General features: G+C 40.2%; 2 protein-coding genes across 6 annotated transcripts; one reads left to right on the top strand and one right to left on the bottom strand.

Annotated features, from left to right (window-relative positions):
- The first annotated feature begins 45,779 nt into the window (after positions 1 to 45,779).
- ENO4 (enolase 4) lies at positions 45,780 to 68,033 on the top strand. Of its 2 annotated transcripts, XM_063338039.1 has the most exons (14): positions 45,780 to 45,947; positions 48,339 to 48,467; positions 49,697 to 49,887; positions 51,129 to 51,268; positions 53,323 to 53,492; positions 53,721 to 53,852; positions 55,328 to 55,393; positions 56,112 to 56,177; positions 58,253 to 58,420; positions 60,259 to 60,384; positions 62,705 to 62,900; positions 63,865 to 63,932; positions 64,499 to 64,616; positions 67,056 to 68,033. In XM_063338039.1, the coding sequence occupies exons 1-14, from the start codon at positions 45,789 to 45,791 to the stop codon at positions 67,193 to 67,195; spliced, it is 1,869 nt and encodes a 622-aa protein (XP_063194109.1). In that variant the 5' UTR covers positions 45,780 to 45,788; the 3' UTR covers positions 67,196 to 68,033. The 2 variants fall into 2 exon arrangements, with proteins under 2 accessions (XP_063194109.1, XP_063194110.1); XM_063338040.1 differs by lacking the exon at positions 58,253 to 58,420.
- A 130-nt stretch (positions 68,034 to 68,163) lies between these two features.
- Positions 68,164 to 135,409, bottom strand: SHTN1 (shootin 1). Of its 4 annotated transcripts, none has more exons than XM_063338035.1 (17): positions 135,178 to 135,408; positions 125,391 to 125,443; positions 117,119 to 117,179; positions 112,498 to 112,592; positions 110,156 to 110,324; positions 106,773 to 106,870; positions 105,716 to 105,797; positions 103,064 to 103,158; positions 91,721 to 91,867; positions 90,506 to 90,659; positions 88,363 to 88,468; positions 86,540 to 86,622; positions 83,225 to 83,334; positions 82,518 to 82,571; positions 79,501 to 79,621; positions 78,423 to 78,606; positions 68,164 to 69,742 (listed from the first exon to the last, which is right to left on the bottom strand). In XM_063338035.1, the coding sequence occupies exons 1-17, from the start codon at positions 135,233 to 135,235 to the stop codon at positions 69,532 to 69,534; spliced, it is 1,881 nt and encodes a 626-aa protein (XP_063194105.1). In that variant the 5' UTR covers positions 135,236 to 135,408; the 3' UTR covers positions 68,164 to 69,531. The 4 variants fall into 4 exon arrangements, with proteins under 4 accessions (XP_063194105.1, XP_063194106.1, XP_063194107.1 ...); XM_063338036.1 differs by having other exon boundaries at positions 78,423 to 78,555; XM_063338037.1 differs by lacking the exon at positions 78,423 to 78,606 and having other exon boundaries at positions 69,538 to 69,742; positions 135,178 to 135,409.
- Between the last annotated feature and the right edge of the window lie 8,133 nt (positions 135,410 to 143,542).

Raw genomic sequence — 143,542 nt, 5'->3', positions numbered from 1 at the left:
CCCAAAGTTTCTCCTGAGTCCTCTGACCAAAGCTGTCACTCACACAAGGCAGGATCCCTGGGAAACTCCCAAGGACCAGGGAATTTTGACGGAGAACCCTAGACACTGCGGGTGCTCACTCAGCACCTCTCTCAATTTGTTCCCCAATTTCCGCCTCTCCCTGTAGGTTTTGTTGCCTCTGAGGACAGAAGGTGTGCCACAAAAGTTAAAATTAAGCAGTTATCTGCTTCACATCTACACGCCTGACTCATCTCAAAGGCCTTCACCAATCCTGTACACACTAAGATGATGACCTCTTCCTGAAATCCACTGTCTTGTTCAGGGGAAAAGCTGAACTCAGTTCTCCACCTCCCCAAATCAGCCGTGCAAAGGGATTTTGTAAACTGTTGAGGAGAAGAGAGGAAAGGAGCACACAGGGACGGTGGAACAGTAACTCACCCCGCCGTTGACATCAGCTGTAAGCTCATGGAGACTCCATGACACAGAGATCACTCACACAATCTGCCAAAAGCCGAAGGCAGCGTGCATTGGGACAGCCTACGCTGGGATCGCCGCTTCCTGCTCTTCCCTCCGCTCCATGCCAGGCAACAAAGGGGAACATCTGGCCAATAGTCGGCTTTAATTAGCTATTTAGAGTCAGGCTGAATATTTATGCTGTCATTAAACAATCTCGGAAATAAGAAACCAAACAACCCTAATACTTTGTTTCCTGACAAGAGACTTAAATAGCAGGAACTTTTGCTTCAAACTAAATGCACTTCAATAGCAATTAATTGTGGGCTTTAAAAATGTATTGAGATAATTAACAAAGGCAGAGGGAAAAGAAAAGAAACAATCAAACACATAAACACATATCCAAATCGTATACTTTCAGGAAAACATACTGTATGCGGACTAATTTTCCCCGATCCCTCAAGCAACAAGACAACACACATAAAAATAGCATTTGCTGGGTACAGGCATCTTTCCGAATGTCAAGGCAGTGACTACATTATTCAATATCAAGCCAGGTTGCCTAAGTTACACGCTCAGCTGTAGGTGTTTTGAATAATGCAGAAGGAGAATATTTGAATGCATGTGACTGCTAGTTTCAGAAATAAGACCCTTTCCCAGAGAGTTTAATATCTCTCTTTAAAATCTAAAGGAAGGAAGTAAAAAAGTGCATTTGAAGTAAAATTAGATTCTCCATCTGAAATATGAAATGAAGGACTAATGAAACAAAGGACGAAGACACCTTAAATTTTGGTTTGTTTTATATAGATCAAAATAAATTATATAGATAAAATTAAATTACAGAATAAAAAACCCCAATGCATTATTTTTCCCTTGTCATTGCTCTCCCTTGGAAACAAATAAAAAAGCACATTTCATATGAAAGAAAAGAAAAATTTTGAAAAGGTCACCATATCAAATGAGCCTGCTCTGGGGCTGAAGAGACTTTATTTTTGTTACTTATTCCTTAGGAAGTTTGTCATTTTTATGGTCATTTTGATAGGTTGTTTGGAATCTGTGGTTTTAATGGTTGAGATTTTTATAAGCATAAGAGGAAATGCGTCTAAGCACAATGATTAAAATGTAAAAATACTGCAAATATATCCATTTTGAAAAGGACGGCACAAGTACAGTCATCTACATTCTCTGCACACCTGTTCCTACAGACACCTAGGTGAGCTAATTAGCTTGTCCCTTACACAAGATCCAATTTTAATGTGGGTCTGAAAGAATTTTTTTCCTTCTCACTGAACTAACATCAGCTGGCTTGGTACATTGCAGGGGAGTACTAGCAGAGAGGAAGAACCTTTTTTTGACTCTGAAACATCAAAGTGAAGTGTTACTCTGTCAGACAGCCAGGGCACCCATCAGTGTTAAATTCAAGCACCAAAGCCAGGAGTTATTATGGTATTACTCTGACTATGGGGAGAAGCATGATTTCTGCCGTAGCTTGGGGCAGACTTTAAGTCTGCTTTAAGTTCCCTCTCAAGCATCTACTTGGGACTGAACACCTCTCAAGCACAACTGAGAACAGTGATTTAATATACTGCATTTTGCATCTGCAGAGCACTTCTTATCCCAGGTGATCCCCAGAAAGCTGCAGCCCCAAACCATTCCATTCATGACACAAAGGGTTCAGACACACTGGCATAAACTGAGAGTACAAGAATAACAGCGGCCTAACCTAGCTCTGATTTTAGCAGAGCTACCACATACATGTTAGCCATTAGCATCAATCAACATTTCATTAGAAAATTGAAGACCACCACAGTGCCCTTCCAGGGCCATATTTTTGTGTTGTGAGAGCTATGCAAAGCTGTGGCTAGTCAGTGAGAAGAGCTATGTGCTTCTCACACATGATTACGAGGGTCTACGTGAGGCACCGATGGGGTAGCACTGAGAACCAGTGAGCTGTAAACACTAGGCACAGAGATCTGGAAGGGATACAGGCACCTGAATATTGCTGTCGATGCACCCGACAGGAAGATGTACAGACATTATTACAGACGCAGGGATCCGCGTGCCACTGAAGCCCAACACCCAGCCCAATACTGGTCCCAGAGAGGTTTGTATTTTTAAAAACCACACCCCATTTAAAACAGAGGAAGAGAGAGCAGGTAAGCATGCCTTGGATCTTGGAAGCTCAGGAAGCCCTCATCAAGCAGCATGTCCATCTGCTCAATTAAAATTCCTAGGGTAATGGTTTCATACTTCAGAGTTTCCTTTTCTGTACTTTCTGAAGCATCATTAATCATACAATGCCTGATTTTTGTTTGTCACCTGCATAATTGTTATTGCAGTCTCCTTCATTCCAGCTGTATAGTTTTCCAGCTTATAGCACTCAAACCTCTCCAGTTCTGCTTACTGGTTCATGTACTGAAAACATAGTATTATTTTTATTGCAGAGTCAACTGACAATCTGTTCCCCTAGATGCAGTTCCTATCCTAAAAACAACCTTTTATATTAACACAGAAGAAATCTCTGTAAAGACAAGAACAAAAAACTATTCAACGCTGTCACAGACTTTCAATAAAGCAGCTTATTGAGCATGTAAGAATATAAAGGGTTTCTTCCACAGGAATAGATTATACAGTTTTCACCTGTCTTTGATACATTTCTCATTCCCGGTATCCCAGCATCTGTTGGAAGTGTATCACTCTGGGAACAGAGCCTGCATAGAATTCACCAGCAATTCACAGCAGGATGCTTTTTCAGCACATCTGCTTGGCCGAGGACACTGGAAGTGTCGTTCTGGTGCTCACCAATCTCTGACAACACACTCATTTGGAGAGTACTTTCAAATGCAGAAATGGCACCCTAGTGCTTACCACTGCTTACACTGTTTGGTTTTTTTTCACTTCTTTTACAAACTATACTACGTAGATACGTTGAACACTGAACAGTGTGTCCAATGGTCCCTCATAGTAACGGTCAAGAGTCTTCTCGTGGATCCCAATGGACTGGGCCCGGTGCTGTGTGCACAAAACCAAAAGATGGGATCAGTCCCAAAAAGTTTCTGCTTACACTGTATGCCCTGAACTCCTTTCTTCCTTAAATTCACTGCCCTTCCTCTACTCTGGATGTATTCAAAACAAAACAAAATAAAATACACCCAAAAAAAAAATCAAACCCACAAACAAACAAAAAATGACAGAAGAAACAGATTTATTATATAACTTAATGTGATCATACCATCATCTGAGTATTACTCTCCAAATATGTACCCATCACATAGAGTAAAAAATGCTATTCTGCCACGGCATTTTTAAAATACCCACCAGATTGCGCATCCATAGGGCCTGATGTACCACACATTTCTTATCGCTCCAAAAGAAACAAAGCTGCGCATGCAGCAATCAAGAAACTTAGTTTTGTTCCATGGTTCCTGTGAACATATACACCGCTTAAGTAAACGATGAGCATGTTGGCTCCTACTGAAGTCAGCTGAAGTGGCAGATGGCTCAGCTAACTCTAAAACCAAGGAACTACAGTTGGGCAGGACAAAATTTTGCCTACCTTATTTCTTATGGCCTCTGTTCCAGAGAACACATTGTACCCCCGAGGTGGCATGTTTAGGTATTATTGCTCATACCCCCTTGCTTTGCAGACTGCTTCACTGAATTAAACAGCATGACCAAAATTGCAATGTTATTTGCATTGCAAGTAATAATTTTGTTCCTTAAAAATATCCTGTACCAGCCTGAATCTACTGAATTTGACAATATAAAAGGGAAAGGACTCAGAAAATTATCAGACTCAACAAGTGACACAGGAGTACGTTCCCTCACTGTGCACCTGTGGTACATAAAAATGTCATCACAGAAATATATAGAACATACGACAGTTACCAGGTTCTACCTAACTGCTTTCTGAGGCTTCCTGAGGTCCAATTAAATACTAGAAGGAAAAGGCAGCATGCTGAAAGATAAGCAACACAATTGACATGATACTCAAAACAAATTGCATCCAAGGGGAAAATCTGAAACTAGAATTATATGCAGTTTCCACAAACTGATTACTCATAGGAAACAGACATTTATGTTTCATGTGGGTACATGTTTTTTTTCCTAAGACATTTGAGAAACCTTGTGGAGAATATACAAATATAATAAAAATGTCAACCCAGATCCTCCAGATGAGTATGGAATGAATTGGAAGAGTGGGCACTATAGTGCCCATTAGATTTCATCCACCTTACCCTGTGTCTAGGAGGCAGAAGGGGCCACACTGAGACACACACGTACAGAGGAATAAAAGCAGCTTAAAGGCCAACTGAAGAAATGCAGGCTAGCAAAGTCATAGAGCAAACAAGAGAAACAACATGATCAGTTTTACAAGAAACTACTTGCAGTGTACAGAGGAATCTACACCTCCACCTAAGTCTGAACAAACTGATTACTTACTGGAGTAAATCTTAATAAATTCCACTGACCTCCCACTTCCATCCGACATTCGATGATGCAGCAGGACTGACACATTTTAGATTTTGAAGGGAAATGAAAAATAACCAAAAGCCCTCTGACGCTCTTAAGAAGTGCCTCATCAATATTGAAAATGTTTTTAACATTGTAAACATATTTTGATAGGTTTTACGGCCTTTAACATTTCTTGTATATGAACATTATACAATTTGATTTTTACTTCTAAGAATATTATCAAAAAAGAAAAGGCCCAACTGTTGTAAAAGATGTTTTACAAAGATATGCCTTAGAAACACTCTTGAAACATAATCTGCAAATTTAAGTGATATGGATTTTTTTTCAGAGCATAACTTTTTTTTAAAAAGAATATTTGATAGAAAATTATATTTAGAGTATAAAATGGTACCATTTATTCAATCATGAGTAGATAAAGGTAAATGACACAGATGAAGAAAAAATAGAAATACTCCTAGGCATAGAGGAAGTGGGTATTTTAGCATGAATCCACTGGTTGAAATACGTTCTTAACAAAACATTTAAGAAAATTCCAATAACTACTGCATTTGCAAAAATTAAAAGGCTAAATAATCAGTCAATCACTATGAGTCATTTATTTACCTTTGATTAAAATGTCTGAACTGAATGGTGTCTTGAGTATCACCAACATTTTCTCAAATTCTTGATATGCCCCTCCTGTCTGTACGTTCTTTGTCAACTACCACATACTTCTATTTTTGGAATCTTTAATGAGGGCACACACATACAAATGAAAATACATACTATCCCAAATGAACAGAGTGAGCTTCCCTGCTCAATATCTAATTTATCTCACTGCAGGTTACATAAGACCTCTGATCTTTTTTTTTTTCTCCCTAATCACTGAAGAGATGCCAATTCCGTAAGATCATACCACTCTATCACTTGCTGTAAAGTCTTTCTGAAAAAAGACATCAATACCAGTTTTTTAGATTTCTAAATGTGGAGTCTAGTATGCTAAAATAAAGACGATGAATCAGTAAATCATGTTATTCCTGCAAAGACAAGGAATTACCATGACTGGTAGCAAGTAATGAAAAAGTCAAATTGTATAATAAGTAACAATCCAACAGTCATCTAACAAATATATGACTGTTTTTAAGAAAAGTAATTCACCTTATTAGTATCACTGAAATACATAATATGTTTAGCTTCTATAAATGAATACTGAATAAATTACAACAGCTACATAAAAAATAGAAGCAAAAATAAGCTTTTTCCTGTATTTACACAAATGTAAACGAGAATATAGTTCGTCCCTGACTTCACAATTCAATAATAGATAAAGAAAAAAAGAAAAAGAAGATGGCAGAGCTCTACTGACTTAAAATGTATTTGAAATCAGAAATCATGATTCAAATCTTGCTTTGATGAAGCATAAAGCTGTGAGTTGGAGAAGTCCACTAATTGTCCATTCTTGTTTAAATACAACGAACTGCAACAAAATTTTTAAGCTGGCACATACAATGCCGGAAAGAAGCCTTCCTCCTATTGGATTTGCCTGTGGTATTTTCAATAATAATTTATTATTTTAGTTGTCTTTGCCAGCAGAAAAGAATGTTGTCGACATTCCTTGAAGTATTTAGCCTAAATTATTTCTAAACTGCTCAAATCTGGTAATTCAATAAACTAAGAGTTTGTTCAGGAGAAAAACTAATACTCTTTTAAATGTTACCACTTCCTTAAACTTAACTACCATAAAGATGATGCTTTAAATCCCTTGAAGAAATATACCGAAATCATATCAATTTGCTTTTTCATTGGAAAAAAAAAAAAAGAAGAATCACACAACATTGATCCCATTAGTTGCAATGAAAGATCTGGGTTTTATTTCTTTGTGAAGATTACCATTTAGAAAAAGACACAGGTGATTGTTTTAGTATACAGGCGATAGGACAAGAGGAAACGGTGACCAGTTGCGCCAGGGGAGGTTTAGACTGGATATTAGGAAAAATTTTTACACTGAAAGGGTTATCAAGCATTGGAACAGGCTGCCCAGGGAAGTGGTTGAGGCACCATCCCTGGAGGTATTTAAAAGATGGGTAGACATAGTGCTTAGAGATATGGTTTGGTGACGGTTTTGTTGATGGTTGGACTGGAGGATCTGAAAGTCCCTTCCAACCTAGGCAATTCTATAACTCTATGATTCTGTACTGTGTATGCATGTGTATCTTATAAAACCAGCATTTTCACTGACCACAAAAATATTCCATGTCTTTTTATACTTAAGACATGATGGCAAACTCTAGTTACAGCTTCTTTCAGCTGGATTCAAAGCCTATACATATAGATGGAAAATCTCCCATTGTTTTCAGTAATTTTAAATCGGGCCCTGACAGGCTGAGGTTAAACAATAGCTGCCTCGGTGTCTGGGAACTGTACGACAGGGCATGTAACGTACGCCAATGCTTCTAATACAGACTTTCTTTAGCTAGCACTTCATTAACCTGTGCTGTTACATGGAAACTGATTGTCTCCATCACCAGAATGACTGTCACAGAATTTGGATTCAGATATTTTAAGATGTCTGCTACACATAGGAGTTTGGGGGTTTGTTGTTTTTGTGGTTTTTTCTTTTTCAAAAAGGAGGACAGAACATGCTGAAAAGGAGACTAGATTGCTTTCAGGATCTTGCAACACCAGCAGATCTCAGCAAGGACATTTGGAAACCCAAACAGAGCAAATGCACTGGGATTAATGTGTCCACGCCTCAGATGATCTTTGTCCTACAAGGTCTCCTGGCTTGGAAAGTAAATGTAGGTGCTTCTTTAAAATCAGTTCTGCAGAAAATGTGTGTCACATGGGCAGGGTGCAAGCGCAATAAAAAAAGCCATCACCACAGGAAACTGCATTTGGTTTGTTTAGAATGGCAGCATAACGTTTCATACAAAAAGAAGTGCTTGACGCTGTTTATAAACAATGAAATAGGTGTAAAAATACTATTCAAATCCATTTGACATCTCTTCCAAAGGACCGTATTTTTGGCTGAATGCATATTTTCAATCCTTTGCCTTAAGCTTGCATATGATTGTTCTGTTATTTAGAAAGTACTGACCTTCTTTTACTAATATAAAGAATGGGCAATTTTAAATTTGAATGTACAAAACTACTGCCATTAAAGTATAATTTAATGCAGTGCCCAATGCAGGAGCAGTGCTCCTCCTGGAAAAGCCTTCTTCCAAAGCAATGGAAAAGAAACAGTTAGAGACGACAAGCCTATATCAAATCAAATGGTTCACTAACGTAATTCTGGTACTAGCATAAAGTAGGTCTTCAGATTGCATGACTTAAATAAGAACGTGTAGTAAACAAAAAACAAATATGAAGGTAATGCTCAAGAAACAGAAGGAGCACATGGTGAGGAATTTACAGCGAGGAGTGACTGCCGAGAAAAGAATAAGCACGAGGAGATAAGAGTAGTATTTTCTAAACCAAGGTCATTGCAGAAAAGGTTTCAGATTCCAGTCTATGTTTATAGCCTTTGGTGTCAAGCTGTCCAAGAACACATCCAGAAAGACTGACTTTGTGAAAGTAAATTTTCTCTGTCATCCTTTTTCTCACCCGAGGTGCTATCTGTCAAGGCCTATAAACGTCACTGTAGACAGATTATGTTAATAAGACATGAAATACTGTATATAGCTACAGGGAAAATAGGGTGCTTGTATCAAATACATCTTCCTGTTCACTGATGCAAGATCTGAGGGACACTTTCTACAGATAAATGGGTTTGGAATGACATTAATTTAAAATTGTATTCCCAGTCATAAATGGACCATGCAGACAATGGACATGTAAGCAATGCAAACATTACCATGAATAATTATTTATAGTCACCCTTCCTTCTTCAAACTTTTCGATGCTGGATATTTAATCAATACAAAGGCAGCACACTTAGCTTTCATCATCTCAACTTTGCACATGAGGTAACTCAAATAAGAGGTTTTAAAGTCAGTTTTTCACAGGCATCCATAACTCATTTTCCATAGCACTGCATGGGTATTGTGAGAGCTCAGTATCTCTCAACAGCTACGGCGGGAAAAACAATAGTTCAGAAGCGCTCACTAATTCTGAATGGTTAATTTTAGATTTTCAAAGAGTCTAACTTACTGCTGCTTTCTCTGAGATGTGGCTGCTCAACATCAGAAAGAGCAAATGTCCAGCATTTAGAGCACCTGGAGACAGCTAGATGCCTATCTTGATTTTCAAATTCACAGAGGCACCTAATGCTCTGTGAAAACCACAGGAGATAATTGTAAAATTGCTTTTCAAAGCCAGCTGGAAAGCTATCTCCATTTCTAGGTCCTTTGACAACCCCACTGGCACAAGTATTTCCCCCTGCAATAGATGTTTCTGTGTATCCATGTGTTTCTAAGATATTATACTCTGATTGCAATTATGAGGATTTTTGCTGGAAAGAAAATTAAGTTTGCCTTGAGGTACTTCTCTTAAAACTGTGTCTTCCTGGAGGTATTTGAAATTTCAAGGACTTTGAACGACTGGATGCGTACAGTTACCACAAGGAAGGGAAACAGTTGTACTTATACACAAAATGTTGTGTGTTAGGCATGAACAAGTTTTACGTGGATACATACCATAATTTCCTCTCGATGTGGTACAGTTTATAGACCAAACCACAATTTTAGATGAGTAATTACAATAATTCCTTTCAATTCACTGCTAAATCTCCTCGTTATGGGCTCTTCTGTTTGTAATTCTTCTGTATTTGGCTGGCCCTTCTCAACTGGTACAGCTGAGCAGGGGCACGAGGTGAGAGCTATGGGCTGGTCTCTTTCTAGGCCCTTGTTCACCAGGTAGGGACCACTGCTTTCTCAAAGTCCTACTGTAGCATATTTCTAAGCCTGTAGGTACCTGAGTTACTGCCAACTGGCAGATGCTGATAATCTTTCACAGCTAATAAGCTGCCTGCAGTTTCAGCTCCAGCTGATGCCTCAGGATCTGGAGCAGCATTTTTAAAGTATGACTTTCCTTATTTTCACTGCTACTGCTTTCCGATCCTTTCAGATGCTTTGAGCATGCCTAAGCCAAAAGGTGACCACCTGTCCAGGTGTATATAGTGGAAGAAAGAGGTGCCTGTCTTTCCCTGCTTTCAAGGAAAGAGGTGTTCTGGTGGTCTAACAAGGAGACTTGAACATTCTCTTGCACTCAAGATATGGAGGTTCAGGATTTTTCCAAATCATACTCAGGAGGTATCAGCATTCTGCAGGCATATCTACCACGTCCTTCATACCTCTTGTTCACACGCTCGTGGGGATGATTTAGACATGCCTCTAACTCCAAAGAAATTTCATGTTTAGGAATCATAAAGGAAGTGCCTGCTTGCTTAAAGACCATCTTAGTCCCATCACAGTTCTTGGTGTTCCTGTCTTGGCTAGTAAGATTTTCCCTCCACACAGCTGACATCTGTGGGGACACTCTGGGTCACCCAGCTCTTCCCTAGAAATTGCCTGAGGGAATCCTGGAGCTGAGGACTCAATTTAGCTACAAGAGTCATTGGAGACAGGCAGTGCCAGGCACTGAAGTGTTCAAATACCTATGAAGGTCTAGGCCTGAGCCAGCTGGATTTCTCTTTTATCACAGCAAGAGGTCTTTTAAATACCCTCATGTGAGCAGTCATTTGTCACAAAGGAGCAAAACAATAAGCCTGGAAAGCATTTAAAATTTCAATTCTTTAAGGGAAAGATCTCCTTAACTCTCTCTTAAAATACAAAATGTACTGAGATTTCAGAAAAGTTTGTTAGTGGGCATGTGCGACACCCACCTTGAATCTGGAAAGAGAGGGATGCAATAGTACGAATCCATTAAGGGATGCCTATCTGCCGAATGTCTTTGTTTTCAGGTAAACTGCTGGCTATGCTGTCTTCACTGCTCAGTTCTGCAGCGTAACATAACCTGAAATATACAGCACAGTACTGCACAAATGCCAGATTTAATTTATATGCCTAAATTCAATACACCTATAATGCAAAGCTAGAGCCAAATGTGAATTTATGCTTAAAAGTAACCAAGAGGGACCTAAGGCATGTACTTTTGCCGTACAAGACAAAAAGGTTGACCATAACTTCAGACTTGTTTGCCCGACAGCCATCCCCACAAACCAGCAGGCACACCAGCCCCACAAACCTACAAAACCCTGCTAAAAAGGCCACAATTTAATTCTTTGCAGAATTTCCCCAGTAGAGGTTCCTCGCCTAATCTTTTCTGCAGGAAATCTATGAGAACAGAAAAATATTATGCCCTAATCAAAAGCTCCAAAGGTGCAAAAGGTGCAAATTAAACACATGTCCATTGAGTCAAGGTTCCCTAACTCCTTGTATCCAACTCCCTCAACGTTTAAAGTAGAGAAGAGAGGAAGGGTGAGGCTTTAAGCCTGTACTCTTGCTGTAACACCAACTTCTGCAGTTAGAAGTCATCCGGACAGATGATTTTAAAATCATGCTGGATTCAAACTGCTCAGGACTTTGAACACTTGAATCATTCTGTTTAAATAAGGCAGCAACCACTTCCACAGCAGCCAAAGTTTCCAATGACTGCAGTGTATTACTCAAGATACCACGTACTACACTAATCTACTCCAGAGGTGACGGTGGCACAGAAAACTGTGTAAGGCCAGCATCTGAAAGGAAAGGCTGCAGACTCTTGGGCAAACAGAGATGATAAAAGCATTCCTGGCAGTTGTCACTATCTAAGCATTCTGAAACAGACAAGGACATCTTCAGACTGGCATAATATCATCTTCAGAAACTCCACTCTCATTATCTATTTTGTTTGTGCAGTGCTTGTTTTGACCCTCAACAACCTTGTGTGACCCTCTTTAAAGCCAATGGAAGTTAAACACACTCAGGCAAGAACAAAGTGAAAATCAACTCCTTACAAAGCAACCATACACAGGCTTTGCGTTGACAGACAAACCTGAACCCAGTAACATTTTTGGATAAATATCACTCCGCTTCGCCCCTTCAGGCCCAAACACATACCATAGATCCAATTAGGAACCGAAACCACAATTGCCAACATGTTGGCGATGAACTGGACACGTCTTAAAAACTGAAACAAAACCACACACAAAACCCAAATGTAAGATCAACAAAAATGGAAAACAAAAGCTAAACCAATATGAGAGAACACAAGTCTGTGATCGTGCCCCTACATTTCACAAAAGCAACAAAAGATGTCACACTGCTCAGACCAAACCCCGTTTGTTCCAAGGCCTGAATTTTACAATAAATTTGTATCCTTAGCTTACCTTTTCTTCTTAGGCATAAAAGAAGTATTCATTCAGTGGTCTCTACAAGACCTATAAGCGCTCAGTCACTGACAAAATAGTCATTCCTTTTCAGCGTTGTTCTCACTGTATCTGCTTTTTGATCATCCCCATGCATGGCATATAATATAGGAAAAAAAATATGTTATGACAGGAGCTCTAGAAACACACAGCCAATGCTTACTACACAGCTAATGACATGTCCCACCTGATTAATTTGTGCCCTTTGATGTAACCTTTTTCTTCATCCAAGTTAATATGCAAGCTTAACCCTGTGGAGGAAATCAGTCAAGTTCTGCTTGCAATTCCAATACTGTAAATCTGATGCGAGCTCATTGTTCTATTCCCAGTGTCACAGAAACAGAAAAACAGTATTTTAGACCAACAGCACCATGAAATGTGATGCATATCTAAAATCAGACACTAGTAATGCAGAAAGATTACATTTTAGATTAGCAACAATGTCCCAACATTGCATAAGGAAAACAAATGCAAGGCAGCTTCAGGAGGAATAATTTGAATATCCTGTAAACACCACTAAATTCTAATGTAATCGCAACAAAAAACTTGCTGCAATTGGTGAACCACACACCATTCAGCAGCTATCAAGAAATAAGGAAAAGTTTAAGATGTACAGAGGAACAGAATCAAAAAAGTGTATCTCAGCTACAAAGCTATGTTAAATATGATGCTCTCACCTGGAATACTGTGTTCAGTTTGCACAGTCATGTAAGGTGAGTAAGAACCAAGTAGGGTTCAGAGTACATTGCAAGAGTGATTTAGAGACATCTTTTCTTATAACAAGAAATTGTTAAGATTGGGATTGGACACAGAGGACAGACAAAGCTCTCTTGACGCCCAACTCTGCCTGATTAAACTCACTGGGGTAGCGTTCAAGGACAGAAGAGAGAACCTTAATTCCAACAACTACCACGTGTACACAGCTTTCATCAGAAAGAATAGCTACAAACAAAGCATGTAAGCCAAGAAACTAGAAGACATGCTGCAAGAACATCAAATGGTGAGACAGAACACTCCCAAAAAGATGACCAGTAAACTGCCAAAATAATCATCTGCCCTGCCATGCAAGCATACATAGCAGAATCACACTTTGCAGCCGCTAACACGTCACCACAAGAAGCAGCTCAGGTATGTAAACAAAACCAAGGATGATACTAGTAACTTCCCTGTTTTTTGAGGATGCCCTAGATATTTCTGGAAACACTTTTGTGCAGGCAAGAGACATTTTACTTAGGCCCAAGCAAATAACAGTGAATTCCCACACTCCAACTGACATATCCATTGCAGTAGCTGAACAACTCCTGAAGGAAGCTTTGAGAACAAAAAGCAGCCAGGCACGTGAACCAAAAATGTCTGGGATTCAAGGGTAGCAATCTCACCGACAGGCATCTGCCCTGACATCTTAATTTCTGGATTTTATTGACTAGTTTAAAGTTTTAATTTTGAAGTATTTTTTTATTTTCAACATTAGGATATACAAGACCTGTGTGTTGCAACTGTGTCAGGAGCCTGGAATTAGGCTTAGCAGTACAAACACATTGATGACAGACATAGAAAACATGTCATAGAATGCATAATATGGTTGAAACTTAAGTTGAAGTGCTACCACAAAATACAGAATTGCTACCTTGTGACATACTTATATTACAGTCAATATTTAATCTTGTATGTTCTTTCTTGTGCTAAATTGTGACTGTTTCCTTTGCTTCTGATAATAATCCAAATGTGATGCCCTTATTACATACTCCAGTAGTTTCTAGGACCTCAGGGAGTAAAAAAAAAGGACACAGCTGCATCGAGTCACTGAAACTATTCACCTTCCCACTCAAAACACTAGTGTTAGGTCAGAAATGCTCCAGAAAGGTGTCTGCTGCTTTTGCCACCTGCAAACTCAGAGAAAAAGAGCAAAGAGTTCTCAAATAACGGTAGGGAATGAATACTCTCCAGCTCCACATCAGTGGGAAAAATCTGACCCTTCCTAAACCAACCCGTAAGATCCCCTTCTGTCTAATATATAAATATGTGCATAAACAAACATCAGTTATAACCTTCATCAACAGCTTCTTGTTGCCTTTTTATACAGAAAAGTTTTTCAGAAGCAGATGGGCAGATGAGCCTTAAATTCTCACCTTCTTTTGGAAGATATCTGTTGAAAAATCATTGCTTTAATCCACAGTTAAATATACCTTGTCCTTACTTTTATCACATATATGTTTTGCATTTCTTATTAATTTTCCCATACATTTAGTTTGTTGAAAACTCTTAATGCCATTTTTTTTGCTATAAAACGCATTAGCACTGGTGTTTTCTCTGGATGGCTCCTCTAACGGTTTCTTAGCTGCCGTTCTAGTTTATTTTTTTAAAAAGTCTACATCTTATTCAGAATCATGCTGCTCTTTTAATCTCTTGCTGGACCTGCAGTTCTCTTCATGTTACTGTGTCGTGTCATTAAGATGACTTGGAAACAGAGAAACAGGATTAAGTCCTTGTTATTAATCTTTATGGCTGTAACAAAGCCTAATGGGAAACTGGAGGAATTCAGAGAAGAGAGAAAATTATTAGGGTGCTTGAGTAGTACATATTTAATTACTTTCAGAAGGCAGTGGCTAACTAACATGGGTGTAACCAGTGTTACAGAACCTTTGACAAGAACCAGAGGAATACGGAGTCAGACTCAGTAGCGGGAGATAATTTTTTACTGTTAAAAAAAACTGTAACAGAAGGAAAGGATGAAAAGGAATGTTTATACTAAATACCACAAAGTATTTTAGAACTGTAAATCTGAAATTCTGAACACATCAGATGGGAAAATTAAGGGCAAAAGAGCAAAAATATTCTGTGAAGGATTATAGGATATTGGCAGAGGGAAGGAAATTACATCATGAACTATTGCTTTTATGTGTTTTTCTAGAATTTTATCAGACTGTTCTGTTTTTTTGTGTTAGTGTAAGCCAATTCTCATGAATCTGTGAGTCATTCTTATGAAAAGGAGAAAGTGATCAAGAAGACAAGAATTGTTTAGATATAGTCCTAAATCTATTCTTCTACAACGTTCTAAATTAAATTCTGTTTTTCAGAACACAAAAGGATCATACTTTGATTTTTACAGAAGTTTTGTAATCACGTCCTATGTCCTAAGCTAGTTTTCACTGAGAAAATAGGCAACAGCGTCCAGAGGGTTCTACAGCTGGAACGTTAATATTTTTACAACATTTGGTCAGCTGTTGTGGTGTGCAGATAGGGAACTGAGTCCTTTGGAGAAGATGACCTTATGGGCACCACACATGCTGTTAACATGAAAAAAGAAGTCCTTTGGGAGTGATATGAGGGAGGGCAGGAATTTAGCATTCTTATTACTAGATGAAAGAAGGGGGCCCAGCCTGATTGATACCAAATGCAATCACATTACAGTTTTTTGATGCTTAACTCCACCAATCAAAACCACTTCTTGGCAGATAACTCCTAAAGGTTGAGGCCAAATGACAACGTTTGGAAAAATCAAAGGAAATTTACGGTTGAATTTTAAGGATAAATCTCTGCTTGATATAGTATGTTTGTAAAAGGTCCTAAAATAATGGGCAAGCATCAAGAGACATAACAGATAGGCAGGAGATAACTTTCTGGGCTTAGAGAAGAGCTTCAAGGCAACCTCTTCAGCTGGCTTAAAGCGTCCAGTCTTTCCAGCTGAATCTATCCCGTACCTTCTGCCTGTATCACGTGGCAGGAGGATGCCGTGTACTGTGACCTTTCTCCTAGCACACTGGAGCTAATCGTGCAGCATGTCCACGCTTCCTGGAAGGTCTGGTTTCATTGCACCTGCATAGATCTATAATCATCCATGGGAACTGAGCCTGCCTGAAGCTGCTGGATGTATTTGGGAGTTTGGGACAGATGGTAGCAGGGCACTGGCGATGCTCCCCAAGCACTTCAGGCAGCCTGTTTTTGCTGTTAGGTTTCTTAAATATCCCTCAGGCTCCAGCACAGAATTACCTGTGGCACACAAGAATTGTTCCAGTGTGGCTGCTTGCTCCTGAAACCATTTTTTCTGGAAGACCCTGAGCTTGCCTGTAAGGCATCTTATGAAATAGTGGGGGTGTCACCTAGGAAATAAGAGCAGATAGAAGTGGGCTTCTGCTGTCAACTCTTCACCCGGCCTGCAGCCTGTCCCTAAGGCACTCTCAGGAAAAGGCATGGCCCCAGCAGCTCACCAACTTTATGAACTGCTCTGCTGCACAGCTGATACCCCACTGTCTGGAAATCAGCAGTGGGTCTTCACCATAAGATATTGCACATACCTCTAATATTGACTGCACCTGTGCAAGTTCTTTGATTAATGTCTGTGTTTACATAACTGTCTGTAAAACCACAAGGCTGGGATTTTTCTATGGCTCCTAAAGAAAGCTAAGCTCCAAAACCTAACAGGGTATAAAGCTCAAACATTTTACCTGCCTTTGAAAATCTCATCCAAAATGACAAGTTTGGTTTCCTCAGAAACAGCCCCTCTCCCCCAGCTGTGTAACAGCTAAGACTCAGCAGGCCTTAAGCTAACAGCTCTCCATTCAGAAAGGGGAAGGGAAGGAGTCCTAATTCTGGAACTTGTTTTGCACCTAATCTACCAGAACTCAACTGACTATCAAACCACACCATAACACTCCTTGCTTACACACTGGAAGAAAGTTAAATTTCAACAAATGTGACCTGGGAGAGATGGGCTGTCTCCCATTTAAACCCTGTAACACTTGTTGCTTATTTGTTTTGCAATTATTTTAAAACTATGCTGTGGATTATGGACAGGAATATTTTAGAACAAATAAATAAATGGGACAGAGAAATTTTGTGGTATCATTGTCCCACCACCACCACTTTTCTTTCACTTTACAGGAACAGCCAGGACCAATGCAGAGGGTGCTTGACTTGGCAGTTAATGACCAAGGCAAAAGGTCATGTACAAAAACTTAGCTTCCAAGAAACACTCAGTTTAGCAGTTATCACTAATTGACACTGAGGAAAAGATCAGACTCCAAGCTCTCAGCCACTCCATTACTCTTTATCTGTCTCTCAGTTAATTGCTGCCTCTTTCTCCACCTCAAGAGAAGCATCGGCCACTGATGAAACCAGAGTGTCCAGCTTTTGAAAGTCACGTGCATTGACCCACACTTTTCCAAATGACCTTTCAAAGGCCATTCTGTGGTGCTTCTTACAAAACACATTAGAATTGTGATCTTTCTTTTCTGTCCCTAATTATAAGACTAATCCAATTCTCACTAAATACAACAAAGGTTTTAATATTGGCTTCAGCAAGGAGTGGAAACATGGAGTTATATTTGTCACCTAAAGATTATCTACTGTTCACAAGGTCATGGAGTCCAGAATCAAGAAGCTGTAACTTCTTCAAGTTACTCTTATGCTCTAGGGTTTATTGGAAAGAAGCTTGTGTTGTTTTTCAAAGAGCTGCTTTGTGGATATATTTAACCAGACCCTTGGGAAGATCCTTCTTGTGCTAAAATTAGGATCGAAGACCAAAGTTTCTGTAACACTAGGTAAAAGTATAATCTGTGTAGTTGGTTTTCAGACTAGTTTAGCAGACTCCTTGTCTTTATCCAACAATACACTGCCATCGTGTGGTTCAGTATATCAATGACAATATTTATTAAGAGATGCAGTACTCCTAGGATGTTTACACAGATCTTTCAGAGCTTTGATTTCTATTATGCTAATAATGTACAAACTTTATGCTTTCAGGGCATTTATTTAAAGTTTTTTAAAAAAGCAAACAAATAATGTGATTCCCCTTTCAAATTAGAAGACTTAAAAAATGTTCAATAACATTATTCAAAATTAACTATATTTTGTTTACTTTACTTTACTAGTGGACTGTTTCTAATGCAGATCACTGACACCTTTCCATTTTATTTAATTAATCCAAAAAGGGTGAGTTCTTGGAATAACTATTATTTTATATATACATGTGTGTGTTTACGCACATAACTTTACTGATCTCATCTTCAGTTGCTTCTCTGACTTGAGAAAGAGCAAATGGCTTTCTAGTGATTTCCTCAATCCTTTATCTTCTAACAATACCTTGCTGTCTTAACCCTAAGTATTCAGCTATGGATCCCGACGGGCCAAACCACTGAAAGCCTCTCATGAACTTCTCTTGCTTTGCACAGAGCTCTGGTCTTAGACAGTGCCACACTAGAAAAGGTAAGCTCTTCAGAATCTCAAATTTAGAGGAAAGTAGCACAAAGGAAAACACTTCTTAGTGCATCTACCGATGGATCTTTCAACACACAGAACAGTGAGGCTGTGCCTCGTCTTCTCTACTCTACTACAGAAAAAAAAAAAAGCATTATGATTACCGTGAGCTTAACATTCACAGGGAGCCAGTCACTTCCTCTCTTTGAAACACTAATGCAAGGTCCTGGTTAATGCAACGATAAGCAGTTGGCAGAAGAAATTCACTATTTCTATTTCTTCCCTGGAATCTTGTTTTTAATAGCTAATCCTGCTTTAAAAAAAAAAAAAATCCATCTGGCTTCATAGTACTAGGAAGTCAATGCTGGCCAGGAAAGTCATGAGTTGTAGGTAGTACTTTATCAAGGGTGGTAGAATGGAATGGAATCATAGAATGTGTTGGTTTTGAAGGGCCCCTTAAAGGTGATCTAGTCCAAGCCCCCTGCAGTAAGCAGGGACATCTTTAACTAGATGGGGAGGGAAGGGGAGGGGACAGGACTGTTTCTGTTGGAGGGGATCTACAGTAATAATCTAGTCCAACTGCCTGACCCCTTCAGGGCTGACCAAAAGCTAAAGCATGTTGTTAAAGGCATTGTCCAAATGCTCTCGGTAAAGAAATGCTTCCTAATGTCCAGTCTAAACTTCCTCTGGCGCAGCTTTGAGCCATTCCCATGTGTCCTATCACTGGATACCAGGGAGAAGAGATCAGCACCTCCCCCTCTACTTCCCATCCTCACGAAGCTGTAGAGAGCAATAAGGTGGCCCCTCAGTCTCCTTTTCTCCAAACTAGACAAGCTCAAAGTCCCTAGCCACTCCTCACAAAACATTCCTTCCAGCCCTTTCACCAGCTTTATTGCCCTCCTCTGGATGCATTAAAGGACTTTCACATTCTTCTTAAATTATGGGGCCCAGAACTGCACACAGTATTTAAGGTGAGGCCGCACCAATGCTGAATACAGTGGAATAATCAGCTCTCTTGACCAGCTGGTTATACTGTGTTTGATGCACCCCAGGATGCAGTTTGCCCTCTGTCTGCCAGAGCACACTGCTGCCTCACATTGACCCTGCTGTTGACCAGCACCCCCAGATCCCTTTCTGCAGGGCGGCTCTCCAGCCGCTCCTCTCCCAGTTTATACTTGTGCCCAGCATTACTCCATCCTAGGCGCAGAATCCAGCATTTGGACTTGTTAAATTTCATCCCATTAATCATTGCCTGATTTGCCAATCTATCTAGATCCCTCTGCAAGGCATCTTGAGGGACTCAGCAGCACCTCCTGGTTTGTGATCATCAGAAAACTTGCTAATGGTGCATTCAACTCCGGCAACCACATTGTTGACAAATATATTGAACAGAACTGGCCCTAGAATTGAGCCCTGAGGGGCACTGCTGGTGTCGTGTATCATACTGGTGGGGTACTTTCTAAGAATTTGACTCTGACAAGGTAGGCTGTCACAGGTACAGACTCATAGCTGTTACTGCACAGTGAACAAGTGACAGCTTGCTTTAAAAGGCTGTCTTTATTTTTATTCAAAAGGATTGCAGCACTCAGGGGCACTCATTTCTTACTTCCAAATAAGCAACTTGCTTGCAGAAGACAGCATTCAAAGCTCACACCAGCTATTTGTAAGTCCATGTCCATGGAAAATGTTCTTCCTGGCCCAATCATTAGCAATTACATTATGGCCTGGAATGTAATTATAAATATTTTCCTGATCTAATGTTAATAAAAAAATCAAATCTGCTTTCCTTCTGGCACTTATATATACACCTATATGTAAACTTATAAAACTCATTTATATGCATAATTTTATATATATGCAAGCATGTAAATTTACATTACCTTTATATATTCCATTTCCTTTTTTCATAGTGTAGCCCTTAACTGTCATACTGGGAGGACAGATGCGCTGGAACATCCCACAAGTTGTTCAATATATTATACCATATACCGTATTACATCACTTTCTATTATGTTCCGTAAAATGCATTTTATAAAGAAGTCTTTCAAAGACCCTCATCCTTTCCATCTCCTTCTGCATCCCCTTCTGCAGCTGGACACAGCAATCCGGAGGAGGGCGTCCTATTGCTTTGTATAATGACCCGCTCTCCTGGAGCAGAGTCCAGACAGGCGTGGGGAGACGGCAAAGAAGCAGGGCGCTGTACAACGGCCTAAAATCAGCACTGCATCTACCACATCCATGTAACAGGAGACAGGCGAGTACACTAAGCTAAGACACCCTGCATCCACCACCTCCTGGGTAAGTCTTCCTTAACCCTGGGAGACGGGTGCCCACCTGGAATCTGAGTGCTCTCCAGCTCTGCCTGCAGCCTGCTCCTAAACCCTCCGGCACTCCACTGACTGCACTCGGCCGCCGTCCTTCACTTGCTCTTCCCCTGACTTCTGCAAGAAAATCATCCCACACCTCTTCTAAGATTTCAGGAGTTTTTTGCAGCATGAAAGGTCTGGAGTGAAAGGTGAAGATTTTGACCCCAGTCAATTGTCTGAGCTGTTAAGCACCAATTGCTTCCGAGAATTTTAGGCTGAACTCACTTCAAATCCATATTTAATATTGAACCTGAGCCAGTTCCTACTGGGAAAGAGCTCCCATATCCTTTATGAAAAAGATTGTTCAAAATTGGACACCCAGCAGCTGATGCCATCATTAAAAATAGCTCTTTTGTAAATAAATACCAAAATGAGCAAGAAGAGGCATCCCAGAATATTATGAAACTTTTGGGACAGCAACCAACATAAAAAGTTTATCAGAGAATTTGGATCTGTGAGTTCCAAGGAAATACCATCAAACTCTGCCCCCCCTCAACAATTTATGACACTTACGTTACCAATCTTGTGCCTGGGGAGACCCTTAATAAATCATGAATGAAAGAAATCCTGCCTCTGAATAAAAGTTCTCATTTAATCAGTACCTTTATAACAATAAATTGTTTCATTAAGTTTAAAATCTTTCCTATAGTCAGAGAATATTTCTAAAAGGGAAAAGCTAGTCATGAAAAAAATGCTTCACTAACTGCTGGGAGGAGCATGTTTGCTTAAAATGGCAAAAATATTAAAAATATTTCAAATATTTCAATATTTCAAGTCACTCCATTATGAAAATTAAAAATTACCATAGGAATGGCATATTTAAAGAAAATTATAACATATATGCATGTCACACTATTTTAAGTATAAAATACTTATGTTATTAACTGCCATACAACGATATTACACAGAAATGACACATTTTTAACATTTAAATTCTAATACATTTTAGTGACTTCATTTGGTCAGGTTTTTTACTGAATGAAAGCTGAGATAGCTTTCATGTCTTCTACTGCATTCTGCTGCTGTATTACTGAAATCAATGGGAGCTTTTTCATTGACTTGAGTAAGAACTGAATTTTACATCTCTAGTCAAAGGGAGGGATCTTAGATCATCTTGATGAAAGGTAGGCATTTTGAATTGCTAAACACAGTTTTTGACAACTTCTGGTCAAATGAATATCTCGAGGCAGTTATCAAAGAAGTAGACGATATCATGCTCTGCTGCCCTGAAAATATACACTTCCACATTTTCAAGGTTTTTCAAACCTGAATTTCCTGTCTTGATCTGTGAACTGTTGCTATACATAGTTAAACAGTTACGACGTTTCATTCCTGGGACCTTTCATTCCAGAAGACCTGCATTTCTACACCAGAGATGCTGGTGCTGTATCTGCAACATGGCTTGCAAAGTGCCTTGAGTTCCTTTCAAATGAAATATCGCATAGGTTTAAGATGATCAAGTTGACCCACGTAACACATGATAGAGCTGGCGTAGTCAGTTATATTTGACCAATGAAAAACCCTCATTCTTTCCACAATATTCAGCAGGTTCTGCAATTTTTCTCTCAACGGGAGACAAAATGTTAGGTTACAGAACCCTTAAAACTCCCTGCTGGATCTCACAGAATCTGCAAGTCCCACCCCGCGGGGAATGCCACTTTCCGGCAGTCTCTACACATTCCCTGAAAGAGTTCAAATTCTTTACACCAATTGAACGCATTTCTCGTCTCGTTTGAATGGCAGACTGAATGGAGACACTTGAGAGTTCTTGGTCGCAGACATTCTAATTGATCTCTTGGCTGCAGTATACTGTAATTTGTATGGAAATATGCATTTCTCTGTGTAGGCTGTCCTGCAGTGGACTAAGCGTAGTCATGTCACCTAACAAGAGCACTTTATGAACCATAATTTTCTCTGTTCAAATTATATCTCTCAACTTAGGAGTTACATGAAGAACCTTTCCATATACACACACACAGGAGAGGACCTGTCAAAACATGTAGCTTTGATAACATTGACTCAAAACCTGAACACTTAACAAGAGCTCTCTATGAAATAAATGGGGAAGAGGCTAAAAATCATGGTTTCTTAGGCTGAAGTGCTTTCCACACTATCTGTAAGACAAATTTAGTTGTGGCATTTGCAGTGCAAATCTCATTAGGTAGGCTGGTAAGTTATGCACGCAGAAACAGACTTCTAAGGATTGTTCTGCAAAGAGGGGGAATTGGCAGCACACAGAGCATTTCCCTTCCCACTCCCTGTGCTGTGGGACCTGGTGAATCCCCAGCTGTGCTATAAAGCCGACCTGTCAAGTCTCATGCACTGACTCATTCTTTTGTATCACACTCTGTCACTGCCGGCATTGCACATTTTTATATGGCAGTACCATGGCTTCTCTCCCATTTTCGGATCCCACGCATCAGATGCAGGTGGTCAGTCTGATCTGTGATTATCTGACCAGCTGCAGCTGATGTGTGGGTCAAGGAGCAAAAGAAAGGTCATGGTACTGGCATTGCAGCTGGGGAATGTGCCGTTGAGCAGACCCAGTGCTGACAGGAGCCCTGCTAGAAGGCATGCTCCCCTCTAAAGGCTATGTGCTGCAGGATTCAGTTCTTTAATGACTGGACATACGCTTATCACCTAACCTCGCACAGAAATGTGTACCCCAGCACATGGAATCGCACATGTCTGAAGACCAGAGACTTAAGAGGCCTGTATTTATAGGCTTAGCTTTCTCATTAAATTTCTGCAAGAGAAAGAGATACGATGACAACTTGGAGATCTGGCTGATATTTCCTCAAGAAACCTTTTGTTGACCCTACCTTTTCGCTTATGCTATTATTGGTCAGCTCTTGAAGACATAGAAACAACCACATGAATTCTGATCTTTTTCTTTTCCCCTTCATTTACAGAATATAAAGGCAATAAGGAAGTACTTACGGTGAAGGTAACACTTGTGAACTGATTTATGCCCACTTATGAGTCTTTCTTTGTGGCAATCAAAAATTACATTTCATAAATACATGTTTGTATGCAGTCACTTAAAATGAAAAAGGCGAGTATTTCATTGCTGAGGTTTTAAATGTCATCCACCCAAAAAAAGCACTGTAAACATTTTAGCCGCTCTCAGTGGAGAAGGCCAGTGACTGACATATTAAAGTCTTAAGGCTGCAGTTATTTACAAACTCTGATTTTCTAGATTATTCCACATGTTTAATCCCCTTCTTCATTGTCAGCCTTCACACTGCATTTCATTGACAGGAACGTCAACAACAATTTTGGTTATTCCTAACATTTCTTTCTCTGGCCTGATTTTTCATCGCCTTTAGAACTAAGCCAAGAAAGACCAAGAACTGAGAAATACCTCTATGCAGAGAGCTTCCATATGCTCTTGTGAAACATTTATTCCACACTGACGGATGCAGCAGGCTTCCACCGATGCACGTGATCCTCTGTGGGATTCCCGTAAAACCATAAACAGCACTGCGTAAACAGAGGCATAATAAATCAGTACATTTTAACAATCTTCCTCATAAATATAGCCAAAAATATCCAGTAAAACAAGGCTGAGGAAAAAATTAGATAAGCTGTGCATTTACATTAATTAGGATCTTATGGTTTATTTGACAGAAGAACTCCCTTTGACAGAATCTCCACTGACAACCACAGTTTGTTTAGAGTACCTTATTTGTTGGAATACAGGCATCTGTTCTTTAAGGCATTAAATCTTCTACTACACATGAAAACCACAGTCCTCACATGTAAGGAGGACTTCTGATCTTAAGGACTGGTCATTCCTATTACATTGCTTGGCTCTCTATTTGTAATGTGCAATTGCATTTACTCTTTATGTACTGAACCCTAAACACCTGCTAGGCTGGAAATTCTTCCTTGAGCATTTTTTTAATTTCATTACACCTAGAGGTGCATAACAAAACATAAGAAGAAATATACAGTCCACCCTATCCCAAGTAATCAAATACAATTAAAATAATAATGTTACTTTGTATGTGACAGTGGACAAATCCCAAGCAGACATTCTGTTCAAAACTCAAAGTACTAATTCATGCTAAAACGTTTTAAATTGAATGTGTAAGTTTTGCTATTCATCATATAAGGTAGTAACCAGCATCAATGTGTCGCAGAAAAGATAGAAAAATGAAAAGAGTCAAATACTTTAAGAATTCAATGTATATTTCAAAGACAGGTAGGTATCAATACCCTCCCCCTAGTTGTGTGAGAAAACAGTATGACTATTCAGAGAAGTCATGAGTTAAGCCCATCCTTAAGCTCCTACAGAAGTCTCTCGGCCATATTGTTCTGCAAACAGAACGTGTATCTGCTTTCACCAAGTATTTTCCCCTCTAGTTACAGCATTTTCAACTACTGTTGTTGACTGCTATTTCTGATCGAAGTGAAATAAAAATTACCCCCTGCAGATATTGTTCACCCTTTCTTTTTTCCTATGGTCAAACGAACCCAGGCATTCATGAGTAATAGCAGCTGTCAAAATTCCACACACAGTCTGAATCCCTAGTTATCAGTTCCCACTCAAGAACTTGAGCTTTCCTATTCCCACAACTCCTTGATTTGCCATATTTCACCCATAATATTTCACTCACTGCCTTTGGAACAATGCAAATACTTTCACATGAGCTACCACCAGCTACAAGCAGCTTTTGCTACAGTTATTTCACTAACACTTAAGGAACTGAACTCAGTCTTCAAAGTGAGTGTACTAGTGCAGTCTCAGGTTGTACCTACCTCCCACAATGGGGCTTCACCAAACCAAAACAGATGGGAACTAGCTTGGCATTTTGGCTGTACGTAAAGTTGTACCCTGCATGCAAGAACTGCTCAGAAAACCATAACGAGTTCTCCAGAACAGACTCCCATTCTAAATACATTCCTACCGGTTCCCTTCTCCTTTCTTAGGTTTTGCTCACAGCTCTACCAATAGTTGGTGTTACACATCTACTTTAACATCAGTGGAAGAAGGAATGGGATCTACATTTCCAGTCCACCTTTGAGTAAAGCATCCACATGCTTCCACTTAGAAGGGAAAACGTTATTGGAAATGTTTGGCAGATAAGACATCCTGTGCAAAAATAGATGTTTTCTATATCAGGTTGTCTCTGTGTCCCCTGCTTTGCACATGTTGGAACCAAAAACAGACAAACACTGTCACTTCCCAGTCCTCAACAGTCTTCTCTCTTCTTCCTCCCCTCTCCCCCCAGTATTTCTAGTAGGTTAAGCAGTTCTCTCACACCAGCACAGAGGGCAGCCGTAAGAAGATCTCATTATTACACTGGGCAGTACATTATCACAATGGTGATAAAAGGGGTGACTCTGTTTAGCCTTACCTGGCTTCTAGATTTGCAGTCAAAAACCAGCTTAATTTTAAGGATCAGATTATGATTCTTATTACCTTCCCATCATAACAAAGGATTCAGATATTACATTTCTGGTTTTTTAACTGACTGTCTTTTTAACTAACTTTTTAACTTAACTGATAATTTATCTTATTTTGGGTGCCCAGTACTTTATTTACTTAGTTTCTCCAAGAGAGAATGAAAAATTTAATTCCTGAAATATTTCTGATTTTTTCCTTCCCCAAAATGTATTTGGTTTCATTCTGCTATTGAATGTAAAACAGCTGGACATGAGCAAAAAAGGAGGGAGAGGTTGCTCTAATGGCCAGGATTAATTAATCAAAGAAATAGGATATCCATGCCTCCTACTGGCAGGTTTGCAACTCTGTATTTTGCTTCAGTGGATCCTTAGCAAAATCTAGAAATAGACACAGAATAGGGAAATGAAAAACAAGAATGCGGAGGCTGCTCTTTGTTTGGGTTTGATTCTAGCTTCCTCCTATTCTTTTCCTCCACTCTTTCAAAATAAGGAAAGAAAAGATACTCACCACATGACCCAAATTTATACTTATTTCCATTTTAAAAGAAGATTCTCTCCTATTTTTTTTAATACTGTAAAGGCTGAACGCTCAACTAACCCACTGTGTTTAGGTTTCTCTGAGCGCTTCACAGAGATTTGTTAAAGATATAAAATAGCATACCAAACAATGAAAGAGCTTGTTTCCCCAACCATTTTTTTTTTTTGAAAGCTACTTTGTATATGTTCCTATGCAACAAAAATTAAGTTTATGTGTAGGTGTTCCATGTTTTTACAAACTCTACACTCCTTAGTTGTTATAAGATTAAAACAATTTTCTCCCTCAGTAAATGCTTCCCTTGAAAACCACTGGAAGCACATAATTCATCTGTCCATTTATAGCTTCTATTTTCTTCTAGGCAGAGAAACTGCTGATTGTGATTGTTGTTTTCCCTTTTAAGAAGCCAACGTTGAACAAGTGACAGATAAGACAATTTAATGTTTCAGTGACCATACAGATCAATTTTTCATTTATTCTGAAGTTTAAAAGAAAAAAAAAAGATAGGCAACCAAGGTACAATCGAAGGGATTTTGTTTAGCAAATTATTCTTCTATACCCAGAAAATTTAACAGGCACTCTCATTAAACCTGCAGGGAGTTTTAAGGTAGCTTTAGTCCTAATATTTTTCAAAAAATGCACTCAAAGATTTTTCCCCTGAATCATTTTCTTCTCTATGGAATCTATCAGAAAGGTTTGGAGATACAGTACAAGTCTTTAACTGTGAATAATAGAAAAAGAAGAAAGAACAGAAATGTATTACCACAAGCTGCAGAAGATCTCAATAAAAAGACAAGTGAAAAGGGAACATTGTGCAGTTTCTGTATTGGATAGAGAAATGGAAAAACCACACATATTTGGGAAAGTCTTTGTATGGGAAAGGTACAGGATTGGTATCACCTATTACCACTTACCCATTCCACACGAGTCATTGTAGGGTGACGGGCACTTTTCCACCCACTTCATTTCTTCCTGGTCTTTCTCCCTCAGGACCTCTGCCTTCTGTCCCCACAGGACCCAAGTGTGCCATCTGATGTGCAACCCTATTAAGCAAGATAGCATTATAGCAGCGTTTGTGGGCTGGCAAAGCGTGTGTACTCAGCCGGCTCACGATTGGGTTTTAGCAACACGATGGCTGCACATTTCATACAGGTTCAAACGTGAAGACACTGAACGCTGGTGCAATCTGTTCTACAGCCAGAGACCCTCCTGGAGAGAGGAGGGGGCTTAGGTATCTGACCTGGCTGTCCTCAGGAAGATTAGGAATGAAGGCCACCTAAGTCAGAATCTCCCTCTTTCCATTTCTTCATGAGGAGGCCAAAATTAGATGCCGCGACTGTTTACCTGTACCCAATCCAACCTGTACCAGTAAGATGGCACTCGCAGGAAGTTGTGGAGTCTTCATGCTGTCTTCCCACAAAAATAAAACCTGAAAGATAGCTAACCAACAGTGAACAGTCAACAGTGACATCTAAATTGCTATCAGTAATATTCAGGGTTTTCAGCTTACTGAATACACGTAAAACCTATGCCAAGGATTTTCCAGTGATATCCCAAGCAATCTTTCACAAGTCCTGGAGATACTATGTTGGTTTATATTCACAAGCCTTACTGCCTTTGCAACCGTAAACATCAGGGAATCACTAAAAACCCCGCAAGTTTAGATTCAGAAATATAAGAAGCAATCCTAGAGATAAGCCTGTTCACTTTTTTTTTAATACTATTTTTTTATATAACATGAAAGCTACTAAAAATAGCGGAAAATTTCCACCTTTTTCCCTTATGAGGCAAAAGTTTTTTCTGCCTTTGGGGTAAGTCCTGTTCATTTTACTGGCGGGAAGTAGAATTTTAAATCCCAGGGATGGATATCTGTGAGAGTAACTTAGAACTTAAGTCTATAGATAGTAATTTTGCCCAAGTATTGACTTCAAGATTTTTCCATGGGCTTAACTGTTATTCTCATGTTTAAAAACATTCCAAATCTTAAGCCATGTTAATGAATGTGTTTCTATGCAAGTTTTGCAGTATAATAGAATTACACCACTATCAGTACCCTATAAATAACCTTTGGCTCTGCTAAATGCTAGAGGCAGACTTTATTGCCTCATATACTACTCTTGACCACTTAATTAACTCCCACAAAAGCTAATTAATTAGACATCACAGTCTCTAATCATTCTGGAATTTGCTCTATTATGTTCAGCTGGAATACCCTCTTTCCTCAACAGACCCCCTAAAGTTTAGATGAACACAATAAAGCACTCCGGGTTTTTCATTCTCATCTTTACAGATATTCAAGATCAGGGTGGGAATATTTAGATTTTATTACAGATTTTTCCTGTTTAACTCTGTCTTTACTACAATGGATGTTTCCATGAGCTTGGATGGCTTCAGCCTGTTTCAGTGTTAGTGTTCTAACATTTTAACCTAATGTTGCCAAAAAATCATTCTTAAGAAGTCAAGAAGAATTCCAGCAGCTTAACTCAATGACTGCTACTGCTGATATATCACAACATGCATGTCACACGTATAGGTATTTTATGAAGCAACTTATCAATTAAACTCAAAAACTATATCTCTAAAATTTTAAACTGTTTTGTCAACAAGATGCAGCCTGTCTGTAAAGTCAGCCCGAGCATCGCGGTGGAATGAAAGTACCAATGAGAAACAAGCTGATAAATTGGTTTGACTAATCATTAAGACCCATCTAGTATAATCGTTTTAGCTGATCTCGTTTAAGTCATTCCGTGAAGCTGCCAAGAGAGTTCAGGGACAGGTCGATCTTCTATCCGCATCATGCAAGGATCAGGCAGATAAAATCCGATCAGTTACCTGAGCATTCTTGCATTTATATGTAATTATTCCCTGTTGTTTTAAAGCTTCCATCTGGAGGAAAGAAATCTGTTGTGCTCCTGACCTTTTAAGACCTCATGTCACTGTATTTAGCTTTAACAGATGGATTTTACTGATCTGATATGAAGATAGAAATAAAAGATTGAAAACATGAAAAGAGTGGAAAAATATAGAATTGTTAAAGCCTTGAATTATTGCTAACTGCAGGTCAGTGGGTGAATCTTCACTGGATTCATGGGTCACTGATCAGGCCTCACAGTTTGTTCCTGCCCCAAACTGAAAAAGAATTTAAAAGACTCCATTAAGAAGGTGACTGGCACTACCTTCTTCCAATGCACAAGTCAGTGAGCGCAGGACCGCTAACACACACTGTATCTCCAAGGTCATGACTACTCCTAACAGACAGCTATAGTTTGAAATAAGTACTAGTTCTGACCAACACTCAGATCTACCTTGTGGGAGCAAGAGCAATTGCTCTGCGCAGAGAGGATTTCTGCAGAGGAGCAGAATTCTTCCCATCTGTGCATGTCTTTTCTTCCTGTTGTTGCTCAGACTCAGTAAATCAACAATAACTTCCTTGAAGATTCATATTAAAAACCACTGCAATACAGGGCTTTATTCTTCCTTCATGAAAAAAAAACAACCAAACAAAAAACCCCAACCAACCAAACAAAAAAAACCATCACAAATTCACACCTGGAAAAATGACAACACTAAGAAATAATGAAAGAACTTCTCAGAACAATACACACATGAACTAGCTAGTCACAAAGAAAGGAAGCAACTATACTTTTGCAACAGGAATATTCAGTTTGGGCATGATTTTATGCTTAAGGATTAAACTGGCGAAGAAACATATCTGAATCTTATAAACGGAGAGGAAATTCAGAGCAAAACCTGATTCTCTGTCCTTGGTTCAATTCACTTTGTCTGTTTTATGAAGATACACTGCAAGGCAGGATGCTTGGATTGGTGTATGCTGGCGGGTTAGTATAACCCTACGTAGTTTGGAGTAGGCTACAGCAGCGTCAGTCTGGGCATATTCCCAGACCAGCACAGAGCAGAGGAAATGTGTTTGCAGAGCAGCCTTGTCCTCCTCACACACTCATCTTAAGAGTCGTGAATTATACATTTTAGGCTATTTGATATGCTGCAATATGTGGGTATGATAAAACAGGGAGACAAAGACAGATTTCAGTAACTGTCTTCAAAAAAAAAAAAAAAAAACAACGTTACCTTCTCAGTGTTCTGCATTTTATAACTGTTTTCATCATTAGAACAGCTTCTCATCACAGCTTCACATTTCCAGGAACTGCATTTTAAGATGTTAAAAATGTATGTCTGATGTGTACATTTTTTGAGTAACTGGTTTGTATGTTAACACATGAATTGCAAATAAAATTTCTCAGCGTGCAACAAAACCCAATTACCTACTCTCTCAGAAATATATGTATTTCTGAAAGCTGCTGAGGATCTGCATGTTTTATGACAGAAGACACCAAGTCAAACTACATATGAAGACAGAGGACAGAATGCAGAAAATTATGATTTGATATTATCAAATTGGTAATTGGTATTTTTGGTATTACCAGTGCTGATTTGTATAACAATGCTCCCATTGGAACTATCTGGCAAAAAGTCTGTGTACTGTCATTGTCACCAACTTTTCAAAAACAGTCAACGTTACTAAAAGAAGGCTAAAATTCTTTTAGACTGCAGGAAATGAGTAATAAAGAAATAGCAAGCACTCTGCTGCATTCTGCGACATGCTCTTTGACTCCAAGTATCAATGAAATAGCTCTACGTTCATAATACAAGGAAAACTACCTTTTCAAAAAAATCATATCAAAAGAAAAAAACATCCCCTCTGGAAATTACCCTGTGCGCTTGCCACCTAGCCAGCAACTGTCCTGCATGCCACATTCTTTTTATGACAATGTAATAAAAATCAGAGGTACACTACAGAGCCAGAAAGTAGACCAGGCAAGATACTGACTAATGTGATTCATTGTATTTTCTAGTTAGATTTTCTCCTGAAATAAATTCAGGTCCCACCATTACCTTCCCATTTCAATGTTAATTTCTTTCAAAAGACAGGAATATCGTCTTAATAAACTACATAACATGACTTTTAGGTCTCCCTATTTGGAATGTCTTGCTGTTGGAATAGTTTTCCTTGATGAAAATTAATTTTTATTAAAATATTGGAATGTAATTAATAAACTTCAATTGTTCTTGCTCTCATAAAGCATATCTGCTTCTCAACTGTCAGTTCCAATTTTCTACCGTTTCATAGCTACAATTTTGCTGACTACAACAGACGGGTATTTGTTTTCTCCAGAGCTGAATTTCTTTTGAGTTGTCTTTCAGATCAGAGGTAAAGGCAAAGAAAAAAAAAAGTGTTTAACATTTATTAATAAAGGATGCAACTGTTTCATATTATAGCCTTCCTGTTAAAAAAAAAAAACAAACCACACCCTATCATCACATTCTGACTACAGCTATCAAGTGATATAATTTCCGTTATTGTTTCCTGTCCTTAATATTATTGAACATTACTAACCAGTTGTCTGTTATTATCTAACCGCTACCTTTTGCTTCAGCAGTGGTTTCACTCCATAGAGGCCAACGCAATTCCTGCACACAGTGACTTTTATGTAAACAGGGAATAGTTAAATTCACCAGCTTAAACTGAGAAGTCTGAAACAAGTTGTAAGATCTGAAATCCAGAACATCTTCTGAAAATTAGATTCGTCTTAAAGAAATCTAGTAAATTAGTTTAACCTTCATCAGTTTAATTCTTTGTGCCATTTCTTGGTAAAGTATTTTGAAATCCTAAATTATTTATACAATGGTCAGCAATAGGTTTATGTTTTAAGGGCTATTTTCTCAGTTAACATAAACTAGCATAACTCGGCTGAAGTTAAAGTGCTATTGATTAACCAAGTGTAGATACCCATTTAAAAAAGCAATTTCCCCAAAACATTGATGATCCGATTTCACAGTCATCAGCTGCCAAGACACCTAAAACCGGCCAACTGTCAAAAGCATGTGGCCATATAGAGATATGGTCAGTGTGCTTCTAAGAAAGAAACAGGTGAGCTCAAAGGAAAACTTTATTTATTCTGTTTTTCTTGTTGTTTTTAAGAAAATACTTTTACTACAGTAGTAATGAAATAAAATTTTAAACATGTCCTGGGCTTTTTCTTTTGTGATTGTGGAAGCATTTTATGTTTTGGAGGGTTACTCATGATGTTTTGATGGAGATATTTAATATACATTAATAATAAGGAACAGATTTGCAAGTGAGAAGTAGGAAAGATTTTATTTATGGAAGGATCTGCATTTATTCCTTCTCCTTTTCATATTTGGACTGCCCAGTGCCTGGTTTCTGGAACCAGTGCTGTTTCTGCACCAGTGCCTAAGGTTTATTTCAGGAGGGGAGGGAGAAGGACTGCTAATGATCTCCCAGAGATAAATGAAATTGCTGATTTAGTCAAGCTCATTCTTGACCTTGACACAAGACGGGACAGGCAAAGGGAAGAGCTCAAAATAGAGCAAGTGAAAGAAAGGAAGATCAAACGAATGCTCAGGTCTGGCCAAGACCCCCCCTACATTCAGCTAACACCTGGCTGAGTTAGAAAACATGACCAGCCCAACCTTCCTGTTGGAGCCGATTGAAGCTGTCAGCTCCCGGCTTGTCACCCACTGCATCAGGAGGCCCCTGGGCTGCCACAAGAGCCCTAATTAGGCAGAAATGGCACTTCGGCAACTGACCCGCCAGGACCTTTGGCAAAGCATTTAACATCATTAGTTAACATTTTTATTAAAAAAAGTGTGAATGTAAATGAACAGCCAATGCATTTCAATAGGGTTTGTCGGTGGCATTGCACGCCCCCCCACTCTCCCAACCACACACACACTTTTTTGCATGAATAGTTCACTTGTTTTCTCTAAAGGGGGATGGGGATGTAGAGAATGTTTTTCCAAGGGAACTAGACATGTTCAAAGCAGAAGCAAGGTCTTAAACAATCAGACACAAACTCTTGCCTTTTTGGGAGTGTGTTGGTGAGCGAACAAACAACTAAATGCAATCTTACCTGCAACATGCCTAAGGGGATATCTGAAAGGGAAAGTATGCATCACCCATGCTGAAACACAGAGATACACAATCACATATTCATCTGATTGATTGTTCTAAGTGTATTCATTGTATTTTTGTTCTTTTCTGTTACATCCGAGAATAGGTACCTAATCTAATAAGCCTGCAACCCTTTGCCAGAGCTATCAAATGCTACAGCAATGTAAAAGGATGAACGTCTATGAATATACTACCCTCCTCTTTCCTTATAATTTCTTTAATCATTGCACATTACTTTTGACAGAAGATTATCAAAAAATACCGCTCAGGCATATTAACAACCTACCTTAATTAAGTCTCCACTGGCATCGATTTATGTGTGAAAAGTTATTTATTCATATAGAAGAGCATGCAGCCTTGAGAAGGCTTATTAGTACTCAATTTTTTTCTGCAGGTTCTTTAATTGAAGAGTTTTCATAATTTATCAATAGTTGACCAAAAACCTGGCACAGTTTTTTTGGAGATAGGAGACATAAGAAAATGAAGAAATTGCAAACATAGTTCTAAATAAAGAACTGGAAAGGACCTGGAAGGGTGTCCAGTCCTCAGATATTTTATGTCTACTTCCCATGAACATGCACCAATCCATGCTCCTTTTATTTCCTTTGAATCCATTAACTCCTTTGTCCTCCAATGGAAGCTACAAAATATAGCGCTGGGGCTGTTTCCTTAGGCCAGATAAAGACTGTATCATCTTACATTTTGGAATTTGCTCCCGCAATCTATAACAGCCATATGTTACCAGCAACACTTTTGTTCCACCAAAGAAAAGATTTTTCATTTGGTAGGAAGGAAATCATCCATTACATTGCAGCTGCATGAACTATCACTTATGCTTTCTAAAATAAAGTACAAAAGTAATAAGAGATTAAAGCAGATCTTCCACATCAGGTACTTGGGATGAAGGCGCTGAAGATTCAAAGGTTCAAAACCCAACCCATCAGACTTGTTCCGCAGCCAACGGAAGGCTACCCTCTTTCTCAGATCCACGTATTAGAAACTGAAATAACAGTATTGTCATTTTCTCACACATTGGCATACCCAGAGGTTCTGATCCCTGCCTGTTTCTGAGCCATGTAAATGCCATATCGGGGGGGGGAGGAAACACCAACAAAAACCATGGGTATGCACCTTACCTGTGTTTGTTCAGTTAAATAAGCCAACCTTCCCCTCAACCCTGAACTCAGTACAAAGGGAGAAGCACAGCACATCTATGCATCACCTGACAGGGAAAACCAGGAGACCATACTTTCAGACTACATCAGATGCCTTGAAAATGTCTGTGACTGAGATGCAGCAAAGTTTGTACACAAAAAGCCAGAATAAGGCTACACAGGACATATTTCTACCCTACTGTGCAGCTGCAACCATTGTTATACCGTTTAGTTTCTTTTCAGGAAACATCCATCTTGTGTTTGTGCTATGCCTAGTATAAAAAGGTCTGATCAGGACTCTAGGACCTCTGCATTAATAATAATATGCATACACAATAACAAGATTTGTACATGCAGAGAAAACAAAAAGAATGTTATACACACGGACACAGTACACATTAATATGCTCACACACACAGTCTGTTCACAGGATGGGTAAAACCCTCTGCTTTGTAAATGCTTTGGGATCTACAGATTATGTCATGTAAATTCTTAGTCTCTTTGTGTGCATGTTATAGACAAACAAGTGCTTTCATTCTCTTTTTAAACAAGTATGTGTAGCATTCAAGGACACTCTAGAAATATTAAAACAACATGGACTTCTAAACATAGATTTTTAAAGCACAATACCAAGTCTAGAAATCCATGTAGGAAGCCTGCCTTGATCTTTTGACTCACCTGTGAGAGCGAGTAGCTAATTTTGGCAGTATTAAATCATTGTTTACCAGTGAATTAACGAAAACAAAATCTGTATCTGTCTTCCTAGAGCTGAAATAGGAAGAGATAAATATTTAAAAAGTGTATTTGCTGACAATAATCACATAGTGATTGCAGTTTTTTAGAGGTCATTAGCGTAAAAGCAGCATTAGCAAAAAGAAAAAATGCTCTTTAGGAATTGCCAAAAAATCTGAATCATACAAGGCTCAGAAAGTTGGTAGCAGTAAGGTGTCAATATCTGATCCCTTTTCCCATCACATGACTATTTTTCAGTGTAGTTCTTCAGTACAGCTTCTCTCCCGCTGGGAACTAGAGGGGTGGGTGAAGGGAGAGAGAGGTAACAGCTTTTGGAAAAGCTCGTGCTCCCTGCCTAGTTTTGGCACATTTTCTGCAGGTGCCTCACACTATAGCCACAATAGACTCTGGAAGAGAGGATTCAGACCTGTCAACAGCTACAGGAGGCAACTCCACAGCTTTGTCTTACAGGCTAACTTCATTGTCTGCTGTTCTGAACCCTGCAGCACAGGCACCCGTTAATGAGATGAGCCCCTTTTTCCTCTGTTTGTTCCTCCCTCTGTTTCTCTTGCCTTTCTGTAATGATTTAACTTGATCGTATTGGTTCCTTTCTAGTGGGGATTGCTCCAACGATCAGATAAGATAATTGCCTGTAGAATACTGCTCAGCAACAACTATTACTTCCTTGGCTGAAAATGTCAGAGCAATTGAAAGCTCTTAGTGAAGTTCAAGAACAAGGAGGCAAAAGAGAAGCAGCTCCTATCTATGGATGTATCTGTGTATATATAGCAAGTTTGCAGTAGCCAGAACTCCTGGATGATCTTGCTTTATAAGCATCACTTGCAGCATATTTTATATTTTCATGACTTTTTAAAGAAGCTAAGCAACATAAAGACACACACCAATCCATATAACAAAGTTATTTCTCTCATTTTCTTTGGATTTGTATGTCATTTACTTCAGCTTTGGAAGACAGTATTATAGAGTCGCCTCTTTTGCATTTCCCCCATTTCCTATCCCATTTCTTAGAAACCAAAGTAATGCAATTTTTTTTAATCTTACAATATTGCCTATATACAGAAGATGCTGAGGGAAAGCTTGGAATGGCTTGAAAGAGTGGGTGGAGTTATTGAATAGTGCTGTGAGTTTAATGCGCTTCTGATTTAGTCTCTTGCTAGCAACAGTTACTTGCCAAATATTCAAACAAAACCATGTTTTGTATAGCTCTGCTCTGTAGCTTTACGAAGTGATAGCTGATAGAAAAGTGCTACACCATGAAAATGTCATGTAAATTTTACTCTGAACCTAAGTACAATTGAAATAACAGTAGCTTTTGACAGTATTTTTCATTTCTTCTTTTGAAACATGTGCTTTCATTTCTAACAAACATGTGATGTTACTCACTGATAAACAATTCAAGAGCGCACCCAAAGACATAATGCTTTTTATCACTAAAGTATGCAGGCTGTAGAGGTTTTGTATGAAATCAAGATCTCCATTTATTTAACTGACAGTACAAATCAGCAAGAAAAATTTCACACTTTTAAAAATTTACTCAGGGCAAAATCAGAAAAACTGCACAAAACCTTATCCTTTATCATTTTCCAAATCACATTTTTTCTATACTATATATGCATTGTCACCAATAATACACCATCACAAAGTCATAACCATCAAATCTTTTTACCATGAATTCCATAAAGAATGAATTGGAAGCATCTTAGAGTTTTGCAAAAAGGATGGGGAGCTGGATCAGCAGCGGGATCACTACAGGCAATTCAGATGAGTTGCTGAGGAACCACCATAGGGAAATTCCTTAGGGGTAAGGAACTCCAACACAGGCGACTACATGCTGGTTGGTTTATGTAGTATCACAAGATTACAAGCACCTAAATCAGTGTAACTGATATCTGGAGAGACCCAGGCTCCAATCTTGCAACATAATTGAACCAGGCTTACACTAGTTTAACTACATGAAGACAAGAACTAGATGCACAACTTGTTTATACATTGAGTATTTCAGAAACTGAACTACCATTTTAGAACTAATTTCACGGTTACATTATTTATGTAGAGCTACATCCAGTAGGGCTTGCTCCCTGATAAACTGAATGAATTATAGTATAGGTATCCAATTGAACTAAGCAGTGATTTCTAAAGTCCATTCTATAACGTATTCATAATTACTGTAAAGCTTTTGCTATATGATATAATGTTTTACAGCAGTGAAGTAAAAGGATTCAGCAGACTCGTGAAATACCATTTTCTGTTACTCTTTCACAAGTATAGCTAGAAAACTCAATAATTGCAATAGGCTCATTTTTTTCAAATAGACAGTCCCACAATTTGTTCATCAAAAATAGAGTGGAAATTCTATCTAAAACTGCAACATCAAGAAATGTGACACAGCAAACAGAGAATAACTGATCTCTCTTTGTGTATGAAGCTTAGGCTAGCAGTCTGACTCCGGAGCCCTTGACAAACCTCACACTTCTAGAGAAAAGCTGGAAGTGGTAATTGCTACTGATGCTTGTCCTGAAACAACATGGCCTTTGAATGAACTCCCATTACAGGGCAGACTAGTGCAGTAGCTTCACAAACACTCCATGGCGGTCCTGAAGAAATGACCATTTGTAAGCAGGAAACAAAAGAAAAGCCCTACTATCTTCTGACAAGTAGCCAGGGAATTTAAGATGCTCCTGTGCTCTTTTTCTTGCTTGTTATAGCCAATTCTCACAGAATATGGGTAGAATTAAAACACAAAATTGCTAAGAGCTATGCTGTTTATTAAGGTATTTTGCTGCAAGCAGGAAGCAATTAATCTCAAATTAAAGCCTAAAAACCTTTCAATTTGTAGATCATATGCAAAAACCAATGCAGTGCTTGGTATACACAGGAGGTCAAGAGTAGATGATAGTGCTTTGTGGATTTAAGCTTCTAAGTGCTAGGATACCATTTAACTTCAGATAGAGCAATAATAAGCACTTCTCAAAATAATTTCATTGTGGTATTTACTTATACACAGCTTTCACTGCCAGAATGTTCTAGGTTGTGCGTGGTGGACTGTTTCCTTTCTTGTGAATGGGGCAGGTAACTGAGAATTAATAAACTGGCACAGTCGAAAAACGTAAAGGTTTTACGCTCTGACCAATACAGTTTTGCACATTTGGTACTACTCTTGGCTTGATCCCTAGACCTCAACAGTTGATGAAAGTGGTGATTTTTATAATGGATGTTTGGACACATTAGGTGTACTGATTGGTTTCTGGTCAAGCCTGATGAGCTTTACACACTGTCCTTCTCATTGTTTTATGTACATTTCACAAAAAGTACGATTGCAGATGCACTATCTTCCTGCAGCTCTAGAGGGTTTTCTCTCAAAAAATTCTTTTTATCAGTTCCTCCCCTCATGTTGCTTTCAATAGCTACTTGTGAGAAATGGAGACTAGAAAGCGGCACTCCTGTATCACAGTCAAAGGTACATTCCTATCAGTGCAATATACAGAGAGTAGGCAGTATTTTCAGTGGATAACATGCATTTTTTTTTAATAAATATAAAAATCCTGACAGAAATTTAGAGCCTGACACTGAATTCTATTCTTAAGCACAATTCCAGTTACGCTTCATCAAACCATAATCTTTCTTACGCTAGTATCATCAAATAAACCATATCAATACACCATAATCAAACATGGTTATGCAATTCCCATCAGTGCAATTAATGCAAGAAAGAGATGGACTGAATGGAGCGAGTCCAGCGCAGGGCACAAAAGGACTAAGGGATTAGGGGACTGAAGCATGTTTCACAATAGGAGAAGCCAAGACAGCTGGAAGTCTTCAGCCTGGAGAAGACAAGGCTTAAGGGGCTCTCATCAATGTATATAAATACCCGATGGTAGGGAATGAAGAGGAGGATGCCAGACTCCCCTCAGTAGTGTACACTGGCAAAACAAGTGACCCTGGGCACAAATTAAGAAAAAGCACATTCGATGTAAGACAGAATATGCTTTTTTGCTGTGAGTGCGGTCAAGCACTGGAGCAGGTGGCCCAGAGAGGTTATGGAGTCTCCCTCTGGAGAGATACTCAGAACCTGATTGGAGACAGTCCTGGGCAACCTGCTCGAGCTTACCCTGCTTGAACAGGGGAGATGGAGTAGATGATCTCAGGAGGTCCCTTCCAACCTAAACAATTGTGATTCTGCAACTTACATCATAGTACAGCTTCAAGAAAGAAAGATCAAGTTTTGTGAGAACTCATTTAAGAGCTGTACCCTTGTGCTCTAGAAATCTGAAATATTTGGTTAATATTAAATAGCATTTTCTTATAAATGTCATCACATTAATTACCTTACTTTTTTGGTGTAGTTCTCACTCATTATGTAGAACCAAAAATGTTTTCCAAACAGAAGTCACTTTCAGAAGCACAATATTTCTACATTTGCCCACGTGTATTTGAATCCTGAAACCTGTTTATCAATGTTTAAAAAAGAAAATGGAGGTTTTGTATTAGAAACAGTCACTATCTCTATCTCTGAATCAGCCACTGCTTTGTTTTAGAAAATAGGGATATTTGAAACCTGAACTAATCCTTTCTGTACAAATACACGTGCCTGACTATTTTCCCAATGGTCACACCTTTTCCAAAACATGGCAAACCCACCAGACCTCATGTTCATAGATGTCTTTAATTTTAAGCCACTCGGTAAGAAATGCTATGGTTTTACAAGTCTCATCAAATTTCAGTGGAAATCAAAGGTCTTCAAGCTCATTCAAAATCTGGTGCTTTCAGACAAGCCACACAAGTAGCTTTTAATAAAGTTCTATCAGTACACAGAATTTATAAAAACACTGTTTTGTGGATGAATACACCCCCAAGCAGTAATGCCAGTCAATAGATTATTTTCCTTAAAAATAAGGTATATTTCATTGCATCAGCTGGATGTTATTCAAATAACATTCAAAATGGCTGAATATCAAATGGAACTGTGAATATTATGTATTCTTCAGAAGTCATACGCTGAAAAGCTTTTCAGGTTATAATCACATCTTACCTCAGAAGATGTGCATTTATTTATTTTTTTTTAATATGCAGGAGCAACATTTCCTTTTTCTTTTTTTTTTTTTTTTATCTAAATGAGTCTTGAACTGAAGGAAAATATTGAAGGTAATGATGGAAATAGGGCAAAATTGAAGACTTTATCTTCACAATTCACACAGTATTTCTCTACCTCCCCCCCCTCAGGGGAACTATTTAAATCTCACATATAGCAAAAAGTAGGATTAAAATGGTTATAAATGCAATATGACTTTCACAGAAGATATGAAAATTTTGGGGAGTTGTGCAAAAAATACCAGCAAGAGGAGGCAAGTTTTTTCAAAAAGTAACATATTTTTGAATTAAAGAAACCTAAATTAATGCAATGGAAAAAATGAAGTCAGTTATAAATTCATATGATCTTATGGGCTTATCCCAAAATGATAGTCAAGCTTTTGCTCCAGATGGTGCAATAGTGTTTGTGACATCCACTTTGAACTGCAATCTAGTTATGTGTCAAGCAGGAGAGTCCATTATTCACAGCATCAGTGCTGGGGAAAGAAGGTTAAAAGTTCAAGACATGCCCCAAGTGATTAAGGTTGTAAAAATCAGGAGATATACCATGGGGGAAAAAAATGCCATTCTTCCTTTTCTTCCATACTCAAGTTTGTCCCAAAAAAAAAAAAAAAAATCACAGTATGCAGAAAGGGCCCAATTCTCAATAGTAAGGCAAAAATTACCTTTTTATTTGAACTCCTTAAATCCTTTTGCTAACAGCTTTGCTTTTCCTGGAAAGAAACAAAAAGGCTTCTCTTAAAATCTGTCAGCAAGTTACAGGACTTGAGAACTGAGTTAACACTATTTCTCACTCGTTGTGATATTTACTTCAACTATTACGTACTTGTAAGTAACTCTGATTTCAAACTTTGTTTTTCATGTATCCCACAGATCACCAGTTCATCTGCACTAGTCAGGTTTCGCTTCTCAGTCATGTAAGTCTTTGATCTGCTAACCAGTAACAGATAACCTACAGATTGCTTCCAACCACCCCTAAAGTTCCTGTATTTGTAACTGCAAGTACTGCTTCTAAAATAGTTGATCAAATTTAGGGGGCTTCTAATCCAATATAAAAGGAAAAAGGAAGACGCAGAGCCTGAAGAGTGGAGCTAAAAAAAACTAAATTAGATTAAAAAACATCGGCAAAATTCTTTTTTACCAAAAAAAAAAAAAAGGTGCTTTAGTGCTCAGAACCTTTAAAAAGATATCAAATCATTCTTTTCAGAAAGGTATCTCATTTCAACAAACAGGTCTTTTTCTGTCTGCTGTTTGAACTGCAAGTTCAAACTAGAACATCAAGAAAACCACTGTGACCATAAAAAGAGATAATGAACAAGAATAAATTCTGCTGATTTATGTAAGTTTTTCTTTAGCAGTTATCACCCAGCCTCAGAACTAGAAAACTTAAGTACGTGTTCCTGCTTTTCTAACTCTCTGTTCATCTCTGAGTTTGATTTCTGGTTTGTATAAATTGCTGATGTATTATGGCCACATTGCTACACTATCTTTGAAATGATATCAATACCTGATAGGCAGTAACTGATGTATGAGCACACAATTTCGTTTTCATGTCATAGAAAATATTTACTATGAATTTCACAAATCCTGACAACACTCAGACTCTGTATATATTTCTAAGTGTATTAACATTTCAGAGTATGATATTGACAATATACTGACAAAAATCGTTATAATCCATCATGTCAAGGTCCCTCAACTAGGTAGACTTCAATAATGCCTTAGAACTCTTAACACTTACTTCAAAACGCACACACAAAGAAATCATGTAGTAATTTCTTGATATCAGATACTAAACCTAGCATTCATCAATAACCTGTGCATTACATTAGAATAATCTACACACTATAAAAACTGGTTATATCACAGAAATTTGAGGACAATCTTCTGTAAACTCACAAATCAGCTCAAAAACTTGTTTTTAAATACTGTGTGTTTCAAATCACATTTAGAGCTAGAATGATAAATCAAAGCCTATCAACTCCCACACTGTGGTTTAGCAGGCTTCTTTGGAGAAGGCTAGGCTCACCCTTGCACAGCAGGAGCTGAACAGACCCACAGGAAGAATCCTCAAACTTTAGAAATAAATTAGTACTAAAACCCACTCAACTTGAAGTAACCATTGGAGCGGAGAATGATTACTCAAGGCAAATGAACTCTTATATGAGTACTCTGGAAATTAAAATAATAATGCTAGAGGGGGGAAAAAAAAAAAAAAAAAGAACTAAATAAAGACCTAAATACTTATTAGAAATTTCCAAGTATCCAGTATATAGATTACTCAAGTTCTTGGAAGTTTTTTTATCTAGACTCAAAGAACAATCTAAATATTATGTTCAGCCACGTCCTAGGAGCAAAGCTTTTGTTTACTCTTGTACGTAAAGTCATATTTAGCTTTGTTACTGGAGTTTATCCTTTATAAAGGATATATACAGAATACATAATATTAAGAATTAAAAGAAACATTACAGAAAGATTTTAGGTGTAAAAAGAAAAAAATTTAAAAACCTTTTTATTTAAGAAATTAAAATTCCTGAAAACCAGTAACATACTTGTACAAGAGTATTTGTACCGCTGAGCTAAAAAGGCTATCCTGATTTTATTGGAAATGTCATGCAGTTTTTATGTACTCAGACTTGACTTCAAAGAAGACCCCGTCAGTGGAATGAGCACACATTACTCTTCTGTGAAATCCTACAAGAGCACAGATGGCAGTGAGACCATGATCTTAATTGATTTAAGGGGCAAGTTTACGTCTTTAAAGCAACATTTTAGAACAGCAAAAAGCAAATCCTTTATGCAACACTTAAGCATGCTGTATTATACTTGGGTTTAGAGTGCCCCAGATTAGCACCACATACAAATACTCAAGGGAGATACAAAACATCTTGCAAAAAAAGGAATGCACACAATACAGTATCATAAATGAGGAATAGCTGATCATGATTTATTTCCTGGCACAACAGGTATAGTAAAGGCAAGAGGCGACAAAAAAAATAATGTACAGTTGTTCTCAAAAGAAAAACACGACCCATTTCCCTGTCCACCCAAAATACTATATGAGCTAAAAGATTTTGTGATAAAATCTGTTGGGAAGACATCAAAATACTGTTCTTTGTGTTACTGGACACCCCTAGGAAAGTATGATTGCAAGCTTATATAGCTGGTTTTTTAAATTTTAAATGCACATGTTATTGTTAAGTGAAGCATTTCATTGTTTAAAAACAAAAAAAAGAACTACTATAGAGTATCATTCGTACCCGCTCATTTCTCAAAGGCCAGAGTCACACCAATCACAGGCTCTTCCTCACTGGGTTTGTTCCTTGAGGCTTGCTACATATACTTTGATTAGAGAGTTTTTAATTACACTTTAGCCTGTTAGCACCATGGGGCCAATAAAACTAAGAGAAATAGAACTAAATTCTTTTCATTCAACACAACTGTTAACTAAACACCAATTAATTACACCCACACAAGCCTAATGAAGATAATGGGGTTGCAGAGAGTTCACCGATGGTACGAAGTGGCTTGCAGTATCCTAACCTTAATCAGTTAACTGCTTCATAATAGGTAGGATCATAGGATAAGCCATCCTCTTTCTACATGCTTACAATTACTGTTACTGTTAATGGAAATTACATGGCCATACAGATAATTCATGTAATGTTCACTTGATCATGAACCAAAAATGATAAATACTTGAGGGGAATCCTTACTAGTATTTCAAGTGGTTTATTAAAAAAAAAAAAAGTACAAAGTTATTTAATAAACTGAGTATCAATCTGCTTCAGTTCATTGCTTTCCTACAGGCAAAGCTGACAAGTTTCTTTACCCAGACGTTTGATCAATACCCGTAGAGCAATACATGAAGCTGTTTCTCCACAATGCAGTTTATTCAGAGCCCTTTAAAAGGCAGAAGATGGGAAACTGATCTAGAGGCACTTGAAACGTATCAGAAGGTACAGTTCTTGCATCAGGTTGTACTATCTGGCATGCGATGATGCTCTCAGAGCACCACACCAGCACCAATACCCCTAAAAGCCTGTTCTTCCAGGGATGTTTAATGAAACCAGAGCTTTCTGGGCCAAGCACGGGCATGAGACACAGATCTGGGACAACTCCACCCATCCCACCGTCCGCGCTCTGAACGAGGAAAGTCTAACGAGGGATTCACTACCCTCTCTCCTCACGGAATGGGCAGCGTCAGGTTAGAAACTTCTTCCAAGGAAAGAGCTTAAAAAAAAAAAAAAAAGTGTTTAACTCTCTGGAGAGGTACCATACTATTTCTGAAGGATGTGAAAGGAAAAGAAAATGATTCAGTGGGGATTTTTCTTCATTATCACCCAACCCAGAGAAGTGAACACACAATGAGCAAAGGTCTACACATATTGATTTTAGAGCTGAGGAAGTGTGCAGCTAACAGCTTTTTAAGTATCTCCATTTTCAGTTACTTCAACAAAATTACCAATGAACAGTGTAACAAAGTGAAAGTTTCTGTAGGAAATTGCAGACTAAAAATGATCATTTAGGTTGTGAAACGTTCCTTTTCATTGAAAGTAAAGGGCTTTTAAACGCAGAAGTAGAGTTACTGGGGCACTTTGCAGCGTTATCCTCACTAGACATTTCACAAACCGTAATCTGTCTCTCTTTCAGGACGATAATCTTAACACAATTTTGTTGTTCAGAGACTTTTAAAACTAAAGAGTACCTGCTGGAGGCATTCTGACTGGGAACACCAGAACCAACCTCCGAGGGAAGCGCCAACACTGCACGGCATTAAGACACCAAACCCCACCACCCCCCGCCTCCCCAACCCGCCCGGCACAGCGGCGCAGCAGGGCCGGGACGTTCATTAACGGCTCCGAGGGGGCAAAGCGCCGTTTACCGAGGGGCCCGGCGGCGCTCTGAGGGGACACGGGCCCCCCGAGGGGACGCCGCTCCCTCTCCCGCCCAGCGGGACCGGGCGCGCGGCTCTCGCGAGAACAGGGGCGGCCGTCGCCTAGCAGCCGGGCCGGCCTGCGGCCGCCACAGCCGCGACATGGAGCCCGGCGGGCGGCGGGAGCGGCGGTGGCGGCAGCTCCAGGGGCCGCGGCAGGAGGCGGCGGAGTATTACCGAGACCACCGAGTGCCGCAGAGGATGGAGGAAGCGCTCAACGCCCTCTTCCCCCTGCGCCCCGCCGATCTCTACGGGGAGCTGGTAGCGCGGGGAGGGAAAGCAGCGCGCAGCCGCTCGCCCCGGCTCCTCCTGAGAGGAGTCCCCGCCGCGGCGGGCCCGGCGGGACGAGCGGGGCCGGATGGGGCTTACCTCGGCGAACAGGGGCCTTCCCGGCCCCGTGTGGCGCTCCCCGAGGCGCCCGTACGTGCCCGCCGTACCGGCCCTTCCCGGAGCCCCCTCCCAGATACCGGGCGCAGGCCCCGGGCTCCTTGCTTGCCCTCAGAGAAGGTGGTGGTGGTGGGGGGTGGTATCTGGCCCAGGAGGTTGATAAACCAACAGGTTGATGGGGGGAACTGGACATCACCGTGATTACAATTAAGCTTAAATAATTTCCTGCTGACTCGGGCGGGGTCTGCGGTGGTTTTGTGTTTGTAACCAGTGGCACTTTGATGCTGGGACAAATACATTTCTGCAGCAGTGGGGCTTTTCATCCAGTGTTGGTTGCTTGTCCCAACACAAGAACAATGTTGGCTTGTGAGGGCACAGATGGACATCCCTAATAAATCTGCTGCTCAGCACAGTGGTGTCTCAGGCCAGTGGCAACAAGAGAGTGGGTGCTGCTAGTCACACTGCAGCTGTTCCTGAAAAGCAAATGGGCCTCAGTGGAAGTGTCAAGAATCAGACTGATTTTATCTGTTCACAGTTGGAAAAGTATTGTAGGCAGTAGTCCTAATGAAAACTCTATTAGCGGTGGTACTGGAATTGCCAACTCTACAACAGCGAGCAACACTTAGAAAAAGAATAATCTAATATGTTCTTTGATGTAAAAGCGGCTGAAACGTTTCATTACATCTTTCACCATGTCTGATCTCCAAGTTTTTTGCCACGACCAGTGGAAGGGACAAGAACTGGTAATGCCTGTTCTAGCCTTGCTTGGTGTTTGGCATTTGGCGTGTTCCCCTTCTATGTAGCTAGAAGTGTTTCTTAGTTTTCCCAGTTGGTAAGTCACGGTTTGCTGACTGTCTCTGATACCAGACTAAAGAATGAAACTAGTAAGGAAGTATGCAGTAAACCTCAGGTAGCAACTTAATCCTTTTTTTAAAGCAACCAACGTTGCTGTTTATTAAATACGGACAGAGCCCCAAATATAATCTCATAGTTGGAGGATGACAGTTTAACACGCCCATTAAAGACCGTGTTGGAAGAAGTAAGAGAACTCTGCCTGCTAGAAGTTTAGGTTTTCCCCTTTCTCGCAGGGCTCAAAGCTTGCTAACCTAAAATCCAGTATTTCCCATGGATTAGTGACCCCTAGCTACATCAGTTGTCTTGTGTCCTTTTACTAGGTGTGGAATACCTGCAGCTGCTTAAAATTGTGCCAGCCTTGTGAGCTCAGTTCTGTCCATCCAAAAAACCACTTGTAATGAGGAGAGTTTGGTCATTGTGATAAAAAACTTTACATCAAGTACATTCTCTAAGAGAGGAGACCACAAAAGGAGTAGTTATCATTGTTATTGAGGAGCTGGCTGACAAGCTTCTCTTCCTTCCAGATTAAATCTTCTGCTATGAAGATCTTTAATATTGCATCGGTTGAGTGTTGAGACACATGAGACCCTGTACATATGTATTTGGTGAAGCAAACTTGAAACATTATTAGATGTCTGAGACATTAAATACTTTCTATAAGCAAGAAGTATGTTCTGAAAATACTTATAATTTTTCCCTGACTACAGCCCATATAAAATTTTATGCATAGCATTTCACATGAGAGCTTCTGAGCAGGAGGATTTTGGTTAAAGATTGTTTCAAGTATTTTTATTAGGGAAAAAAATATTATTTTAAAGCTTGATAACTACTTGTTAATAGATAAATACATGGAAGATTACTACAGGAATTTTAATATAGCAGTAGGATTTAGCAGAATTCTGTATGGATTTCTAAGAATTTTTCTTGTCCAGGATGTTTCATCTCTTCTTATGAGAGAGAAGAGACATGTATTTTTTCAAGATCTTATCCACAGACAAAATCATTATTTAAAGCACATCACTGCACAGGGGAGGTGGAGGCTATGTGAATTCTAATAGAAATGAGCACGATGACTATTTTTGTTATTCAGTGTAAAGCCAAGTAAGCTTTGGACAAATGCCTATTTTCTAGGAGGGTTAAGAAGACTTTGATACTCATCACTAACTTTGCCAAATAAAACACATCTTCATCTAACCATGCTTAGATATGAGTTGGATCCGTTCCCTGAAATCTCATTCGTAAGCAGATAATATAGAAGTAAATGTGCAGTGTGACAGAAGTATTTTGAATACTGAAACGTATAAATGGATTTGCTCAATGGTGGATTTGGTTGAAATATATTTAATGGAAATTAAAAGCCTCTTTGCATAGAAATTGACTTTTAATGAAGTTCTTTCTCTTTCATTTAAGGCTAACTACTTTTCTAAATTCTCAAAAGCTCCAGTAATATGCAAATTAGTTGGAAGAAAAGTTCTTGATGGAGTTGGTCAGCCAACATTAGAAGTAGAAATATACTGTACAGTTAAAAACTATGAGAAGGTATGAGCTGCTGCTTCTTGTTTTATTTGTTTTAATAAGACAGTATCAGGGAGTGGTACTATTCTACTTACATCCTAAGGAACATTTTATTTTCCATCTTTAATGAAAGGATATGAATCTCTGGAACTCAACACTTGAGTGTTGTAACTTAGAAAAAAAACTGTCATGAACAGTTAGACAGTGGCAGCAACTATAAAAACTTTATTTTCCATCAGTTAGACAATACTCATCTTTATTTTATGAGTGGGATGTGACAGTGCATCTTTACATATTAAATTTCTGTCTGTCTTAATGATCGTGTAGCTTTTCCTTATACCCTATATCTAGCCCTGTAAGTTCATTTTCCTTTTCCATTTTTCTTTTTTTTATTATTTTCAGATTGTTATATTTCTATTTCTGTGACAGTGTTTCAGAAAAAATATAGTACAGGTGAAAAACACAGTATAGGTGAAGGCACTATTTTACACTGAGCTAATAGGCTGGTGTGGGTGACATTAAGTCATATGTACCCGTCTACCACCTGCAATGCAAAATTGATGATGCATTGCCATCTCTCCCCCAACCTGAAATATTCACGATGCTGTCTTTGCATCTCTAGCTATTGTGGAGTAATTATTTATACTTTCCCTCAGGTAAACTATGTTTCACTTCATTCTTGAATTAAATATAATTTCATAGATATTCACAGTATGTAAAGTTAATGCTATTAATGCAGGCAACTCTGTGATATTTGTAAATTATGTCTTCATTAAGTGGATTTTCTCAAGTATCATTTATCTTTCAGCAGTACAGAAAGATAAGATTCAATTACCTAAGTAAGACAAAATGTAACTGATCGTGAGGGACGGCATTAAGCATGAATGCTGATGAATCGTGGTACAACACACTACCACAGCTGCAATAAAAGATGTCCTAATGACTGTATGGTCTTTAAAATAACTCCATTCTATTCTGATAACAAAATACACGTGTAAAGCAGATCTGTCAGGAGGTTTTTGCCTAAGTAGTTACAATTTAGGTCAAGAAATTTGAATAGCATCTGTGATTACCAAAGTATAAGAGACTAAGAAGAAGGTGCTGGATGAAAAAAGATAAATAGGTGGAGCAAACAGTAGATTTTGAGATAGGTACTTGATGAGCTGGTAGGGACATATACTTATTAGTCTTCCAAATGACATTTGCAAGTTAGAAATTAAATAGTGTTGTAAGTCTTTTTACATTTTTTTCAGAGGATTTGTTCCACTGTTATGTCTTTTCATTCTCAAATACCTGAAAATGCATTACCTGAAACAAATGAAGCTGATGAGAAAGAAAGAAATGACTCTGTTAACACTGCTGTGGAATGGGTCAGTGACTCACTGAACACAATGTTAAGAGACTTGAAGCCCACTGACCAGTGTAAAGTTGATGAGATGCTTGGGTAGGTCTTGCATATTATGCAAATTAGTGCATTTGAAATATATACCGTTAATTTATGTTGAAATGAAAAACATATAGAATATTCAATGTTTTCTAGTATTCTTTTTTATGTACTTTTAGGATGTGATGTCTATCTCAGATACGTTGCACTGTATTATTTCCTGCTTTTTTCATAATTATGATATGAAAATCTTGCTGTTCTTTACAAGGTTTCATACCTGCGATACAAAAATATCTAATCTGTAAGAAAAGTATCTTAAGTCTAAGAAAAAAATGCCTGGACACGTTCATGAGTCAGAGGCTCCATTTAAGAAACTCATTCAGTGCCAGTTTAATTCAGCAGGGATGTTTTTTTCAGACTGTGACTCCACTTCTGTTCGTTGCACTGCACAACAAAAGTAGTACGAAAGGCCCATGTGTGTGTGTGTGTCTTCTGCATTGAGCAAATCCACAGAAAACATATATACCTACAGTTTTCAGGTTCTGGCAGAGCCTTCTCTCTGAGCAGGCTACTCCAAAAGGCTTCTTACTTGGTGCAATTAGTTTCTTTGGAAACATAATTCCTTTAGTAAGCATGCATGTTTATTTTTTCATACAATTATTTCTTCTTGGGAGCATCGTAAAGTAAAAAAGAATGGCCACATTTTCCCATTCAAAGAAATATGTCTGTTTTTAATAAGAAAAAAACCCATAAATAAGATTTTAATGCATTGTTTACCCTACTTTATATATCTTACATACTCGGTTTGCTTGAGTTGGGTGACTGTGACCCCTGTATGCAGTTTCCACTTCATGCATGGAATTGAAATTCAGCCACTTTTGAGCTTGCAGCTACTTAAATAACCAGTGTATAAATGACCTATTGGGTTAGCAACCTAGCCCAAGCTGTTCTATCTCATGAAGTCATGACAGGATCCTTTTCTACCCATGCAAAGCAAATACATCCTACATGCTAAGATTGTGTGCAGAGAGATGACTTTCAAACCAGTGTGATTTGAAAAGTATGTGTTAAAGTTTATAATATTTGCTTGTGGTTCTTTTTGTTTAATCAATGTTGCAGATGACTACCAAAAATGATGTCATTTATTGACTTCTCCAGCCTCACACCATGAGTCTATGGTAGAAGGTCAAATAGACGCCCTTAATCCACCTATTAGTATGTTCTTTAGCCTGCATCCTGTGTCTGTTTGTCACATGTCTGACAATATTTTGAGCCAGTAATCTTTATGCTTCTTCCTTCAGTGAATACTTTACAAAACAGGCAGAATTTAAAAAAGAAATTGAAAAGCAAGAAGAAGCAGCAGCAGAAGTCACTCTTGCCCTTACTTCATGTACTCCATCAGCAACAGCACTACCTGGGGGGAAAAAAGCAGCAAAACCAGGTTATAGTTTATTTGATTTTAATACTTTCTGCAATGCAGACATTGGTAAAGGTGCTAAAATACTTTCTGAAGTATTCTGTGGACACTGAACACTTCCAAACACGTGACACACTGTCTCATGTTCAAAGGGCTTGATTACTGTCTCCTAAATCTTCTTTCTGATCACAGCAGAAAGGAGAGAGGGGAAAATACAGAGTTCTCTCATCATTCACATGCATTGGTTGAACTGAGTTTCTGCCTTTGTTTTACAGTTGGATCAGACAGGAGGTTATTACTCTTCTGAGTGAGGAATAAGAATGGAGGAGGATGCAAATGAAGAATAAAAATGAAAATGATAAGGAAAGAAAAGAAAAGGGAATCACAGAACTGAACAGGAAAATGGAAATAAGATAGAAATTGAAAAGAATGGAAAGAGGGAGGAAGGGAAGTTTCTTGCTAACACTGAGAAAAGGAGGAAATAAGGTGAAAAGCGAAAGAGAAAGAAGGAAGGGGATGAGATGGGAATGATGGGCAGTACAGATTAAAAAGAAGTAAGCAAACAATGCTACTAAAGGAAAAAACAGTGTGAGAGTAGAGAATCAGGGTAAATATACATGACCAAAAAAAAAAGAAAAACCCAAAGAAGAAAGCACAATATGTTACCTCCATATATGCATTGCCCTCAGAGAAAAAAAAAAAAAGGTTTCTCACTTATTGGAAGGGCAGAAAATTTTGGCAAATTATTATTTCCTATCAGTTTTGTTTCAACTGTCATATACTGTCAGTAAAACCTCCCAATTAATATGTTAGATGCGTGCACAGTAAATTCACCTTTGACCTGAAATGTAACAGCTGCAGTTGTCAGGTCCATCCAGATATGGTCGTGTTGTATATTATACTTCCAGTCAAGCTTCTGCTGATACATATATTACTTGTTTTCACTCATTGTGTTTTCTTTATATTTGGTTGTGACATTGACTGTAATGTTATTGTTAGAATCAATAGCTGACTGTTAGGAGCCAACGATTACAAAGCTACTTGTTGTTACAGGAGGCCACTAACCAATGGTGACTTCCAGTAGCAGGTGCTTTCAGAGGTAGCATCTATGTTGTAATTTCTGCAGGTCACAAGGTAGGGTGGTGGAAAGGATCTCTGCGAAACACTGCAGTTTGCCAGAGTTGCTCGGTACTTGATTAGTAGTGTCTACATGTGTAGCTCTTCATCCTCAACGTAAGAGGTATAGAATCTGTGTATATTATGCAAATGATGTATGATCCAATCTGCAGATCCCATTAAGGTCCTATTAAGAACATTTTCTCATAAAATGTCAGTTGTGTCCTGTAGAATTTATATTTCGTTGAAGTCAAAACTTGTATGGCACTCCAATTAGGAACCAAAGGAGCTGGTCAGAGTTACAAAAAGATAACCAATGCATATGATTCTTGAGAATCAGGCTACTTATTTCAGTTTCACATAGGTGCTTACTGTACGTGTTCATGTCAGCACTGTGGGCAATAAATATGATAGTGGGAACGGCTGGGTTTCGAGCATTTTGACGAAAGTTACTCTACTGTATCTGAAAGAGAAGTAAGTTACTTGAAAATTTAACAAGCCTCTGCACGTGGAATATTTAAAAGAATTTTTAAGAATTTTTAATTAATTTTAATTCTTTTAAAATATTTAAAAGAATATTTAAAATCTTCCAAGTTGTTTATGCAAAGGCTGAGTATATAAGGAGGACGATAAGGAATGTTGAAATCATGCTTATAAAATGAACGTGACAATTATATAACATTACTGGATATAAACATAGATAAATAAAAATACAGATGTCAGTGTCTGAAAGATATCCGAAGAAATGGATTTGAAATACATTTGACACCAGAGTGAGGACAGATACTTTGCTTACTTGTAAGGTCATTTCATATAAAACAACTGACAAGATAAAAGTTTAAAAAAATAACTGATTCTTTTGTAATACGTTGAGTACATTCTGAAATGACTCATATTGCTGTGCTACATAAGCACATGTTATAAACCCAGAAAATACTTAGCTACTCCTCTCTGTCTTGTAGGAAGGAAGGTGTCAGCCGCAGAGAGAATGATCCCACCTGCAGAACCCGTTGAATCGGTGCTTTGTGGCAGCTTGGCCATTGGGGCAACGTCACTTGCTATAGCTAAGGCTGGTGCCACCGTTAGCCGTATCCCGTTGTACTTACATATTGCACTGCTGAAACATGGTCAGGTACATGTGACTTTCGTAATTTTGTTTATTTTAGCCCAGTTACCACAATTATTCTAGAATTCTGAAGCCAGTAGTCCCTCATGACAGTGGTATTAAATATAGTTCATAGAATACACCCTTAAGACAATTCCCTGTAGCAGCCTTTGAACCCGGTGCTGTAATTAAAATATATAAGAAATTATTCTGATTTTTAACATTTTTATTTTCACATGGTACTCCCAATTACAGGATTTACCTAAAGAAATGACTCTGCCACTCCCAATGGTTACTCTGTTGAACTGTGAAAAAATTCCACCTGCAAAACTGAAATTAATGAAAGAAGTTATGCTTATACCACCAGTTCAGTTATCACTCAAACAGGTACTGTTTCATTTTCAGTTTTATAAATTTATTCTATAGACTTCATATAAACTATATATGTACATAAGTATATAGATCTTTTCAATATAGTCTTTACAAACTGTATTTTTCATTTTTTGTTTGCTTGCAAGGCCAAAGTTTTAACAAATCTTAGTGCAGAGTTGTACCACAAGCAACATTAAAATAAGTAAATAGATGAAGATTTTAAAGAAGATACGTGAAGATTTCAAGTTAAAAATGTATGTGTTAGTATAGAGGAAAAAATCAGTGCATTGAAGAAGATGTAGGGGAATTGTGTTACACAACAATAAGAGATTTTAATGTTGTTTGGAAAGTGATTTTACTTCAGTAGATTATAAATAGTATCAGTTGATTGATAGAGCATGCACAATAACAAAACTAGTAACAAATTCACAGGAAAGCATAAAATCTTTGGGAATACATTGCTTTAAAAATGGAATTGTGAAGATAGAAGGGAATACAAAGCAGAACAAAATCTATTCAAGGGGCAAGCAGGATGGATAAGGCAGAGTGGATCAACCCTCTCTTTTTGTTTAGCCATGTGTTGCATTAAAGAATGTATCTGCACAAGATGCCTACATTAGGGCTGTGATTTCTACTTTGTATGCTGGTGACCTGAACAAATAGCTGAGCTCGATTCTCTTTCTTTTTCCTTTTCCTTTAACTTTTTAGAATTGTCACCAAGAGCTTTTAATAAGGTTGCTAATTCTGTACCTTTCAAAGACATAATGCCTCCTAGTGCTCATGGGAGAGTAGCAAGCTCTTTGCTGCAGTGCGAAAAATGCAGCCGTTCCTCCTGTGTTGCTGTGTTGTCAGCTGTGACTGACTTCTGCCCCCTTCAGTATTCCTTTACTGGCACAGTTTAAGAAAATCTGAAATGTCATTTAGGAAGTTAGCATTAAACTCCTACTAACTCAGATGAAAAGGAAAAAGAATCTTGTGTTAAAAGCAACGGATTCATTTAATTGGAGTGTTCCCCCATTCCCAGTATTTAAAATGAAGACAGCAATTTTTTCCCTGCTTCCCGGAAATGTTCTAAAGGTAGATAGATACATTCAATTTTGTCAGAGTTTCCAGTTAGGAAGTCTTAGCTAGTGTCACAATTGTGAACAGTGATTTACATCTTCTCAGATATTATGCAGACCCAGATATTGCTTACTTATTAGATTTGGGAAGGGCTCCTCTTGGGGGAGACTGCTTTTATTGCCATCCCATTCAGCAGCATAATCAAACATTCCTGTTCATTCCACTGCTACTAACCTTTTACCATTGGACATTTGACTGCATTTTGTGGGTGGGGGGGATTGTGTTAAGGAAATCTATAATAGTTTTTTTAAAAAAGGCATTGTATTAAGATTTGCATTTAGAATAAGAGTTCTCTCTCGCTTCTGATTTAAACTGCTAAAATGAAACAATTTATCTTTGTTTTGAAGATTACTGTTGTTTAATTTCAGGGCATAGAAAGAGTTCTGGATATTCAGAAAGAAATGACGAGACTGTTGGAATCTCCAGGCAAAGTGGTACAATAAAAACGTGTAATAATAATGTGATGTACTTCATTTGGTCTTTCTATTACTATTGTCTTTTTAAGCTTAAACATGGAATATGTAGCCTCTTACCAGGCTTAGTATTGTGGGATAGAATAGGTGTTTCTCTGACAGATGAATAAAACAGTGGCCATTTGGTGCTATTAAAATAACGAAGATAGAATAATGCATTGTTCTAAGCACAGTAAGACGTTCTGTTTACCTGAAGAAGTATACTGGGAGTGAACGGTATCACAGTGAATATACAATATATGGTTCTGATCTTGGTAAGTCTCTCCACACACAACATGTATTATTCAAAGTCCTATTACCGTAGCAGTATATCAGTCTCAGTATGTGCACATGCTTTTGCAAAGTGAGGTTGTTGGGTGTCTCCAAGTACAGAGTCTAGATTCTCATTTCTGAGATCCCCTGTATTTTTGATAGGCTCAGTGGGAATCTTTTGAAAAACAAATGATGGTTGGGCTGTTGCCCACATAGAAATAAACATTTGATATGAGTTACCACCTCAAAACAAAACAGGTTAGTTGCTGATATTATTCAAGACAAAACACAAGCTATTTCCTGTCTTATCTTAAATATTTGCAATCTCTTTAGACCAAAATTCAGTCTTTTTTTTTTATTATTCTGAGGTGTCTCTGTCTTTTTTTGACTTTTCCATGGGATTGATTTCTTTCTTCTTTCACTCCAGCAGTCCAGTCCTCGACTAGCAGACAGTAAGAAAGGCAAAGCACATAATACAGGGAAGAAAGCTCCGGTAAGAAAAGCGGTTTTCATTTTAAGCCTTCAGCAAGGTATTAACGACAGCAGGGAACCAAAATGTTCTTCAGAAATTAAACATTAATCTACATTACCATTTTGGAAAGGTCAAGGCAAGACTTTTAAATATTCCAAATGCTCATATTTTACATAATAATGTGGGTTCTTCTGACTATACCTTCTCTTCCTGTGCAATAATAACAGAAAGGGGAAATTCTGGAATCTGATCACTTTTCTCATATAGAAATCGTAGTAAATTGTCCAGATGAGCATTTTGCAGGCCTGTAGCACCAGCAGAGAGCATGCCCTTTTGATCAAGTAGGCCATAAAACTATTACCTGTAAGACTTGCATATTGTGCTGTTTCCTAACTGGGAGCATAACTCCCCTCTTAATCGTGCTGTATTAAGTTCCTAGTTCCAGTTTGAAGTTATAGATAATGGCAGATACAGAGCAGTAGCGAAAGGGCAGCACTCACAATAGTGCACAGGACATTATTTTATATGACTCAAATGATCTTTTTTTATCACTTCAAAACCTGTAGTTTATAGATGAGTTTTCCAAATAGTGGGATGGAAAGGCCATGCCGGTTTTGCTCTCCAGTCTGAGATGATTAAAATATTATCAGCTGAGAACTGTAGAGTATACAAAAGAGAAGATGAATGAAAGTTCTCCCTTTTTTTTTTAACTTAACACAAAATTCATCATCATTAAGCAGCTGGCCAATGTTTTCCTGGTGGGTAATTTTCTTATAATAACATGTACTGCAGCTGCAAGTTAAAATAATTCTTTAAAACATATTGGAATAAACAATGCATTAGATTCTCTGAAAAAATTCCATTTATTTCAATAGGAGAAAACTAAAGGAGATAGTATGAGACTGAATTTTTAACTGATAAAAGCACCATGTTAGTGTGAACTTTTTTGGGGAAAAAAAAAAAGCAGGAAAAATGACAACGTAGGCAGTGAAGAAGAAGAACTTGTTTAGGTTATAGAAGAAAAGTCTAGACAGAAGAATGTTTTTATGAAGATAAACAATGCTTTTAGTAGAACGTAAGAAGGCACACCATATGGGTGCCTTGAAAACCACACGAAAATGCAGACTTAACCTCTATCTCACGTGAAATGCAGGAAGACTGCAGCATTTCTTGCTGTCCATTGCTGCAGCTGCTGTCTAGTGCTCCAAAAGCAGCAAATCGAATAGATTGGTTTTCCTTACAGTTTGCTACAAAATAATCTCATAACAATTTTACCTGTGTTTTCTTCCTAATTTTTTATATGAAGGAACATTCATATATCCTCTGTATCTAGGCCTCTGTGCTGTCCCCTGTAGTTAGTTCTCTAACTCTTGTCAAAACCGATGCCTTTCAGTTGACTTCTGCAGTCTAACCCAGGATTATATCCTGCTGCTTTCTGGACAATTTAGTGTCATTCTTTATAATCCAAAATCCCCAGACTTTAAAGTTAAAAATCAGTGTTTGAAAAATCCACAAAAACCCCAACAACAGAAGGACGCATGCAATATTTGCTCAATGCAACTCTGCTTGTGGCTTATGTCCAGGAACACTGTTCCTGAGGCAGACAACTTCATGCAGCAGTGCTAGAGGTATTTCCCCTCTCTGAAATCTGTTCCTTCTAGAAGTCTTGGAAGATTCTAGTGTTTCTTGAACACTCCATAGAGGCAATATCGAAGTTGTAGTTGAAGATAAATGAGTAAAAGCTGTTTAAAAGTGATTTTGTGGCAAATGGATGGCCCACAGTACCAGAAACTTTTACATAGCATCCATGACAACTCATGGTGGTTAAGAGTGCCTTTAAAATCTTTTTGTAAACCAATACTAGCCATATACGAGTGAGAAATACATGACTAGACATATTTCCAAGGACTGTTACCTCGTTTAGCACTTAGTTACCCCTCATTCATAGTTGTCCTTAAAGTTGCTAATGCAATTTCTGAGAACAGATTTATATTTTGATGACTGAAAGCAGACTGAAATGACAGTGAAAATATATATACAAATATTTTGTATATACATGGGTGCAAATAAAATGATTATTTTTGTTTTACTTTCAGCCACGAGCCTTAAAAAGAATATCACACTTAGGTTGCCTAATAACAGGATGCGATAATCTAGAACAACCTCTACTCCTAATGCAAACAGCTTGCAACAATCTAGGTCTGGAGCTAGGAACAGACATGTACTTAGCAATAAATTGTGCTGCTCACGAATTAATGGATTATGTAAGTTATTTTCAATATCAGTTTTGTTGGTTTTTAAAAGGAATGTAGCTATTTGGTAACACTATTTATTGTTACATTGCAAACTCACCTAGAAGCTTCTAACTCAAATTTTTTAAGGTAGCAATCAAGCAAACCAGAAGAATTGTCTCTGCATTTATAAATTATGGTTGAATCAGTCCTACGAGTGTAGCAGATAACGTTATTGGCTTGTGAGTGCAAGGGGACGAGACATGCAGACCTCCTTCTGGTAGCTTGCTGCGGTGGGAGCAGTGAGGATGCGTGTATTCCTCCTCCGCAGCTGTACCAGCTGTACTGCTGGTGCATCTTGCGCGGAATAAGGCTCACTGGTCCAAGGCAGACCCCCATTGCAGCTTGTGTCCCGCCTTACAGGAATCTCTGTTACTTTCATGATTTAACTGTAATCATTCAAATGGTATAAGCCTGCCTGCATCGCCCAGGTTTATTCCTTTTCTCTGTTTATTTATTTGATAAGATTTTTCAGATCAGGCTGTGTCGAATATAGCAAACTTTTTTAATGGGCAAACACCTACTACCATGCCCTATTTAACTAACTGCCTTCATTTCACATTACATCTCAAGACAATTTTGAATTAAATTATTAAATGGCACATCCTGGTGGATTTATTTTTTTTTCATTTCACCACAAGGTATAAATGAAATAATTATCTTCCATCCACCTTGCTTTCAAGGATGAAGATGAAGAAACTATTTACACAAGTATACTTTTGTAATTCCTTCACACCACTAGATGCTTATTTCTCTATTTTAATACACTACATGTGTTGTTCTCTTCAAACTACCTTGACCTTTCTATGTATTTTACTATGGTATGTGCGTATACCCACTAACATTCTTCTCATTCTGTATCAACATTCATTCTTTGATTCTTATTTTCAAGATTTTTGTTTGACAAAGTTTATTTATTTTCAGCTGAATTCTTAAAGCTCTTGCCACTTGTTCTAAGACCAATAAGGTTTCTCTAAGCAGAAAAAGAAACTCCCTATTCTGTTGAATAGCTAATGAGATTTTTGTGTATTTGGGTGTACTACAGTGACAAACCTGCCATTATTAATATCTTTTGTGAAAGCAGTTGTTTTCCTGACAATTTATGGTATCTGTTTCCTATACCAGAATGAGCAAAATCTTAACCATTGAATTATCAGTAATTCTGTAATGTTCTGCTATTGAACTGTTAAAGTCACTAAAGCAGTGTGTATTCTGGCACAGTTTGTCAGTGTGCTCTTAATGATCCTCGTACGCTGCAGTTTGTGCTTCCCATAAAGATAAGCCTAGTTTTAAACTAGGCTTTTTGTGAAAGGGAAAAGACACAAGGAAAAGCAATATCTTGTTTTTTAGCACTGAGGGTGCACTCTGTTGCCTTCGCAATATTTTCTTTATGAAAACGAGGATAAAAAATTAACTTTTTTTGGAAGTGAAAAGTGATATTTTTCATGCAATATTTTCATGCATTTAATAAAAATGTGAAATATTACTAACTTTATGATAAAGTAGTGTAAAACTGGCGCCATTGCCTACGAAATGCTGAAATAGATCCCCCTTCTTTTGGGAATGCCATCTTTCAGGGACTTTGGCATGAGCCCACTGGAACCCACTGTTACTTTAGGCAGAGTTTTCGGTAACAACGTGCTGACCACTTAGACGTAAAGTAGACAAATGAATATGTGCTTAATGAAGAACACACAATCCACTGCTGTAATAGAGATACTAGTGTCACAAGACCTGTACGTTTATGTTAGTACTCTGGTTTTTAAAGTGTTACCTTCCTTACCTTTTATGCTTTTTACTTTACTTTTTAGGTTAAAGGAAAATATGAAATACTCACTGGAATGTTCAAAAGTCCCGATGAAATGGTTGACATGTATGTGGAACTGATTAATAAATTTCCTTTTATTATAGCATTAATAGATCCCTTAAGAAAAGAGGTAAGATACCACAGTGCAGTCCTTGAAAAATGGATAATACTGTTAAGTGGCACATCACTGAACTTTTCACATTTTTACCAAACATATAAAATACGAAGCTTCTGGTTTTGGAGTCTTTAAGCACAAAAATATCACTATAAAAATGTGTTTAACAATTTATTTGCATATCTGTAGTTGACAATAAGTCTAAATTTTTCTGTACTTTTGACATAATTCCTCACAGAAAATAATCCTGGCATGAACAGAATATGGTCAGTACAAATATTTTAAAGAACTACAAGAAAATGCTTTCTTTTGTCTGATTGTACTTGCTAAACCACTGTCATTTTTATTACATTTTCCTTCTTATGTAAACAAATAATTCAAATTATAAAATCAAATTATAGTATTCAAGTGATATATAAATGATACTGTATTATATTATATGGGAGAAGCTGAAATTGGGACATGCCTTGTATATCGCTTAGAATCACTCAAAAAAAAATTATTGTTGCTCTTCTTTGTGATTGAAATTTATACCCAAAGCCAGAACAAACCTGTCACTGGCAGCATTGCTCGGCAGAATTTTTAAAGTGGTAGTAAAATACCACGTATTTACCACTGTGAGCAAAGTTAGAGGAGTTAATTTAGTGTGGCCAATAGATTACAACAATCGAGTAGAATACTATTAAGCATGTTATCAAGTTATAGCTGAGTGAAAGAAACAGATTGCATAACCTTAAATATTAGCATTTATACATAAGATTAAGTATCCATGTATTGCAAAAAAAGATAAAAACTGAATTATAGCAGAATCTACAATTGCAGACCTAGATTGTGCAGTTGCACAGCTTAATAAAAATTTGTTCTTGCTGTTGAATTGCACATTTTACCTTCTTTAAAATAAATACATGGGGTTTGTTTTCATGAACAAAACATGAAGACAGTGATTGAAAGGGGAAGCAAAGGGATGTTGTCTTTGTGAATCTGCCCAGTGCCTGAATCAATAATTCTAAAACAGATGAACTGCAAAATCCATCTGATTCTGTTCTTAACTGGAACTTTAAAAGTTCATTTTTTGAGTATCTATGTTTCCCGTTTCCTCACTCTAGTTCCCCTTGCCTCCCTGCGCTGTTTCAGTCTGACTCTCTGCATTGCCCATGTTCAAACCCACCAGAGTATTCCCCGCTCCTGCCAGGGCTGCAAAATTCCTTGAGAATTCTTGTGAAGAAACATATTTGCAATATGAAAATCTGCAGGAGAATTACAACAGATAGTGAAGTACAGTTTGACGTAGAATCCTGTTAAAGGAAATGCCTCTCCTCCTCCTCCCCCCTCACAAATCTACAAAGTTTGCTCATGCCACATCTTTGCCACAGATAATTAGATCCTTGAGGATTAGCTCTGGTACCGGTTCAACAATTCATTGCCAGGCAGCAGACCACTGTGATGCTTAAGTTTAAACATTTCTTCAGGTGTCAAAAACTTCATTTTCCACTGACACGTGGGTTTGAAATCCTTATAGGAATGGACCCTTATACAGATTGCAACTATACAGGTACAAAAGTCTGTCTGATCTGCAGACCAAGAATTATTACTGGCAGAACTAATAACTAGAAAAGTGATGTTTTTAATGTGAGAACTTTGTATTCCGTGGTCACAAAGAAAGCAAAGAAATTAATTCATAAATTTCTTCTTTCGAATTATTTATATATCCTTAAATCTCAGTACCATGCGGACAGTGCATTAAAATCAAGAAACAAAGACCGTAAGGAGAATGGAGCTTTGCTGGAAAGAGAGCGTTGTGTTCTGCTGTTCCCTATGGGTCACTCTTACAGCTCTGATCATCCTGTCTTGATCCGTGCCATTGATTCTATGACTGCCTCCTGTTTCCTTATTTCATATTCACACAAATATTATGACACTTAAAATATTAGCACAAGAAGGAGTCCTCTGAATAAAACAATAGAAAATTATTTTATATTCCACTAAAATTAAATAAATTTCAGGAAGGAACTTAAAATAGCAAACTCCTACAGTCAATTTAATTTTAAATATTTTAAACTATATTTGTATGCAACTAACTTTGATTAATTCCAGATTATAATTTATGTTTTCTAGCAAAATCATAAAATCCAAGCAGGATTCTGATGGTATGTTTTTCTTAGGTAGACAGATTTAAAATGCAATATAAAATATAATATGTTTATATGAAGGGTATCTTTAGGATTAAATCAGATTTTTTTTTTTAATTTTTTTTTTAATTTTTACCTCCTCGATTAGGGTTTTCATTCAGTTTAGTTTTATTTAACTCCGGCTATTTACTTGATTGCTTATGCAGGACAGACAGCAATGGAATAACATATGTTGTGCTCTTGGTTCCAAATGTTACCTGATTGCTGAAGATGCTGCCACGTGTATTTCCAAACTTAAAAGTGACCAAAAGATAAACATACCGATGTGCAGCGGTGTTGTCCTAAAATACATTAACCAAACCAAGGTATCAGACCTCATAGAACTTACTGGACTTGTAGACGGTGAGTAGAGGGGGGAAAAGCCTGACTTTCACACCCTACAAGTCAATAAATAGTGTTGCTGCACCTGTAAATATCACATCTTTTTATTTCATTATTGTCACTTGTAATTTAGAAAGCACTTGTCAGAAGAAACTGAAACTCATGTTTTGATTCGCAAATCTCTGCTCAGGAGCTTAAAACAGCATTCAAAGCTTCAACTGCGGTAAATTAATACATCGTGGGTGTTTTGAATGTGGGCGCCCTTTGACACCGCAGCTAAGTGGCATACAGTTAGATATCAGAACTAAACAAAATAAAAAAAGATGTAGTTGAGTAATATGAATTTTGGCTAATTCTAGCATTAATAATTAAGAAATACAAACGAATCCAAAATGTTTAAAATTGCAGTTCACATAGATTATTGACTACCTATTATTGAGCGTTTGAGGTAATAGTACTTGTGCAGTTTCAAATGTAAGATTTCTCTTTGAATCAATTTTTCTTTATTCATTTTTCTACCCAAGGAATAGATGGGCAGATTTAATATATCTAAGTTCCTTCCTTATTCTCTCAAAAAGCCCAGAATCACTATATCAAAGCAAGTAAATAGCAACTTAAGGATTTCATTCAGTCATGATGATAAGCTCTTTTTTATAGTGAAGAAAAATCATTACTGTAGTAAGGAACACGTTTAAAATAAATAGAACAGCCTGCTAGCCCATAGAATACATTACCAGACGATCAGCTAGAGACAGAACTTCGGGTAGGGTGTTAGATACTCCCGTAACCATGCTGAAAATAAAACATAATGTAACAAACTCATATTGTTTACATCTCTACGCGACGGGCTTCATTGGTTTTACTCCTGTTCTTATTCAAGCTTTGATAGCCCAAAGGTAAAAAAAGAATGAAAAGGCCAAACGATTTGTGTGTCGAATATATAAAATATACACTAATGAAGGTTTTACACTCCCGTTATATATAGGTCAAAGACATATTACCATATTAGGAAGTCCAGATGGAGAATCTTCTGATGACAGCCTTGTGGATCTGGTAAGTATTGAAAGCTGTTCAATTGCAGAATTGCCAGAGCACTGCTTTTAACGTGAACTATTTTTTAAGGAGAAAGCCTGTTTCTGCTTGAGACAAAAACAACATTTTACAAAATGGGCTTTTTTTCTAGAGAGTTGCTTTTTTTCCCCGCAGAGAGTTAATCTTCGAGTTTAAAGAGCACAGACAGGAAATTTGCCAAAGCAGGGAGTACATTCAAAAGTGTGTATGATCTATGTGGTTGCATTAGTTTATATGAAAATGTGCGTTACTTAAAACATTTCTGAGTAGTAATAATATTCCAGGCAAAAATTCTTAACACTTATATATTGAGTCTTTTTGTATTAAAGCTACATTTGCAAATAAAATTTCATTTCATGCGCCCGTGAAAATTATTGTTTGCATCCAACAGATCTTTCACAAAGAGACTTTATTTCTATTTAAAGGAGGGTTTTTATCTGTAGAAAGATGAGAGCGTTAAATTAGAAGTAGGATGCCATGTTTAATAATTAAGAATGACTCCAATTCCCAAACTGTGTAGTTTTAAAATACGCACTTTCTCGTTTAAGGCCGTTGGACTGGGTGCCAGGTTTATCAAGTTGGGAGGTCTTTCCCGCGGAGAAAGGGTGACCAAATACAACCGCCTTCTTGCTATAGAGGAAGAACTGGCCAAGAATAGAACGCTACGTATGAGCTTCTTTCTTACTTTGTTTTCAGCTTGCAATGAATACGGGAACAAAGATTGGAGGGAGAATGATTGAAACTGCACCACAGGAGGGAAGCGAAATCAAAAGACTATAAATAAGCGCTGACAAAAAAAACCTAGGATAGCACTTGCCACAATGTATATTGTTGTCCTAATGGATTATCTGTTTACTGAATGTTAAAATAGACCCCTTCTTGAGGAGTAGCCTACATTAAGCTTTTTTCCAGAATTAATTGGTTGGAGTCTTGAAGCCCACAGCGCAAAAGGAACAAAACAAAACCCATGCATGTAACACGCCGAAAAGCTGCCAAAACGGAATTTTAGGCCAAATACCCCACCTCCCTCAAGCCCCTAAACATATATTGCTAACAAAACTTCTTTTCAGGACCCGCTTTTGTGAGTTGCATTTCCAGCAAAATGTGTTTGGAAAGCTACAAATTGCATGGGGAAGCGCTAAATAAAACCCAAGAAAACCCGAAGCTGACGATGCACATTCAGCCTCAGCCACTTGTATGCATCTGCCCGCGGTGCAGGATCTGCATCTTCTTTTTACGCTGGGCTCTGCACTGTTAAATGCGGAACAGTTCATTAGAGCCACTTCTCACTTGCTCAGGTATCAATCAAGCCAGAATAAAGGCGTAGGGTCTGAAGGGGAGGCAGAGAGACAAGGAGAGGAAGAAAGAAAGGAAGGAAAGGGTCTGCAAGAATTTATTGTGCCTAAGAAAAAGAAAAATGAAGGAGAATTAAGTCATTTTACCCTCTTGTTTCTAATCATTTCCAATGTTCTGTGCATAGGATAGCAGCACTTGACATGCACACTATAGAACAAAGTTTTTATTTAAAAAAATTTTAATTGAAAATATTCTGAGTCTTTGAAATCTCCCCCTTGCTCATACGTAATCATTGCAAAAAGTAGAAACATAGATAGAAATTATTTTTTACTAAGAAAGTAGTTTCACAGAACGCACTTTTCAAAAACAAGACGGATAATTATGGAACTATGAATTTTAACTGCCGCAGCAGTATTAATATATTCCCTATTCAAATGGTATAGTCTGAATAAAAGAGCTTGAGTCTGACAAATATTTAAACCTGTATCTTGTGAAATGAAATAGCAACAATTCCCGAAGCCGTTAATCGTTTGGCAGAAATAAAATCCAGTAACTAAATCATCAGCAGGGAAATATTGAGACGGCAGGTCTGAGCTGCATACCAAGCTCTTCATTTGGCTGGGCGATGGAATACACCGGAGAGCCGAGGAGGAGAGGCCTCAGTGAGTGGCTGATAGATGGGAGGTGACGCTGACCCGTCAGGAGTCCCCCCAGGAGCCGCTGAGCGGGGCACGCAGCTGGGCCCCGGCGCACGGTGACACCCGGCGCCCTCGGCGCTCCTGCTGCCTCGTGCCCTCTCCCTGGGAGCCGCGGGGGCTGCGGAGGAAGCGGCCCAAGCGCAGCCCCGATGGCGATGCTGATTCAGCCTCCAGATGCACCTGGAAGGCGCGTGTGAATGGCTCGCCAGCTGAATCCCGGACTGGCCATCCCTTTACTAAAAAGTAACATATTCGGTGTTATCACCGAGACATACTCAGTGACAGGGTGGGCGTTGTGTATGTGGCAAACCAGGGAATGGGGTGGTGAGGATAGGAAGGAAGGAGCATCACAGAATTGGGAAAAATAGCGAGAAGAGAGGCAAAGCGTTAATTACAGGAGGAACATCTGAACCTGGGCTTACGCAGAGCTGTTAAAGGCCGGGGCAGAGAAGAGGCGCGGGCTGCCGCTGGGACGTTCGGCAAGAGAAGCAGCGCAGGGAGGGCGGGTGCTCCAGTGAAGGGCAGCAAGGTGAGGCGGTCGGTGCAGAGGGGAATGCAGTGAACATCCCGCTCGAGCTGCTGGGCACCGTCCCCTGGTTCTGTAATCGGAGTGCAGGACTGTCGCGCCTTTGTTCCTGAGGACCAGACTTAGAGGTGTTCAGAGACTCTGGTAAGAGCATAAAGGGGGGGCTTTAAAGGGGGCCTAGAGGAAAGCTGGGGAGGGACTCTTTATCAGGGAGTGGAGCGATAGGACAAGGGGGAACAGTTTTATACTGGAAGAGGGGAGATTTAGATGAGATACCAGGAAGAAATTCTTGGCTGTGAGGGTGGTGAGCCCCTGGCCCAGGTTGCCCAGAGAAGCTGTGGCTGCCCCATCCCTGGAGGGGTTCAAGGCCAGGCTGGACGGGGCTTTGGGCAACCTGGTCTGGTGGGAGGTGTCCCTGCCCAGGGCAGGGGGGTGGGAACTGGATGATCTTTAAGGTCCCTTCCAACCCAAACCATTCTATGGTTCTACGATCATGTGGCATTTAAAAAAAATCTGTCTGCACCAGCAAACATTACAAGAAACCAGATCACAGCAAACGTGAGATTTTTTTCTCTTCTATTTCAGGTGAAGCAAATCTTGAATTTATTGCTTTTGATGAAGAATCACAGCCAGAAAAACAACTTTCTGAGGTACTTCCTCCCCCAACGCAGGATTCGTTGCCTCCACAGCTCTCTCAGCGCCCAGAGAACAGCACACTGACCTAGCTTGTCAACATCAACTTTTAGATAAATTTATATTAAAAAAAAATTCTGGTAATAAACTCAAATATTAACTATCCCTTAATCCATTTATTTTCAAGCCCTTTAGCTAAACATTTTTAAAAGCACTCAGATCCTAGCTTCTCTTGTCCCAGGAGACCATTGCTTTCAGCTGAAACCAAGTTAACTGAGCAGTGGCGAGAGTCTGAAAATACCGCAAAATTCTGTGCTGTGTTTACAAACTGACAAAACAAATACCTCTGTGTTAAGTCCAAAGCTAAATGTTTGTTTGGGGAAAGTCGAAGTCTCTCTCCATACAAAGAGCAAGCTATTGACAAACACTAAAAAAAAAACAAACCCATTTTACAAAAAACAAAGGCCTTGACTGTTACGCCGCTCCATCCCCCCCCACCCCTTCAATGCTGCTCTTGGATCCGGCCGATGAGGGCGGTTTTGCTCCAGTTCTAGCTCTCAATGCGAGCGCACCCGCGCAAACCCCAAATGTAGGGCACGAGGCTGCAGCGGGCACCACACGGCAGCTTGCTTCAGTCACGGCAGGGAATAACACGTCGGCTTTCCCAAGGGCTGGGAAACTGCTCAGGAGTCTCTTTAATAAGCACCAATGAAGAGATAAAGAAATAATTTACGTCCTAGGTAACAAACAGTTTTAAGTAAAAGAAATACTTCTTAAAAAAAAACCAAACTGGGGTGTTTTGTCTCAGTTGAGAATTTGAACGTATAATGCAGCAGCGGTAATTTGAGGAAAAATACATACATAAAATGTTGAGTTTTAAATTCAGTGTAACAGATACTTCTGTGAAAAATTAACCACCAGAACTAACCGCCCCCAGAGATGAAGATATCAATGAGAGACGAATTTCCCCAGGTTTAGGAATTACCTGTCGTTCAGTAACTAAATCAAGTCCAAGATTTTCTTAGCAAACATGCAGAAAACGCCAAAAAAGATGTGAAACTACCACACTCATTGCTATCATTTTATTTTCAGGAAGAGCACCAGACAGTTGCATGCAGAGCCAAACCAACAAACTCAGAACATTCATCCTTCAATACTAGCACTGTTTCAAATCATTAAATAAAAAATAATCCAAGTGCATTCAAGTACTTGACCAGCCAATTTCAGCTACAGCGATCTTTAGGTAAATCCCTGATGACATTTGTTCGTTCAGTATAAAAGAGTGAGATACTGCGTGGAATTTAACAGGAAACTTCAATGGAATGTGAATTGGCAGTGGAGCACATCAATTACGTACCCATCGCACCGTCCTCACAGCAAATAAGGGCCGAAGGGAAACTGGGATTTGTGTTATCAAATACAGACACCTAAAGTCTTACCTAATAAAGAAATTAATGCCACCAGCGCGTGCCAGGTTCAAAGCAAAGGCTTATTTGTCAGCGCTGGGAGCTTTCAGCTGGGAGTTCTCAAAACGCTGCTTCCAAATAACCTGCCATCCTTGAATGAGCGAATCCCAAATGTAGTCCATACTCCTGGGAGCTCAGGACAAGTTATTTTTTTGCAGCAGTGTGTGCAGGCTCCAGGTGCAGCAGTTCCAAACTTTGCTACGTAACGCTGAAACAAAAACCAGGAGATGAGTCCTCCTCTGGAAAGCTTTTCATCCAGACGGGAGCACCCATCTCAACGCACAGACTTCTGCCTTTGGCTGCCCTTACCACAGGCCCCGGTACGCAGCGAGGGGCTGCACTGCCTCGGCGTCCCGCCCGCTGGGCTGGCTCCCCACTGCGGAACCCCGCACAGAACTGGTAACGTTTGTGCTTTTAATTTCCTCAAAAGAGCGTGTGCGGAGACAGCAGTAAGGAAACCTACAAGATCTTGGTTTAAGGAGATATCAAAACAGTTTTAAAGCAATGCGTCTAAAACCTGAATTTTTAATTATTAGTAATACCCCCTCCATACTAAAGCCGATGTGTGTGTAATCGCCTTCACAGGGTCCAACCCAAACCCGTCCAGGTCAAGAGGGACGCGAGGGGCTCCTGGCGAGCTTCAGAATGACCCTTCCCGAGGCGTCTTCTCAAAAAAGAATAATTAAGAAAGCCTTTTCAAATACAGTTTTAAAGAAAAGGTAACAGGCGAGATCTAAGAAAATATTAACCATACTTGTGAAATTAAAATGGGAAGGGGCTTTGGAGTGATACGTAGTTATTTAACACTTTAATGCATGTAACAAAACCGCATACAAAAGACCATTTCAATCTGTATTATTGAAAACGGTTTGGGGTACAGACCATAGCCCCTAGTAACACACCTAAGCAATTTACATGGCCAGATAATGATTCCCAAAAGTTACAGCCTTTCAGAATAACAATTAACAGTTAGAACTGTCTGTTTCTTTTATTTTCTCGGCGTTAGTTTCTTTATGCAGCGGCTTGCTTTTTCCTTCTTTCAGTGTGTTCTGATTCAGCGTGGTTTCGGATGCCTGATCCCCGCTGGCGGAAACGGGATCTAAAACTACGACGGATTCTGTCTCTTTTTCACTGCTAGAAGCTTTTCTTGTAAATTCTGTATGACTAGTTGATCTGAAGGAAAAAGAATAAATATATGAATACAGATAACAGTTCACGTATTTAGGAGAGAGAATATAAATGTAAAGAAAAGCATTTCTATTATTAGTAGCACGTCTGACCGGGACAGGTCCAGTAAATTACTAAACGGATTTACAGATTTACCAGCTGTTATATACCGACAGCGGTGCACAAAGTGCAACAGTCACACGACCCCTCCTGAACCATGGCAGATATTGAACAGGAAAGCTGAATTCACAAAGCACTGAAAAAAATCCTTAGACTATGAAAGAATCAATTTAAAGTCTTAAGAATTTATTTTCTCTCTGCTCATCTCGGAGCTGGATTTAGGTTCCTCCACGTCCAACGGAGAAGTGGCACCCAGAAAACACGCCACCAGTTCCTGTCGGCTGCACGCTGAGCGCCCTGCAGCCTGCAAGCAGAACGTGGCGGCTTCTCCTCACCTCCAGCCCAGCGCAGGGCCTTCCCCGTGCTGCGCTCTGCCCCGTCACGGGGAGCTACGGGCACCGCAACCGGATTTGCCACCGTGGCTCGGCACCAACAGGCTGCTCCGCGTCTCACCGGACGCAAGCGCAAACCGTTTCTGAAAATTGCCCTACGGCATTTGCTGGAATAGAGCGGGCGTTAGACCCACGTCCTGCACTGCGGAACCGGGGTTACGTCTCGATCGCTTGCGGTGCAGGGACTCTTGCAGACAGAACGCCCTCTGAGCCGGGAGGGAGGAAAGCAACGTCAGAGACACCAGGGTTATTTCTCGAGGCTGGCATCACGCTATAAACACTAAAAGCACTTGTCTATATTCAAAAGCTTTGTACTAGTGTTGAAAACGTGCAGGCAAATCCTTAGCTTAGCCGTAATGCACCAGCAGCCAACGAGGCAAACACTGGGAACGCAGGACCCGAGCAGTCGCAGATGGGGGTACCTCCCGCGCTGCCTCAGCGCTGCTGTACGGGCAGACAGGCGGCTCCCACGCACGGACTTCGATCTCCTCCAGCGCGCTGGCCCCTGCGCCGGAGGGCGCGTGACGAGGAGGGCAGCGGCAGAGGCGTGCTGGCGCTCGGCCCACCTTCAGGCAGGGCCTTAGGCAGCGCCATGAACACCGTACAGATGTCCACCCCACACAGCTACAACCACCAAACCGGGCAGGAAGGTCCCACGTGCACCAGCGGGTGTGTGGCCGCGCTCCCCGGCAAGCCCAACTGTAGAGCTGCCGAACGCAACTGCATTTGCTACTCCAGAGCCTTTTTATTCGTTCTTTTTTTCTTTTTTTAATTTAAATTTTTCATGCTTACTCATAAGGAACGGCCTTCCATACTCCTAAGGTAACACCCTTGAAAGGGAAAAAGTAGAATCAACTGGAGGCCAGAGAAAGAAATGCAGCTACTGGATCCATCTGCTATGAACTGCCCTTTATTGTGACAGTCTTTGCCCTAGAGAAAATGACAAAGAAAAAAAGAGGTCACCCCACTCACCAATTAGAGCACGGGGCGGAGAATGGACTGGCTCCCACCTGACCGGGAGGGAGTAAAATGGCCAGGTTAAAAACAACTAACTCATCACAGAAACAACAGTCGCCACGCTTTCCATCTCAGAAAGAATTTACTCAGCTTGCTTCGGAAGCACTGGATACAGCGAATGAAATTCCATGTTCAAGCTTTAATTACGTGAATTGTCTCTAACGTTAGAACTTCGGTATAAGTTAATTAATGCAGAAATTGGCACTAATAGATACAGTTTCAGACTCATTTGATTATCATCAGAAGCTAGTGATTTCATACAGAAAACAATGCTTATTTTATGCAAAAGTTGCCAATCGTTCCAGAAAATACAAGGTGGGGGTATTTTGAACGTTACAGCAAATTAAACTTTTTAAAGCAGCGTAACCAGAAGACGGTTATTTTAAAAAGTGCTACCTCTGAAAAGCTGATTGCCCAACACTATGAAAATGGTCAAAGCCATAAATGCCAAGTTCATTTTTATTTCACTTTGGAGGTAACTATCTTTCAAATCCCAACAGCTGGACTATTTAATACAATCTGGTGAATCAAAGTATAATTCTTCACTGGGCTCACAGCGGGGAGTCTGCATTAGTGTATGGCAGCATTCCAACAACTGATGCACAGCCAAACGCTCTGAAGTCTGTTTCATTTATAACAAAAATGGATAAAACGGCAATCATATTTACCACCTTCAAAGGACAGAAAAATGAAAGATGTCGATATAAAGTAGTTTAATGGAGAAAACCAGTGATTAAATCAGCGTTTCAAGCATAAAAATAAGAATTACTATTCAGACTAGGTGGTACTAGCGTTCCCTTCTTCAAATCCTTTACGCTGCTGCGGCAGCAGCCTGCCAGTGCTGCTGTTACAGCTGAGGTATTGTACGGAATTATTAACCCTATTGATCAGGTATTCAGAGCTCATTTTCAATAGTCTGTCAAGAGCAGAACGCAGGCGTCATAAAGTTGCAGTGCAAGAATGAACAGAATTTTGGTGCTCCCTCTCAAAAAAACAGGTTTTGCTGCTACAAATAAAGCTGGGAAAAGCAATTAGTAGAGATATAGTTTGCCACAGTTTTGAGCAATTACAAATTTCTCCAGCCAAGGTATTTGCATTTAGCTCTACGCAAAGCTCTTCCTTCATTAAGATTGTTAATGTCGTTATCAGTATTCTTGTTATTTGTCCAACTATATATTTCAGCCAGAAACCGAGAACCTAGTTCTATTGTGCTCGTTCATACATAATTGTTTGCAAGCCTGCATGTATTTTTATGGCTAAACACATAAAATCTGTCCTGTGAAATCCCGATTCAGATGATAAATGCATCTTAGATTAATAGTACAGGCTGTGCAAAGTCCCATGCAGTACTGAGCGCTGCTTGTGATAGAAGAGTCTCAAAAGCAATATATTCCATTTATATAGTTACAGAAGCTACCGAAGGTGTAAAAATAAAGCACTATGGCTGATGGGCCGTCTGTGAACTCGTACCGCCGTGCCTGTTGTAAATAATTTACAGTAGGAGCACAAAAGGACAAACTAAGGATCAGATCGTCAACTCAGACTTGGATTTTCTTTGTTTCCTCCGGTTAATATTATAACCTTGGTATTATTTAACCTTGCTCAGTGCTTATATTGTAATATGTTTCCATTAGAAACCAGGACTTTACGGAAATATCATGGAAAATTTTACTGGATGAATTCCCATCCAATTTCCTAACAATATGTATAAAGCAGAGATGAAAGGAAACCATTCAAGGAAAACACAGTAGGAAAATCCATGTTTTTTACAGCATATTTAGAAAATGGTGGCAAAAATCTACCCCAACAGAGACTGATTTTGGAAGAACACGGTATAAGCATGGGGGACTCCATGTGGGTACTCTGCCTGGAATCTGAACTGGTATGAATGGAATAATTTCTGCTACAAGATCCGACACTAACATGGCATCAAATCAGTATCCTTTGTCTTTCAGCGAGCTCCCTAATCTAGGATGCCGAAATAGCTGTCATCTCTCTTCAAAGCAAAATTGCTCTCAAAACCAAAATAAGACTCAACCGGTGCTATTCCTTACTCCCCAAAAGATGAGACTTGAAGCATTAAACTGATTTGACAGTTGCTCACCACCAGTTGCTTCTTTATAACGCTTAAAACCCATGCCTGCACGCCACTTCTCGCTTGCTATTTGCCTAACTACCGCCCACCCGGACCCCAGCATTCCCTGTTTCCTACAAATAACTGAGGACAAACCTCACTCCTACAACAGAGCTCGTACTCCAATCCCTGCATCCTCTCCCAGCTGCCGTGCTAGGAGGGTTTGCCAAAGAACATCAGCTTTAACCTCGGTCAAAAACTTCTACTGAGAATAAAAGCCAGAGATGTGATTATTAATTACTTCAGAATCTTCAACAAGGCGGGGGAATATAACACACAGGACCAAAGGCTAGTACTGAACAATAGTAAAAACTTCCAAGCTTTGAAAGCCTTCAATGAACAAAAAATTCCATCGCACTATAGCATTTGTCGAAAGGAAATTACAGGGAATACAAACTAGTGAATTAGCCTCTTGGTTCCCTCCTCTGACAGGACCAGCACTATCCTTAACAGCAGACATCTGTGAAGAAAGCGCAAGAAACCTGCTCCATTTCAGGAATGCCTCCGCTAAATCTAGCTGAGTAGAAAGGTGGTCAACACGGCAGCGAGCAGAACGGAACTGCGGACTATCCTTAGTATGGAAATTGTTGTCGTTTTTAGGTGCTTCTGTGAAAATGCTCAAAAAGATTGGCAAATCCATTTGAATGTGGAATCTCGGAGAGCTTCTACCTGCGCTGAGAGAGCGCATAGAGAGTACAGTCTAAGAAAAATGTGTAACAGTAGCTTTTAAAACAGTTATAATTGAGGACCTCAAGCTTCCAGAACATCCCATTGTTTTCTTCATTCATTGTCCCAACTAAATCGCCCTCGTTGGAGCTGCACAGGAAAACCTTTGCCGTTGTGTCTAGCTGGGGCTGAGCTGCTTCCCGCGGGGCTGGTGGCTGATTCAGGGGTACTAAGATTACAGCCAGGGGAAGGAGGACAAATCCTTTAATTGTATAAAATCATCAGATTAAGACTAACCCTCTCTGCGGTTCACTCTGTTAGCAGAGAACTCTGCTGCCCAGAAACAAAATGTTTATGAAGTGCTGGAAAAAAACCCACAAATCCCCCCAAAGCCAGGGGCAGAGCCAGACACACCTTTCCCTTCTGTGTCGTTACACGGCAGGGAGCCACGGGAACCCTCTTTGCTCCCCAGGGAACTCAATTGTCACCTATTCTCTCCTAAGCAATTGTCACAGAATTACACTCACGCTGGGCTAACCGTTTGGGAAGAGATTTGCAGAGGAAGTTACCTGAATACTGAGGTAAGGCCTCAATTTCGCTATAGGACACACATTATCCATGTCTTCCCCCTCGGCACCACCTCAGCCAAACCCCACGCATTCCAAATCATCTGCTCCGTGGCTTCAGGCCCTTCCTCTTCTCCTGCACTGAAGTAACACCTCGCCTAGTGGTTCGAAACCCACATTTTTCTCCTGAATTCATTTCCCTGAGCTACCGTCCCTTAGTTTGATGATGGGGAAATTTCAGAATCGCCCTGTATCTGCTGCTGGTACAGCCCTTTTCCACAATCCCTCCTGTGGCATCTCACCGATGCTGCTGGAGGCCAGTGCTTTGGTAACACGTAACCACAGGAGCAACTGTATTATGGGTCCTACTTCAACCAAAGACTGAAATTCCTTACCCCGTTAATATTTAGGTTAGCTTGTCAGAGACTTGGAGGCGGGGAGGATCCAGGGTTTTCCTCAATGAGCTGACTTCTGTCAACGTATTGGTCACAGACACACTTTCAAGACTGGGTCTTTTTCAAAGGCCTGACCTTCCTTCTCCACGAGGAGGGGTGTGCTCAGCTGTTCCTCTACCTGAATAAAGAATGATGAATGGCACAGGGCTGTTCCCATTTAAACGTCTGTAAGTATTACCCCCTCCTTCAGGTTACAAGCCTTAGCAAATGGACGGTGCAGCGAAGAGAAGCATCTCACGCATCACGATTCCTAAGGCTTTCAACAGGAAGCTGTACTTTAAAATCCAGGTAAAGAAAAAAAAAAAAAAGAATAAACACCGCACTGCAAGAGACACCTGGTAATTACGAGACGGGCAATCCTCTACTGGGCTATAAAAGCCTTGCTTGGCTGCTGCAAACAGCTGAGGCAGGTCACACCTTTGTCAGATTGCAAGGAATTGCAAATGCTGATGAGACAGCTGCATCCTTTTGCCTCAGGTATGAATAAGGAGAAGAGGAGCCCCAGTAAATCTTTTGTACGCCTTTGTCATTTAGAGTACCTGGCAAAGCAGCACGCCGTTTGTGTAGTTAATGCGCTCGGCTTTCGGAAACAGTGCGGTGCAACAGGAGCAGATGTGCAGAGGGCAACAGCCCGTGCTTCAGACCCACGTCCTTTGAACGCGTGTTTCAGGGGGGTTATTCACTGAAGTAGCTCTCCTGTGGCCCCCTGGCCAGCCATCAAAGGCTGAATCGCGTCTTCTGGGTTAGTTTCACCCACCCCATGAATCCAGGGATCCAGTTTATGCACGAAGACCACTCCAGGATACAAATCGAAGCAGAGCAAATAGGGACAATCGGGAGATTTGCTTCAGAAGCGCTCTGCTGATCCAAACTGAACCGCTGGTACAGATGTACCCAGGGAAGCCCAGAAAAATGCCTAATTACAGAGCCAAGCTGCGAGATGTGTTAGACAAATGAACTTCCTTCTCTTGTCTGCTTCAAACGAGCCCCCTTTCAAGCCAGCCCTTACACACCCCGGAGTCTGGAGGCCGCTTCTACTAACCTTTGCTGCAAACGGCACCCAGGAGAAAACAGAAAAGTAATTGCACTTCAAGATGGTACGAAGCACGGAGGTTACTCCTGCTCCTCCCTGCCAGCCCACCGCAGAAGAGCATGAGAGCGCCAGCACCTTCTCTCTCGCTGGAGAACCATCCTCGACGACGAGCCTTTCCAACAAAGCCCGTTTACACCAGTGACTGGCTGCAAAGAAGCCCTGCAGCGCTAAGGGATCTGGCCCACCACATTTGTTTTAATGCTTTAAACAGATAAATTAAAGTGAAATGTGTCTTTTAGGATGTCACTGAATAGGCAAGCTGAGAAATAAATTGAGCTTCACATACGCTTTTATAACACATAACAACTGTGACTGTCAACACAAGATCCTTTTCTCTGTCAATTCACCACGCATTCTGCGAGACCTTGGGGCCTGCAATTATTTCATTTCCTTTCTTGTAAATGCAATTTCCACTTAGTTTGGTGGAATAAAGGTAGACAAAAGGTGGCAGGAGTTGCTGTATTTTCTGATTAAGGTTATCTGTTCAAAATTATAGAAATCCACAAACTACAAACACAGTATTTTTCAGGAACAACCTCACCTTTCTGTCAGGGTAGCAGTTCAAGAAAATGCAATGGCATCATTCATGTCAAATTAACTGTTGAACAAATCTTCATCTTTCTCATTAAATTAAAATGAAGATCACCTTTCTTCTAAGGATACTTACATGAAATAAAAGGGGAAAATCATACGATTGGAAAAGGCATTCTGCTCTTAAAACTTGGTGTGAATTAAATAAAACTGTAGGGCACAAAAGGAAATTGGGCTCTTTATCCCTTCAAAAATGAACGATAAAAATACCTGCGGGAGAGTGAAGTAAACATCAGCTCAGAAAAATAGATGCAAACTGAATTTCCAGCTCAGTTGTCATGACTTACTCTTTTGAACCAAGCAATGGAGACTTCCTAGAATTGGCACTGGTGGTATTTTCTAACTGCTAGAGCAGGAAATCAGAGGTTTAATTAGCCATGATTACAGTATTCTGCCAATCTGATACGTCTCATCTATCTCCTTTTCTTGAAGTGACAAACAGACAAACAACCTGGTGAGGGAACTGAAGCAAGTGCACAGACTCATTTCAAAAGGAGCTTGCTTTTGTTGTAAAACAAACCAATCCTCCACAGGATCTGATGAAATAAGTATTTCTGAAGCAGGTTTAACTCTTCGATGCTTAATGGGCACCTTGGCTCTTCAATCTGTTGTGACAAAAGATTCTTCTGCCCTTCTGTGCAAATGCAGCACTAACTGTATTTTTTTTTTTAAGAAGAATAATCTTAATCTTGAGATTTCAAGGGAATTCTGAATTTTTAACTGTCGTGGTTTTGGCCAAATTGGCCAATGGCGGGTGACAGATGCTCTCCCCTCACCTCCCGCACATGGAGAGGAGGAGGAGAGATAAAGAGATTTATGAGTTTAGAAGGAACTAAACTACTTTAATGAAATATTAATAATAAAATTAAAAGGAAATAATGAAATAGATACAATAGAGGGACCCCTCTATGCTTTTCCCTTTCCGACCCTCCAATGGGGCAAATAACGAAATTAGCTGACCTTGGGTTGTTATCGCAGTAAGTGTAAGCAAGAGCCTCTCTCTGTGTACTGTTCCCTGGCACTAACTGTGAACACTGGTCTTACCGCTCCGAGAACCAACAGTTTTCTGCACAATACACTGTTAATTTCAGAGAGTTAGAAGAGGCCCAGCTAAGAAGTAAAATTACTGAACAGAAAGATGGTTCTGTTTACCTCAAACCAGGACGTTACCAAGAAACACTTAAGAGTAACAAGTCAGGACCTGTTTTGGTCCAACAGAAACTGCCCTGCACACAGACCAATATGGCTTACACAATTCAATTTCTTAAAATATTGTGCTAGAACAATCAAGAGTTAACTCTGTAACTATCATCCCTCTTCTCTTCGGGATATGGGAAAAAACCTCAACCTTGCTATTCCCTGAAAACTCTCGAGTTTTGTTTTGGTTTTTTTGTTTGGTTTTTTTTACAGAGAAGATGAATGTTTTTCCAAAGACTGTTCTCAGATTTTACAAGAAAAGAACTTTATTACAGAGAATTCAATTTCACTTCTACCTCCATGTGAGATTGCAAATTAGTTGAGGAGTCAGTGGTAAACGGCTGCAGACTGTACATTTATCCTCTTAACAAAAATTGATATTAAATCACTTTCAAAATGCACCAGCTGAACAGATCTGGCACTAAAATATATCTAGAAATCCCTGTTCTACTTACTGTAACGTAGGCTTGGAGCCCGTGACACCCTTAAGCTGGTCACAGACAGGATCTGAGTCGGGTACTTTGGAACTGAATTCTGCCTCCAGGTCTTTCTTGTTCAGCGCTGTTTGTGCGGCACTGGCTCCCGAACCTAGCACAGGCAGAGATTTTGATTCTGATGTGGCCAAGGTTCCAGTGGGACCTAAAACCCAAAGAAAGTTTAATGCTTCTGTTATCCGGATTGACTGGTCTAGAAATGACACGTAAGCACAGCAGAATTCAAGCTAACTGCAGAAATCAAAATGGAATTTTAACTAACAGCGTCCAGCGCATTGAGAGTATCAAAATACTGTATTTGCAGCTTCTGCTCCCCCTGCCAAGATTTAACCCTTTCTTGCACTGCAAGCAGGGCTTGCCCTATGGACACAGTTGTGCTCGGAACCCCCTGGCCTTCTGGGATGGTAAGTCACACCTTGCCAGTGCTCTCCCAGCCCGAAGCGCAGCTGGGCAAGAGCCGGCCCAATGACAACAATGCCTGTTCTCATACTAATGAGTAGTCAGTGAGCTGTCTGCCTACAAAGTCCAGGCTAAAACCATACAGTGACATTAAAACCAGCCATGTCTGCATCGACTCCGGCATGGACTTACACTTGCGCAGACTGCGTTTCTAACGAGGCAGAACATCAACAGTTTCTTACAGATGATGACAGTAAAGCATAATTTAAAAACTTGCTCCGCAGAAGAGATTAATTCAAAACATTAGTCCTAAACCCTCATTTCTCTGGTTACTGTTCATTTCAAGAGTATTTTCACAGTAGGCTCAGACTATTAACTCCAATAATAATGTCTGAGCTCCAGGCAGGACAGAGGAACCTGTGTATGTACGGCTGTGTGCGCAGAAAATCCCGACAGAGGCATCTCTTGGAGAAAATGGGGATGAAAAGCGACAGGCGCGACGGGGAAGTGAGTCACTGCAGAAGTAAGCAGAGTTCTCCGTAATGGCTGAAATGGCAATGGTCTGGAAGAGAAAGTAAAGCTTCAAGAGTTACTTAATGCAGGGAGAGGAAGAGGACTATGAAGGAGTCCGGCCACTTACTGCCACTGTCCTGGTCAGTGGTGACTTTCCGGCGTCGCAGAACTCGTTCCAGCTCTGTTTCACCGCTGTCTGTTTCAAGGGACTTTAAGCTTCGGGAACTAGTGGATTTGTTCAATGTTTCCTATAGCAAGAAACAGGCATGAAAAGCTGTCCGAGGACATATTATGCCTTGCCAAACATCCCATATGCACAACGTGAGAACCTTCTAAATTGCAGAAAAGCACCTGCGGTTCTAGAACCAGCATGGGAAGCTCTCTCTTCAGTACAAGAGAGCACCTGGGGCTCGGCTCGCCACCCTCCCCTCGCTTGGATTTCCCCATGTAGGGATTAATCATACTTACCCACCCCTCAGGGAGCTGATATCAGGCTTAAGAAGGATGCTCTGGATCACTAATGAACGAACTCTGATGTTTGCAGGGAACTGCCAACATCCTCCATCTTAACATTTAAAGGATCTTAAAAAACTGCTAGAGTGTTATCATGCCTATAATTAACCCCTATAGCAAAAAGCCAAAGATCCATATTTTACCGCTCCAGCATATTTTGTATTTTAGGATGGTCCAGTGTGCTGCATCCTGGTGCAGACACACACGTGCAGAAGTCAGGATGTACCAACTGCAACTGCAGCATGTTTTTATATCCTGCAGTCTAGCTGATCTGGCCTAAACCTGAGCCTACGACCACATACTTCATGGTTTCTCTCAGGCACAGGATTAGACCTCAAGTTGAAATGTATTTTTATGCATACAAAATAGAAATCCATGTTATCACTGCCTCATGCCAAGGTTAGTATTTTGTAGCAGCTAAGCTGCAAATCCAGCAGCACTTTTTTTAAGGAAATAAAAAAAAAAAAAAGGCTTTGATCAGAACCTGAAACCTCCCCAAACTGCCCACATTTTAACATGCACATAGCGCATGCTCCATGCGTTTCCCAAATGACAAGAGTCATTTAGTGCATCAGCACCCACTGGACTGTAAAACTTCCCCAAAATGTTTATAATGCAACTGAAAATTCAGGACCCATGTACTGTTTCTTCCTCTGGGTCTTGCCATCTTTAGGAATCCCCAGGAATCCCATTTATTCAGCCTCCCAAAATGTGTCGTGTAGCATCTATCCAGAGCATAAATAACATATTCTTAACATCTTTTGTTGACAAGCACACAACTTGTGAGCAGAGAGAAGCAAATGACAAAAAGAAATGGCATCGCAAGTTGCAAAAGCCGTACTACTTTCAGCTACTAATTCTTCACCCCCGCTCAAAAGTGAAAATATTTTCTTTGCAACTATTTGAAAGACAAGTGAGCAGGTGTATTATTAAGGAGTAGCCTGCTCCACATCTGTACAAACACACACGTACGAGAGCAACTTGCGCAACGGAGTCACTCAAACTCTGCAATTTACAGAACATAAATGTGCTTTGTTTGTAACAATTATACGGAGGGCTACATGAAATGCATAATTAGCATAGTAACAACAAATGTTTACTCCATCACATCCCACCCTCGTGTTTGTTGTCTGACTGTGCATAATGACTGGTCTCAAGAATAGGCTGGAATTGGATTTTATATGGTTTGTCTTATATCGCAAATATCCTGAAGGGCTCGAAAGCAACAAGCTAGATGCAGAAGTACAGCGACTGCAGGTTTCTTTCTGCTCCCTCTGAAGTACATAATCAAGCCTCCCCTGGTGGCAGCGACACAGTGTCAAAGAAATAAAACAGCTATTAGAAAGCGAAAGGAAAGGACCTTCGGCAGGATCGTTGAGTCCAGCCCTCGCTGGTCCAAGCAGCACACCGTATCAAACTATTCCTGTACTTACAGAGTTCCATTTAAAACATAATCCATGTGCTGCACTTTATTCCTTTTCTATTTACCTCCACATTTAATTATGTGTCTAATTAGAGCTCAGCATTAAGGCCTGGTGGCTCGCTAGATCATTTCTTTCCTTGCTTTCATACGACTGGAGAACAGTAAGTTTAATATGCCATTGGTGCCACACTCGTGATTTTAAATCACAGCACAGGCTATTACCATCGCAGTGGCTACACTCTTTGCTGTACTGCCTTGCATCACCCAAGACAATACTAAAGTTATTTTTATAAGGGTTGTTTAGGTGCTACCATGGGTGATTAGAAAAACAGCCTCACCTGCTGTGGAGCAGATGTGTAGCATTTTGCTTCAATATGGGCAGAATTTCACTGTATTTCACCTTACAAAGGCAAAATTTCACCTGATGCGCCAAAGTTGCGCTTCAGCTTTAAAAGCTTCAGGGTCACAGAAGTCAGGGAGCGAGAACTACAGCTCCTTCTGACTCTTTGATACAATTTCAGCGCTCGCGCAAAAGAAGGAGCCGGTTAAATAAGCAACGCAATGTATGCGTGAAGGACAGAACAGGCGCAAACATAGCACATTGCTCTGAGCAGGACCAAATACATGCCTGATGTTTTTATTTAGTGATAAATGGGTAGACGGACAGCTATTCAGAATCAATTCTTTCTACCTATAAATGCAGACAGACTAGAGAGCTCTTCTTCTATGTAGGCTACGTCCATGCTAACATGAAATTTGGTGCCTCGGGAGAGAGCAGGAGTTCAGAGCAGCTGACGAGGAGCACCCTACATCTACTATACGTGCACTTCAGGGGCTTTGCTTCGGACTAGGTTTATTCGTCTGCCTCTCCCTCCCTAAGCATCCCCACTGCGAGTTCTTGGAAAGTTTCCAAAGGATCTAGGGCAGGTGCAAACCACAACATCCCCTCTAGTGGCAGGAACACACAAATCCGGAGCAGAGTTAACAGGCTACTTTTCTCCTAAAGAAATTCTCTCAGGAAAACCAAAACCCATCTTTCAGTCAGACCAAAGTCAAAAGTGGATTTGGGGGATTCACTCCAAAACTCCTCCACAGCTTCAAACCAAAACCCTAAAGCAGAACTTTCAGATACTTGGCTATTTTGCACAGAAGGCCCTGTCAGCTCAATGAGAAGAAAAAAATGAAATATAAACTACAAGTTTTCTTACCAGAATCCCTTTCAATTCTTTCATTGCACTTTCAGAGGGCTTTGGTGTTTCTGGCTGTAAACGAACACAACACATGCATGTTAAAAACCCCGTGAAATGGACCATGCCAGACTTTGTACTCCAAGACAGAGGTCGCACAAGGGTCTGCTGCAGAAGCGTGCAGTTGTGTTCTGTTCCTCTTCTCTCTCCTCTCATGGGCACACGGCTAACATTCAATCTGTTTTCTTATCTAGATGAAGGGAAGAGTCTTAGCTCGTAACACTGTGAATCACAGCCTATACATAAAGATTACGCTTTTGTGAAGATGGTAAGCAATATTTTATAGTAGCCACATTCATATATTAGTGCTACGTGTTGCATTAAAAGGAAGAAGTGCTGCTAAACACAGTCTATTTCTTGATTGCTCCCTTTACCCAAGTCAGTTAATTCCCTCTGTGCTTTTAGTTTCTCAGAAGCTGTTTGTTTACAAGATGTTTGCTTTCAGCTCCTGTGTCAGAGAAACTGGGCTTCTATTTCCTTACCGTTGGCTTCTCTTCTTTTTCTGTGCTTCAGATAGATGCTGCTCTAATTAATTTTATTCAGAATCAAGCAAAGCAAATGAGGTGAGGCAAATGTATTCTTTTAACTGTTTTACAGAAAGCCTGATCTATTTTCAGTGTAAATTACCGTACTTAGCTAATATTATTGCTCTGTTATGCACTCCAAACCTTTGTTTTAGGTCTGCTTGACTGGTTGACTGGTCTCAGATGAACTCCCTTTTTAATTCTGTCCATCATTTCCTCAACAGCTTGTCTCTTCAGATCCGTAACTTCTTCACCTGTTCCAAAAATCAAAGAGCATATCACATTCCAGATATGAACTACAAAGAAATAGTACAAAGGAAAAAAAATACGTTGAACAGCCTCCTAAACAGCTTGTTCGCAACATATAGCCAGTTACCACAATCACAAATTAGTTTTAATGATGAAACAGCATTTACATATACAATGTATTTAGTTATACTCCCTGCAGTAGGTCTTCCTGCCTGTATCTGTGATGCATATTGCTCACGTACTATCCAAACCCACGCTTCTTCTCAGTTTTATTAAAAATGTAAATGATAAGCATGAATATATAGGCTATTGTTCTCCCCATAAGTGGTCTGTTCACAGGATCTTCTTACAGGACCACTATCTTACCCTTAATTTTCCCCACCGCAAAGAGGCACTTGACCATAAATTGCATACATCTACATGATAGCAGAAACCAACGACCTCATCTCCAGTTATCAGGAATTCTAGTTTCTGGATACAGCACTATTAGTGATCTTTGCTACCAGCTAAACTGTCACAAGCTCTTCAAGGATAAAATGCCAATCTACACACACTGAGGATCCAGCCCCGGACTTTGCAAATGCCAAACTGCAGAGCCTGCAGAAATTTGGACAGAAGCAGGGCCCAGATCCTGAAAAACCTGAAGCTCCTATAACTGTTTAGGAACTGCAATTCCTGAGTGCTACAGGCTGAAGCACCAAGGATATGGCCCTGCTTCCACTCTCTCTCTTCACTGTGTCTCAGCAGAAATTTCCACAGCTTCATCAACACAGGACCAGTTGATAATGCCCCATGGCGCGGCCTATATGAAGCCCGTTACAGGCCTAAGCATGTCTCTGATTTCACATGGGTTTAAGAACCTTGCTGTAACGACATACCAACATCTCAGACCAAACTAAAACCACACATTTAAAGAAAACTGCATCAAGTTAAAGGGCAAAACTTCAATCCCATGAAAGGCAACGGTGGCTTTTTCAAGAGATTCAATATCAGGACTGCAAAGTATTCAGATGAAACGGGAAGCTGTGTGATGAACCTAAACAATACCTGTTAACTTATCAGTGTTCTGGATAATGGAACAAAAGACACTTAACATGCCATACCAAAAAGGGGGAAAAAAAGAGTACTTAAAGCAAATAGATGGAGAAATAAGGTCGATGCTATTCAAAGCTGCAACGTTGTACCTTATATAACAGGAATTTTAAATAGACTTTCGCTCTCTCACTTGTCAGGGTACTATTGATGATTCATAGAAATGCAGTTTCTGTATTGTAAGCTGATTTAATGTCAGGCTTTAATTTCACAAACAGGCTGTTTCAAATATAAAAGCTTAATTGGTGGTATGGGATAGAAACCACTCTTTCTAAGTCCTTAGCAAGGGTCAAAACAAGCCTCAACTTGGATATAACAACTTGATCAAGAAAGAACTTTCCCCTTTTTTATTTTTAAGAACAGCTCAACTATTAAGAGAAGAAACAGTTTATATGTGATTGAAGAAAGGTCAGAACGGTTAAAGTTCGCTAATAAATAATGAAAGAATGGGGTGTAGAAAACTTACAGTGAATTTCACAGTATTTCCTGCAATCACTGTTTATAGCAGTCCAACAAAGAGGTGTAATCAAAACATCTAGGATGCTTCAAGGTAAGGAAACTTGATAAATGAAGGCAACATAATTGACCTTTTACTGAAAGATAAGATTGACTCTTCATCAGAGATCTCGGTACAAGGTGACTTCTCTAATTATTTTCCCCCAACCAACAACCTTATTTCTCTCAGACTGGTAACCAGTTCACAAAGATTCCCCCAGGTAACTGCCCAAGTCACCCCTTTCCTCAGTTCCTCACCTGAAAAATGGGAGAGGTAATACTTCCTTTCCCCCACTTTCTGCCTGTTGGTCCCACCCATCAATCCAGTCACGCTTACATACCATTACAGTCTGCTAACAGCCATTTTTTCTTTAATAGTTATACCCTAACACCTATAATTTCAGCCAGGTTCCCTTCTGCAGCCTCCTCCTTTGTTTAAGTGGCAGCAAATGAGTTAAGCAATTCATTACAAACAAACTCCTGCTGTTTCAGAAAGAAGAGAGAAACAGCGAGAAAAACCTTGGTTATTTAACTGGCAATGCTTGTCTAACTCGCCCTGACTCTTCAGGCACTCATGATCATTTGTAAATCTGTACTTAACTCCTGTTCTCAACCTACTAAGTTTCCAGCTTCCATTAGCGACAATAAAATGCAATTTCAGCTGCTACTTTGCATGCAGAGCCACCTTAGTGCAAGATTCTGTTTTGTTTTAGGTTTTCGGTATTATTAAAGGATTAGCATTACAGTCAACTCTGAGTGGTAATTTCATAAGATATGAATTGGGGGATGAAAACTGAAGCATTTAACAAACCAGCTCTGTGGAGAGGCTCTAGACACAAGAAATCACAAACAAGAAGCCATTCGGAAAGTGGAAACTTCCCTGTATTATCCTGTATATAACCTACTCTCCGCTTAATGATCGCTGGGTTTCTGCTTCTGCCTCTTCCAGATAACCCGTGGAAGAGCAAAGCCCTGGACATGGCCTAGCCGCAGGTACATGCTGCAGTGTCTCCAGTGTAGAGGCACAGGTTGGGCCTCTCAACACTGCCATATACTGTCACGTCCTCCTGTGAGCCTGTAAGATACATGACCACCCTCTCCCCAAGGGAAGAAAAAAGAAAGAAATTTTTCTGCCACATCAGTGAATGAAATCAGCTCAGTGACACATCTGATGAGCATGAGAGCCAGAAGTAGGAAGATAAGAACTTTTTTCCAGTTGCAGCAAGTGCTTGGTCTTCCCTTAAGGGTTTTGATCTGCAGCCTCAAAAATTGTTCATACTAAAATCCATTTGGAAAAAAATAAATTGGATGCTGATCACCAGCTCAGATGTGAGGGCACAGATGGCTACAAGGGCTACGCAAATTTGCTTGGGATCTCGAGGAAGATTGCAGCACCGAAGCTAAAATCCCAAAGATGCCACGTCCTATCTCAGAGCACGACTGAGCTGCAATCGCTTTTCTGGACTGCAAGGTAGGTGAATGTGCTGGGACATGAAGAGCAGTTGTTAATGTTGACTATTATAAGCATTTACATCATTATCTGTACACACAGTTCATTTTCACTAGCTTCATCTGCAGTACCTAGTGAATAATCCGCATGACTCGAGAAAGGATGAGCCATACCTGACTCCTGCTGAGGGGGTTTCTCCTTCTTGCTCACGTTGGTGTTGGTGTGAGATCTCTTGCGAATCATAGACATGAGAGACCTTTGGGGAAAATGAAACTGCAGATTGTCATTCTGTCCTGTATTACACACCGTTAGAATGAACTTGAACACGACACACAAACAGCTTGCTTATACCTGATTATACAGCTACTTACAAAAGATTCATTTAACAGTTCCTGAATGCAGATGTGTGTACTGAATTACCCCCCACTAATGCCTCCCATCAAAATGCACCACAGAAATTTATTTCTTTTTAACAGACATTAGGCACAAATCAAAACACTCCAAGATTTGAATATTAAAAGACAGTGTCTCATTGTGACACATGACAAATTGAAGCTGCTCCGGCATAATAAAAGGAAGGAAGAGCTATGGATATTGAAGTGAAGTACTGTTCTCCAGAGGACACTTAAATATGGTGATCAGTATCTCCTCACCAACTCCAAGTTTGTAATTTTCTTACAGTGTCAAATAATTATCCCTTCAATACAGTCAAAACGTAAAAGTCCAGGCAAGGAAATAAGTCATCTTAAAGCCCAAGTATAAGCTCCTACAGGCACTTGATGTGTCCGTGGAGCCTGTCACTCCCTAATGAATATTGCTGCTTACGGAGTGGAGTCACCTCCCTGATATAAAGGGTCAAAACTCTGTCACAGAAAAAAGCAGCATCCAGTGCCGAGGCTCTGAAACCACCCCTACGCACGTAAACTTCACAGCGCCTGAAGGAAATATTCTGATTTAGCTACTACAGGCCTTGAAATGAATACTGTTATCTATTCCAAATAATAAAGGGCAGGGCACAAACTTAAACAAACCCCCCCCACAACACCCTCACACGTTTAATTCATGCTACACGCCAGTGAGAAAGAAGCAAGCCAGCCAGATGAGTTTAACAGACATAAAAGGAGCAAAAGACCAAACACAATTGTTCAGAACATTTTAAGTTTAGGTTTCCAAAAAGAAAGCAAGATGCATAAAGGGATGAATTCTCCCCACTAATCATCTCTATTCATGTATTTAACACAGCAGTTAACAACACTCCTGTATGGAATTTTTATTACAGAAGGTTAGAAAGTGTCATGAAAGTCCATTTATTTTTAAAACCAAGCAGTCAACATGATGATTAGCTGAGTTCCTAAAATTAACTAAGCACACTTTAGGGCTTAGTTAATTACTTTGGGTCTAACGCCTGATACATCATATATTGTTCAGCGTCTTTTACAGTCCTTTGCAAAAATCATGCATAATTTTGATAATTTTGATAAGACCCGAGACTGCTTGATGATGGGGTGGTGATTTTTTTGTTGTTTTTTTTTTTATTATTTTTTCTTTTTAAGTTATGAAATCAGTTGTGGGAACTCAACAGAGTCTGCATTTTCATCACCAGTATCCGACAGGAAGGGACACACAGTAATCCAACACATCCTTTGGTTCAAAGGGGTTTTCTTGGCAGTAGATTCTGACAAGCACTTCACAAGCCTATAATTATAGCTATCAGGTGAATAGAAAAAAAAATAGTCTCCCAAATTTAGAGGAGACAGGTATCCCTCCTCTTCCAAAGTCACAGTCCGGACAATTTGTCCCACTCTTCAAAATTGGTCAGGGTGTTAGTCTGCTGGCAGGTGGGGCACAGAGCGTGTCCTGCTTGTAAAGAGTCCAAGACAGATGGAGAAAGTCTTTTTTTCCTTTAAAGACATTCTTCCTGCCTGGATGCAAGCTCATGTAACGTCTTCTGCTTCAGCAAAGCATTAATGCTGTGACCCTCGATTTAAGCACTTACCGTATAGGGTTAGGAGGAGGGGGAGGAGGAAGAGGAGGAGGGGGCGGCGGTGGAGGAGGTGGTGCAGGATTTTCAGACTGCTGTATTCGTTTTTGAAGTTCATCAACTGCGCAAGTGCAATAAAACAAATTAGAGCGAGATTCTGGTTCCTCACATCTACCCTAAAATCCAACTCTGATGGTTTAAGCAAAAAAGCTACTAATTAACTAAAAAACAAACAAGACTAAATGACACAACTGCTAGGAAGTCCTATTTTTGGCAACGTTTTCTAGCAAGAACAATGACCTAGATGCACAGGATTCTCATTAAACCAGCTACCTCCAACCTGAGTTACTTTTGAAATGAAAATGACACTTTCCCTCACACAGGATTCTTCATAGAAGATGACAGAGCAGGGAAAAGTTGATCATATTCCTGCAACAGTCTATTTTAGAATGAACTAACATGAGATGAAAGAAATGAACATTTTCAGCTTCCAGACTTAATCTCTGTTTTGCTGATAGTCTGGGTTTTCCCCATAAAAATGGTCAAAAATGGGCGGTGGGCAGAATGGATTCTTCCTCTCCTGTTTTCGTGTCAGATCTAAAATGTGGAAATTACTTTCCTGCACTTGAAATGTTGTCAAATGCAATTAACTGGGGAAGGGCAGAAACAGAATAAAAAAAAGTCTTAAATGTCTAAATTACAAAAATTCTTAGCAATTGTTCTGAATACAGTAAGAATTATGGCAGAAGTACAGAATACGATTTCCAAAGTGGATATGCTTCTTTGTTCTCGTAATGATGGATTCAAATTAAAATTACAATCTTTAACGTTTCCTTTTTAAATTTAAAAAGGAAAAAAAAAAAATCAACTGAGTGACTTTAAATTACAGGTACAATCTTTACGCGGACAAATTCCTTCTGAAGCACGTATTCAGGTTATGTTTTGGAAAAGCGTGGCTATACGTGGAGTCTTACGTAAGGATGGGGCCTTTGGTGTCCTCTGATGGGGGCTCAAATGCTTCCCTGACCATACTTAGAACTAGCACCTGCTTAGGCCAAGAGCTGAACAAGGACTGGAAGCAAAGGCACATGCAAATACTTCACCAGCAACAGCCCCACATTCCCTATAGCGAGGCCACGCACGCCAGGGGCCCTTTTTAAAAGCAATTTTAAATCAAGAGCATTAGGTCAGAAATTTCCTCATTCAACAGATGGGATGATGCAGACAAGCCAGGCACCATCCTGAGAGCAACAGTTGCTCCTTCCGAAATATTCTGTGAATCTTTCCTGTCTGTATTCTTCAGGTGTTTGTTAGTTTAAATCTTAAGAGAAAGACACACACTAGCTAGCAAGACTGTTTCCTTCCTCTCAGTCACTTGATGTGAAACAAAATATTTGACTGAAGTACAGAGATTTAGACGCAAAATTCTCATGGATATGAGTCACAAAAGCCCACTGGATTTGTTTGGCTAACTCCCTTCGTAGGGCTCTGAAGGCAGGACTTACCTTTTTAGTATCCATTTAATAAAAACAAACAAAAAACCAAACAACCCACACATCCTCTCACATCAGCAGAAACTGTTTTCTCGCATGTCAACATGAAGGGCTAAATCATGTCTCTATTTTCACTGGTGTCTCCTACTGCAAGACTATTAAAGGGTTGGGTAGCTGGATAATTATGGGATGTTTTTGTACAATTCGTACAATGCAGACTCCACAGTCTGATAAATCACTGTCCACCTTCGCAAAACAAAACAAAAACAAACAAAAAAAAAAGAGAGCCGGGTTATCCCATTTTATTTATTTCTAAAACTAGGTAAGAAGACACCTTTTGACTGAATACGAAGGATCGTGTCTTTCACTCAGAAACCCACTCACGTGTATATATCCATCTGTAAGACTCAGGGCAATTTAACAACAGCATTTTTATACCTTACGGAAGTTTTACAAGGTTATTCTTTCACACACATTCTGGACATGACTGTTCTGTGGTTGAAGGCAGTTGCTGTCCTTTGTCTTGTGAAGCACAGGTCTGGATCTTGGCTACACAAAAACTGTTGCTTTTGAGGTCTCCAACGTAACACATATAATTCTATTAGACGTGCACCGCTCACCCCCCACACTGTACCTCTACAATGAAAATTATTACGTTATTTTACCTGAATGCTTTAGGTCTCTTGCTTTTTCTTCTGCGTTCTGACACTTAAGCTCTAGTTCCTTTTTATCTTCTTCCAAAAGTTCTAGTTGCTGTTTAAGGCGACTAATCTCCTTATGCAGCGCTTGATTCTCTAGCTGCTCTTCCAATTCTTTGATCTGCAGTTGGAAAACAATAATATTCATTACAATAAAAGCTATTTTCCGTCCTTCCTTTTGACAAATAACCCATTAGGGACAGTTATTCCTGAAAACTTGATGTTATAGTATGGCAGTGAAGTACAAGTCCCAGAAAGAGGACATTTTTGAATGAGAGCTGGACAGATTTTTCTGAGATATGTCAGAATTTTCTGTTATGATCCTCATTTGTTTTATCTCTTCTTCAGAATGTGTCTTCAGCTCCAAAGTGCTTAAGCTAGACAATGTTCCCTTTTTCTTTTTACAGAGTTTTTTAATTAGAACTTAATTTCAGAACATTTCTTCATTTGAAGCACGAGAACATTGACATTTTAGTTCTCTTCCTGACTGCTTCCACTGGCAGGTTGGTTATTTAAACTCCCTTGTCTCAACTCATGCAGATGCCAGTGGATAAATTACGGAATATCAGGTGTAGAGGCAGCCTTCAGGTGCAAAGTAGCAATCACTTCCCAACTCCCTAAATATATACATTTGGCTCTAGACTTCAAGGAGCCAAAGCTGTAGAGGTTTTCTATGAACTGGAAATTATTCTTCCAAAATACTCATTCAGAAGCATGTGAGATTACGCAGAGTCTTAGTGTTGCTTAGCACAGGAACTGCCTACCTATTCCTAGCATTACTCTACTACCAGAGTTCTAAGAACAGGCCTCGCAGCTAACAGAAAATTCCCCCCCCCCAGATACCCTTTTTATTACTCAACGTCCAAAATATTCTCCTGTCATCTCTTCTTCACTTCATGGAACTTGATTTAATGCTTGTAATTGCACTTTACGGCATCCAGAATAAAATATGTAACTAAACCAGAGCCTTCAGAGTGAAAAACCTTCAGGTTTTGTACTTCTGTCTTACAGTGACCCAGAATAAGGGAATCACAATCTTCTCTGAAGTACAGTTTCTGGATTGTGAACTCTTACGGGGGACAAGATCTCAAATACTTCTGAACATAACAAATACACGAGCATCCTTAAATTCAGGAGGCTTTCAAATACTTCTGCATGAGATGAAAAGTAATCCTGTTTTACCTTTTGTTGGTGTTGAAGCCTCTCTTCTTCTAAGGTATGGGTTAGCTTAGCGTTGTCATCCAAAGCCTTTAAAAGCTGTTGATCAGGAGCAGAATTTTGCAGAAGCAACTGACTTTGCCTTTTCATCTTGTTTTGTTCAATAAACATCTGCCAAAACAAAACACACCCCCAGCAAAAACAATAGTTAAGCACAGTCTAATGCTATCCTGGGAAATACGGCAATTGGAAAGAAAACAAAAAACCTGACATTGTGTTAATCTGGTAGATGCAGAGAGAAAGAGGGTGACAAGGAAGGGGAAAGGAAGTTCAAGAGCAAAATTGCAAGAGCTGAGCTCACACTGAAAGGAACCAGGTGTTTGCTGAGAGAACCTCCCACTGCTACACCTCAATGACCCACACATTGGCAGTGTTCAGAATTTAAATGCATCTCTGAATTTTGTTTCCTGGAAATAGGAACAAATGTGATCCCTATTCTCAGAGCTCTGGAGAGATTAAAAGAACTCTGGGTGGAGGAAAAAACATCTATGAATTCACAAGCTATCTCCTCAAAGGCATCTGCAAGCCTTGGCAAAAAGCCCACTTATTTGAGGGTTACCTGGATATGCAAATGTGGAGTGTCTTTGGGAAATGAATTTCAGTCCGTGTTTGTATAATCGGTGTATGCATTTGCCCCAGGAAAAGTCATTCCAGGGCGATTTCAGCCTTTTACTTCTGATGGTTGCATTTTTTCCTCTTCCCCAGTTTTATTTTTGATACACTGGTGGGGGTGCAGTGGGGAATCAAACGGTCTAGAGACATGACATTGATAAAAACATCACACGTTTCTCGTGGCTGCACCTCAGAGATGCAGAGGCTGCCAGCACACGCAGTTTCCACAAGAGAGATCTGCTCCTTTCAAACTGTTTAAGAACTTGGGGAGAAAAAAAAAAAGCTTGCTTCCTGCCAAAAAAAAATTCCTAGTGAATTTGTTCTGCATCTTGCCATCTCTTTCAGGTAGAAGGTTGTCCCCCCAGGCAACAAGGGTTTCCACTCTTGACACATTCAGCTGTGCCTACTCTTACAGCAGAAACAGGGATCGGGTCAGGCTGAGCTTCCAGGTGAGTGTGCGCGGGTCAGCAGAGCGTGCCACTTGTGGTGTGGCAGGAGAACAGAGAACAGCCTGAGAACGCAGACACTCCCTCAGAGTGTAAAACACTGTTGTACAGCTCAGCAAAAGCAAGAAGATATTTTAAGAATAAAGTATTAGAAATACAAAAGTTCCAGGAGATCTTTTCAGGTTCCTATACTATTTATTCACAAACCAAAATTAAAGATACAACATATGGCTTCATCCCATCCAGTGCTACTGCAATGCTCCATGATTATTATTTTATTTTTTTTAAATACGATTGAATTTTAAAGAACCAGCAGCTGATGCAGATTTGTGGCAAGCATTCCATCCCACTTCAGCTGAGTCTTCTTAGCAAGTGACTCTCTCTCTGCTGTACATCGAGACGGAGAAGCCTACTGACCGCGCTGACCTTTCCACTCACCACGCAGCCTGCTTGACCCTGCGTGCCAAGAAGAGTCAAGTGACGCGGCCTTAATACTAATAAAACCTACAATGAACACTTCATTGGGCAAAGCTGTGCCATGGGGGTAGGCAATAAAGGACTGGAAGTATTCGATGAAGAGGAAACAATGAATACAGGCTCTAGGACTATACTTAGTTATAAAAAAAAAAGGAAAACAAGTTTACGGCAATACACAGGGTACTGTGTCATGGCGCAAATGTGCACTGGACATCAGCTCCCTGTCCCACAATTCTGGTAGTCAAACCAATTATGCCTGCATTACCTTACACTAGTAGGGCTGTGGCAAAAACAATTCAAAGGCCAGAGAAGTTCAGAATCAAAGCTCCCCACCCGTAAAGGTTTGCCTTTATATCACAACTCATCTACTTGGCTAACATTTTATCTTCTTAAAAGAAACAGCATCTTTGAAACATTATACTTTAGAAAGGCCTCTAAATCGCTGCTAAAGAACTCAATGCTGTCTCAAAAGCCTCCTGCTTTCCCGTTAAGTCAGTTGGAAGTTATTTAACCCTGACAGAAAACATCTCTCCAGAAGACACCTTTAGCAAACATCGCAGTTTACCTACTGTGTACTTTCAAAGCAAAGTGAAAACCTGGGTTTCGTTTTTTTGGAATTTGAAAAGTATTTTGAGGTGATAATTCCAGGGTTTTGTTTGCTGAGTTTCTGCCACTAAAACCAACAGAACAGAGTTGTTCCAGCTTGAGGGAGCAGAAAGCTTGAGCAGATACTTCACCAAATGTAGAAAATTCATATTCACTTTGTTTCATGCTCCTCTGCAACAAAATGAAAAAAAAAATCCTCTTGAAGAATTGTGTGAAAACCTTTTCATTCAGAAGCTTTCACATGAAGTCCTGCATTTTCAATTAGTTTTATAAATTCATTTCATGACATTGCAAATATGTTCCTGCTTACAATAGATGCAAAATGTATTTCTCCACCACAAAAAAAAAAAAATAAAATTGTTGCTTATAACTTAATGCTGCAACCAGATACAGGGGAATCAATTTCTCACGGGGAGTCCCATCCGTTTCAGAAGTTACTTACACACATGTCCTTGAAGTATCAGCATATTCTAAACGCGGGGAACAAAACTAGACAAGATGGTCATAACAGATAAAGCAGGAAGAGAGCTGGTGATGAAGTGATTGCAAGTCTTTAAGAGGTTGCTCCGTGTGTTTGACACGGGACAAAAAAAGACCGTTAGAAATTAATTCTAATTTAAAACAATCAAGTCCTGCTGCAGCAGGGCAGAAATCTGACTGCCTGCACAAGCCTGAATATTAATTAAAGTGACTGCTGAAAGGACAAAACAGCTACTAACAGGATTATTTAGACTAGGTGGAATTTAACCAATTGATGGATTAGTTCCGACTTTGCCACCTGCTAGACAATTATCTGCAGAGTATCCCAATCAATGCTAGAAACTTAAGTCGACGCTGGAAGAATCTACTGAAACCGCAACTGCAACTAAAGGCAGATGACAAAGGACCACAGTTTGCTTACATTTACCATTTTCATTTACAAAATCTCCAAGTGTTGTGCAAACCAGCTACCTCTATTTCCCTCGTGAATTTACAAACAGAAGCTCTGAAGTGCAGGAAATATGGGATTTAGCCACTTTCCACTGCCCCAGAATTGGGGAGGGGGAAAGAGTAGGGAGTGAAATCCTGAAAATAACAGAAGTTTTTTTCCTTGACCCTAATGGGGCCACACCTCATTCTCAGACCGCTGCTCTAACCATTACCCTACAGAGCGTTCGCTGCAGCTGTTTTCTGTTTACACCAGAGCTGAAAAAGGAATTCTTCCTCATTAAAAAAGTTAGAAAGCAACTCTGTTAGTGTCAAGTCCCTGGGAACTTCGATCCTCGTTCAAGTAGCATTCGGGGTCTAACTGGATGCTTTCCAACTAACTCCTCGCCCAGGAGCAAAATGAGGCCAAAGGAAATGCTTTAATATCCGTATGTTGCTACATTTCCATCTACACATCATTTGGGTACTCACTACGTGGAATAACTTTTTTGTCTTGGCTACAGTTTGAAGGGAGAAGAATGTCTCAATACGGCAGCACTCCTATACTAAGTTAATCATTGATTGCATAAAGTAAAATAAAAATCAGTGGCAAACAGTACCCGCTATGAATAGAATAACAAAAGGTATGTAGCAAGGCAGAGTCTGATTTCAGCCCTTGTCAGCACCACTCCATCCCCTGCACATCCGAGGGAGAAATCAGTAAGTCATCCCCATGGAGCCGGAACCCACTCATTTACATTTATTATAGGTTACAGGAGTCTTTTGCATTATGTGTGGATTTTAGTTCAATGGCTAATCAGGAAAAAAAATATATATATACTCTAACTTTGTAACTGCTTAACTGTACTGTATTATTAAGGACACCTGGGCTCGTGAGCTTCACTGCATGTAAATATTACAGCAGGAAACAATGGCTAGTGGAGTTTTTTGATAGAAGAGTTGAGAAACAGATGTATCTTATTAAAACACATTAAGAAACACACGGTTTGGACACTGACCTAGAAATGCTCTCTCTACACAGGCTCAGTGCTGCACATCAGGCGATGATATCAGCCTCGTACGAGTTATAAATCCCTTGTGGTTTAGTGGGTTCATAGGTGTCTGAAGTGCTACTCAGGAAAAAAGCCACAACAAATAAATGCGTTCTGCAGTTAGGACACAATCTAGAAAAAATTGTGTGCTGAAGTACGTTAAGTGCATGTGGCTTTACTATGATCTGAAAATTTTTTATCCAGTGCATGTGTTCTTCCTGGCCTGGGAACTGCTTCTATGGAAAGCGACCGTCCCACGATGTCAGACAGAATGAGAAGATGACCCAAATGGCTAATATCAAGGGCATGGAGGGCACAGGACAAGACTCTAACAAAAAAAACCCAAAACAAGTAGGACCTATGGAACGTATGAAGTACGGAAACCAGAGCGATGCATTTCTGGCAACGTGCTGTGACCTTCCTAGACTTCCTCCTTCAGAGGAGCCAAAGACTAACCTGAGTTGGATTTTCAAACTGCCACAAAAAACCAAGCAACATTATCACAAAAAAGGACACATGCACAGTAATGGGCAGACAACAGTCACTCCTCTCTCTAGATGATTCATAATATTTTATGGTTAATAGTTTTTGTTAAGACCTGCATCAATTTTAGACCAATAAAGATGCAACACAGTTGCTTTAGTTATTTGGTCAACTGCCAGGCAACTTCTGTAGGGACTATTTCTAAAGAGCTACAAGAGGTAGCATCAGTAAGTTTTGTGGCTCAAAAGAAGAGGTCTAATTCACCCACAATGGGGGAACTGGAGTAGATGAGTTAACCTATTTCTTGTCCATCACTTGCTTCTCACCACAGAGGTGCCTGGAGCTTGTATTCTGAGTGTGAGAAAACTGAGTCCCCATCAGCATTCCGACTTCCTTAAAAACCACAGTATTATTTATTTTACCAACCTCTTCTGTACAAAAGCGTTTGTCAAACTACAGCGCTCATTCTTCACTTATGAGGCATAACTGCCCATGCTCAAAATAAAGGGGAGAAAAAAAAATAATCTCTATTGTCACTTATTTCTTCATTTCCTGCAGTTAGCGATTTTCTTTTTGCCATGGTAGAAGTATAGTGATACATTCTATAACGCTCACATTTTTACAGCATTTAGACACCATCTAATATATTCAGAAATAGATCATATACCACATGAAAAAAGAGGAAACCTCTTCACTCTTTTCCCCCCAATAGATTAATTGCCTGAACAAAAAAAAAGATTCGGAAAAAAAAAAAAAAAGAAAGAGATAGAGACCAAAGAGATGGTTTCCTAGAGCATACATCTGTTACCATTTCACAAGCCTGTTCTTGGGAAAAAGCTTGATGAAACGTATTACTGTTACATCATGCTTCAAAAGTGGTAACATTCAAGCTCAGGAGAATTCAAGTACTAACCACTTATCATGTCTTTTTAATTATTATTTCCAGTTCAGTCAGCTGGACTGCAAATTAATTATCTTCAGATACTAGTTGCTGTTTAACTATCTTTGGTAATGCACAGAGTGTGGTAATTGTAAGCCCAGAGCTGCTCCATGGGGGCTGGTTTTGCAGAATCCACTCACAGATGTAGCACGTTAATGCAAAAGTCCTCACAAATTAACCCAAAAGGTCACAAATGAATCTCAGGAAGCGTTCTTTGGGAGCTCATGTCATCGAGATAACCAAATCCATTGCACGCAACCTCATGAGTAGTGCAGACATCTGTTAAGAATGACAATAATTTTTCCTAAGTCTTATAAAATGATAGCCACCTTTTACCTTTCAATAAGGGAAGATTCATTCCCAGATTAAGTGGTGTCAGCTGTGCGCCGGCCCAGGTATGGGATGGAGGCATTTTGAGGTTAACAAGTTAAATGCAAACATGTTGTTGTGTAATAGTTACTTAGAAACACAGACATAGGTATATAGTATGCTGTTTAAATGCATTGGTAAGTATTGAGAATTGGAGGAAAAGTCAAGGAAAAGATGAACAATGCACATTACAGATTCACGTTATTTTTTGAATCCATCTGGATCACAGTTGCTTTGAACGCAGCCTTTCAATCTCTCAAACCATGAACTACTTTACAGACAACCATAAACACTCGGGAAACCCTTCATTTTTTCCCCAGTTGTGTGTTTTGAGAAAAAGCCTAGGCTAGCCTCAAAAGTGAGAGGAAACCCAACACACCTGCTTAGCAGTTTGACACCTCATTTCTATTTATGCAAGACAAAGAGGACAGAAAAAACCAGCTCAGTGCTAACTTTGAGCGCACACTGCCTCTCCTCCGGGAGGCTTCCAGAGTAACTTTAGGTGCAGGGGTTGTCCCCATGCCAGCACCCACGACAGTAATATACTGTTCACTTTACAAAATATTGTTGCAAGGCAGGATGTATGCTTAATAAACCATTTATGCCAGTTTATTTTGTTAAACTCCTGGGATTTTTACATTGCTAAGACTTCCAATTTACTTCTCTGACTGTGTTCCTCCCCTTTTGGCTTGCTTTGGCTGTATGTATTTTATTTTGCTCATCTCTGTGGAAGAGTGCTTTTCAGGGCTAGCCTCTATATTCTTGCGATGGCCTTCAAGATACTCTCTGCCTTCCTTTGTTTTCTGATAAACGGCTCCACAAAGAGCTGAGAGATCTTAAAGTGTCTCTTAAAACATGACACTAGAATTCTGGTTAAGCTTGCCAAGATTCCTGTGTTAACAACCCTGTTTTATTCAGGTAGGTACAGATTCTTCCATGCCCCCACCCCTTACACACTCTATTTATTTAGTTCTTTTATGCAGATTCCTGTACCTTTCACAATGGATTGTGACTCATTTCAAACCCTCTTTCTTTTTCCTTCCCCCTCTCCACACCATGGCTGACAATATTTACTCAGTTTCTTTAGAACCTCTAAAGAGCATGAATTCTAATGTTTGAAGTTGGATCATTTTTGATTAATTAAATATATATTATGGTGGTGCCAGCAGCATGACTATAATTAAAGCTGTATTGGATTATTTTTTTTTTTAATCAAAAGCTCTGATTTTCAAGTGTTCGCTCACTCCTATATGTGCTTGCGCCCTCCTCCCTCTCTCGCTCCTTGTCTTTCCTTTCGCCCCCATCTGCGTTCGCTTCTGCACACACGCTCACCCGCCCCATTATCTCTCACACCTGCACTCCCAATTGCTCACGTTCTGTGGCAAATCCTCCTGGCTTGGCAGCAGGGCAGGACGCAACGGGCATCACTTCGAACAGCAGCTCTCGCCAGCCGCTCCTCTGGTCTCCTCCCATCGCAGACATAAGCCAACCCCAGGAGGGAGAAGCTAGAAGATGAAGCCACGCTATGGAGAAAGGGGTTCATCGGAACGCATGGGCCAACTCTCCCCCACTCAAGGCAAGCTTTGGATACCTCAGCCCCTTTGAAAGGCACCGTGCCCACCACCAAACCAGCCCTCCACAGGCAGCAAGTCTGTATTTCAGTGAGCTAAAACACACATCTAGGCTGTTTGAGATGTCACAAACAGTAACACGAAACACAAAAATATGCTGTTCTGAAGTCTACGCCGTGGTGCTGCGGTGACGCTCCATTACTTGGAGCCTATTTCCTTTCTCAAAGCGCTCCAGAGGAGTCAAGCACAACACACTGAACGTGCAGCGTTGCCTTTACTCAAAGCTATTCCTTCTCTCAACGCTGCACAGCTTATCGCAACCAACTTCTGCAAAACTCAAGCAAAAATCTAGCAAGATTTTTTGTTTTTTTTTTTCAAGAAACGTTATATAGGGACAGCGGAAACTTGTGGCCGATGAAAGAAAGCAGAAAATCCTTGCACATCCCTGGCACAATACAAACAGCTCCTGTAAGCACATCCTAGAAACCTCAGCTCTCAAAACACAGCTGTGACCTTCTGGCATGATCCATGCGAGAGGACACTCAAACAACCTCACCCCAGCACAAAGCTTTGCTGCTGTTGATGCAGCCATGGGCCAGAGCCTGTCCCTCTAATGTCTCTTGACACTAAGGGGACACCATCAATGCGAAACCAGGCCAATGATGACGGAATTTTAAAGTAATTTGGAATGCTACTAGCTCCACAAACACAACTGTGCAATGCCTTTGTTGCCAAATGCTCCTGTATTTTAAAAAAAATTTTCCAAAAATCTTTCTGACTACCACGATACCATAGGAAGAGAGTAGGTACACAACGGGAATTCTAGCGCAGGCCTGAAGTTCAGTGCTGTAATGACTCAGTTTTGGATGGGAGAACGCCATGGAATGAAAAGCCTCAACGGAAGAGGTATGCTGTCAATCTGCAACAACAGGGGCCCATGTTTTCGGAAGAGATAATAACTAAATAATGCCAAAAATCAAGGAGCACTCATTTGCAAATAATCAGCATTTCTTTGGTATTTTCCTTAAGAGCTTGCCTGTCGTTTTGTTATTCAAATACAAAAAGTACTTTAAATGTCACCTTTCAAAATGTATAGGTGTCTGAATAGTACAGTTATGGATCTAAGAGAAGCAACATTCTGGGCCCAGAGTATCAGATTATACTCTTTTATGAGCTGAAAACCAGTTTAACTGCACATTTACATATTACTCATTTCTGAGAGATGTAAGACATTTATGTACAATCTTCTGTTGTCAGTTAATGAACAGAAGCACATAATTGTTCTGCACTTCAGAAGATAAAGCAACAGGAGGAGCTGCAAGACACACACTGTAATAATGCATGGTAAATGAACATGCTCAACATTCTCAGAAACTTTTCTTAAAATAACAGTGCTGCAGATATTACAGTCAACAAACACCGCTAATGAAACAATAATGCCTGTGCAATCTCAAGAGGTTTAAAAAAATTGTGTTAGAAAAATAGTTATCATAAAAGCATAGATAATGAACAAATACAGGTTTCCTAAAATTTAAAAATAGTTGCAAGAAGGTAATATTTTATAGTCAAGACTGGTAACAGTCTTGAAAAAATCCAAATGAATACTTAATAAGCACAAGCAATATGTTGTTTAACAACTTTTGGTCACTAATAAATGTCTCTATCTTCAATAAATTTGAATGGAATTTGCAGATCTCATTTTTATTACTGAAAAACCACAGTGAGCCTTTGATCAAATGTAAATGGCCAAGTGGCACTGAAGGCACGGCAAAGGGAGGCGTCCAGTTCTGCTCAGCATCTCACAAAGCTCTGTAAAAGTGGAGTTTGGAAGAGGCTGCATGTGCAGTCTCTTTGATTTCAGAAATCACTCTGCTTGAGTGACTTGTCTCCCACATCTCAACTCTAACAGCATCCTGAAACGTCCATCTCTATACCTAAAATTTGGAAGTTAACAGAACATTTTAATAATTTTCATTTCTATCATTTCTTATTCCCTTTGTGGGGGGGAAATGTGTCAGCTACTTTAGCTACGCCTGAAGTACAGTTAAATTTTCAACATGTGGCAAGAGATAGGCAACAACAGGTAGGAGACTGCAAGTATGTATATATACACAAGGTACATAAATTTACATTTACTTCAATCACAAGGTGACTCATCAAACGACTGAAGCTTCAGTAGTGGAACTGATAAAGCAGTAGTTCATCAAAAACTAGGTTATACCATATACCTGTATGAATGAAACAGGATCTGCCAAAGCTTAATACGCTTGAATTTGCAAATACCTTTCCCCTTTAGCATGAGCACCCAACCCTGTTACCAAACGCAAATTTTCCTATTAACAGAAAGAGAACTTGATCTGTACCTAGAAGTTACTAGGGTTCTGCAAGTTAGCTCCTTCAGTGGGTTTTCCAAAGGGTCAACAGAGTGACCTTGCAAAGGAAAGAACAGGAAAGAGTGGCAAAAGGTGGAATGAGGAGAAAGGGAACCAGTACCCTTGGCCCGAGTGCCCTGAAGTTCTCCTGCCTTTGTACACAGCACAGAGAGAGCGCTCTCGGGCACCAGAGAGCGAGTGCAAGCAACATTGAGATCAACTTCCTCACCCCTAGCTTCCAGATTTTCAAAGTTGTTTACAGTTTAATCTCAAACCTCACAAAATTCATTCCGTTTAAAACATTGCTATATGATTCTGTTCATATCCAAAACACTCAAATACCCATCAAAAACCCACAAGAATAAAAGAACGCAGTAAGCCTACTCACTGTTTTCTATACAGGTTCAAAACACATATATGCTCTTGCTTACAATCACTGACTGAACGCAGTTAGATGTACAGGAGTTATCAAATACATTATTTAACTTTTTAAGAGAGAAAAACAGCAGCAGCAAAGACAAAAAGCAAAAGAGCCCTCTATTCTGACAAAGCTGACTTCCTGAAGGCTAAATACCTGCTTGCTGGCAGCCATGATTTTAAAATCTAAAATCCACTTCATATCAGATGTTTCCCTTATTTACAATATTTCAGTACTGGTGAATCATGTAGGTTTTATATATAATGGATTTCTTTAAATCTGAGCTCCGTGAAAAGTGATTACTTAGGAAGCCCAACCATTAATAAAGAAAATATTGATGCATGGCTGTGCAGAGCTCTCAAAATCCAGAGTGCAACCAGAAAAAGCACTTAAGTGGAAAGAAAACATAAAACAAACTCCGGATTTTATAGGGCTGCAGTCTATCAAGAGAATGAGAGAGTTTGTCAGCATTTTCTAAGGCAACAACCAGCCATTGCATAATGCTACCCAGTAATTCATTTTCCTCTTTGGGAGTTAATACCTTTTCTAGAACACAGAAACAGGTTTTTTCCAGCCTGAATGCTCCCTGCACTAGGTTAATCAAAAGGCATATGTTAAACAGCAGCTAAACTTGCACAATCCTCAATATTGTATTTTGCAACATTTTTTTTCGTGAGTTCACATATTTTTTCAGGAAAAACACAGCGCTTCAAATTGTGTCACTAGAAAGGTAGCTAATCCTTCCCAGACACAACCACTGCATATACCACACTGAAATGTTGTGGCTGACTAAGCCCATTACAAATTTAAAACCTCGCTTTAAAAGGGGAAAGAGGTAAGACTGCGTGGATAATTCTGAAGTGCTTTACAAATGCTGTTGAAATAGTAAACCCATTTTACGGATGAAATACAGATGTTAGCTAAGTCGTATATGGACATTCAAAGACATCTTTTGTACGAGAGCTGGGAATTGAAATCAAGTCATCTACGCTGGCAGGTTTTTGCCCAGTTGCCATGAGTTCTTTTTACAAGATCCCTTTTTCTTGACTACTCACCTCTTGTGCAAATGACTCTGCTTTCTTCCGCAGGTTCTTTTCCAGTTCAAAGTTTACGTGAAGCTCTTCATATTCCTCAACTGCCAGCACAGACACTGTTCATATGAATAAAACAAGATCAGAAGGAAAAGTGGAATGGATCAAAATAAGATGAAAGTACTGCTTGATTTACCCAGATAAGCTGTTATTCCCCAGCACCATGAATCCCTGAATGAAGGTATAACTTAGTTTTACATTTCTGTGTACAGTCCCCTTTGCAATTTTTGTCCTGTTTGCTCTAAACCTCACTATATATAGATGCACAATTACTTATCTTCTGAACAGTGTAGTACTCCTCTCCCCTAGACTCAAAACTCCAGTAACGCGTGTAGCACGGGCCGTATTTCACCTCTTTGGATGTGAGCAATCAAAGCCTCAAGAGAGCCTTGTTGAACCTATCAAAGATTACTATGCTATTCTGGAGGCATCTGTATTTGCCTGCCTGGTTTGAGTGAGGTTTGATGGGTGCCTTCACAACAGAGATTTAAAGAAAAAAGCAGTTGCTTTTTGTGTTGCCTGTATTTAAACTGTGCTCACAAAAGCAAGGCTAAAGCTAACTGTGCTTCCCCAAAATATTCTGAACCGGCCTCAATCCAGGACAACAAGCATCATTTGTAAGTACTCAAGCATCATTTATGCTTAACATGTCTCAGTGACCACTGGAATAAGCTTTAGCTCTAACTGGCTGAAGACTAGTTTGCAGGATGATCATGTTGGATTTCTAACACTGTCCTACATAAGTTCTGTGCTTCTTTGGAGACGAGCATAACAGTTTTTAAAGCTACGTACAGTAAGTGGTAGTTCAGAGTGTGGGATACACATTCCAGACCATCTGACTCTCAAAATTACGTTAATTTGCAAAGACAAACCACAACAAAAAAATCCCAAATAACCCACACACTTAGAAAGATTCAAGATAAATTCCCCAACTCTGACTGAAACATATTGATTACACAGCTCCAAGCCAGTGCCACACAGACACCGAATACAGCAGGTATTGAATAAATACTTTGGTACTCATTTCAAACATAAAAAAAAATCCTGTTTTATTTGCCTGTGCATCAGGACCTAACCTCATATAACACCTCCTTCCTGAAAAACAGGCAAACGTGAAACAAGGGGTTGTTCTTTTTTTGATTGTGCTTAGAAAAAAGAAAACATATCAGAAACATTTGATCTGCCACACTATCCCACCAAAACCTTCTTCAAGCCCGTCTGTCTAATCAACCTTTGCAAAGTTTGGTGTTTCGAGAGTCTTCAAGTACTGCCTGTCACAGACGCAAGCAATGCAGACACATGAAAGAGGTAAGAGATGAACACTTGGCGGAAGCTTACAGAATATACCCTACTATGCAAACCTCCTCTCCCTATGCTGACAGACAGCTGCAGCACTCGTAGAAGATGAGACACTGGCCCCCTGAACAGTAAAGGAAAAAGATAATCATTTCCCACTAGAACTTCGTACATTTCTCTGTATTCAAAACTCAGCTCTTTCCTTGAAAACATGGACTATGCTGATTTTGGACTTTTTTCCAAAGAAAAAGAGAATATTATTAGCAGAAGGCCGTGGTATGATTGGAATCTTCACTACTCCAAAGATTGCACTTATCTTCTGTATTTTCACTACGTAGCTGTGGCTATTTCCACAGGTCCTTCCGTGTGAAGGGGCAGCCCTGGCCATTCTCTTCACTGCCTAACAAACGTTTCAGAATTCCTGGGAGACGTCTTAAGAGCTTTTCATTTATCCTCCCAGGTGAGCAAGTAAAACTTGCACAGGAACAACGTGAAGATAAATCAGAATAACGGTGAACGCGTCTGAAGACCTCCAGGATGTATTGTTAAGGTGCGGCTGAACAAATAACTAAATGCTTTTGGAAGGTAGAACAAGTAAGGTATCAAGACAGGCAGGCATTAGAGGCCAGGCCCATCGTCTTCCACTTCAGGAAAATATGAAACAGCCAAAGAGTCTTTTATCCAAACAATTTTTAATTTTACAAAGCTAAATCAGCAACAAGAGAAAAGGGCACAGTAATCCAAGGCACTAAAGTCTTTACCCTCCCCTCTGAACTACCTTTGGGTCAACTATTTTTCATGGGAAGCACTCACCTTCATTAAGCAAAAGCCTTGTCTGAGCCCTGTCTTTGTAGACTTTCTCTGCTTTCCTTCCATAACTTGGAAATCCTGTTTATCTCATTCCCAGCACTCTTGCCTTTTTCTCATCATCCTCTGAACTTGCAAGTTGCTAAGTCTTTAGATATTCAAAATTATCAGCTGTGTCCCAACTAAAAGGAAGGCAATGTAATGATTTAGGAAAACTGGAGATTAAGGTTTGAACTCCGTCTCTGAAGGACTGCCTTCCTGTCCCAGCTTGCCACTTATGCCACAGAGCAAAAAGTTTTTCTATTCTCACATTAAACCTGCTATTTACAGTGTCACATTTTCCTGGAGCAGAGACAATCTAGAATAGTCTGCGTGTTTATGCAGTGCCTGCAGCAATAAGGCCAAGTGTCAGATCTGGATCAAGTCACTGTTCTGTAACCTACTCTTTGTACTACAATATAAAAGCTCTGAAGCTTCTGCAAAGGATGTAGCAAAATGTTAGAGACCACCCACCTCTGTTACACTTCTCCAACAGTTTTTGCTGCTTATTAACTTCTGCTGTCAAAACAGCCTTTTCTTCTTTCACTTTATTCCCCTAGAAAAGCGTAAAGATCAAAAACAAGAGTATTTTCGTTAGTGGCGTAAGGCATATAGCAAGACATAAGGCAAGCAATATTTTGCTTTCAATAATTCTGTTTCTTAGGTTTGCCTTGATCTTAGGGTTTCCAGTGGGATGGAAAGCACTTTTACCCCAAATCACAGACCCCATAACAGATGGCATTAAAGGGTTATGAACTAATCCTTCACAAGGGGCTCCCATGGCCCAGTTTGATGGCACGTACCAGTCACAGCTGCAAATATACATCTTTAGAACGTTTCAGGATGAGGCACCATAGCACCTCGTTGAAAAGTTACTAGCTTGCCCTTGACTGTTTGCATTTTAATATAGTCAGGCTGCTGTTTTAGTTTTTTTCCTGGGCTCTGTTTATTGTCCAAGAGCTGTCAGCTGTGTCTTTCTGAATGCAAGTGTTGCATAGACAGGAAGAGCCACTAAGTCCTGATTTGCATCAGTACATGGCTTATCCACTTTTCAAGCAGGAATGAAACTGTGCTGGCTCAAAAAGCCAATTTGCTGGTCTAATTACCATGACAGGGCACTGCCAATGGCTAAACTCAAGGATATGCTCAATGAAGTAGCACCAGTGATTAAACTGGACATTCTGAAGAAGTATTTCTTGCACATCCACAGGTTTAAGGAAATAAAAAAAAAAAAAGCCCGCAGGCTGTGATGGGTGAGGGGTTGTCAGGAACTGGAGATGAGAGTTATAATTTGGGCATTAAAACAGATCATGAAAAGTCATGTGCCAGCAACAGCAGCAGACTGGACTCTGACGTAGAAGGCCTCTTCTAGGCATATGCCCTAAGTGGTCCATCATATGGGCAGGCTGGCAGGACTTGCGATTAGATAGTATTCAATTAACTTCACAACTGAGCGTTTTTATCAAAATTAGATACAAAAAGTACTGACTACACACTAACGTGGTCTTGCCTTCCATGGTACAATACATACTTCTTCAATTACTTCTACAAGTTTGCACCTCAGGTTTTCCAGTTCAATGGCTAAGGTCTTCTTTTCCTCATGAACAGATATGATTTGATCTCGCAGCTCTACAGTTTGAGGAAGGAAATGAAAAATATATTTTATTCTCAGAAGAAAACAACAAAGCGAATGTCATAGCAATGCAAGTACAACCGAATATGAAACACCTTAACTGCATACAAAGCATCAGTTGTATTCAAGGTACATCCTCAATAATTTAGGGACTTTGCATAAGTGTCAAGTAACAGATCTATAACTGGGCCACAGTTTCAGATTTACTCTATTGAGGTAGGCTGCCTTGTTCAGCACTGCCGTCTTTATTTGCATTCTGAATGATTCATTCCCTGCCATAACGGGGCCAATCCTGCCACCACAGAGTATCCTCAGTCCTACTCAGGAGACTGTCACATCACAGAGACTCTGGTATGGAGGTAGCAGAAAGCAATTTTTGATAGGCGTCCTTTAGAACAAATTAATGCACTTCAATTCTTTTTGGATCATGAGTTCTTGTCACAAGGGAAATAAACAAAACAACAGGCAGTTAATACTTGGGAGGTTTTCACTGAAGAAATTGTCCTGAACAGCTGCCAATTTATAGTCTTTGTAACATTATGTGAACAGAGTCAGAATATAACCTTTACTGATGGAAGAGCTAATGCTTGTAATTTTCCCCTCAGAATTTTTGTTCCTTAATTATCAAAATATGAAATAAATTAAATTCACAATGGAATAAAACATTTGATTATAATCACTTCTTAACAGGAGATCAGTTTGCATACATAATATATCAAGGTTTAGGTTAACATAAAAACACCGCAAAAATATAAATTTATTGATATATATTAGCTTGCAGTAAGTGCTCTCATTCCCCACCTGCTTCCAGTATTTCATAGCACTGCTGTTCATTGAATACCAGCCACGAGTTGAGAAAATTGTCGCTAATCAATTGCAGATGATGATGACATGCTGGATGTCATTCTGTTTGGTCTCACAACCTGAAAAGGTTGATTCTACTCCAGCCCCCCCCCATCCCCAACTCAGGAGCCTCGGATTTATTTTCCTCCAAATTAAAGGCACACACATTCTAAAGTAAATAAACACACTTGTTTTCCCAGAAGATTCTTGAACCAAGTTGTCTGCTTTATGGATTTGTGCCTTCTAGTGAAATTAAGAGGAAAAAAAAAGGTCTCACTGAAATTTCTGGTTGCTGGACTAGGTCAGGTCTAACAATATGTATAGCAACCTCATACAGAGAAGAAAGCATATCCATATAACTAAATCTTTATAAGTGTCCACAAGAAACGTTTCTTTTCAGATACAGGGTATGCACTAAACTGCTTGACTAATACAGTGTAGTTTTCAGTTCTCATTATATCCAAAAGGTCACCTAAAAAGAAAAAGAAAACCCAAAACCTACAAATGAATTTCAGGTACTGCTCTGAGACCACTCTACACTTCGATTAGGAACTACAGCTTTACTATCACCTTTCCCTAATGTACGAGATAGCAAAAACAGAAAAGGTATCTGAGGGACAAAATATTATCCCTTTAATAAATAAAAGATTTTAATCAAAGAGCCTCAGATTGTACTACCTTATTCGTATATCCTTACAGAAAAGTGGCGGGAGGGAAGGAATCATTCCAAGAACCTTTCAGTATTTTGTTGAATGGTAAGAAGGCTAAAAGGCTTCCAAGGTTTCCAACACAATGCCCAACTCCTTGGAATCATAAACATGCATATAAGAGCAGTTCTCACCTTGGGCAACACCAGAAAGCATTAAGGGGAGTTTTGAAAACACATCCTTCATTGCATATGGTCTTTCACTTAGCAGGTAAGCCAAGGTGTAACTTCAGGTTTTTCCCTGCAGATGAACGCCGTGCAGCTTGGCTTAGGCTAGGGACACAGCCCTAACGCTGCCTTCTGGTCCACCACAGAGATCTGATAAATCTCTCTGCTACCATACACACGCACATGCTTCTCTCCAGGCACAGCAATGGAATATCTTCTCCTACAGCTAATGCGATGTCAATGCTTTTAAAAATACTCAGCACTTGTAAAAGTAAGGTCATTAACATTTAATGATAAGGCCAAAGAGAGGAGCAGAAGTCAGGAATTCTAAATCCTTTACAACACGCCACATTTCGTTCTTTAATGACTTCTTCATCAAGACAGAAAGCATATGCATCAGAGCTGCTCTTCAAATGTTTCTCTCATTTGACCCTGCTACCCTCCTAACCACGTTCTCTGATCTGCAGCCAGAGTCTTTGCTCTCTTTAAATGTATCCTTGACATCCTTCTCTAATAAAAGACAGGAGGAATTCCAGATTTATTTCCGATTCAGATGGGTTGCATGGTGTGGATCACACCGCTCTCCTCTCTTCCCGCATCTACAGGATGGAAAACTGCTTATTATAGATGTGTACTATGACATCTTATTTCTTGGGTGGGATTTTTTTTTAAAGCATTTTTACAACACTCATTCTTTTTTCTCAGTGATACTCTGTGCCACTTCATTAAAGCTGCTGCATTCCAACAGAAAACAATTAAGAAGGTCAGGCTGAAAGTTCAGGAAAGCTGCACTTACACATCATTTGTTATTGCAACTTACTATCAGAAAAAAGTGAAAGCTTTTTTTTTCCCCCAAAAGTGAACCACTTAATCTCTCTCTATCACCAAATGCAGAATGTATTTTTTTAATATTATAACAACATACAGAATCACGGTGTCTTCATCACAGAGTTAGACAAGAAAGGAAGGCAGATTTTGGATTACAGAAATAAAAATTGCCTTTCAAAAAAGAACCAGAAATTTCTTAATAAAGCACAGATTTCTCTTACCAGTGTACTTCCGTGTTCCCAAGCTTTGCTGTTGTACCCAGTACAACAGCCCCTTTTTAAGTTGCTTCTTTGGGAATAGCTCTGGAATATGAATGGAGTTTGTGCACACAAAGGTACATAATGGAAATAGAAATGGAGAGTCCTGTCTTACAAGCTTTGAAATAGTGCCATTGCAGTTCAAGCAATACCAAGGTGACCTTGTCCTTCTGCTTAACTTTTACTTTGTTAAGGATCTGAAGAAATATTTCTTTCAGTGCCTCAGTAACATTGAACTCTTAGCTGTGTAGATATCACTTTGCATCATAACTTACTTTGCAAGCTGTATATCCACCATATACATTACACAGTATCGCTACAAGCCTACCATGTTCTTACAGTCCTTCCTGGAAATCCTTTGATGACCCCTCTCAGAAGCATGGCTCGGAGCCAGATGGATCTCTGGTCCAAACCAATACTGCCATTCTTTAGACAACTTTTGCCTTGTACAGTGGTGTAGGCTCAGCAGCAGCACTCACCTTTCATTTGCTGCTGACAATGCACGGAATTGCATGATCCCGAGTTCGCTTCTGTATCTGCGGATGAATCGTCCCCATCAATGTTAATCTCTTCAGTGATAATTTCTGGGCCCAGTTTTGCCATATAAAGCATACTAATTCTTTTCAAGGTCTTATTTTCTTTGTTCAGCTGAAAGTTGAGAAGCACAAACAGTAAGAAGCTAGTTAGTCTGTCTTTAAGCTGCTGTGCAAGGAAAAAAAAAGTCAACTGTATTTTTTTTCTCCCTTATCATTAAAAGACCTATCAAAGAGGACAAAGCAACATTAGATTAAATGCTCCATTCAACGTTAAAATGGTCTGAAGATGGGAAGCTTGTCCTCTTTCTCCTCTGAGGAAGCTTGAATTCAACATGATGCTACATCCATGCCCTTCTTTCCTTGCTGGTAATTCTGACTAATACATACCCTGTGTAGGATCAAATCAAATCAACTATCAAGTTTACTTAATGCTACGCATTCTTTGTGATAGCTGCTTCAGCTCCTTACCCTTAAGCATGTACCAGCACCAACAGGAGCCCTCACTGAATGACCTGAAGAAGGGCCTGGGCTCCTGAAAGCTCATCTGGTTTTGCCAGCTATATCAATTGGTCAAATGAAAATTCTTACCACCTCCTCTGCCCCGATTTTGCTTATAAACTACAAACACCACAACTACTATACTCCCAGTCATGGCAGAATTACCTCAAAATTCTTTTGAATTATTTTCAATTCTCCAGAATTACTACTGTAGAATCAGTATATGTAAGATGAAAACTGTATCATAAACCAATTCTTTATTGGTCAAACCACAAGTCAGAAACCACTGTGGGCTGGATGCTTAAACACGTGCCTGGTTGGTGGACGATACAGAAGAGGTTCTATAAGGCATCTCGTCTTGACCAAGGTGCCAGGAAAAACTAAACAACAGAGACTGCTGCAAATGTTCCATTCTCATAATTTCTTTCACAGTTCTGCATCCAGACACCCCATGCCAGCAGGTCTCAGCAAGCTCAGCACAGTCTCAGGGGTGTTGAGGCATGTACTGGGGTGACTGCCCACCCACCAGCCAAGCGTTCCCTGCATTCAGGTCTAAGAATGAGTTTCAATTTCCTACTAATGACGTACAACATGTTCAAGTCAACATGCACTTCAGAAGTCCAATATTTACCTGGAAATAAAACATATACTGAATAGTTAAGCTGACCTGGAAGTTTTACCTAAGCAACCATCTTTGATCCCATATTTCCTCAGCCCCCCCAACTACGGGAGATTTACTCAAGGATTTCTTCATCTCATTCTCAAAGAATGAAACTGAGGGAGTGGGAAGGGTGGTGTAAGGAACCTTGTTTCGTCAGCTCACAGTAACAAACAAATCAGCTTTGGCAAAGCAAGCCCATGGGGTAAAGCTAGTCTTTGAACTGCCCCTGTATGTGCATTACAGGAAAAGCACAGAAAAGAAAAGTTGCATAAATATGTTCATTTTCTTACTTATATGCTGATTGTCTCTCTTATAAATTCTAATATAGTGTCATTATGCAAACAATTAAGTAAATACCTCCAGAAAGTACATTGCTAATGCATCTAAATTAAAGTGATTTCTTGCTGGTGTGATTTTTACCATATCTAAGGATGTACTTTGGGCAGGGGATGGGAAGGGGGAAAAGAAAAAAAAAAAAGAAAAAAAAAAAAGGCAGTCAGCATTGCTAATGAAATTTGGTTCAAAATTGCTGTAATCCATTTTCTGATGAAGTGGCTCAGATGCATTTTACACAACCAAAAATATATAACAGAGAGATAAAAACATTCTTTAATAATAATGCACTTCTGATGAGATGGAATATAGAAAATTACACACTCGCTAAATTCATCAGACTAGACGCAATCAACAGAGCAGCGGAGGTCACCTTTCCCCTGCCCTCGCTTTGCTTTCATAAACAATCACCTGAAATGTAATGCAGTGGTTGACTTTTTCCATTTGATTTAGACACTGAAATGCTCATTATTGTTTTATATCTCACACAGGACAGTTCTAAAACTTGTTTTCCATTTAACCTAAATGCATATAAAGACTACATATCAAGATGGTGGTCCATGACTTACTGTTCCAAAACAGAACTAAATTAAAATGTTGTTGCTTTTTTTTTTTTTCTTTAAAGGCAGGAATTGTATTTTGCATCTTGCATACGGCTTACAGTTTTTGCCACTTCAAAACAATTTCACAGATCTGCAAGATTATATGAAAACTACACGGGACATGCACACAATCTCAAGTTAAAAAATAAAAAACAAATCAGATGAAACAGAATCATCATAATTCTTCTCACCTTAGAAGCCAAAGCCTCAGCACTTTCACGGCACGTCTTCTCAATTTCAAGATGGTTCTGAATACAGTTTACTTCCTCAATAACCATGTGAGAAACTAGGGGAAGAGTTGAAAAATTAGTCAGTATTTTCCTGCATTTGACACATGAAGTTGACACATGCATCCCATGATCCGAAATATTACATCTTTTTCTGTTAACTTTCTATGTAAGCATTTCAAATACAGGCAAGTATGTACTTAGATAGTCTCCATGGGTAGAAACTGTTTTGAACACTGAATGTCTGGTTCATTGCTTTAAGCAACTCTCTCAAGCCACGTCTGCAGCATTAGAGGGGGAACTGGAGAACTGAGCATAAGCTTATGGAGGTAGAAGGCCAGCAGGAGCCCTCCGACCATCATCATTCACCATCTTTATTTCATTAACACTTGAGGAATCAGTCAGACAACTAGGATTGCCCCTTCAGATTGCCACCATAGTCCTCTTGAAAATTTGGTATGGATGCTGTTGTCAGAAGATTGGAACCTTGATATTTTTAAACCGCAAGATCAACTAAAGTGTCTTACAAAGATTATTTTCACCTTCTGGTCTTCAGGTTTATATAGTGTTTTAAGTATCATCATACTTGCTAAACACACTGTACAAGAAGAGCTGCAGCAGGGACATATAGCACAGGCCTGGGGCAAGTTTACTAGGAAATGGAGAAAGGAGTTATGTGACCAAAGCCTCCATATGTTATGGTGCCTCCAACAGTACATGCTCCACTAAAGTCAAACCATCAGCACAGCACAGTTCCTTCTTCTAGTTCTGTCCACCAGCTTTGACATTATCTGCCACAGCTGGGATACACCCCTGATGGATGCAATCCTGATGGAAACTCAACAGTGCTTGCACTGTTCGATTTTTGACAACCTCAGCTGAACAACCCAAGTCCTGTATTACTATATGGCTGGAATGGCCGAACTGTTCCTTATTTGAAGTCTCCGTGTGCTTGAGCACATCCTAAAATAAGCACTGTGGTCTCACAGCCTGCCCTCACAGTCCTACACAGATTCAGACACCAGCACGCACACATGGACACACACAATCTTCCGTGAGACCAGGGCCGAGAGTGAGCTGCCTGACTGCTTCTGAAATACACGACTGTGCCTCTGTATTTGATGTCACAGCTGGAAGAGCAAGAGACACAGCTGTCCTTTGCACTTCCAGGATCCTTATTACCGCAGTGAGTACACATCACTATATTCCTAGAGTGACCAACAAGTTATTGGAACAAATCAAATATTGTAACGTAGGACACCAGCATGAGCTGGAGGACATTTGAAAGCACAGATTTGTTTTGGCTTGCAATTCCTCTCAACTTCCAGCAGTACATTGGTATTTGACTACTATTGAAAGTCATCTTCTAAGTGACAAGCTTCAAGTTGCACTGGGGATCTGGAGCAAAGCAGGAAACCCAACAAAAGCTTCCCATTTCTCAGGCTAGCACCTTGCTCATTGACACAGCTCCTCCTTGGCTCCTAGCACCCTTAGTCATCCTAAGCAGCAGCCTGGAGCCTAATTCCACAAGTCACTTGATGAGGCAGACTCCTTTTCAGCCCAGTGTCAGGATTTCAATATGCAGAAAGGACTATTCGCAGCTGAACAATACTTCGGAGCAGGAACAAGGATGGAAGAATACAGTGTAAATATGGAGGAATTTCTCTAGTATTTCTTTTCATTTTCATGAAGATAAGCTTTAAAAACTAGTGATTTCATAACACTGAATAGAAAGTCAGATTGCCCTCTTCCAAGACTTTTGCCTGAATACTGACTAAGTCCTCTTTGATATCCAGAGGTCATCTTAAACTCCTACAAAACAGGAGTTTAGGATAAGAAAAAGCAGGCTGTAAACAAGTGTTATTTATGCAGCTATACTGATACTTAGTCAATATTAACGAATGTTTTCCTTAATAACATAGGAAACTAGGAATACATTGAAGTTTGCTTTCAAACCAGTAGCTGCATGCAAGAAACAAGTTCTACAAAATATGAGCAGCCAAAACAAAAAGAGCAGGGCAGAGTATTAAGAAATCTTGTCCCAGAAACTATATTCACGTGAAGTCTTTTAACAGCAGAGCAACACACCTCTTTCTTGGTTGTCTTTTTATTTTCTGACTTTGGAGAAAGTATCTGCTCCAAGCGTGCCGTACCAGCTGCTATATTTAATTTGAGAGAGGAAAAGCTTCAGGTAGTACATGTCCATATCTCTCCTGGTTTTATTCTACCTAGCTCTGGGAATTTGGAGCAATGAAGTGCTTTGGGCAGGATGAGGGGGCAGTGGAGATACAGAGCTGCTCCCATTTTACAGACAGGAATCTAATGGCCTCAAGCAAAGCTGAAGTTAGGAAACAAGGACTGGGCTCACATGGCAGAACTAGGGATTACTCTTGGTTCATTTAAACTTAATTAACCTGCAATTATGATTAACTCAGGGGAAAAAAATCTTTCCAAATTAAATACAAAAATATATTATTTCCTAAGTCTGTCCAAAGTTCTTATTATGTCAATATTAAAATTCATAAAGCAGCACTAAGTGGCCTGAAACATCTCTAACCTTGACAGTTTTTTTCAGGGGTAATAATAATCCGCAGCAAATGCAGGCCAACCAAAAACCACTTAACTAATTAGTAGTTGCAGTCACCGAGAAAACATGAATCAACACTGTTATTACAAGTGGCACATTTGAGTGGCATCTAATTATGACTTGATGAGCACGATACTTGCATTATCAACATTACTACTGCATCCCATCAGGGACTAAAAGCCGCTGATGGCATTGACTGCGAGAAACTCCCACTCAATGGTACTGCAGCACCCAACAATCTCCTTGGCAGGGGCACCCTCACTAAATGACATGTTAAGCGTAATTACTGGTAGACATTGTAAATAAACAGGATTGGAAGTGAAAATTGTACCAAGTGCATAAGACACAATCTGACACATTGGAAGTGGCAGCCTTAATTGAGAGTTTCTTTGACTGCTCAAGATCATTTCAACTGCATTTCTCGGAGGACAGTGATTATAACTGTGGAGACAGACGGCATAATGGTATCAGCACTGCTGACAGAGCAGTGAATTAAATTGTATCTGCTGTTGTGTGAAAGCCTTGATGAGAGGTACAGATCCTTAGTGGTCTTATCATTATAACACAATGGTCATGTTGTCATCAACCTTGCTGGCTCCAATTGAAAAGAAATGATTGTGTGTTGAAGCCTTCCCCCCCACCACCACCTTCTATCTCTTGTGCTCAATAGAACCAATTTTCAGAGAGCTATGAAATCACGCAATAGGGCCTAAAATGCAGCTGCTTGGCATACAAACGGGGCCCCATTAAACTGGAATCACACACAATATGTGTTTATGCCAGGAGAACAAATAGAAGCTGAGTACAGGCCAAGTTTATTCACAGACACAAAGCCGATGTAGCTCTTCATCAATATAATTGCCTTTTATATTGTCGTTTAAATAATGGGCTCTATTATTGCCTTAAAATCCTAATATTCCTGGCATTTTATCACTATGTTTACAAGGTATGTCCTTTAAAAATGTGAAAGGAAGATAAAAGAAACCTATAAAATTTTACAACATCAAATATTACTTCAAATTTTAAGTCTTAACTACTTGACATTTTCTGCCACGCTCTGGTATTCCTCGTATCATAACAAAAACAAAACAGGCTGCAGTTTTTTCCAGAGGAATTAGACTTCTTAGAGAACATTCCTGCCTCGCAGAACAGTTATCTAAGATCATTTTGAGCAGTAGATGACTCCCGTTGATTTTACATTATTTTCCATAATTGTATCATATGAGCAATTATAAAACAGAAGTGAGCAAATTCCTCTATTAACGGAGTCACACAAAAGTATAGATCATGTGATTTCCTTCTCCTGCATTAACTTCACCCACATTTCCGATGCTTCATCGTGCAGTTCACCGTACTGGCACAAACCAGACATAACAGACCACAATCCTATTGTAATTGTCTCTTCTAAGGAGCTATTCCACTAGGATACTTCCACTCCCATTAGATGTGCTTTGTTGCCTCCAGACACCGTACAGTTTCAATAGAACCATTACCATAAAAGTGTAAAACTGAATATTGACATTCTCACAGCCCAGACAAGACAGAACTCGTTCTAAAAATTATCAAGAGACAGCAGTTCATCCTAAAAACCTTTATTGGTGTGTCTATGCTTAAAGTAGTTTTACTCCTTCTTCTTGAAAAAAATCACCATTATCATTACTGTTATTAGCAATCTCAGCAATAGGGTCAAATCCCACTCAACCCAAGCATACATCATTCCAAAGTCACTTGCAGAATCCAGGTGAGACAGAGACGCATTGGTACCACTGTATTTTCAGTACTTTGCACCTTAAGAATGGCTACCTGTGTCAGAGCATATAAATACTGTGACAGCTGTTAGCCTGACAACAGTCAAAGTCTCGCCGGATTAGCTCCTTGAAACCAGGCTTTGAAAGAGAAACAGCAAGTGGACCCGAATCTCCACACTGTTAGCACTGCAGAGTACGCGGAGCGATGTTTGTAACCCTCTATACCAAAAAAATCCCACTATCGACTTACTTTTCTGAAACTCCTCCAGTTTTTTGACAGCCTCATCTCGTTCTTGCTTGATTTTGTCACACTGTAGGAGAAGAGAAAATAGAAATGAAACACGCATCCCAGTTATTTAATTAGCAGTCAGTCACAACATGCAAAATCAACAAAGATCAATTGCGGGCAGAATAACATACAGAAACCTATCAAAGCATCGTTTCTTTTTGCTCTCAGTCTTCTAAGACTGATGAAAACTATGCATAAAAAATTCATTACCCAGAGTATTTCCTAACCAAACTGGCAACTTGTACTTGATTTTAGGTTCCAATTCAGAGGTACTCTGAAAATATTTCAGAAGAGCCCATTATCCAAAACGGATATAAACAGTCACCCATGTTCCACACAACAGTAAAAGCAGTATTTTGCATGTCAATAATACGCTTTAAGTCTACTGTCTTTAACACAAATAGGCTTGGAAAAGAGGCCTACATTTATATACTTACCATGTGCAAGGAAAACCTCAAAGCCAATAAATAGGGACATGCTGCTCAGTTTCATAACACCATAAGCAAAGCTTCGGCCTTGAAGAGGGGAGGACATTCATTTTCACACTTTGAGGATTTCCCATCACCCAGGTTTTATTAATTTGGGGGTGAACACTAATACTACACAGGGCTGCAATCACTGATCTTATGATGGAAAGGTTTCTTCAAAGAGAAAGAATAAAACAGACATGAAAAAGACTTCTCTAAGAAAACCCCTTCTATGAGAAAATGAAAGAACTCAAAGAAATGAGTAAAGAGACACAGAGACACAGTCAGTGATTAACCACACTGAAAAACACATGACCTGGGGGGAAGTATGACTGGCACACAACGTGTCTCACACACACGGCGGACCAGACATCCTTCCTCACACACGGCTGTGTATGTTCACAGTAATAAATCAACGTAAGACCATGAGTTAACTTCGGGGAGAGATCTGAAGCGTGACTGAACTCCTTACAGTGTAACTGCAATGACGAGGATACCAGGCATTAGAACAGAACTGGGGAAAAAAAAACTGAAACGATTCTGCTCGATTTTCAGATTTTCCACATGAGGACCCACTTTGAGTTAGCTGGGAAAGGAGCCTGCTGTTAAGTAACAAGAAGGGGGAGAGCCCAAATCAAAAGCAGCCAAATTCAAGAGAGCCCTTCTATAAGCCCCGGAGGACCTTGGATGAGGCCCAAAGAAGGATCTGCTCTTGGGCAAGGAGAGGATGCCACTGTCATCTTCTCAGGGGCACCCTCCACACAGGCTTTGGAAGCCGCTGCTGATGGCTACCTGTGGGAACCAAAAGCAGCTGCACTCAACAAGCAATCTCCCTTCTAGCGGCACTGGAGTGATGAGGCAAGTGACAGTGGCTGAGTAGGGAGGACAGGTCAGTCACCAGCTGCTGTGAAACAAGGAAGAGCTGCAGAAGGTGCAAGATGTGCTGAGCAAGGGGCACCAGATGAGGACTCACCATTTCATCCGGACCTGTTAACAAAGAAGCTGTTTAGAGAATCTTGCACAGGAGAGGTGGGGAAGGGAAATCTGTGCATGGATCTTGCTGCCCTCCCTCTCAGTTTCCTCAGCAAAAGTTTGCCTTACCTTACTGGCAGAAGTCTAAGAACAGAAGGCAGAAAAGATGCAGAAAGAAAGTATTTCTGACTGTTCCTGCAGAGTACAGCTCCGCTGCAAAAAGGGGATCAGTGTGAGCTGCTGGCTCTTTGGGTTTTACAAGAGAGACACTGTAACCACACTGGCATACCTCACCCACGGATTTTTCTGCATGCTGCAAGCTTTCAGCCCACTGCACATTAAGCGAGCAAGCACTTTTAATGCTCAGTTTAAAAACCAGGAAGATTAGCATTTTAAGAATCTGATCTGTTGGAAGTCAACAAGACACTTTCCTACTGATGGAAACCTTGATGTAGAGGATGCGGTACGCTCCCTGTCCCAATGGCAGGACACACTCCTCCTGAAATCCTCCAGCAGCACGCTGTAAGGTGTAACAGCTTCCTCTGTGCAGGGAAAGGGGAAGTTAAATGACCTATTCCACTTCACCTTGAGTGCTATTTGCGGAGAGAGCTCCATTTGGACCACGGCAAGCTGACTATTCTCCTGATAGCTACGCCTGTTTCTCTGCACAATCAGGGTCTGTATGTTTGGGTCTCTGCAGAGCAATTCCTGCTCCCAGTTGCAGCTTTCTGAACATTTTCCTTTCGTTGTTACTGTGCTTCAGAATGAAAGAGCAGGAAGAATAGAAGACCGGGAGATTGTTGCCCTTGCTGAAATGATCAATGGAAAGCACTTTGCCTTTTGTCTTGCAATCAAACCCGTGCAAGGAGAGCTGTTACAAGTCCTACCAAAAAAAATAAAAATCTAGTTTATCTCCAAGTCAGCTAAGAATTAGAAGAAGTTGAGATTGACTTTAACTACTTGTACTGTTTCAAATTGGAAAGTTACGCAAACAAGATATTCATATAAAGCAATTAAGTTTCATAATAAAAAACATTGTCGCCCCTTAAAATAAACTGACCTTACCTTTAAAATAGGAAAGTTGAAAAATATCAAAATTTAGAAGCGTTAGCTGCTCTCAAAAAGCTGCACAGAAGCCTTCAAAATTCACACTTTTCAAAGAAAGCAATTTGAGACATATACAGTAGAATCGTTAATTGGCAAGAATATCACTAATCCTAAATGTTAAAAGGCAAACACTACTATAAAACCTACTGCTCACTTTTCACATTCAAGTGCACGTAACTGTCAAGGAGAAACAGCTTTCAAGTACTTACTAAGTCTCCCCTTGTCAGTATTAACAGATAGCTCCATACTCAAGAGTACCCTCAAATGAAGAAGAAAAAAAAAAAAAAGTCGATAACTCTTGGATTGTTGGTCAATTTTCTGTTTTTAGCTTTATTTTGTTAAGAGTTCCAGCTTCTCTGAAGAGGAAAATAAGCAATTACACCATTTTATTTATTATATTTTTAATCTAATACTTATAGCACTCTTATTCCAATAAAAAACCAAAGGTAATAGATATATTCCCATTCCAGCCCTGAACTAGCTATAGGAGTCAACAATAATAGCTTGGCAATAAAAAGACATTGAAAATGTATTTTTAGAAACAAATTAACAGATCAGTTTCCAATATTAATTTTGTGAATAAACTCCCTAAAATTCTTCATCTTTGCAGGCGCAAGTTTAGGAGTTTTGCTGATCCCACTCAATTTCAGATTTTTGCCTTCTAAGTACACAAGATATGAGGCCATACTTGCATTTCTAGCACAGAGAACTGATATGCTGACTACTTACAAGTAAATCATGTGCATGTCAAAGACTGGTGTTCAAACCAAATGCTGCATTCACAGTGAGGTGAACAGCAGTACGTGAACTTGGCCTGTACTTGAAGCTAGTACAACACCAGGATAGTACCATGCTGGCACGGGAACCTGACACTACAACATGATGTCGGGAAGTTGATGCACACAACCACCTGGAAGCCTGTGGATACACAGTCTCCGCACAGCCGCTCCCACCAGCCTAATGACTCTTTGCCGCTAATTCCAGGGAGGCCTGGGTTTCTTGTCTATTCTCTTCTAACAGGCTTCTTTTTTGCCAACTATTTTGCACATAAGCTTCTACTGACTTCAGTAAAGGGCCTTCAAAGGGCAAAAACAAGAAGGAGATTGTTCAGTCCAGATATTAAGATGCAAGGAGTTCACGTAGTAGCCATATAGTCAATTAAGCCATTGCTAAGCAACACAAGATACATTCTTTCCCATTTAAACAGATTGTGAAATTTATGCAGATACAATGCTTGTTCTAAAATTATGAGTTTGGTACAGTGCTCAAAAGTATCCTATGACATTTGCTATACTCTACTTACAGAAAGAATGAGCATGTCATCAAGGCAGAACACCTTCCAGTGACAAAACATATAATCCACTCTATACATGTGCTTTAACAGAGCAAACATCATGAATGATGTATCAGAGATACAGTATTACACCTACTGTTTTGGAAAGCTGTCTTGCCTTTTTTTTTTTTATTCCCCTACTGGCAGCATGACAAAACACTGTCAAAACCAGTGTTCAGAGTCATTTCTGTCTGATTAGCAAGTACTCAAATATTTATTCATGATCTGACTCTGAATATGTCAGAACTGCACATTAAGTTATCTACATTCATGTGCAGCTGAACGCTAGTTCTCTGTTTTTTGGGGACTGGTATGCACGTTTAGTCAGCTACTTCAATTAAAAGGATGACCTAAGAGAATTAATCTGCCAATGTATTTTTGCTCCAGTTTTTGAAAGTATTTAGAAATACTGATAAAAAATATGCCTGCACCAATTTTGTCAGAGACCCTGCCAGAGGTCTCCAAATGGGCAGTTTAGCAAGGCAATGAGGAAGAGATGCTGCGGATCAAAGATCTTATATTTTGCTCATGAATTTTTATGGTTATTAGCATCCTTTTAAGCAGCACTGCTTTAAATAAAGTAACCTATGTAAAAGTCAATTTATTTTCTAATCTTAAGAAAAAATACAGAACAAAGACCATAAATTTTCAACAATTAAAATTACATCTTATTTTAAGTTAGCTGCGCGTTATGCACCAAGTTACATCTTTCCACTATAAATTAAGATCATTTCTCCATGACACAGCTGATCTTTCAGAGCCATACAAATGTACTGGTGACTTAGAAAAAAAAAAAAAAAATCCACTGAGTGCACCAAAAGCACATACATGCAAACGCCTGTCTAACTCCTGTGTGGTACCTTCCACAAATAATCTGCAAATCTTTTTCTAAAGAAATTAATTCTCTCTTCTCTTCCTCCTATCGAGGCAATTATGTGACCACGATTGATACAGAGGAAGCCATGTGCTTACACTCATATTGACAGACGGTGGCAGAAATTGGAACAGAAGCCACCCACAACTTCCCAGCCCCACAGGCAGAGACAGCCTGTGCTTCCTCCAATATCAGGTTTGATCCTGCAAAGCATAAACTAAGATACAAAGTTAAGAGAGACACTAATGAGCTCTCAGGATTACCCAGCCCTGCAATAAAACGAGGAATAGCTTCTTCCAGTATTGGCACCGTAAGTAAACATAACCATGAACTCTGTATCAGTAGATTCTTTTTTTTTGTAGAAGAAATGCACTTAGGGCCTCACACTTAACCACTTGAGACCAAGCACTTAAACAATTAAGCAGGACTACTTACACAAGCACACCAATTTGCAGGATGGAGGTTCTTGGATGGAGAATACTTGCGTAACAACTGAAAATCCTCCAACCCTGAGCAAGTGCTTAACCAATTTGCCCGACTGGGGAAATAATCCGCATGTACTCAGGGCTGGAGGATTTTCAGTCGTTATGCAAGTATTCTGAAAAACATCCGCACCAGCCTTCAGAAGAAACACACAGGAGTGGCTAGAGACACACAGTTATAGGAAGGAAGTCTTCCGAGAGAGAGGAGCAAAGAAGAAAGAAGGGCAGAACGCAAGAAACAACCTCAGAACATCTCATTTCAGCTCAATTTTGGCAACAAAACTTTTCACTGGAATTGCCTTTGAAGGAAAAAAATTTCTGAATAAAAATACAGCTCAAGAAAAGCCCCCTCATTCCTGCCTACCCTCCCCAACCTAAACAAAGCTTCATTGAAGAAAAACCAAAGCTCGCAGGACATGGGTCCAGGCCAAAGCTGGGGAGCCTGTTTTTCATGTGGTGGGCAGTCCCAACATGGAACTCCTCATACATGATGGAAGCCAACAATCATCACGGGCTTGGGGGGGGATGGGACAAATTCAAGGAAGAGAGCTGTGGAGGGCAAAACACACTGAAACCACATGCAGCTGAGGAAGTCCCCAGGCTGCAAGTGGTATGGGGACTAGAAGAATACTCCATGGAAGTGGTATACACACTCTTACACTCCTCCCTCTCTCTTGCTGTCAGAGACAGGATACTGGGCTAAATGGATTCTTGGGTCTAATTCAGTTTCATTCTCTTTTGCTTCTGTGCACTAGCAACAGCAAAATTCCAAACAGCAAAAATAGAGGACAGACTTCCCACGATATCTGAGGCTCTGGTGTAGGACTGCAGAACAGGAACGCAGCAACAAGCACAGTAAAAAAAGACAAGAAGTCAGTAGTTAGGAAAGAATGACAGACAATATGCTAGGCTCAGAGGAAACACACATAAACATTCCTGAAGCATGATATGAAGATAAGCTTCAAGTTTTCTTCAATAATAAGAAAGTAGTTAAGGACAAGGTCTTCCCAATACAGCCTTGAATTGCAACATCTCTAACAAGTGGACTAAAAGTGATCCTTCAGAAATGACTTCATGAAAAGCTAAATTAAACCTAGATGCCTTGGCAGCTCACAAGGATTTGAAAACTAACACATTTCTTGCATCTTCAGCTCACTAACACTAGAGAAAGGAGAATTTTCTGTTTACAATACAGTGTAGCACTGACCCCTCTGCCTTCCTCACTATCTAGAATTGATAAGAGGCTTTTACTGGCCACAGTTTCTTTTGGCAGATACCTGCTAAAAACCTTTTGCACGTTGATACAGATTTACGCAACACAACACTGCCATTGAATCTCCCTCAGAGTTCTCTGTTCCTGTCGGCTTCCTCGCAGAAAGCAGGTGTGTTGACTGAACAATAGTCCTGGGTGGGAAGAGACATCTGACTGAATCTGCTTAATTTTACTACTAGAAAAACAGCTCATCACAATTACAATGAATAATCTAGAAAGTCGTCATTATTTTTTACTCCAGTATTGCTGAACATTAAAAACTGAAGCCTGCGGTAATGTATGAAGTTCAGCCCATACACTCAAAGCTTCTCCTCCAGTTGGACAGGCACACAGATTTCACACAAGAATGCATGATTTGATGCTGCAAATCCGTTCTATGCTGCAGTACCATTCTGCAAGTTGAGATAAGACATCTTGCTCTCCTATGAAAAATTGGGTTGGGTTTTTTTCTGCAGGGGGTGGGGGAAGACTTCAAATACCTGTAGAAATCATATTCCTACATTACAAATTTTCATAAGGGCTGGGTGAGGGGAGTTGTTCTATTTTCTTTTCAGTAACTTCCACTGTGCAAATCAAGTTGTAATAAAACAAGGTTTAGATCAAAGAGAAACAAGTTTTCCTAAGAATATCTAAACACTTGAGTTGGTCTATGCTCACATTTTAATCATATGCAAACTGGCTATAGCAGCAATTGTTTAAAAAAAATATAGATATCTATATTATAGCAGCTTTTCTGGAGTGGGACAGCTAGAACAGCTGCTGGGAGTTGCTTTCATTGCTCCTTAATACGTATGATGGGCCAATGCTAACGGTATGAGCTTCAACAAGGCCAAGTGCCGGGTCCTGCACTTGGGCCACAACAACCCCACACATCTCTACAGGCTTGGGGCAGTGTGGCTGGAGAGCTGCCTGGCAGAAAAGGACCTGGGGGTTCTAATTGACAAGTGGCTGAACATGAGCCAGCAGTGTGCCCAGGTGGCCAAGAGGGCCAATGGCATCCTGGCTTGTATTAGAAATAGTGTGACCAGCAGAAGTGGGGAGGTGATTGTCCCCCTGTACTCAACGCTGGTGAGGCCACACCTTGAGTATTGTGTCCAGTTTGGGGCACCTCAATACGAGAGAGATATTGAGGTGCTGGAGCGAGTGCAGAGGAGGGCAACGAAGCTGGAGAAGGGCCTGGAGAATAAATCTGATGAGGAGCGATTGAAGGAGCTGGGACTGTTTAGCTTGAGGAAGAGGAGGCTGAGGGGAGACCTCACCACTCTCTACAACTACTTGAAAGGATATTGTAGAGAGGTTGGTGCTGGTCTCTTCTCACAGGTAATTAGCGATAGAACAAGAGGGAATGGCTTCAACCTGCAACAGGGTAGGTTTAGACCAGATATGAGGAAAAAATTCTTCACAGAAAGAGTGGTCAGACACTGGAATAGGCTGCCCAGGGAGGTGGTGGAGTCGCCATCCCTGAATGTGTTTAAGACTCATTTAGAAGTGGTGTCAAGGGATATGGTGTAAGGGAGAACTTCGTAGAGTGGAGTTGATGGTTGGACTCGATGATCCCAAGGGTCTTTTCCAACTTAAATGATTCTATGATATAGGTACAAGTAGTACTTATTACTTGTAAGTAATCATCTGAGGTCACAAAAGCAGACAACAACCTGCCATAGCCAATAAGGTATTCTAATATTTAGCATTTTAGTATTAAAAAAATAATCAATAGATACAAACCTCTTCTTTTGTTTTCTTATTTTCTGCTCTAAGCTCTTCATATTCGCCAATAGCTAAATAAGAAAAAAAAAAAAAGAAAGAAAAAAGTTAATATTGTAGCACCTCCTTTACCGAAATTAGCACTCCATTTCATTCATTTTAAAGCTCTTCTGGCTATCTACACAGACTTCTTAAATAACACGGGTCATAAACTTCATTAATAGCTTATGGATGAACAGGATATCCTTTTAGAATTGAAGTAATTGGAAAGTGTCTGAAAAAGATGGTGGCTCCCAAAACAATCAATGCTTGATCAATGGAGAGTTAAACAATCTTATTGATTGAGTTCAAAAATTACAAGGTGAATGTACTGGCTTGCAGTCACCATTTTAAACCCACACTGGCTCAGGTTACAGATCAATGCTAGAAAGCGTAGTTAATGCAATACTGTTACACATATGTACCTCCAGAGTAGCTGAGCACCTATATTTATTTATTTATTCACATTTTCTTCCAACAGGAGTCCTATGAGAGATTTTTTTTCTTTAAACTTCACAGTGGAGACATGAAAACATTGTATGATTTACCCAAGATCACACAAGAACTCAGCTGTAGAGATCAGCAGGGAAGGGATCAACCTCCAGGATGCTGGAGGTTCATTGTTTCAAACCAGTAAATAATAAGCAGAAACAATCAATTAGCTACCAATTAAGCTTCCAGTTTACCGTGTATTTTTGTGGGCCCTTTTTAAATTTTTTATTTTACTACCTTAGGGATGTGCCATCGTTGCCCCAACTTACCGATTCTGTTGTTCTTTCAGCGTGTCCCATATGGGCTGTTTGGCCTTTGAGACCACAGAAGTTTTATTGTCACTAGAAAAGCTAAATACACCTCCAAACATTAGAGAAACAAACCTTCCTAGAAAGGAACATTTTTCAGTCTTTAAGATGCATACTGCAAGAATAAAATGAGAGGGCTGCTGACATCACTCTACATCTTATTCCAGCCCCTCAGTATCTCCTCAGCTTTTTTGTTGTACCTAACAGAAACTACACTGGCACTGGAACAGCCTGCCCAGGGAGGTGGTTGAGTCACCATCCCTAGAGGTATTTAAGAAACGTGTAGATTTGGCACTTCAGGGCATGCTCTAGTGACAGAGATTGTAGAGGGGTTTTTTTGTGTGTATGGTTGGACTCGATCACCTCAAAGGTCCTTTCCAACCATGAAGACTCTATGATTCTATACAGTAGCATACAGGTGTTATTTCAAGCCAACTTAATTAAAATTGTATAAAGGGTATGAATATATAGTTTTCATGATAGCAGATATGCTGGAGTTTCATCTTAAACTTACCCATATCTGAAGACATGAACACGCAGAATCTGGCAGATGAGCCACGTAGCCCTTTCTAGCTTTAGATAGTTAAACTTTTTCAAACAAGAAGCTCTTACAAATAAAGTTACACTTCATGCTGTTGTGATGTCCCTCTTTTTCCCCCTCCCCAGAGTTTCAAGATCTGTTGAACTGAAAGCAATTAAACTCACTCCTGAACACTACATCCATGGCATCACTGTTCTGCTTGCCTTCAGCATGCCTATTACTCTCAGCAGCAGCACAGAAGTACCTCAGATGTAAAAAACTCAATTTATCCTAATTCCTTTTTTCTCCAAGATCACTTAATTTTAGAGATGCAGGACTGAGGTACGTTTAGTCTGGGATACAGACAGCAGCGTTAGCTCCTGGGCTGGTAACTCAAAACACAGGACTCCGCTTCCTCATGTGCCCAGACCAGCAATGAGGAAATGGCAAGACCCCGCAGACTAAATTACCTAGAAAGGGAAACTGAGGAACAGTACAAATTTCTTAGCCAGAATCTCAGTTTTGCTGTTATCAGCACATGTTGAAAAATTTTCAGGATTCTCAAAGAAAAAAAGTTAAATAAAACCACTGAAAAAGTCACAGTCCAAGTGCAAACTCACAGGAAATCTGATTAATTTAAACAGATGGGAAAAAATCATCACTTCTGCTCATCCAAGTGAAAAGGCAGATCTACAGAGCGGAACGAACAAAACCAGCTTTCTTAAAAATGTGACCTGCATCCCCATGCCAGTAAAACCACGGTCTCTCATCCATCGCTTTACTTTGTCCCCACTTCTTACCTACTCGAGACCCCTACCCACCTTCCATACTCAAGAAGCAGAAAAAAACAACAGGGAAAAAAAAAACCACACTGATGCATTTGCTCTAAGAAAGGGCACCTAAAGTGAAACAAGATATTTCCTACACAGGAATGAAAAAGCTGTTAATTACTGTTCCACTTCTAAGTCAATTCCCTGTCCCCTTTAGGAAAACAGGGGAAGAGATTTCTAGCATCCAGATGCAAGAAAAGGAATGAAAACTGTACCAATGGACACAATTCAAGCTTCTTCATACTTGAAAACTGCTACTGTTTGCTCACCTTTAAGGCAAACTCATATTTGCTATTCAAGACTCTATAAATGACTGGAAAATGTAAATACAGATTTGCCCCACCCTTGACAGTTCTCCTCACAAGCTCCACGAACCAAGAACTCTGAATCATCAGCCCCAAAGGCATGAATACCAGAACAAGTTACCAAAAACGAAGTATATGAACTTACACAACGCTCCCACAATCCCCAGTAAGGGCTCACCTGTGTGACTGGAAATTAATCTGCCTGTTCAGGGTAGCCCTTCCCTCTTTTACTGCAGATGGTAAACCATGGCACATTCTTCGTGGAAGGCAAAGTCAAAATCGTCAGGTACTCCATGCTGAACTCACACAGCAACTTTCTTCAGTGCCTTTTTACTGTGCCCACCCCAACTGTCGTTGCAAAACCATTAGTTCTTCCTTCAATACAGCTAATACAGAGTAAGGATCTGGTATCTTAAAATAAGATTGTTCTTCATGGATGGCAACATTTAAATAATGCTCCCATACAGATCCCATCATTCAGATTTTCCGGTATGGATTTATTAAACACTAAATCTAATGAAGAAGCTGCTAGTTTTATCGGGCATGGAAACAGAAATAATAATTTTAAAATGACTACACACATTTTATGCTGTACATCAGATTCTCTGCAAAAGCTGAAGATGACTTAGAAGTTATGAAGTGTGACTGGGAAGTTGGTTCTTTTTTTGAACATTAGATGGCGGACGTTATTGGGAAGTTTTTATACAAAGTTCTCAAGTGTTTTATGTACAATGAAGTTTTGAGGGCATCTCAAAAAAAGTCAAGAGTCTACATAACCTCCACTGACGTAACAGCACTAAATGGCATAAAGGTGACAATGATCTCTCTGCTCTAAAACTACCCTAGAACAATTAATACCAGCAGCGCTAGGCAACACTTTACACGTTCCAAATCTCATATAGATTACTGAGCCTTAAAACCTCTTTGGTACATTAAGAGGTGATATTATCACTCATTTATAGATTGACAAACCATAATGTGGACTTCCCTAAACCTTCTCTGAGAGACAGGACTATTTTTTCTCCTTACCCTATGAAGGCTCTACACACAATAGATACAACAATGGTACCTGAGCATCTCAAAACGTCTTGTATCTCACCTTGACTCAATCGTATTATGCTATATATAAATTACCCTAAAAAAAGATATCTCGTTCCAATAAATTAGTGGTGAATGAAACAAACAAGTGAAGATGCTTTACCAAAGGTGCTACCAAAACTCCAGAATTACACATAATTTTCTCATAGAATCAATATTGTAGCATACATAGATAGTACAATGCCTATGTTGTACTCATTAGACTCCAGTGATTCCTGAAGAACTGTAATAGACATGTATCAGAGACTTCTTGAGATACTGTCGCTGTCTGACACTAACTTAAGTTTATCCTTAATAGAATTATTGCTGTTATACAGCAGTATTATATAAACAATTTACCAGGATCCAAATCACATCTCTTTGCTTCAGGCTACCTTTATAGAGCCTGAAAGTGACACTACAACTTAATTTCAAGACTAAAGAAAGAGAAAAGCTGGAAAAAGGAGAGAAAAACATAGTATTTTGGGCTACGGCTCTTAATGCACTCAAAACATATTCCCAGCCCACCCTGCTCTTATTGTAAAGCACTCAAACCACAAAATAGCCAACACAAGTGAGCACAGCATGCTCCTTCGTAATGTGACCATGCTCATTCCCCAACTACTCACTCCTCAGCTCAGTTGGACAGAAGACCGTCCTGTCAACGTGTATCAACACACTTTATCTGTATTAAATTAAGCAGGTAATTTTGTATACAGAAGCTCCTTTAATTATACCTTAGTATTTTGATTTTTAGTTGTGAACCTGTGTCTCCTGAACCCGAATTTGCTAACAGAAGATATGTATTATCTAAATTAGATGTTTTATGTATTAGATACTTATTATGTCTAAAAAGCACTTACTAGTAAAACAAAGTCATAAGGGTAAAAGTATGTAATGACTATAATTCATAGTGAACAACAGAAACGACACCTTCATTTACACAGAGTGAGGTGGTGAGAATCTTCTTTTTATTAAAAAATTCATCAGCCTCTTCTCTAAAGGTGTGTATTAAAAATACCAATTTAAAAAAACAATCTTTAAAATGCTACATGCATATATTTTAGCATTTATATTGTAATCCAGGGTGGCCTTCAAGTACATTGAGAGCCCTTCCATGCCAAAACAACGAGTAATGCTACTTCAGCATTTCAACTGTACTTATTTAGTCAAAAAGCAAGCAGAGATGTCAAGGAAAGCAAGTGTCATTCCACTATTCTTCTAGACTATGGACCAGGCATGTCTTTACTGGCACAGGCAAGAGAAAGAGCAGAAGTCCTTAGCTCTGGACGAAACAAGCTAACCTAATGAAGTCATTTTTTTGTTGGTAGAAGTAAATTAATACTTTTTGCAGGTTCAGAGATATCATTAGAGAAAGAATTACCCCTGACAGCAACACTGCACCAGAAGCTTTAATGGTAGTGCTGCCACCACCCTCCTCATCCCAGCATACCTGGAACAGGAGAGTCAGGCCAAGTCTGTTGTACAAACCACCTCTCAAATAGCAAGAGTCTCTCTACAGGCAAAGCATGCACAAGACTGTCAAGAGTATCAACAAAAGTCAAAAGCGCCCAATTTTTCTCTTGTTCCCCGTTTTAGGCTCAAAGATCCCTTCTGCTAAACCCAGGCGATCTCTATTTCAACAGGATGCAGCAGCACCAGCCATGCGCAAACTACTTCAAACTGATGGCTGGGTGGCATTTTTAACATCTCATGGGCTTCCATGATAGATGGAGCTGAGGAATACGCCCTTATGGGCTTTTGTAAAGGTGAATGTATGTGATGGCATTATACCCGTTACTTTTCAACTCCAAATCTTGAGTCAGTCTCACAGCTTCCTGGAAACTGGACAGCAAAATTAAACACACCACAGACTGATAAAGCCTAACCATTAACCTCACACAAAAAGATTTGCCTTCACAAGTTTCTGAAAAACAGATGTGGTTCAACACAAGAAACTGAAGTGGGAAGCACTTTTAAACTCTAAAAAATGAAGAAAGCATTCAAGCAGGATGGGTTCTGCAGGGGAATAATGACTGCTGTGTATGAACACCAATATACACCAGTACTTGGGGGGGGGAAGAAATCTACAGAGCAGATTATTACAGAGGGGAATGCAGCAGGCAACAAGATATCCTGCCCTAAACAATGAAATTCCTCTGGCCATAAAAATTACCCCTCTGCCACAAAGAAGAATAAATTTGGGAAACGACATTAAGAGCTTGTTAATAGCATAAATTTAGAAAGTATTGCTCTGAGATATTGCTGTCAGATTGGTAGCCTGTTCCTTAGAAGATATATGGTATTCCCTTATTCAAAGTTTCTAGCATTTTTTAATTATTTTTTTTTAAAGAGATCAAATAGAACTTAAAAAAAAGTCATACAGAGCCACAGTGCTTAGGACTAGAGACTGGAAATCATCACACTTCATCAAATCCAGCCAGCAAACACAGAGCAAGATAAAACCTTTAAAACTGGTGAAGAAAATCCAAGCAATATAAACATGTTTAGTATATGTGTAGTTAACAGTAGTTGTCAAGCATAGTAATTGAGCAAAGTGACGACAAATGTGTCTATCTTATGTAGTTTATAACTCCGGATGTTTTGGTTGCTGACTCCTGTTTTCAAGTGAACAAAGAAGTGACCAGAGGGGAAGATGACTCTGTCTTTAAGGGCAAAGTACCAGCAGTGCCAATAAAACCAGAGACAAACAAGGCAATCTTCCAGGCAGGTAACCAACTGCTGTTATGATGCAGCTGTTAGTCACTTTGCTACGTTTTCTCAGGTTCTACAACCAACCATTAATAACACAAGGTTTTGCGCCCACCTGGTTTAGTTTTGTTTCAATTTTAAGTCTTACCCATAGGAATTATAAGGGCCAGTTGAACAGAAATGTTCACTGCTGGAAATATCACTTAAGAGTACAGCTAGCTAATACTAATATTTATAGCGGATCTGCTTTATCTAGTCAAGCCATTTCAGAAAGCTATTCACAGGATTAAAGTTCAAACAATACTTTTAAGTCCTAAATATCATCAAAACAGAGATCATGTTTCTTCATGATGCTCACCTTAAACTTGGTAATGGGAGCAAGCCAACAAACGATCAGTATCAGGTATCGGAGTGTAACACACAGGACTTGGAAAATTCAGTATGGGTGAAAGATAAGGGTATCTTGCACACAGACAGCTTCAGTGTCCTTGTTGCCATTCAGAGCTCTGCCAAACAGCCAAGTGAATTTGCCCAGACACCAGTCAGTGTCACAGCTGCCACTGAGAATTGAGCGGGCAGCTATGAAACACCTGCCTCAGGTTCAATCTACTGACCTTGTTCAGGGAAAGTACAAGCAGCAGTTGAAACACGACAGCAATCGGCCACGTACGCTGCTGTTTGCCTTCCCCTCTACCTTTTGCATCACTTCTCGGTCAGTTTAGTTACCTGGTGGTAGGCAAGTTTCTCAAGACTGGAAAAACACACGCTTAAAGAGAAACCAAACAAGGGCTACTGAACCAATGTTCTCCGAAACCCTGCCAAACCAAAGGGTGTTTTTCAGAAATCTGACTACAGACCATAAAGTAATGGTAAATCTAAAGCCGGATGTCACTTCAAATGCAATAAAGATAGGACTCCTGAACCGTATGTACACTCATTACCCCAAATATTCAGAAACAGCAGATCCTTCCACCACGGCATTTACTTCCAAAGTAATACTGTTTATCTACACCTGGAAGCAGTAAAGAGGAAAAATAAGAGAATTTGTGTCTCCTCTTTTCATGCTGCTTCTGTTTAACAGAGCATCCTAAAATTGCTTGAGGAAAGTTGTTAGTATCTCAAATAGTTTTGGTTTGTTGTCATTAAGAATGGAGGGCAAACTATATACTCCACCTTATAGTATATAAAGAGGAAGCAAATTTACTTACCTACAGTGACATTATTTAGGTCATTACTGTTAGGATAATTTTATGCATTTCATTACTTTTTCATCACTTGGGCTCTTCACTTTGTCTTGTCAGTTAACATAATTTAACCACAGTGTGCTACTATAATTTTGCATTGTTTTAAATGCAAAACAGCATATAGAAGAGTATTTTCAAAAGTTTTCCACTGGGTAACTTTTCACCCATAAAAAACAACTTTCTTGCCAGGCAGTGTATGACTTGATAGTCATACAATGACAAAAACATTTGTTAATGCCACAACAACATACTAAAACTCCTACATTTGGGGATGAACATCCATCAAGAACAGTGCCTTACAGGACGGCGTCTGCCAAGTACAGTTTCTATTTCAACAGCTTAAGTGGATCTGGGACAGTCTGTCCTCAAGTTACAATATCTTTCCTTTGAACTAATTCCTGCAGTCCCATAAACTTTCATTAGACATTACAGGACACTCAGCCTACTAGACCAGAAGACTTTCAGACACTGGAACTGAAGTCCCAATCTAACTAATTTCAAGAGGCTAGGATTTCTCTAAAGAATAACCCAAACTTGCCTTTTTTGCTACTGATTATAGTCATTTTAGCAACTGGCCTTTTGGCACAGACAACTCCTCTGGAGCCAACAGTACTGGAACAAGCAGTCAGTCAGCAAAAATCAGCTTTTTAGTCTTATTTTTTGGACCTGTATTATCAAAATCCAGAGCTGCTAAGATTATAATGAATTTTACACCCCTTGAAATCCCTGTAAGTCAGAATCTACCCAGTGCAGACAGTAATCATGAATTTACAGTGCTGGGTGTACATGAACAATCAAAAATGAATTACTAAAGCAGGTCACAAATAGTTCATAAATATCCAGCTGCAATTTGGCTAAGAAAAGCTTCTGCTGTACAGCAAAGGTGACTGAGCATGTTTACGGTCAGAATGAATGACAGAAGAAGGGGTACTGATCACACCCCCGTAAATTTCACTCTTTTACACAACTTTGTCCAACAGGTCCTTTCCCGACAGCTCCTCCTGGGCTCCCGGGAGACCAGGAGAACGCAGCTGTGAATTACAGCGTTTGGTACTCTGCACCTACGGTGCACAAAGCTGCGAGACTGGAGGCACGCCAGTCACTTGATGCACACTCACAAGCAGATGTCCACAATCCAATGGCTGGTAATGCTGGTTCTTCAAATGTTGCCTACCTGCTTAGCCAAGGTAGAAACTTTGCTGGACCAGCATGGCTGGGGCATAGAGCAACCAGGGAAGTTAAAAAATGGGCTGCCTTTTGAGCATCCAAGCTCTTTTCCATGGCCCCTCTTGCAGAAGATGAAATATTACAGTGTTTCAGTTTCTGAGCTAAACTATGCACTGGTGAAGTTGAACACAGAATCGTCTAGGTTGGAACGGTCCTTTAAGATCATCAAGTCAGACCATTAACCTAACACCGCCCAAACAAAGCCAAAGCATTGGACTTTCCTACAAAAGCCCCAAGAGTGACTCACACGGGAACCAAACCAACCCAGGACAAGTGCTTCCTTTCATTTACACTGGAACTATAAAGGCACTACAGAAACTTACGGCATATCAGGGCGAGCCCTGAGCTATTGAGGGGAAGTTTGCACGCTGCGGGAGAGCGGGGCAGAAGGTGTTCGACGGGCTGGGTTAGTGTCAGATCCCACCACACAGAGCAGTAGTCGGGACAGGATGGCCGGTTAGGTGCTCCACACAAAGCTTGGCCCGGCAGAGAGCCAGGGAGGCAGGTGGACTTTCACCCCTGGAGCCGGCCCAGCACCCGGGCTCACCAGAGCCACGGCGGCCCTCAGCCGGGCACCCGTCACCAGCACACTGAAGGGAAGGTCCGGGCTGACAGCAGCGACAGCCCATGTGCGGCGGCACCTCGGCCTCCCGCCCTCGCCTCAGCCCACCATCGCCCACCGCGATGCCCAAAGCATCTGTGGGGAGGCAGCCGGGACAGGGCTGGCACCCACAAGGGGAACAGACAAAACGTTTCACTCCCCTGATTTTTATTTTTTTTCTAACGCCTTTTTTTTTTTTTTCTTCTCAGATAAAGGGGTCTAGGGACGCGAGGGGACCTGATCGGCGGGCAGGGGGACGCCCGGGCCGGGGGACGCCCAGGCCGCACCCGCCCGCTCACCCCCCCGGCGCAGGCCGCGCCCGCCCCGTCCCCCCGCACCGCCTCACGGCCCCCGCCGCCTCCCACCGCCCCGCCGCCCGCCCAGCCCGGGCCCGCGGCGGCGGAGCGGGGGGAGCCGCTCTCTCCCGGCGCCGGAGGCGCCGCCCGCCCCTACCTCGGTCCTTCAGGCTGGCGAGGAGCTCCAGCTGCTTCTCTTCGTCGGAGCTGTTCATCCTGCCCCGCCACCGGCCAGCGGCTGCCCCGCTCCGCCTCACCTAGCGCGGCTTCACCTGGCAGGGGGGCGGGCGGCGACGGCCGGAGCCCCGGGGCGCGGCGGGCGCGGCGAGCGGCCCGGCCCGCTCTGCACATGCCCAGACTCCCGCGGCGCCCCAGTGAGCATGTGCGGGGGTGCGGGCACGGCGGCACCTTGGCCCGCCGGCGGGTAACGGCGGGCGGGCCTGGGCAGTTCGCACACGGGCGGGCGCGGGGCTCCTGGACGCCCCCCCCAGGGCCTCGAGGGGCAGCTCTGGGTGTGAGCGAGGGGGTGGGAGGGGAAGAAGCCCCACCAGGCGCCCACCAGTCAGGGGAGACGTGTCCTCCTCTCCCCGTCATCGTGGTGGGCACGATGGCCCCCCTCACCCAGGCACCGACAGGCCCTGGAGGCCTTTCCCTACAGGCCCCGAGCAGGGGTCTGCCACAGGACAGCCGTGAACCCTCCCGCTCGGCTTCCACCACGGCTGCAGGTGTTTTTAATTAGCCCTTTCGCACGATTTGCCTAGGGCAGCTTTCCACTTGGGATTCTGGAGCAGGATCCACTTGAAACACTGGCCCAGGTTGCCCAGAGAAGCTGTGGATGCCCCATCCCTGGAGGTGCCCAAGGCCAGGTTGGACGGAGCTTTGAGCAACCTGGTCTAGTGGGAGGTGTCCCTGCCTATGGCAGGGGGGTGGAACTAGATGATCTTTAAGGTCCCTTCCATCCCAAACCATTCTATGATTCTATGATCCTTGCACTGCCCAGAGGGGTGGTGGGAGAACATAAACCTATTTGAGTACGGTGGTATGAAGAAAGCTAAAAGCTTTTTTAAAAAAAAATAAATTGGAGCATTGTGAGGATCTGAGGGAAACAACTGCATGCCAGCTTCAATGCCCAGCACTTAAATCACAACTTTGGAACAAGATGACGGTGGAGGACTTTGAGAGGGACTCCACTGTGTTCATCTCAGAAGAACGCAGTTCTCTCTGCTGTCCTCTGGTAATCCCTCTGTGAAAAAGGAGGGGATCCAGTGATGATGTCTATTGAAATGGTTACCTTATCCCAAGGCTGGCACTGAGTGCACTGCAGAATGTGTTTCTGCCTCTGTTTTTTGCTGAGCCTTACTAGCTGAGCAAATACTCAGATTTGCACTGGCAAAGGTACAATTCATACACCTCCCTCCTCCTTTGGCAAACACCCATCGTCTACCATGGCAAGCAGATCAGAAAGCACAGCAGCACAGCATTGCCATAGGCATGGCAACATTAGTTAGAAATATCTGGGAAGGAAAGGAAAAAGACCTCCCTACAAAGAGTTGCTGAGTCCTCCTGCCTCCTTCCTCCCAGACTGCATCCTCTAGTCTTCTCTTCTTGACCTAGTAAACCTTTAAAACACGAAGAAGGCTCCATATCGATGCTTTACAGCGTTATCTGTCCTACAGTTAGTTAATAACACGTGTAACATCCTGGAAAGAAGCCAGGAGATCCATGTGAGCTATACTCGTGTCTCATAAGCGTGGTATGCTCATGTAAGGCAAAGGAGGCCAGGCAGGGAAGTTCATAAGCTAGTCAGCTTCTTTTGAACTAGTCAGCACAAAACGCGTTTAACTGTACCAATTGCAAAGTTATAAATCCAGGCTCCTAGAGATGGAGTCATGTACAAAGAATGGGAAATTATCTTGGAAAACGAAGGCTCTGTAGAGGAAGTGGGAGGCAAAGTGCAACTAATTACATATGTGCTGCCAGTAAGGTACTGCAGCAAAAGAATGGGATGTACACTGACAGCAGGGGAAAAAATTATTCCATGACATTGACAAGACTAAAATAAAGGTACTGTATCTAGTTCTTCAAAAGATGGTAGAGACATTTGCAGAGAAAGCACAAGAGAAAGAAAATGACCTAAGGTTTGAGGAGAGCGCTTTGCAATGAGACCTCAAACCTTTGATCTTTTTAATTGAGCAAAAAAGGAAACAAATTATTTGATAATGCTAATTTCACAGGAGAAAATCCTCAATACTTGAGGGCTTCTCAGCATACTGGAAAAGAGTCAACCAAAATCTGGGTCTGTAACCAGAAGCTGAATGTAGAAACTACAAATAAAGTCGCACATCAATAAAAGCCTCCATTTGAAGGAACACAGAGGTCCTATTTAGGTCCTTAGAGTTCGGGGGTGACCTTGGTTTCGAATAGCCCCCACTTTAAGTCAGAGCAGTTTTGCCAGTGTTTTTAGCATCCTTTCTTGGGCTGCCTGTTGGCTTCACTTCAGCCCCAGGTCTCCTTCCAAGCCCCTCTTCCCATTGCTGATATCACGCCCCTCCGTTTCCAAACCAATTTCTTTCATGCAGCGCAGCAGTGGGATTTGCAAAGGACTCATTGTAGGGTTGCTTGTCCCTGCACCGTGCCAAGACACCGGACATCTTCGTCTTGCAACAATGTGCTGTCTGTTGTACGCAGCCAGAACAGGGCATAAAATCTCTTTAATATCCACAGAGACAGTAAGCCGATTCTTTCATTATTTTATTTATTTATTCAAATTAAAGTATTAGGCTCTGTCGAAAGAATTTCCTTCCATAGTTTCTGCATTGCAGCTTCATTGTTCTTATTGTTATTCACTTAGACCTACATCAAGTTACAATACCTTGAAAAGTAAGCAGTTAAAACAAGGCTGTCCTTGTTGCAGACCCTTTTGGTTGCAATAGTAAGGTGGGTGCCACTACAACATTATTCCTCAAAGATATTAATCAATTGTTAATCAAGTGTTGCTTTTGTTTTTTCTAAGTTAGCAGGCAACAGAAAAATGAACTCCATTACTGAATTTGCTAATGGATCCCCCTGTGCTCTGAGGATTTAGCACTCCCAGAAATGTTTCCCTGGGCCACAAATTCAGTTCATTGTTTCAGGGTTGTGTTAAATAAGAGGTAGTCTGTAGTGCCTATTTCTATGTAATACGTCTGCATTGTGATCTGATAACCAGTGCCATAACCCGCTAAGATCATAAAAGGACTGAACGGGCAATTCAAGCATCCGACATGGGATTTCACAATACTTGAATAGGGATTGGGCAGCAAGAGCTTCTTCTATCAAAAAGCAACGTTGTACTTTGAATGTACATAACCAGTTTCAAGAATACTGTTTTATCTTTGTTAAATGGGAAAGCTAAGACTAAAGGTGTTCAAAAACTTGTCCAGTACACAGTTGGTATAAGTGTTGGGAAAAACATCAAGAACTGAGTCACTTTCAACTAGATAATCCATGTCAGTGGACGGCATGTTATGGATAACCCATGTCCTTTTCGAGAGGAAAATTCAGGCCTTTCAACGTATCTTTAGGTTTCACCCATATGTGCCTGTTCTTCCAAGACCTGGGGCAGCCTTGTCACAGATTGTGCAAAGTTTTGAGGGCCATAAATGACACCTGGTAGGAAAATTGCAGACAGACATGGGGAAGGCTGGAAGCACTGTAGAAAGTGGGATTGGAATTCGGCTCTTGCCCAAGTGGAGCAGTCATTTCAGCTGGGTATCATTCTACACAACGCTCTGTTTGCTACACATAAAAAACGATAATCAAATGCATCAGTACAGTAAGTGCATCATTTCTGGAAGTTTGAGTAAATGAACTGTAATACGTGGCCATGAAAAGAGGCAAAATCTGGAACCTAAATGAGTACACAAGGCACACTGTGGTTTCTTCCTGCCGTGCTTGGCTCTGGTGAGACATCGGACAGAGTAGCATGCCAGCTCTTACTACTACGTGTTGAATAGAAGCACAGAACTGTCAGGGAGAGTCTGCAACGAGCGTGGTAGTTCTAAACGTAACCTGGGCCTGTGAGAAGGAAAAAAGGGTATGCTTGGGGCAATCATTTCCTGCAGGGAAAACCCAGGGAAAGAATAACGAGAGCCTTGATGTCAGTTAAGGACTATCACAGAGATGTTAATAAGCTGTTCCTCAGTAACCGTTAGGTTGGAGAGTTAGTGCAGGGTTTAAGCTGTAAGAGGGGAGTCAGGTTAGGTATTAAAAAAGGTTTTATTAGTGGAAGCACTGCAATAGTCTACAAAGTAGAGGGAAGGTAAAGACTTCAGAAGTTTCTGACAGGTCTAGGTGACCTCTGAGAGTCTGCCCTTCTGATAATCTGTGTAGGTGACAGGACAGAGAGCAAACATACCACTCCTGCTCCTCTCTGCCTCCAGTTCCCATCATCCACACCAAGGCCAGCTTCACAAGAAGTCTCCCCTGCCACCTTTCCAACACTTCAGAGGCAATTTCATACCTCCAAGTGGGTCCACACATACCCAGGAGCTGGTGATGAACTCTGACTAAGCTCTAAGAAGGATGGGAGGGAAAACTAGAGCTGAATGGCAATATCTCTTCTCTGCTGAATCCCTCAAAATAGTAATGCAAACCAGATATTTGGAAGGGTTTGCAGAGCCTGTGTTTCGAGGGATGATTCAGTCTTCCCATATCTCCGCTCCCACCCCCTGTTGTTCACAGATGATTATGTTTATAACCTTTATTGGAAATAACACTCTGACACATTTGCTCAAACCCCTTTGTTGTTGTTACTGCTGTAGGACAGATTTATTCTTCACATCTACTGCTGACTGAGCCTTGTACAGGTCTGTGTAGACTCACCCGGGGAAACTGGGTATGGCCACAGCTCTGCAGCCCCTGGAATGAATGGGCAGCATCCCTGAGCAACAGGAGTGGAGAGCAGCAGCTCCAGGTGTTATCTTCAAAACAAGACGTGGTTGCTGTCTGTCCATTTGCCTGTGCACCACCTCTCACCCGCCGGCAGCTGCCTGCCCGGTGCAGCTGGCCCTTTCTTCTGTAGGACTTCCAGAAGGAGAGCTAGTGCTGATATGCAAGTGAAAGAGCAGGTGATAAGCGAGAGAGCCTCAAACTCTTGCAAACAGACAAGTCACAAGCCTGTCCCTGAGCATGATGATTTCAGAACAGCACGGGTCTTATGTTCGTACCCGTATACAATAGGAGGGCAGTGCCAAAGAACTAGGTACTTTTGAAATGATGATGGCATTACCGGAGGGGCAATTTCTTTTGTGGCCATACATGGACTCTCCTAATCACAAGATAGTTTGGGACCTTCATTGCTCATCATTTCTTCCTGCTACTGTCAGGTTTTGGTAATATTTCAGGAGGCATTTTCTCACCATCTTTTGGAATTTTTCCAACTTTTCATTTTGCCAACTGCAGCTTTTCACTGACTTGTTCCTACTCATGACGTATTTAGTATATTTACATGTATGTCTTTTCACCAGTGTTGCCCCTCATCTGTTTAAGCTGTGTGCAGACAAACAATACAAATATTTACTTTTTGTAAATTGTTTACTTGTTTGTTAATTTGTTTACTTGTTACAACTTTTATTGCTTATATTGCTCATTAAAGCTTATATAGCATTCCTGCACTTTTTATGACCAGAGTTTTCCAGTATCCTCACAAACAAACATAATAAAGATGAACAAAAGCTAAAGGGGGGGGGAAAAAGCAGATAAAGCATTCAGAATTTACCTAAGATCACTATTGGGTACTAGAGTGTCTTCAGTCTTACGAGATATCTTTATAAAAGTCATATCCGTCTGCATCAAAACATGTCTGCAGTCAAATAACCAGTGCACGGGGTGGAACAATAATAATGTTCATAGTTTTAAGAGCTACTAAAATAACCCAAAATTAAAGGAATCATTGTTTTCACTGTGTCCTCTGCTCTGGAGACATTCCTTTTTAATACTGACAGGAATAGATGCTGAGGTGAGTAAGAAAAGATAATCATAGCAGACAGTATGAAGGGAACCGTGCAGTTGGGGCCATATCAAAAAGTAAGAGAAAAACAAGTAACAAAAACCTCAGAGCTGCAGTGGATGAGAATCTGTCTGATATTCTCAATTTCACAGTAGCCAACAACCGTATAAAACAGGATAATTATATAGAAAACAGAAGATAAAGAAAAATACTGGGAGGTTTAACTTTCTTTGTCTTCCCGTGGGATAGATCTTAGTGAGATGTCGGGCACCTCCTGTTGTTTTTCACTAATGCTTGAGGCTGATGAAAGTGAACAGTTCTAAACACGTACATGTAACTCAGGCCGTTGCAGCTTTGTAGAATCTTACTAATAATTAGCTTGCATATCATTTTTGCCATTTTTTTTTTCATGGTTAAGAACGTGCTTTATGCCTGTCCTCCTGCTGGATGGGAATTTGATGAGTATTCCCACAGCTGGACTCTGCAAGTTGAAAATATCACGGAAGCACAAAGTGAAGCAAATGCCAGTGATTATTCACGTAACTCCTAAATTTACAGAATTTAGAGTGAAGAGCTAGGAATTGGAAACAATTACCTTGTGAATGAGTGATTTTGGCCTGGAATCATCTAGAGACAGTAGATTGTGGACATTATCTATTCATCCTTATAGAATATAACTTTTTTTTTCTCATAAATTAGCTATTTAACAGAACACTGCACATAATTGTACATGTAGAAGTGAAGAAGGTGGTACCTTATCAAATAGATACTACTATCAGAAGCTTGATGTAGTTATCCAGGCTGGAATGTGCATATTCCTATTCCTTATTTGGACTAAATGTTACTCAGACCTTTTAATGGACACAAAGACAATCTTAACCTCTCATGTAAATAAAACCCCAATGTCTCCAGCAACAAATGGCAAAGAAGGGAGCGGTGGACCTGCCTCCTCTGGCTAAGAGAGAAGGGCGTTCTCTTCTGAAGCAGTGGCACCCGTCAGTCCCCGCAAAGCCTAAACTAACTCTTGAGGAATCGTAAGTCCTCCTGTTGAGGAGAGCTGCCCTGTGAAAACAACTCCAACTACGGGCTGAAGTTACCCTCAGCCAGATGTTTACCACTTCCAGAGCAGACGCATTTTGAAGGGAGGGGGAAAAGGAGGAACAAGGGAAAATAAACTACATAATCACTGCACAGATAAACAACTGTTAATAAACTCCATAAAAAAAAAAAACCAAAATGGGAATAGCTACTTGAGAATATAGTTAACACGATGAATAAGACTAAGCAGCTTATCTGCTGAGGTAATGTATATTTTTCCATCAAACCAATCAGTGCTGAATAATGACTAGCATAATATATCTGGATAAATATAAGCACTTCTTGTTTCCCTAAGATGACAGCTAACTAATCAACACACATTCAAACTACAGTATAAGTACGATTAAAAATAAAAAACTCAGATAATACAGATTAATTTGAAAAATGCAACCATTTGATTAGACACACTGGCATGATCTTTGCAAGTTGTCCCCATCTAGGATGGCAAACATGTCTATCTGCACAGAAAAAGGCACAAACTGATTGGAGGATAAATCAGAAGAAGATTAAGTATTTAGCATGGCATTTTAAAATGCCCTAATTATGCTGTAATTAACAACCTTGCATATTAAATTTGCAACTATAAAATATAACTAGGCAAATTATATCTACCCGCCCTTCGTAGCAGTACATTGTACTTTATGGATGCTCACCTCAGATAATTTGGTTGAAAGAGGTGCTTCCTCTGTCTGCAAGCACAGACAGGTGGTGGGTTTCACCCGCTGCGATGTGAACACCTGCCAACACGTGCAAGGACACATATTTAGAGATAACAAATAGCTCAGAAGTGACTCACTATGTTCATACCAGCAAAATATGAGATCTCTTTTGCTTCCAGCCTCGCGGGGACAAATATCATGCACTGGGAAAGCTAGAAACTGAGCTGCTCTCCAGACCTCTTTCCCGAGGTGGGGGACCCCATTTCGCCAGTATCACACTGGGGAGGCTGTGTGTTGCAGTGGCTCATACGTGCTCCTCTGAGGTTCTGCTCTGGTTTATTCGATAGCTCTGGTTTATCCATAGGATAAAACGGGCTGCCAGGGCAGGTAAGAGGAGGGTTTGTATGGGAACGTCCTTGCAAGACATCTTCTTGTGTGTCCTGTTTCTTCTTAGAAACTACATTACTGTGTTCACTCAGAGTATCTAAGGGTTGTTTCGTCCAGTTTGAAGGAAGGAAAAGGCCACTAATTGAGGTACCACATCACTTATTTAAAGCAGTTGTTACCCTGTTTTTTTTCCTGTAGATGTTACTCCTGTGACCTGTGTCATGAAAACCACAAAGCCTCTTACAGTTCCCAAATTAATTCTTTTCTTTTCAGATGGAAAACATTGCAAAATTTAACAATCAATTATTGATTCTTAAGTGTTAAAGTTTGGGGGGGGGGGTTGCATGGTAAAGAGACAGGTCAGCAAAGGGGCTCTGAGGCAATTGAGG

The sequence above is a fragment of the Chroicocephalus ridibundus genome, chromosome 6, assembly GCF_963924245.1.
Source record: "Chroicocephalus ridibundus chromosome 6, bChrRid1.1, whole genome shotgun sequence".
NCBI lineage: Eukaryota > Metazoa > Chordata > Aves > Charadriiformes > Laridae > Chroicocephalus > Chroicocephalus ridibundus.
Note: the sequence above shows the minus strand (reverse complement) of the source record. Positions and strands in the feature narration are given on the sequence as shown.

Excerpts from the sequence above, each read along its gene's own strand:
- ENO4 (XM_063338039.1), top strand. The coding sequence starts at position 45,789 with ATGGAGCCCGGCGGGCGGCGGGAGCGGCGGTGGCGGCAGCTCCAGGGG. Across the intron at positions 53,853-55,327 it reads TTCAGTTATCACTCAAACAG|GGCATAGAAAGAGTTCTGGA; the intron begins GTACTGTTTCAT and ends GTTTAATTTCAG. Across the intron at positions 62,901-63,864 it reads ACTTACTGGACTTGTAGACG|GTCAAAGACATATTACCATA; the intron begins GTGAGTAGAGGG and ends CGTTATATATAG.
- SHTN1 (XM_063338035.1), bottom strand. The coding sequence starts at position 135,235 with ATGAACAGCTCCGACGAAGAGAAGCAGCTGGAGCTCCTCGCCAGCCTG. Across the intron at positions 117,180-125,390 it reads ATAAGAAAACAAAAGAAGAG|TGTGACAAAATCAAGCAAGA; the intron begins GTTTGTATCTAT and ends CTTCTCCTACAG. Across the intron at positions 79,622-82,517 it reads AAGAATTGAAAGGGATTCTG|GAAACATTGAACAAATCCAC; the intron begins GTAAGAAAACTT and ends TTCTTGCTATAG.